The 130523-nt window shown below is 38.2% G+C and overlaps 1 protein-coding gene and 2 long non-coding RNA genes across 6 annotated transcripts; 1 reads left to right on the top strand and 2 right to left on the bottom strand.

The window, feature by feature from the left end:
* Positions 1-26211: 26211 nt before the first annotated feature.
* On the top strand, positions 26212-122331 carry CDK13 (cyclin dependent kinase 13; the record flags this gene model as incomplete). 4 transcript variants are annotated; one of them, XM_084896412.1, is made up of 15 exons in its annotated part: positions 26212-27503; positions 56275-56928; positions 60939-61109; positions 62366-62505; positions 64033-64203; positions 79303-79492; positions 80328-80384; positions 91547-91648; positions 91742-91819; positions 103740-103856; positions 104432-104563; positions 110470-110517; positions 112216-112421; positions 114481-114756; positions 115341-122331. In XM_084896412.1, 15 exons carry the CDS (start codon positions 26212-26214, stop codon positions 116189-116191), a joined length of 4485 nt encoding a protein of 1494 aa, XP_084752538.1. In that variant the 3' UTR covers positions 116192-122331. The 4 variants fall into 4 exon arrangements, with proteins under 4 accessions (XP_084752538.1, XP_084752536.1, XP_084752539.1 ...); XM_084896410.1 differs by having other exon boundaries at positions 114301-114756; XM_084896413.1 differs by lacking the exon at positions 110470-110517.
* Positions 92105-110452, bottom strand: LOC311628844. Its single transcript, XR_014796088.1, has 2 exons — positions 107869-110452; positions 92105-101560 (listed from the first exon to the last, which is right to left on the bottom strand). It is a non-coding gene; the product is annotated as an uncharacterized lncRNA (long non-coding RNA).
* LOC311628845 lies at positions 117223-129552 on the bottom strand. The gene is made up of 2 exons (XR_014796089.1): positions 126106-129552; positions 117223-126043 (listed from the first exon to the last, which is right to left on the bottom strand). It is a non-coding gene; the product is annotated as an uncharacterized lncRNA (long non-coding RNA).
* Between the last annotated feature and the right edge of the window lie 971 nt (positions 129553-130523).

Below are 130523 nucleotides of genomic sequence, written 5' to 3'. Positions count from 1 at the left end.
GCTGGGCTGTTTAGTTGTAATTTTGATATGGTTATGGGAGGATGCCAATATCACATTTATCAACTCTGCCATCTTGACTGGAAGCCTGAACCTTGGGTTTTAAGAAGTGATCGTTGGTTTCTAGCAGGCAAGGTCAGGGCGGAGTAGACCCAGGGGATGGTTGGTATGCTGCACAGGAGATGCCTTCCTAAGGGCTAGTGGTTGGGTATTAAGTGAAGGAGATGAAGAGAATATTTGCAAGAGCTCCTAGGGTAAAGAAAAGGGGAGGTGTTCTCCCAGGGACAAACCCACGTTACCTGTAAATGTGTGTTTCTTCTATAAATAAATAGGAGACATTTAGCTAGTGCTTACATGCGCCAATGATTATTCTAGGTGCTTTACATATGTTAAGTCAGATAAACCTCCCAGCAACCTATCCTGTAGGGACTATGTACATCTCCAGTTTCATGTGAGTGAGCTGAGGTGAAGAGCAGTTAAGTAACTCACTCAAGGTCCCCCAGCTGCTAAGTGGTGGGGCTGTCACAAACAAGCCTGGCTTGTTTTCATATCCTTCCACCCGACCACGAGTGATGGTGTCTGTGTGTGACCCTGTACTGAGGAAAGCACAAGAAGTCAGAGTCACAAATTCTGGTTGATCTTCTTTCTCCTGAAACTGGACCACCCTTCCAAGCCCTTGGCTTACTCAGCCAGGACACTGTGGATCTCTAGCATTCTCTCCCCTGCCCCACCCTCCACCCCTTCACATCCAGCCCCTGGGTCCCTCTTGGCTTGTCTTGTTCTGAGATGGGGTGTCCTATCTCCGTTCCAGTGAGTCAGGCAGGGTTCAGTCAGAGAAATTAACACCACCACCACCACCAGGAGTGCTATAAAATAGGGGACTTACTATGGGCTCGAAATCATGTGGGGAGCTGGTTAAAAGGCCTACTATGATGCTCTGGAAGTGAAGATGGTGGGGGAGGGAGGGGACAGGGGGAGCGGAGGACAAAGACAAACTTGAACCCACAACCATAAAGCCAGAACCAAAGGAGAGATTGCAACCCATGCATGTCTTTCAAAAAGCCTCCAAATTCAGGGAAGTGGGTGACCCATGGGAAAGCCAGACATGCCACTGTGGTGCGAAACACACGCTTGGCCCTGGCCCTGGCCCTGGACTGAGGCTGAACGAGGCTCCCACGGGAGCCGAAGGGCCCGGGAGCCCAGGGGCTGCCCACAATGACAAGGTAGGCAGCAGAGCAGGGCAACCGAGGAGGAGCTGCAACCGACCGTGCCTCACCCTGCAGCACTCCGTGTAGAAGGAATTTGGCAGCTGTTTCACTTCCGCCTTCCAAATTCCCTACCAGATGTCTCCTGCGGCCCATGCCAACAGAGACTTTGCGGGGAGGGGAATTCCAGGAAACGTAGTTCCAGTTTAACCAAATTACTACATTACCAAGCCACCTACTTGGGATGGGACACTCTGCTTATGCTGGGGAAGCCCCACTGGTCTTTCATTGGCTTTTAAAATCTGGGGACACACACACACACACACACACACACACACACACACACGCCCAGGGTGTTAGGGGGGGGTAGAATCCAGAAAATTTCCTTTTCTTTAATATTTACTTTGTGTTTTATTTATTCTTCCCTCCCCCACCCCTGGACATAGTGTTACTTTTCAATTACAGCTCATGTTTAATATTATTTGGTATTAGTTTCATGGGACTGGCTGGCTGCAAACAAGAATTTGTGTGTTGGCCTTTTAAGACGGCACCTGTGTCTCTAGCTGTTAGGGGTCTTCAAACTACGGCCCGCGGGCCACATGTGGCCCGCAGAGGAGTCTGATCAGGCCCGCCAGGTTTTTTGGGCAGTGAGCGCAGCCGAGGTGTTACAGTAGGAATTAGTAGTTCATATAGTCCGGCCCTCCAGCTCTCTGAGGGACCGTGATCTGGCCCCCACTTTAAAAAGTTGGAGGACCCCTGACTGGAGGACAGAATCCCCGCTGATTTCCACAGCCAGGTGTTTTGTGGGCGCCTCCTCCCGGCTCTGGTGCTCGGGCTGGGGAGCCGGCATAGGTTTGACCTCCCACCCTCCGCGGGTACCTTTGCCGTTGAGATATCCCAACCACTGCGTGTGGGTGCAGAGAAGACCCTTTTCGCATCTCAGCCCTTCCTGCTAGTCTGGCTGTGGCTTCTGTATATCCTTGGTTATAAGCCTTCTCTGTTCAGGTAAATTGTTTTATCATTTATAATTAACTAACTTTTATAATTTAGTTTTAATTCCAGGTAAATTGTTTTATAATTTATAATTAACTAAATTTTATAATTTAGTTGTAATTCCAGGTTGGGAGGAAGTGAGTGTAACAGTCCCTTCGGGCCAGTGTTTTATTTAATGCAAGCCAAACAGAGACTTCTTTTGGAGAAGCATGCTCTGGCGCCCTCTGGTGACTCACCTGCCACCACTTTGGATCCACTTTGTGTTTTAATCAGAGCCTCTGGTGGGGACAGCCGGCTGGGCCCCTCTTCTCCGCAGAAGCAGTTGTTATCCTAATCAACACTCAGTTATGATGAACAGAGAATCACTGACAGTCCCCAGTTTGGGAAGTGCAACTGATTTGTTTTGTTTTTTTAGGATATTAATTATATAAGCACGAGAGGCCTGGTGCATGAAATTCGTACATGGGTGTGGTCCCTAGGCCTGGCCAGTGATCGAAGTGTGAGCATCTGGCGTGGAAGGACAGGTCCCAGCTGACTTCTGGGCCCTGGGCAGCACCTGGGCCCCTAGGTCCCTGCGTGTTCCTCTCCACTTGAGTCATCGGGCCCCTGCCCAGCCCCCTCAGTGCCCGGGAGCTGGGCGCCACCCGCTCCCATCCCACTGCGGTCCCTCTCTCGTTGGGGCCCATTAGGGCCAACAGCACCTCCATTGCCTCCAGCTGCCAATGCCACATTGCCGACACCCGCCATGTTTCACGCTGTCCCCTGGTGGTCTGCACATGTCATAGCGAGTGGTCGAACTCCTGGTCAAGGGGACAATTTGCATATTAGGCTTTTATTATATAGGGTTATATTTCAAAATATACACTGAGGGGCCAGATCATTATGATCTCTGAACACATAATAATATGGCCACTCAGTGTGTGTGGCCCAGTGCATGAATTTGTGCAGGGGTGGGGTCTGGCCAGCCTGGCCAGGGGGGAAGGGACATGGACGGTTGGCCAGCCTGCCTGCTGGTCGAACTCCTGGTTGAGGAGACAATTTGCATTATTAGCCTTTTATTATACAGGATATACACTGAGTGGCCAGATTACTATGCATTCAGAGATCATAATAATCTGACCACTCAGTGTATTGCCCCTTAAGTATTGAACAGTGTCTTTTGAATATGCCACAATTACTTGGCATAATTTAAGTGACACTGTAATCCTATCTCCCATTCTAATCTCTAGCATAAGTCTAGGCCCAGGGTTGTTTTTATTTAAATATTCTAACAATCGGAGTTAACATAGCTTAGGTCAGAGTCAAACTTTTGCCTGTGGCAGAACCGCCTGGAGGGTTGGCTAAAACTCTGCTGGTTCCCATACCCAGAGTTTCTGACTCTAAAGGTCTGGGGTGGGTCTGAGAACTTGCAGTTCTAGCAGGTTTCCAGGTAACGATGGTTGGTGCCGGTTGGTGGCCATACTTTGAGAACCGCTGGCCTTGTGGTTAAGATGACAGGCTTCGAGGCCAGGCTCCATGGGCTGGGCTCTCAATTCACCATCTCTCTGCTGTGTGACCTTGGCCGAATTACTCCCTGTTGTCATGCTTCTGTTTCTTGCTGTGTGAAATGGGGACCTAATGGTATCTACTTTTGGGGGTTACAATGAGGATTAAATAAATTAATCCACATAAGATACAGATACTGTAATTATCCATAAAATATCTTATCCATATAAAATATAGAGACAGCATATAGTAAGCACTCCAATATTTGCTATTATTTTAATTCAGGGTATGTTTTGTGCATCAGTGACTACGTAGCTAATGCATATTATAGAATATTCCAGATCCACGGGTGTTTCATATTTATAAAGGTAGAATCAGCAAGAAATTACAGGGCTTTTTTGTTTGTTTTTTAAAAATATATTTTTTTATTGATTTCAGAGAGGAAGAGAGAGAGAGAGAGAGAGAGAGATCAATGATGTGAGAGAATCACTGACCAGCTGCCTCCTGCACACCTCCTACTGGGGATTGAGCCCACAACCCAGGCATGTGCCCTGACAGGGAAGCCAGCTGTGACCTCCTGATTCATAGGACAATGTCAACCACTGAGCCACACCAGCCGGGCAGAAATTGAAGTTTTTTTTAAATTGAATTTCTCAGGAATTCCTTGTGAAATTGTTGTGTCTTCTCATATTTGTTCCTGCAGACTTCTCTAATGACAACCACAGAACTTGGAAATGCCAAGCAAATGCAATGGGGCGGGGGGGTGGGGGGGAGACACGCATTATGTTAGAAACACATAAGCATAACGTTCAAAAGGAAAAGCTCATGTTAAGGCCAAGTGTTAGTTTAATTTCCTAGTTGACCAGAGGGTGGAAGCACTACACGGGAACTCTGCTGGAGAGAACTGCTCTGTCTCCCTGTCCCTGACCTGCACTTCTCACCCACGGTTGGCTGTTTTGCACTTTGAGGCCCATTTTCTGGGTCTCAGACTCTTTAATATTCTTTTTTTAAATATACATTTTTTATTGATTTATTACAGAGAGGAAGAGAGAGGGATAGAGAGTTAGAAACATCGATGAGGATGAGATAGAATCATCGATCAGCTGCCTCTTGCACACCCCCTGCTGGGGATATGCCTGCAACCAAGGTACATGCCCTTGACTAGAATCGAATCCCGGGACCCGTCAGTCCCTGGCTGACGCTCTATCCACTGAGCCAAACCGGTTTTGGTTTTAATATTCTTATTTAGGCTTTAGACCTTGGATGGACTGAGCTCCCTTCCTGTTGGGGACTCCATGTACTTTCATGGGTTAGAAAACAAGTTTCCCCACCGCAGCACAGCGACTCTGACCTGAAGTGGGACTCTAAACTGGCTCCTGCGCCCCTCTGGGTTCTGTGTAAGACGAGGACAGCAGAATGGGGGCTCTCTGAGATCCTCAGCCCTGACAGCCCGGAGGGGGAGAGGGGTCCCAAGTTCACAGTGAGGCTTGCAGGAGGTGCCACAGCAGGCGGGGCCACGTGAGCTCCCCGGAGAGCCCGGGCTGCAGGGCTGCTGGGAGCATGCATGGGTCCGCGCCAGGCTGTGCCCGGCCAACACCAACACGGCGCCCCCCGTCCGGAGCATCCTGTGTAGCTGGTGTGAGAAATGCCAAGCTCCAACAAGCCAGGATGTGCCGGGAAATTCAGTGGGAAAGTCACACCAATGTTTCACATAAAGCTGATGACGAAGTTGCAGTGCCTCAGTAGACTCTTTCAGGGGCCACCTCTTCTGTCTTTGGGGTACTTCAGCGGAGATGGTCGCTTTGGGGCAAGTGTTTTTGTTTAATCAAAGCTTAACGGTGTTTTGTGTTCCACGGAAACGCCTTTTGGAGAAGGGTGCTCTGGCGCCCTCTGGTGACTTCTCCAGAGTAAGGCACCCTTCACCTTGTGAATGCCCCCTCCGGTTCAGGCCTGGAATTGCTGCACTAGAATCTCTGAAGGTGGAGATGAGAATTGTGCCTTTCAAACAAGCTCCCTACGTGATGGTTAGGCAAGCCAAGATCTAGAAGTTGCTTCATGGATCTGTGACTCACCGTCATGATGCCCTCTGTCCACATAATACGTGTCTATATGTCTGCTGCCACTTCCAAACCTCAGCCCACCTCCAACAGAATTGCACCAGCCAGGGTGCAATGAGAAACAGAATAAACATAACATAGAGTAAGTTTCTCAGCTCTTTTCTGGACCCGTTTTTGCTTCCATCAGGCTGGTGTTTCTGAGGTTGCAGCAAAACTCGTTGCTGAGCAACTTTATATTATGCCCCTAATGTTAATATAAAAAATGTCAGGGGACTTGTAAGGTCATAAAGGCATAGGTAAGCTGATAGATACATACTCCCAGAATCATTTATATTTAGGCAAAATAAAAGCTACCTATCAAGACAATTGTGCTATGTTTTGGTAGCTTTGCTCAGCTGAGACCCTTTGTCTCTATTTGTGTCTGTCAGTCTGTGTCTGTCAGTCCGTCTTTCCGTCTGTGACAGGCCTGGCACTCAGTTCTGCTCTTGCATTCACAGGAAAAACTTGAAAGTGAGCATTTGGCATTTCCGTTAGACAGAAACGCACCCCAGGGTCCAGGAGCTCACGTTGGGAAGGATAGTAAAGTCCAGCTTCTGCCTCAGGGCAGGAATCCCTTCCCCGAACGGCCACTCCAGGGACATTATCTTAGTTACCGACTTCTGCAGCTGCCTGTTCGGGGACCCATGTCCAGGTGTACTTTTCATTGGAATACCTAAGTGCTTCCTCGCCCAGAAAGGCGCACAAAAGAGGAAGAGAACAAACTAGCCTACAAGCTCACTCACACTGGTCAGTAGCATTGGAGTGCTGCTGCTCACAGATTCTAGGGGAGTGCTGACACCATAGCCAAGGACCACGTGTGGCCATTGGACACTTGAAATGTAGCTCATGTGGGAGGAACCAAGATAATGGTATAGGCAAATGCTGGTACTCCCATCCTCCCGTAACCACATCAAAGTTACAACTAAAATACAGAACAACCATCATTCAGAACTGCCTGAAATCTAGCTGAATGAAAGTCCTACCACTACATTAGTTAATACACACACACACACACACACACACACACTAGGGGCCCAGTGCATGAATTCCTGCACCTTGAAAGGAACTGTGGGCCACGAGGCTGCAGTGGGGACAGGGGTGGGTCTTGTTCCTCCATGCCGCTGCCTGGCCCCTCCCACCACAGCCTCAGGTCCTGTCTACCAGCAGCCCCACCACCACCGCCCCTCCCACGTGCTGACAGCTCTGGCCCCACTTACACCAGCTGACTGCGTGGAGCCATTGGGGCGGGCGCCGTCAGCAGGTGTGAGCAGTGGCTGCTGCCCTGATCTCACCCCTCAGGAGCTGGGGAGGTGGAGAAACCCTGAAGGGCAATCAAGGCTGACAGCCTCCGCTTGCACCAACTGACAGCAGTGAGTGACCGGGACTGGCGCCAAGTGCTGGCAGCAGGTGTGAGCGCCGGGCGGGACTGTGGCACGTGGGAACAAAGGATTTTCAGTAACCACCAAAGGCTCGTCCTGATGACAGCAATAGGTACCCTGCCTGGTCTGGCGTGCCCCCACCTCCCCCCTTACATGCTCCACCATCCCGCCCTGGCCAATGCCCGCCATGTTCTGCACTCTGCTGCCTGGTGGTCAGCGCACATCATAGCGACTGGTTGTTGGGTTGTTCCGCCATTCCATCTATTTGCGTATTCGCCTTTTATTTTATAGGATAATATTCTGGATATGTTGGGTTATCTAAAAACATCATTAAAATTAATTTTACTCGTCTATTTGTCCTTTTTAAATTTGGCTACCATTGGGCAATTTAAAATTACATAGCATGGCTCTGACCCTATTGGTCTAAACCTGTGGTATTTGTCTAATGTTCTTTTCTGTGACTAACCTTTTGGGGCTTAACCACTTCCCCAGACCACGTGATGAATCTGGCCCTTCCCAGTTCTTCCCCTCCTGGCCAACCCTATCCTATCGCCCATGGAGCTGTGAGACACATGACAGGTCTTGCTAGAATGCCCCAGGTTGTTCATTTCATTGCTACATAACACCAGCTGTTAGAAGTTTCAACTTTTACTAGTATATAAGCCAAAATACGCTTCCCTGTGGACCGCTTTCCATGAGAGTAAATGAGTCATAATTAATGACTACATAGGAACAAATTTATGCCACTTATTTAACAAGTTCCCTAATGCTACCGTGTTTCCCCGAAAATAAGACTTAGCGCATGGAAAGATAAGACATCCCCTGAAAATAAGACCTAGCGCAACTTTGGGAGAAAAAAATTAATATAAGACACTGTCTTATTTTCGGGGAAGCAGGGTATTATTTAGTCTGCTTTCAGATTTTTAAAAATTGTATTATGATAATTATCCTTACACTTAATTCTTTGAAACACATGTTAAGTGATTTCCTTTAAATAAATTCTTACTAATATCATCATTAAAACTTTTGACACTATTCTGTACTACCTGATGACATTATTTTAAATATATATATTTAAATAGACTTCAGTGAGGAAGGGAGAGGGAGAGAGAGAAAAACCTCAATGATAAGAGGGAGTAATTGATTGACTGCCTCCTGTACACCTCCTACCGGGGATTGAGCCTGCAAGCTAGGCATGTGCAGTGACCTCATGGTTATTAGGTTGATGCTCAACCACTGAGACACACCAGTCAGGCTAGATATTACATTTTTATCTTTGTATTTCTAGTAAAATGGTAATTAGTTTAAATTTTTATTTTAAAATAAGTTAAAAATGGTAATTTATTTTAAAATATATTTTATTGATTTTTTTTTACAGAGGGGAAGGCAGAGGAATAGTGAGCTAGAAACACTGATGAGAGGGAAACATTGATCAGCCACCTTTATCTTGATCATAGATAAAGAGAACATTCTGATGGTAGCCTGATGAGAAGGGAGTTCCGGAAGATGGGTAAAAACGTGGAAGGGATTCAGATATACAAATTGCCTGTTAAGAAAATCAGTCACAGAAATGTGAAGTGCAGCCCAGGGAATCTAGTCTATAAAATCACAATAACTATGTATGGTGTCAGACAGGGATTTGGCTTATTGGGTGACCACTTTGTAAGTTATATAAAGGTCTAATCACTATGTTGCACATCTGAGACTAATACAATAGTATATCAACTGTAACTTAGAAAAAAAATTAAAAGATTAGTGATTGCCAGAAGTTAGAGGGGGAGCTTGAAAGGTTTAAATAGGTGAAGTGCAGGGCATAGTTTGTTGTGTGTGGGGGAGGGGTATTTTTTAGGGCAGTTAAACTGTTCTATGTGATACTCTAATGTCCGATACATGAATTTCATAGCTGTTTTATAAATAACTAATAGCCCTGCGCAAGAATCTGTGCGCCAGTAGGTCACTGCCAACCTCCGGGAGCTCCCCGCCTCCTCACCACCTCCTCATAGCTTGCTGCCCTGCCTCCAACTGTAGTTGCCCACTAGTAGTTCACTGCCCCACCCTCCTGCAGATCTGTGATCCTGTCATTACACGGTTGCTGGTTACACCTCATGGCATAACGAATAATTAGCATATTCCTCTCTTATTATATAGGATAGCTTTAAACTGACAACAATCTGAATGTCCAACCACAGGTGAATGGATAAACAATGTGTGTATCCATACAATGGAATGCTGCTCAGCAACAGAAAGGAAGGACAACATGATGAATCTCAAAAACATCACGCGGAGCAAGAGAAGACAGATCTGCATAGTCTTATGATTCAATTAACCAGAAATTCTAGAACATGAAAACTAATCTAGAGTAACTTGCCTGAGGCCATGTGGTGGTGGTATACCAGTAGTAAGGCTGGCTGGATGATCTGCACACAAAGGAGATTCTCAACTGAAAGACCTCCTTTAAGAAAACCGGTAAAGTCCTAACTGGTTTGGCTCAGTGGATAGAGTGCCAGTCTGTGGACTAAAGGGTCCCAGGTTCAATTGCTATCAAGGGCACATTCTCGGGTTGCAGGCTCAGTTCCCAGTAGGGGCCTGCAGGAAGTAGCCAATCAATGATTCTCTCTCATCACTGATGTTTCTATTGCTCTCCTTCTCCCTTCCTCTATGAAATCAATTTAAAAAAAAAAACAAAAACCGACTCCTTCCTAGCACCCCGAGGTCTCTCTAGGCCAGCGGTCAGCAAACTCATTAGTCAACAGTGCCAAACATCAACAGGACAACGATTGAAATTTCTTTTTTAATTAAAATTAAAAAATACCAAATTTTTTAAACTTAAACTTCTTCTAATGTCACCTTTTCAAAATAGACTCGCCCAGGCCAAGGAATTTTGTGGAAGAGCCACACTCCAGGGCTCAAAGAACCGCATGTGGCTTGTGAGCCGCAGTTTGCCGACCACTGCTCTAGGCAGTTCTTTAGAAAAGAAATCTCCACTGCTCCCCAACCTGCACCACCACCCATCTAGGTGCAGTCAATCACCTGACTGCCAGCTATTCTGTGTGTCAGGGTTTGGACGGCAGTTGTTCTGTCCCCTATATTATAGTTTCAAACCAGTCTCATCCTGACTCACTTCTCCTTCCTTCACTTTGTAATATTTCCTCTACTCAAGTCCAGAACCTTTCCCAAGTTTTGCAAATTCAAAGGTGTTAATTTTTTCTGAGGATTTTTTTGTGTGTGTGTGAGTGTGTGTTTTCCTCTGTTTAGTGATTTAATCTGATTTATTAAGGGAAATCATTTTTTTAAGAATATTTTAGCATTCTAACAGTAATCCTTTACTTGTCATTCTAACTTTACTTTTTATTTTTGCCTTCCTTTAAAAAAAAAATGTTTTCTTTATTGATTAAGGTATTATCCTTTCCCCCTTTTGTTCCCCCCGCCCCCCCCCCCCCCCCCCACACACACACACACCCCACTCATGCCCTCACCTGCCCTGGTGTCCGTGTCCATTGGTTAGGCTTATATGCATGCATACAAGTCCTTTGGTTGAGTTTTAATTCTGGATGCACATCCATTAATTTTATCCTAGTTGAAGAGCATTGTATTAATTGTCTATTGCTGCATCACAAATATCATAAAATTTAGGGGCTTAAAACACAATAAAAGGGAGATGAGAATCATCAGGGATCATCTTGGACGTTGACTAATAGAGTCAGTAAATACTTGTGTGTTTATGTCCATCTTCTTCATTTTTATGCCTCACAGGTGTTTCACCTGCCACTTGTGAAGAAAATACTAAGCAATTTTATTAGTACAAGAAACATAACTAAGACGTTTATAGTTTTTTTTAAAGTACTGTACAATTTTATGTGTTTTTCTTTTAAAAATTTAATAGAATTTTTAAAGCAGTTTTAGGTTTATAAAAAAATTGAGCCAGAAACATAGAGTTCTCCTATACTCCTCATCCCCCAGTCTCTTTTATTAATATGGTACATTAGTGTGGTACATTTATTATAATTAATTAGCCAATATTCATATATTATTACCAACTAAATTCCATAGTTTACATTTGAGTGTTCATTCTTTGTGTTATACAATCTATGAATTTTGACAAATGTATAATGACATATTTTCTTACAGTACAGTTTTACTTCCTGAAAAATATCCCTTTGCTCTCCTCTCCCTCTGAAATTCTGATCTGTCTACTCTCTCTAGTTTTGCCTTTCCTAAAATGTCATATAGTTGGAATGATGCAGTATGTAGCCTTTTGAAATTGGCTTCTTTCATTTAGTAATATGCACCTAAGAGTTCTCCATTTCTTTTTGTGGCTTGCTGACAATTAATGCTGAGTAATGATCCATTGTATAGATGTACCACAGTTTGTTTAACCATTCCCTTACTGAAGGATATCCTGTTTGCTTCCAAATTTTGGCAATTAAGAATAAAGCTGGCATAAATATTAATGTGCAGGCTTTGTGTGGATACATAGCTTTTCATCCCTGATTCTTCAAGTTTTCTTAAATGGCTTGTTTCTTCCACATCTGAGAAAAAACTCTTTTATCTTGTATAATGAGCCTGAATTCTTATTAGGTTCTCAGTAGATATTACCACAAGGTTTCCACAAAATTCATACAAAATTTATAAAATTTGTTGAGTGATTTTCCAAGTCTTTTGGATTTCCAGGTGCTGGCCATTTTTACGGAAAGGTAGAATTGTGTGCTATAATTGAGATTGGAACACTAAATAATAAATAACTTTTGCATAATGCAACGAAAAGTATTTTAAGTTCTTTTCAGTTGATACCTTAAAGATCTATTCTGTAATATTTTCTACCTTTAACTGAAAGCTTCATTAAGTAGAACTTCTAGCACAACACAAATGAATTACTAAATATTCCATTTGACTACAGAATGAAGATTGTTTTTCTAAAAACATCAATCAATTCAAGTGTTTTCATGACCTTTTAAGCCATTCCAGAGGCCCTAAATGTACCAAAACAGACTGCTTTGTGTGAACACATGTCTTGCTTTAGTTCTACACAGCTGTGACAGACAGCTGTACTTCCTTGGTTGCTCCAAATCAAACCCTTCTTCCTGTTTGGGGGCATTCCCCCACTGTCTCGGTGAGAGGCATGCCCTCCTTTCCACTCTGGAAGTCGGGAGGAACCATATCCTGATGTTCCCCACCTCCAGCAGTCTGAACATGGGCACTTGGTCTTTAGCCAGTGATCATTTCCCCCCAGAAATTTGAATCTTGATCAAGTGACAAAAAGACAATGAGGTGATGAGCTATAATTCATAGCAGTGGGGAGGTTATTTCCAAGGGGGTTGAGGCAGAATCCCAAGGAGGCAACAGCAGTGCCCTACAACGGAGGCGGTTGTGGTCTGCTAGTCTCTGCTAACATTTTCCAGCTTCCCGGCTTCCCAGAGTTACCTGGTCTTTATCTATTTTTTAAGCTTGCTCCTATAGCTTTCTGTCAATTTGTGACCCTTTACACCTATCCAATAAATTCCCTTTTGATGTAAGATTGTTAAGAGCAGCTGTTACTTCCAATAGAAGTATTTTAACTGATGAATCACCAAAATCAATCCATTCATTCATTCTCCCAATATTCATTAAGCACCTACCCCTGGTACCGTACATTGTTCCAGGCTTAAGAATATGGTGGTGAGTAAAGTAGACACCATCTCTACTGTCTTGGAACCTCCAGTTTACTGGAAAGTACAGATGAGGAAAAAGATGACTGCAGTACATGTCTGATGGGGAGGACATTATTCAATGGAACAGTAGGGAGGAGTGTTTAATCCAACCTCAGTGCTGGGGTAGGAATGGGGAGGGGGGAAGGTATCAGAGAAAGCTTCAAGAGATAGCTCCATTGAGATTTAAATATGTAAAAATGAGGCCTACTTGATTTGTAGGAAGTGGGAGGAGTATTCCAAATAGTGGGGACAGCCCATGTGAAAGCCCAGAGTTGAGAGAAGTCCAGAACCTTAAACAACAGAAAAAAAGTCCCATGTGACTGAAGCACAGAGTTCAGGTAGAGAGAGAAAGATGAGTCTGGAGCAATAATGGGACTCATGCAAAGGAATGTGTACATTATTGTACAGAAGATTGCCTGAGACAGTGCTCTTTAGTTTGTTTTTTTTTTTGCTTGATTGTCCTAAAATAGTTTTGAGAGTATATATATCCCTTTGCACCTTTTGATGTTGACATTTAAGATTTAAGATTCTTTTTAAGTATAAATTTAAATAGTTGCAAAGGATGCCAATTTTTTGTGGTTTTATAAAGTTTAACATCTAAAAATAATATATTATATCATTCTTGTATGTATCCAGAAGCCTCTCAAACAAAATCTATTTGATACCCACTGTCATCCTTTTAGTAAAGTGATATCAATTGGCAGGATTTTACATTGTTCCCTTTACTCTTTCAATTTGTATTTCCATTCCATTACTCTCACAATCTTATCCTAAGGTAATACACTAACATCCTTTTTTGCTTTGAAGTCTTTTGTTGACCACTCTATCATCCTGCCATAAAATATGTATGTAAATGGGAATTTATGTTGATTTTTCACTAGATTGAGTCATAATTACAACTATCAGTAATATACAATTGGTTAAAACAGCAGGTATATTTCACATTTTGATGATTAATTTTTAAACATTAATGTGCCCCCTATTCGTTCATGTGTCTGTAGAAGACTATCACTTACTATGAGACAGATTGTCTTGATTAAAAAAGCTTTTCTTACACCAATGTTTTGAACCTTGGCCTGGTTTGCCTTCATTCTTACACTTTTGGGCAATAATATTAGAGAATGAATGACAATCGTGTCTTTGTTTTGTAAAGTAGGTCAAAGAGAACCAACAAGATACCTTGATCACATTTTCAGGCAGGTCAATGTTAGAAGTATTGAAGTGGAGGATCTGAGAACTGATTTCCTCAAAACTTTGTAAATGGTGTGTTCCTTAGAATGTCTTTGGGCACCACTAATGAGTTTGAAAACCATGGGGACTGGATAAGAGAGAGGTGAAATAAACGGGGCTTCCTTGAGAAAGTAGCAGGAAGAGCTTAGACATCTGAGTTGTGTAACTCTCAGTTCCCATCAATAGAGAGGAGAGGGGTATAAAGCTAATTTTTAAAGATTCTTTCTAGCTCTAAGTTTCCTTAATATTCACTGGAAATTTTTAGCTACACCCAGGACACTGGAAGAAGGCCAGGGACCAATAGAGACATGGAAAAGACATGTACTTGTGTGGTCACAGAGGACAATAAAGGACAAGGTAGGGATTGTTTGGATATAGATCAAGAAACACTTTTTAAACAAGTGTTTTTTGTGTTTAGGATGTATATTGGGGTTAAAATTCCAGTTTCACATTATTGTTTTCTATGGTATAGACAACTCAATCTCTGAGCTTTATTTTAGGTTAAGAGAGAAAATAAAGCGCCGGGACCGGTTTGGCTCAGTGGATAGAGCATCGGCCTGCGGACTGAAAGGTCCCGGGTTCGATTCCGGGCAAGGGCATGTACCTTGGTTGCGGGCACATCCCCGGTGGGGGGTGTGCAAGAGGCAGCTGATCGATGATTCTCTCTCATCGATGTTTCTAACTCTCTATCCCTCTCTCTTCCTCTCTCTGAAAAATCAATAAAATATATTTAAAAAAAAAAAAAAAAAAAAAAAAAAAAAAAAGAGAGAAAATAAAGCTTATTTCATTTAGCATGAAGTTTTCAAAGTTCATCCATTTTGTAACATGTATCAGAAATTAATTCCTCTTTATTGCTGGAAAGATACTATATTGTATGAATGTTATATTCTGTTTGTCCATTGATCTTTTGGTGGATATTGGGATCGTTTCCATTTATGTGCAAGTTTTTATATGGAAATGTGTTTTCATCATATCTTGTGGGTATATACCCAGGAGTGGAATTGCTGGGTTATATTGTAGTTATATGTTTAATATTTTTAGGAATGGCCAAACTGTTTTTCCAAAGTAGATGTACCATTTTTACATTCCCACCAGCAATGTATGAGGATTCCAGTTTCTCCACATCTTCGACAAAACTTGTCTATTGATTATAATCATCCTGATGTTTCAAGTGGTATCACATTGTGGTTTTTACCTGAATTTCCTTAATGGCTAGCGATGTTGAACATCTTTTCAAGTTCTTGTTAAAAATATATACATATTTTATTGATTTTTTTTTTTTTTTTTTTTTTTTTTTTTTTTTACAGAGAGGAAGGGAGAGAGAGGGAGAGAGAGTTAGAAACATCGATGAGAGAGAAACATCAATCAGCTGCCTCTTGCACACCCCATCCTGGGGATGTGCCAGCAACCAAGGTACTGGACTTGACTGGAATTGAAACTGGGATCTCTTAGTCCACAGGCAGAAGCTCTATCCACTGAGCCAAACTGGTTTCCACTTTTCATGTTCTTATTAGTCATTTGTATATCTTGCTTGTATGAAATGACTAGTTGGATCTTGTAACCACTTTTTATATTGGGTTATTTATCATTCCATTATTGAGTTATAGTGGTTATACATTTTAGATGTAAGTCTCATGATAGGTATATAATTTGTAAATATTTATGGGCTGCCTTTTTCACTTTCTTACCAGTGTAATCTGAGGCACAATTTTGTTTTAATTTTGAGAAGTTCAACTTAACCATTTTTCTTTTTGTCACTTGTGCTTTTGATGTCTCATCTGAGAAGGTATTGTGTAACCCAACTGTGAAAATATTTATTCCTATGTTTACTTCTCATAGTGTCAGAGTTTTAGCTCTTCTACTAGGTCTCTGATACATTTTGAGATAATTTTTGTATGTGGTTTGAAGTTGGGGTCCAACTTCATTCTTTTGCATGTGGCTATTCAGTTGTGTCAGTGCCATCTGTTGTAAAGACTATTCTTCCCCATTGGATTATATTGGCACCTTTGTTGAAAGTAAAGTCATGTGACCATAAATATAAGTGTAAATCAATTTTAAATGCTAATTCTAATACTTTTATTATAATGCTCTGAAAATAAAGAGTCACATTGTCAGTTAAAAAGTGCTGATAGAAATTATTTCTTTTGATTTATTGTAAGGTTATAATGACCTTATTTATGATACCTTTTTTTCTTTTTTTCTAGTAAGACTAAATTTATCCAATAACCTAGTAAAAGTTTTTGAATATAAGTATCCAAGAGTATAAGAAGTACAAAACAGATTTGTAGATTTCTAGTATATTAATACAAAGTGCATGACATATGAGAACTTTTAATACAACAGAGATGAATTGTTCAGGTTTGCTTATGTTTTCTTCATCAACTCTGTTGATGTATTTATAAATTTAAAATATTTTTGTTCTGTAGTTGAACCTCCAAAAATTCCTGAATATCTATCTTCTATATTCTTATGAAATTAAACATTAAGAAAATATTTATTCTAATACATCATGTCCCCTTTAAACTCTGACATAATTCAATGTGTTGTGTTGATGCATCTTTAGAAAGCATAGCTAATATGGCATAACTGTGATGTATATAGTGTTATGACAGGATGTGAATCTTAAATTTTTGGATTGACCAAATCCCCAAATAATCACAAGCATTGCTCTAGGACGGGCGTTATAAATAATTTCATTGATGGTACCAGCTCTGACCATTGGTAATGAATCTCTAAGTGTGTAAATAATGAGTGTGGGAGCAGCACATCTGTCACTTCTGAGCTTCACTAGAGAAATTAATCAGAGAACTTTACCATCAATTTTGCATTATACTTTCTTTTCCTTTGGAATATATTACAGTGTGTGTATGTCTGTCCCAAGCTTCTTTATTTAAGACCAAAGTGATGAGTGATGTGGGATTAAAATCAAGAGCATCACTGAGCTTAACCTTCCCTCTAACCAGTTCCCCAAAACTCCCTGCCCCTGTACCCTTCGTGAAGGGATTAAGACATATAAATCCTTTTCTTATTGAATGAAAAACCTAACCCCCAAAGCCCTGGTATAAATCCAGGGTTCTCTTTCTCTAGTTTTCCCCTTTCCTCTGTCCTCCCAGTACTGGGATGGGGAGGTATTTCAGTATAACATATGGAAGAACCCAGAGTGGCGAACGATGCAGAGGGAAAGGCTACTGACTGCAACTCAGTCAAGTGGGGGCCCTCATAACCTGGGATACCAAAGTGGGTCCCTGGTGCCAGAGGAAAGAATACTGGTCACCTGAGAAAGGAGGCCCAGCAGCCTGAGGCTCCTCCCATTGCAAGGCGTCACTGTCGTTTGCCCCCCTGGTGATGGTTACAGAACCACACTCAGACCACGTTCTTCTCTAACTCGAGCTTCTGGGTGATGTAGCACATCTGCTGCAGTATGGGTTTCAGGTACATATGTTGAGAAGGATACTGAGACTGTATTTAGATTAGCAGGAAGAAGTGCTATCATTAATTAAAACCACCCATCATAGAGGAAGGACAGGAGCATGGGGTCACACTGTAATATTTTGGAATTTAGTTTGGCTGTAATAAAATTTGAAAAAGCAGTGGCTTAAACATGTTGCCAGTTTTATATGTCTTTTTCAGTCCCAGGGTGGTTTGGTAGATCCACAATATTCTCAAGGAGCAAGGCTCTTCTTTCTTCTCATCCTTAGTATGTGTTTGTTCCTTTCTAGTAACAAGATGGTAGTCAAACTCCAGTATTACATTTGAGTTTCAGTTGTAAAGAAAAATAAGGCTTAAGGGTAAAAGGCACAGGTCAACTAACTTGGACTTCTTTTTTTATTTTTTATTATGCTACTTTATTTTTTTCATTTTAATTTCTTTATTGATTGAGGTAATACATTTGGAATTCTTTTTTTAAACTATGTTTTTATTGATTTCAGAGAGAAAGGGAGAGGGAGAGATAGAAACATCAATGATGAGAAAGAATCATTGATTGGCTGCCTCCTGCATGCCCCCTCCTGGGGATCAAGGCTGCAATCTGGGCATGTGCCCTTGTCTGGAACTGAACCTGGGACCCTTAAGTTTGAAGGCCTATGCTCTATCCATGGAGCCAAACCAGCCAGGGCTGGGCGTCCATTTTAAGAAACATATCCAGAAGCCTCATCCAACAACTTTCACTTATGTTTCATTGGCCAGAACTGCATAAAATGGTCATTTCCTTCATCTGCAAGGAGTGCTGGGAGATGTAGTTTTAGCTAGGCACATTTACACCCCACCCACAGCTAGTTTTTCATTAATTATGATCATAGAGAAGCTATATTAGCAAGGCCTATTCTAGAAATAGCTATCCTTACTCTATGTTTATTACAGCATCATTTATAATAGCCAAGATATGGAAGCAACCCACGTACCCATCAATAGACAACTGGATAAAGAAGATGTAGTACATATTACTCAGTCAATTTGTACTACCAATTTGTACCACCAATTTTATAACTAATGAATGAAAATGAATGAAACCCTATCATTTGCAACAACATGGATGGACCTAGAGGGTACTATGCTAAGTGAAACAAGTCAAACAGAGACAAACCATATGAATCTAAATAAAGAACAAAACCTCAAGAATAAGATAAATGAACAAACAAAACAGATTCTAAAGAACAAAATAGGTGAACAAAGCATCCAGAAAGATTCATAAATACAGAGAACAAACTGAGGGTTGCCAGATGGGAAGAGGGTTGGGGAGATGGATAAAAAAAGTGAAGGGATTAAACATATAAATTGGTAGTTATAAAATTGGTAGTACAAATTGGTAGTCACAGGGATCTAAAGTACAGCATAGGGAAGATATATAGTCAATAATCTATATATATAAAAGTCTAAGTGAACATTATGACCGGATGACTGGATGACCAGTCGCTATGACACATACTGACCACCAGGGGGAAGATGCTCAATGCAGGAGCTGCCCCCTGGTGGTCAGTGCACTCTCACAGCCAATATCCAGCAGAGGCCAACCTCCCACAGTCCCTTCCCTACCCCCCACCTCCAGTCAGCCCCAATCAGCCCCTCACCCTTGACCAGCCATCCTCCCAAAGTACCCCCCCTCCCCACTGGGGCAGCTGGCCCTGATTGCCCCAAAAGGGAATGGGCGAGATGGCCCTGATCGCTGGTCAGGCTGAGGGACCCCACTGGTGCACTAATCCATACACTGGGTCTCTAGTATTATAATAATTATGTATAGTACCAGGAGGGTACTAGAATTACTGGGGGGATCACTTTTTACATTTTAGAATTGTCTACTAGGCTGTACACCTGAAACTAATCTTACCTAATAATAGACAAACATGTAAATTGGCTGTACCTCCTCTACGCCCACAGCCAGAGTATGCAAATTAACCCAACAAAGATGGCAGGTTAATTTGCATACACAGGCATGGAGCGGCCAGGAGGGGAAGGACGGTAGCTATGAGAGGGAGGGGGGGCAGCAGAGGGAGCTACAGGAGCGGTGCTCCAGACAGAAGCGAGGACTTGCCAGCTCCCAGGTGGCTGGGAGTGAAGCCAGGGGAAGGAAGGCCTATTTTGCAGGAATATCGTGCAATGGGGCTCTAGTATATAATACTATTGAATGTCACTGGTAATTGAAAAGTGCAAACTACATATCCTTCACCTTTATCGAGCTGGTGAGAAGTCCCTCTAATTCCCCATGTTGCTCTTCTACAAGGGCTAATAGCAAGTGTGAGCCTCGAACTGTGTCAAAGATGAGCATGGGAAAGGCACATCTATCACTTCAGTTTTACTAGCAAAATGGATCTTAAAATTTTATCATAAATTTTTCATTTCTTTTATTGTGGAATATCCACTATAATTGGATTCGACATAAATTCCAGGAGCGCTGTTATCACTGTTAAACATCTTGTAATTCTTAAAAAACTAGACTACTAAGATAGACTTGTTTTTGGATTCCAGACCCACGTTTATTAATAATGTACTTTGGGCAAGATACTCGGTCTGTGCCTCAGTTTTCTCATTTGTAAATGGGGATAAGAATTTTGACAAGCAGGATGATCAGATAATTTATATCCAGACTTGGAAACGTATGTACTGGAAAGGGAATCTATGATAATAAAAGCATAATATGCTAATTAGACCAGAGGTCCTTCAGGACGTCCTTCCAGAGGAAGCCAGGACTGCGAGGGAAGCCTGGGTCCCAGGTGCCATGCCTGCTGGCAGCCAGGGGAAGGAAGGCCTACTTTTGCACAAATTCTGTGCATCGGGCCTCTAGTGCTATTGATAATTATGTTTGAACAAGAAGCAGAAACCAGTACCACCCAGGTATGCTTACGACTATGGTCACCTTACTTGTAGGCACTGTTGAGAGGATTAAATAAGAAAATAGATATAAAGCACCAAGCACAGAGCCTGACATACAGTGTTGAGTAAATACTTGCCATAACTGGTTTTTACCATTGAATTGAAAAGTTCCATTATTTCAGCATTGCTTTTCTCTCGTTTAACAATATAATATGCCTGGTATTCTTCCTTACAATGAAGAGTAATGGGCTGAGAAAAGATCCTAAATTTTTGCAAGACTGAGGAAAGCCCAATTTAAAATCAAACAACCAACCGGAAGAATAACATTGAAAGGCACTGCAGACATTTCTAGTTAAAAGATTCTGAAATGACAGTGCATATGAACTCTTTGTAACATTTAAAAGCATAAAAGGGAGAATAAGAATTTTAACAATTTTTGCATTTTGCATTTCTCAAAGGTTTTGGTCTGGGGATCCCCTTTACTCTCTTAAAAAAATGTTTGAGGACCACAAAGAAGCTTTTCTTTATGTGAGTTATATATATTCATGTAGAAATAAAAATTGAGAAAATTTAAAAATATACAGTTAAAACAATAATCCCACCATATATAAATATAAATAACGTTTATTTTCTACTAAAATATATTTGTTATTATTTATAGTATTACAGACATCTACAGATCTCTTTATTGACTGGTTTAATAGGAATGAAATTAATTCTAATATCTGCCCTTTTTTTGCAAGTTTGCAAAATGTTGTTTTACTGGATATATATAAATACAATGTTTTTGGAAAAGCGGTGGAATATTAATAACCTTTCAAGATAATTGTATTTACTCTTTGACACTATACTAAAACTCCACAGCAGTGTTTTAAAGGTTAGTTGTGAAGTAGACTCTGAAATTATATCAAGGAACCTTTTGTGCTGTTACATTAGAAACAATCTGTCTTATAGTTTGAATGAATCTTTTATTCATGCTTTTTTGTTATTGTTGTTTTTATTCTTCACCCAAGGATATTTCCTCTCTCCCTCCTCTCTCCCCCCCCCCCCCCATTTTTTAGAGATAGTGGATGGGGGAGAGGGAGAGAAAGACAGAGAGAAACATCGATGTGAAAGAGACACATCAATTGGTTGCTTCCAGCATGCATCCCAACCAGGCCTAAGATCAAACCTGCAACCCATGTATGTGCCTTTGACCTGGAATCAAACCCTCAACCCTCAAGTGTGGTGGGCCAATGCTCTAACCTCTGAGCATGATAGCCTACTCATGCTTTTGTAATATTCATTACTCATGTGGAAAATATTGGTTCACTTCAGAAACCTGAGACCTAGAACATTCTAGAAAACATGTGAACACACAAGCACACATTCCATTAGCCATTAGAATGATGATGTTATATTGCCTCCAGAAAAGTCCACTATACATTTGTGAAAGAATGAGAAGGAAAAAGACAAATCATAACATTATAGTCTTGACTATGCTATTAATTGAAAATGTTTTAGTTTCAGACTACACTTTAAGAATAGCTGATATGACCTGTTAAAGCCAAAAACTTACCACCTGTTTTTAAAACCAGGAGACAACCAGCAAAATACTAAAATATAGTCCCAAGTGACTATTTCAAATCTCGTTATATGAAGGCAACTACACAAGCCTATTATAAAATAAGCCCTGGCCGGTGTGGCTCAGTGGATAGAGCGTCAGCCTGTGGACTGAAGGGTCCTGGGTTCGATTCCAGTCAAGGGCATGTACCTGGGTTGAGGGCACACCCCAAGTAGGGCATATGCAGGAGGCAGCTGATGGATGTTTCTCTCTAATTGAGGTTTCCAACTCTCTATCTCTCTCCCTTCCTCTCTGTAAAAAAAATCAATAAAATGCATTAAAAAAATAAAAAATTAAATAAGATGGCTTCTACCTTAAAAGTCTTTCTCATTTTGGGAGTTTAAATCCTATTAGCATATCTGTGCATGTGGTCAAGTATTTTGTCGGAGCTCAAAATGCTTCATTTATTCCTCTTCTCCACATATTCCCCAAGATGGATGGATTCTTTGTGGAAACATGTAGCTGGCAAAACCCCCATTAAAGATATATTTTTTTAAGTACATATTTTATTGATTTTTTACAGAGAGGAAGGGAGAGAGATAGAGAGCTAAAAATGTCGATGAGAGAGAAACATCGACCAGCTGCCTCTTGCACACCCCCTACCAGGGATGTGCCTGCAACCAACATACATGCCCCTGACCGGAATCGAACCTGGGACCTTTCAGTCCTCAGAGTGACGCTCTACCACTGAGCCAAACTGGTTTCAGCTAAAGATATTTTAATACATGTTTTCTGTTTGTAATGTTTGCAAATTTCTATCCATTTACTAAGGATCAAGTTTTCTTTGAAGAATATGATAGATGATTTCTCAAGTGGAATTGGTTATAGATGTGAAGAACTTCTAGATAAATCTTGTATATTTGCTCCTTGTTCTGTTACATCAGGCTTTTCAAAGTAGAATGATAAGGCAGGTTGATCTTTTTTAAAACAACAAATTAAACAAACAAAAAACCTTGCTAACTAGTCTTTAGCAGGAGGCTGGGTATAGGACCTCTACTCAGCAATTCTCAGCCAAGGAGAAACTTGTTTTAGGCATTGTGCCCCCGCATTTCAGTTTCCCAATGCCCTGATACCACTTCCTTTTGGTTGCATAGTAGGTGGCACTGTGTAGCCCACCTGGGCCTACCCTCTTAAGAAATGCTTTGACTTCTAGATTATGGATTCTTTTGCTCCTCTTTTATCTTTCAGCAACAAATACCCTTTGTATTCATTTTTTCATTTAAGTCTGCTCTTAGATCAGTCCAGTTTGAGGTACAATGTTAGTGGATGTTAAGCTAATTAAAATTATTTAGACTAAGGTATGAATGAGGGATAGATACCAGATGTTTAAGAACTAAGAACCGAATGGTCTGAACACAAAAATCTGCAAAGGGGTGACTTCATGTAGCCAATTGAATGGACTTAACTTTTATTTTCAACAAATCATATTCAAAGCCAGTAAGCTATTTATATTTTTAAGCTAATTATTCAAAGTGTCCAATCCTATCTAATAAAAGAGTAATATGCAGATTGACCATCACTCCAACACACAAGATTGCTGCCCTCATGTGGTCAAAGATGGCTGCCCCCGTGTGGACACAAGATGGCCACCACAAGATGGCCAGCAGGGGAGGGCAGTTGGGAGGAACCAGGCCTGCAAGGGAGAGTAGTTGGGAGCAATCAAGCCTGAGGAGAGGACAGTAGGGGTGACACCAGGATAGCAAAGGAGGGAAGTTGTGGGCGACTGAGCCTGCAGGGAAGGGCAATTTGGGGAGGGGAGTTCTAGGCCTGCAAGGGGAGAGCAGTTGGGGGCAACTGGGCCTGCAGGGAAGGGCAGTTAGGGGTAACCAGGCCTGAAGGGGAGGGCAGTTAGGGGCAAACAGGCTGGCAGTTCGGCATCAATCAGGCTGACAGGGGAGTGGTTAGGGGGTGATCAGGCTGACAGACTGATCACCCCCTACTGGGATCAGGCCTAAACAGGCAGTCGGACATCCCTGGAGGGGTCCCAGATTGGAGAGGGTGCAGGATGGGCTGAGGGACACCCCCATTCCCCCCAGCTCCGCACAGTCGCTGTCCTGACCTCAAGTTATAAATAAAAAAGCAAGCCTGGCAAGACAGGAAATGAACCCTACTGGCTTGGCTCAATGGTTGAGCTTGACCTATGAACCAAGAGGTCATGGTTTGATTCCCAGAAGGACATGCGGGGGTTTACAGCCTCGATCTGCCTGTGTGGGGTGTGCAGGAGGCAGCAATCCCGGATCCTCCCTCATTAGTGATGTATCTCTTTCTCTTCCTCCCTTCCTTTCTGAAATCAATAAAAGTATATTTTAAAAAATCATACATCCCCCTCCCCCGCCCCCACAAAAGACAACAAATGAGATGTGAGGTTCCAGAACGGTTACTTTTTGACAGCCCCACAGATTTCCATGTTAAGGAGAAAGTGGGTGAAGAGCTAAGAGAGGGCAGTCCTCATTTGAGCAAGATGTTCTGACTTCAAGGTCGTTGGCAATAATCCTGACAGTTTCCAACGGCCCCTTTTGACGTTTCACTTATTCCCCAGAATGAGTTTAAGGCTTTTTCTTTTTTAATAAAGTAAAGTTAAGCGTTTATCAAAGCTCGACACAGTGATTTCCAAGTGTGCTTTCAGGTGAAGAAGCGTCCTTGAATCTGGGTGTACGGGGGGCCACTGAAGTGAACGCCACCTTCGCTCCCCTTGGCTGTTCTGCGCCCAGCCGTCCCCACCCCGGGGCTGGCTTTGGGGGGGAAGAGGATGGGTGACTACCGAGCCCCAAGGCCTACGAACGGCATTCTTTATTCCTGCCCGAGCCTCCAGGCTCTGGTCTCTCGCCCTGACCTTTCCCCAGGCCGGCGGGGCGGGCGACGCCTGCGGGAGGGTCGGGGCCCGCCCTGCACCCCGGACGTCAGCAACAGGCACGGCCCACGGAGGTGGGCGGCGCGCCGCGCCTCTCCTTTCTTTCACCCCGCTTCACACGCACGTTCGCCCCCGCCGGAAGTCCGCGCGCTGCGTCACATCCGGTCGGGGCGCCCGACGCTGGCGGGAGCGAGCCCGCCGGGTGCGAGGCCGCTTTGTTCCCGCCTCCTTCGCCCCCCGGCACCCACTCCCCTCCGGCTCCCTCGGAGCGCGGCCTGCGTGCGCGCTCCCGGCCCGGCGTCGGGGCCCGGGGAGAGGCCGAGGGAGCGGGGCGAGAAGGAGGGGTTGTGAAGGTTAGGGTCCAACCACCGAGCCCCGCGGCCCTCCCTCCGCCCGACGACGGGGGAGCGGAGAGGGAAGGGGAGGAGCGAAGCGGGACTCGGCCACACACCCCAGAAACCTCCTCGTGGGAGGCGGAGCGGAGAGGAGGAAAGGGGGCAGCGCCGCCACCTCTGCTCGCGCCGGCGAAGGAAGGAGAAAGTCCGGGGCTCCTCTGCCCACCCCGCCACGGACTCACAGCCCCCTCCGCCCCCATCTCCGCCCCCATCGCCCCGGAAACGGGCCCCTGTCCGGCTCCGCACACTCGCTGTCCCGACCGAGCGCCGCCGCAGCCCGGCCGCCAAGTGCGCGAGGCCCTAGGCCGGGAGTTGTCAAGACCCAGCCATTTCCGAGGCGCCCGCCGTGTGTCGCCACCACCGCCACCGCCACCCCCTGGAAGACGACGTCGACGCGGAGGAGGAGGAGGCGGCGGCGACGGAGGAGGCGTGTTGTTGTCTCGCCCCCTCCCCTCCTCCCCTGAACTCGCACCCAACGTCAGGGCGCGATGGAGTGAAGCGACGCCGACGAAGGTGGTACTTCCGCGTTGCGCCGCCGGAGCCGAGCGCGGCCCAGGCCGCTCCCCGAGCCCCGGGGGCACTTGGAGGACTCGGGACCGCCCCCCGCAGGTCAGCGCCCGGCGCCTCGGCTGTGTGTGCCGCTCGGGACCGGACGACCGGCGGCGCGGACTCCGGAGCTCCGCCTGCCCGCCTGTCCGCCTGCCTGCCTGCCTGCTCGCCCGCCCGGATCCTCGCTGCTCCTCGGGCCTGGAGGCCGCTGCGTTACCAGCCCACGGTGACCTGGAACCCGGGGACCCGCGTCCCGACCCGGATTATCGTGGCCGCGCCTGCCGACCGCCCGCCCCGGTGCTCCGTGTGCCGCTGCCGCCGCTGCTGCCGCCGCCGCTGCGGCCCCGTTTCCGGCGGGAGCGATGGCCGGGGTCTGACCCGGGGGGAGGACGAGGCCGCGCCCGCGCCGCGCTCCGCTGCGGCCAGCCCTAGGCGATGCCGAGCAGCTCGGACACGGCGCTGGGGGGAGGCGGGGGCCTGAGCTGGGCGGAGAAGAAGTTGGAGGAACGCCGCAAGCGGAGGCGATTCCTGTCCCCTCAGCAGCCGCCGCTGCTGCTGCCGCTCCTGCAGCCGCAGCTCCTGCAACCGCCGCCGCCCCCGCCGCCGCTGCTCTTCCTGGCTGCCCCCGGCACGGCCGCCGCCGCCGCAGCCGCCGCCGCCGCCGCGGCCTCCTCCTCTTGCTTCAGCCCGGGCCCCCCTCTGGAGGTCAAGCGGCTGGCGAGAGGCAAGAGGCGCCCCGGAGGGCGGCAGAAGCGGCGCCGCGGGCCCCGCGCCGGGCAGGAGGCGGAGAAGCGCCGGGTCTTCTCGCTGCCGCAGCCGCAGCAGGACGGCGGGGGCGGCGCGGGCAGCGGCGGGGGTGTGACCCCGCTGGGGGAGTACGAGGATGTGAGCTCGCAGTCCGAGCAGGGGCTGCTGCTGGGGGGCGCCGGCGCGGCCGCGGCCCCGGCCCCGGCCTCGGCCCCGGCCTCAGCAGCAGCAGCGGCGGCAGCAGCGGCGCCCACGGCTGCGGGGGGGACGGGGGGCAGCGGCGGGAGTCCGGCCTCCTCCTCCGGCACCCAGCGGCGCGGGGAGGGCTCCGGGTCGGGGTCCGGGCGCAGGCCCCGCCGGGACCGCCGCCGCAGCAGCGGCCGCAGCAAGGAGCGCCACCGCGAGCACCGGCGGCGGGACGGGCAGCGCGCGGGCAGCGGCGGCGGCGGCGGCGAGGCCTCCAAGTCCCGCAGCCGCCACGGCCACGGCGGCGAGGAGCGCGCCGAGGCCGCCAAGAGCGGCAGCAGCAGCAGCAGCGGCGGCCGCCGCAAGAGCGCCTCGGCCACGTCCAGCAGCAGCAGCGGCCGCAAGGACCGCGACGCCAAGGCCCGCCGGAGCCGGACTAAGGCGTCCAAGGAGCCGCCGTCCGCCTACAAGGAGCCGCCCAAGGCCTACCGCGAGGACCGGACCGAGCCCAAGGCCTACCGGCGGCGGCAGCGCTCCCTGAGCCCGCTGGGCGGCCGGGACGACAGCCCGGTGTCGCACCGGGCCTCGCACGGCCTGCGGAGCCGCAAGTCGCCCAGCCCCGCGGGCGGCGGCAGCCCCTACTCGCGGCGCCGCTCGCCGAGCCCCTACAGCCGCCGCCGCTCGCCCAGCTACAGCCGCCACAGCTCGTACGAGCGCGGCGGCGACGTGTCCCCCAGCCCCTACAGCAGCAGCAGCTGGCGGCGCTCCCGGAGCCCCTACAGCCCGCCCATCAGGTGAGCGGCCGCCCCGGGGCAGGGGAGGGGGTGCCCGGGCTCCCAGACCCCCTCCCCACGAGACCAGACCCCCCCACCCCACCCCACCCCACCCCACCCGGGGCGCTCCTAGCATCCAGAGGCGATTGGGCGCCCGTGATGCGTTTTGGGGGGGGGGGGGGGGTTGGAGGGACAGAGCAACAGGTCCACAGAGCCTTTTTCTGATTCCTAAGGAAGGGTTCAAAGTTTTTAACTTGTTGCATTAATATGTCAACCGATTTCTCCCAACTGCTCTTTGTTTTTCCAGCACAGTTCACTTGGATAAGCCTAGAGCTTGTTTAACTTGTCATACTTTTTTTTTTTTTTTTTTTTTGGAAAACCACCTGGAGAGGTTTCATTGTTGAAGATAGGAATGCACTGCAGTTTAGGGACTAAGTATTATAAAGGAGGATTTGAGTCACGTGATGATGTCCGATGTAGATGTAGATTGCCAGTGTGTCATCGCTGGGAAAGGAGCTTTTCTGTAAAGTGAATTAATATGGGAAAAAAGCTTTTAGTTCTGAATTCTTGAAGACAAGAAAGAGTTCATTTTGCAGTATTTTTGGTGGTATAGTTTCTTACGCAGTCTTTCAGTCATTATTTCAAAAAGTAGAAAAATGACAAAGACAAGATTGTTGGTGTGTGTTTGTGTGTGTGTGTGTGTTTAAGGTTGTTGGTTTTCTATGACACCCAGTTGTTAATTACGTGCACATGTAATCTAGTTGATGTAGTCCAGTGTAACCAAGTGAATCTTCTAGTACATTCTCACATTAACTATTATTCTGAGTTATTATTTACACTTTAAAGTAAAATACTAGTAGACCCTTACATATCAGAACCTTTGTTTAAAAGTCTTTTAAAAGGTAAATTTAACCTAGCGAAATTGGAGTAAATCTTTCATATAGCTATTATGCCTTTTTTGTATTTCTCCAAAAAAAAAAAAAGTGTGAGCATTGATATATGACTACCTGTAAGCACGCTGAATTATAAGGAACTTTTGAGTATTTTGCATGTTCTTAAATTCTTTAAGATGTCTGGAATACTCTAGGCCTCTTACAGAGTGACATTTGCATTGATTGTGATTTTCCTATTGGTCTTAGTTTTCTTTCATTAATGTACCTCTATGTGTGAATTATATTGACTCAATATAGTATATGTACCTGTAAAATTAGCAGATGTTTTTGAAGTGCCAGCCTAGTAAGTGTTTGTAAAGATGTGATGTGAATAGAGATACAGGTGTGAGTTTATCTTTAAACTAAAACAGCTGTATACATCTCTTCATTCATAGTGTTGAATTGATAGCACTCTCAGAATGCTAGTTGATTGATGCTTAAGCAGACTGTCAACACTGAAAAGGCATTTCACCAAATTCATTCTTTACATCTTGTAAGACCTTAAAATTTTACTTTTCGTTAAGATATTTTAGGTTTGCCAAATGGTTTAGGTGGTGGTGGTTTTTTCTTTTAATTGAATTTGTTTTTGAAAATAGATTAGGCTAAATTTCAGGACTTTAGATAGTGATTTTAAGTAGGATATAATATTAAGAATGGATTTTGTGTCTAGTAGGCTTTTTAGTTGCTGGATACTTTACAAGGTCCGTTGTTATCTATAATAGTGCTGTGCATTTCGTTTATTTGACATAGTAGTGGTACGTGTGTTAGGATTATTCATATTTAGCAAATATTTATTGAGTATGTATTATGTGCCAGATACTGTTCTAGGGACTGGGATGTAGCAATGAAGAAAGACAAGGTCCTTGCCCTTATGAAACTTAACTTCTAGAGGACCATTCATGACTGAAATATTCATGGTGTTTATATTGACCACTAGTATTTCTAAAAGATTGGATTTGGAATGAACTTGAGAATATCTTGACTAACATTCCTGACAGCTGACGATTTGGTGTGTTCCTGAATACATCTAGAGATGGGAAGATATTGCTTTGAAGTCAGCTTATTTCATTAGATCTAGGGCTCAAAGTCTAGTCTTGATTTGCCTGGGTTTTAGCAAGGTCCTTGGAGACTCAGTTTCCTATGCTGTAACAGGAAAATACCTGTTTTGTGGTGTGTGTGTATTTCAAGAATTAAATGAAAATTTATGTATAGATATAGTTTAGAGTATTAAGAAATCTAATGTGGTTTAGGTGTTATTGAATTATTAGAATTCTTCATATTGAAACAGAAATCCAGCTCTGTGACAGTTCTACCCATTGCTTCAAGTTTAACTCTTTGAAATGATACAGAGCACACCTGTATGCTACTTCTTTAAAATATAAAGACAGTTACCATATCTTTTGAGTCTTTTCTTGGCCTCAAAACTCATTTTTCATAAGGTATGCTTTTTAGATTTTCCACATGTCGAATGTCTTGCTTAAAATGTGGGGCCCAGAATTTGTAGCTAACATAGTTGATTGAAAAACTTAAAGGTTTTTTAATATAGCAAATGTATTAATTACTGTTCAGGAACAATTAATTGAATTCACTTGTCCAGTTTAATACAAAATTTTATTTATTTTTACAATATAGTATTTGTGGTAGGTGACCCATATTGTTTAGCAGGGGTCCTCAAACTTTTTAAAGTGGGGGCCAGATCACGGTCCCTCAGAGAGCTGGAGGGCCGGACTATATGAACTACTAATTCCTACTGTAACACCTCGGCTGCACTCACTGCCCAAAAAACCTGGCGGGCCGGATCAGACTCCTCTGCGGGCCGCATGCGGCCCGCGGGCCGTAGTTTGAAGACCCCTGTTAAGGAATAGACTACTGGATTGGGAGCTCCATGAAGGCAACTAGCCTATCTTGACCACCATTATAATCCTAGTGCTAATCATAGTGTCTGACAGAAGTAGACTCAATAATTGTTGAAAGGGTAAATGAAGGGATGATAGACTTTACTGAGCATAAGAAATATTCATGTGGGCCTGGATTATATAAGTATTTATTATAGACCACATGCTATGCTGCAGGAAATAAGCATTGGATCTTTTTCTAGCCCGCATGGAGCTTACATATGAATTGTCAATGTAAATATTTTTAAAAAACTGCAAACACATTCAAAATAGTAGTATTGAAATCATGATTGATATTTTTCTTGGTATTAGTTCCTAAAATAAATCCTCTCCATGTTATGACATCTACGTTATAATAGCTCTTTGCCTTTATTTGAATTTTCAGTCCTTTGCTCAGGCTTTTCTTTTAATCATTCCTTTTGTAGCTTTACTTTCCCCCCCTGTATAACCAGTTTGCCATATTTAATACTTGAATGTTGGGGCATGCGAAGTCACATAATTTTGTTGATTGGCCCTGTAATAAATGTGAGGGTGCACTGTTTAGGAAAGGTACTAAGATGAGTTTTACTATGTGCCAGGCATTGATAAATATTTAAAGTACATTCACCCCCAAAACAAAATACGTTATCGGTAGTTAGAAACATTTCTGTTGATAATTTGGGAAATGGAAACTCTAAAAAGTTAAGTGATTTGTTCCAAGGTCAGCTTGGATCGGTCTGATTCTAAAGTATATATGCTTTTGGTGTTATGCTATATCGAACTTTACCTGGCATTCAAGGGAGCTGGCCACCTCACATAATTTGTTTTGCTAAAATTCCATTCCTGTTTGGAAATTTATCTATTAATTTATGTTTTCCTGGCCACCATTGCAACATTTGAGGATTTTAAAAAAACAAATTCTTCTAAAGATTCTTTCAGCTCATTTTGTCTTTACTAATTCATAGCTTTTATGAATAGGAGGCTAAAAAAAACCATTTCTTAAAGACATAATTACTATTGGTTACTGATGGTTGTTTTGCAATGGGATTCTTGATCCGAAGTTGATCAAGTCAGATTAGGTACAATTAATACAGTAAATTGTTATATATATATATATATATATATATATACACACACACACACACACACACACACACACATATATATAATTGGTTCTGTCTCTGAACCTATTGAAGTTCTGTTCTATCATGAAGTAGCAGAGTCTCCTTTATGGAAAATTAATAAGAGCCTGAGAATCTAAAGATGGGTGGACCTAGATGGAAGTAAGTGAATTTATTAGTATTCACTTGCATATGATGTGGGGCATCTCTGTCATGGATTATTTAGTGTTTTGTTCTAAAAACTACTGTTCTAAAATATACAAAATGAAGACATTCAAGAATTTTAAAAAAAGAAGCTCCTAAAATTACTGTTTTTAATATATACTTAGAAGTAAGTCATGGGTATCCTTAGATGAATGGAATTCTTAAAATGCTTTTTATTTTTATTATTTATTTATTTATTTAAATATATTTTATTGATTTTACACAGAGAAGAATTGAGAGGGTCAGAGAGTTAGAAACGTCGATGGGAGAGAAACATCGACCAGTTGCCTCTTGCACACCCCCCACTGGGGATGTGCCCGCAAACAAGGTACATGCCCTTGCCCGGAATCGAACCCGGGACCTTTCAGTCCGCAGGCTGATGCTCTATCCACTGAGCCAAACCGGTCTCGGCAAATTATTATTATTTTTTAATTTTTTTTTAAATTGATTTTGTACAGAGAGTAAGGGAGAGAGATAGAGAGTTAGAAACATCGATGAGAGAGTCATCGATCAGCTGCCTCTTGCACACCCCTACTGGGGATATGCCCGCAACCAAGGTACATGTCCTTGACCGGAATCGAACCAGGGACCCTTCAGTCCCCAAGCCGACGCTCTATCCGTAGAGCCAAACCGGTCTCGGCAGGTCCTGGCAAATTCTTAAAGTGCTTTTTAAAAGTGTCAAAAATGTAGCATACTAGAATAAATGCAGAAACACTCAGAAGGGCTGTAAATTTAGGTGAACTCTCTTAACTCCAAATTTTTTTAATCCTTTTCATTATTAAGATGGCCTTGTATTTTGCTCCTTTTTCTGACCAAACTTTAGTTGACATATATATCTACTCAGCCCTTACCACATTTTTGTTTTAACAACAATTTATCCCATTTCCATTTTTAGCTCCTTAGTTCATGCCCTCTCTCTCTCTTTTAAATTGCACTTCCTGTTATTATTTCTTCCTTATTCACTTATTCTTTTACTTCTAACTAGAGGCCTGGTGCATGAAATTGTTGCACTTGAGGGGGATCCCTCAGCTCAGCCTGCGCCCATGGGGAGCATGCTTAAGCCAGCAGTCGGACATTCCCCGACTGTTGCCATGGAGGCGGGAGTGGTTACCACCACCACCACTGTGTTTGCCAGCTATGGGCCTGGCTCAGGGCTTCTGGCTGAGTGGTGCTTCCCCTGTGGGAGTTTACTGACCACCAGGATGCATCTGCATTGAGCATCTGCCCCCTGGTGGTCAGTGCATGTCATAGTGACTGGTCATTATGCTGTTTGGTCAATTTGCATATTAGCCTTTTATTATATAGGAGGACTAATGACCACGGATTTGTGCACATTGAAAGGAAATTAATTAGAAGGTGGTTGGTGGGGTGGGACTTGGTGGGGTGGGATTGGGTGAGACAGGCTGGACACGCCCTGGAGTCAACTTCCCATGGTCCCTCCCTGGCCTGTGGGGATTGGGCTGAAACTGGCTCTCTGACATCCCCTGAAGGGTCCCAGAGTGCAAGAGGTCACTCTGCAAAGTTGCTGTCGTACAGGGTATGGAACACAAACTCATGTGTACAGCAAACCAGATTCGGGGCTGACAGTGCCCCAGCAACAACATAACCCATGGTCAAAGGTAGAATTGCGCAGCCCCGCTTGGAATTGGGCTCCCTCTTCTCTGGTTTCGGGGTGCGTCACCCAAGAACCGCTCCTGCCAAGTCACTGCAGCTCAGCAGCTCCTGTGTTGAGCATCTGCCCCATAATGGTCAGTGCACATCATAGCGACTGATCAGGTGAGCAGAGGTACACTTAGCATGTTGGCCTTTTATATATATATATATATATATATATATATATATATATATATATATATATATATTTCTTTATTAGAATTTTCTTAAAATCTTGGGTAGATGTGTCACTTTCATTATATAGAATTAAGTCCAAGCTTTCTAATGCATAATCAGGTAATGCCTTTTAAGATCTGGCCCCATTCTATCAATTCTGTTTTTAGAGGCACTTTCATTTCTCTATAACAGTGGTTCTCAACCTCTCTAATGCCGAGACCCTTTAATCCTTTAATACAGTTCCTCATGTTGTGGTGACCTCCAGCCATAACATTTTTCGTTGCTACTTCATAACTAATTTTGCTGCTGTTATGAATCGTAATGTAAATATCTGTGTTTTTTGATGGTCTTAGGTGACCCTGCTAGCTGTTCTCTGTAGAGCCTAAGACCATCGGAAAATACAGATATTTACATTACGATTCATAACAATAGCAAAATTAGTTATGAAGTAGCAATGAAAATAATTTTATGGCTGGAGGTCACCACAACATGAAGAACTGTAATAAAGGGTCTCGGGATTAGAGAGGTTGAGAACCATTGCTCTATAATTTTACTCTTGCTGTTCTTTAACTTGAAATGCCCTTTTTTCTCTTCTCTGTCTCCAGTTTTGCATTCAAAACCCAACTCAAATTCCACTCCATCTTGTAACCTTTCTGCATTCATCTAAAAAAAGTTTATTCCTTTTTTTATATTCCTTGCACTTTGCTTTATCTTTATTATGGGGCTTAAAAAACCCTATTTAATATTTTGACTACTTGGCTGGCTATATTTGTGTTTTTCCTACTAGACTGTAAGCTCCTAGAGGACAAATTCCAAAGTGTATTAGAGAATTAATTGAAATACCTTTTTTTCTTAAAGTAATTACACTAAAATGTTGATTAGATTGAAATACCATTTTTCTCTACAGATTAATGCAAATTAATCTCCGCACAGATATCAATTGTGTTTCTAAAGTTGTTATTTTGGTTCACATATATGCTAGGATAGGGAAAATAATAACTGATTTATGAGGAGAGAATTTAAGAGCCTTTTTATAGCTTCTTTACCAAATAGGTTGAAGCTGGGAATCACTTTTATTGTGAATATAATAAATTCACATCTAGTGTTTTTATTTGTGCTCTGTTGTATACTGATAAAGGTAAATGATTAATCTTTTTTTAGTGAAAATTTTCTGAGCAGACTGAATGTCAGGCTTCTATATACTAAATGAAAAATTGTAGCTATTTCTGAAAAACCAGTTTAAAATTAGTTGCTTAACATTCACTAAAATAATTTTACTTACTTTTTTATTTTTTAAAATAACTTTATTGATTTCAGAAAGGAAGGGAGAGGAAGAGAGAGAGAGAAATATCAGTGATGAGAGATACCTCCTTGCTCATTAGGTCGATGCTCCACCACTAAGTCTGGATTTAAGATCATTAGTTTTTTCTCTTGTATACTTTTAAAATAAATATTACTGAAGTTTTTATTTTGTTTTGCTTTGTTTCATATGTAGAAATCTGTAAGCTTTAAAGTGGGTGTTGGAAGCAAAATGATCAGAAATATTAGTATTGTTTATATTGATTTTTGTTAAATTTCTAAATTGTGCATATCTAAATTGTGGGAGAATCTCATGTTCTTAATATATTTGGAAAATAAAATGTAGATTAGAGGGTAAAATTTAGGTTAAAACTGGAATTTTTATAAAATGGAAAAGGATAGTGAGATAAATTGAAAGCTGAAAATAGTTAATGGGCTGTGTGCCTTCTCACTTTTCTATTTCTTTAGTTTCAGTTGCATAGGGACACATTCACTGAGATTTTTTTTCTTTTTTGACAAAACTTAATTTGTCCAACATTACATGAATTATTTTACCTTTATTGGAATCATATTTTTCAGATACTGTTTTTCACTTGTTTATAAAGATAGTAGAGGCTTGTAGAAATGTTCAGTTAGTATAGAAAAGGGTAAGAGATTCAAGGTGAACACTTGAGATGTTTCACCCTTGATATTTTGATGAACAGTCTTCTAGACTTTTCTATGCATATGTACATAGGGACATAAAACCTTATGTAAATGGGGACATACATATAATGCTATTTTATCCCCTGTAATCCATAAGTATATATTCTATTTATTGATTCCTAGGATTCCATTGTATTGTTATATTTATAACTTGTTTGGCCAAGTCCATTTTGCTACTCTTACACGGTAAGCACCTAGAGGACTTACTTTAAAAAGAAATATTTTATTGATTTTTTTTTTTTACAGAGAGGAAGGGAGAGAAATAGTGAGTTAGAAACATGGATGAGAGAGAAACATCAATCAGCTGCCTTCTACACACACCCTACTGGGGATGTGCCCGCAACCAAGGTACATGCCCTTGACCGGAATCGAACCTGGGACCTTTTCATTCCGCAGGCTGATGCTCTGTCCACTGAGCCAAACCAGTTTCGGCTGAACCTGGAAACCCTGAGTCTGCAGGCCGATGCTCTATGCACTGAGCCAAACCGGTTTCAGTTAGAGGACTTATTTTTGCTATGTTTATATATCTATTGCAAATTTTATGTGTATTTGTCCCATAATATCTTCTAGATTATATTTCCCAGGGGTAGAATTTTTGGGCCAAAAATGCTATGCACATATGTAGTTTTGATAATTCTGTCATATTGCATCTTCAGAAAGCTTTTATCAATTTGTATTTTCCAAATATGCGAGAGCCCATTTCCTTAGTCTCCACTGTCTGTGGAGTTGTCAGTTATCCTGTTCCTGTTTTCAGTTGCAGTTATTTAATATCCAATAATGCTAAATTTATTTTTATCTATTTTTTGGTTCTTTTATTTTGATTCTTGTTTGTTTTCATATTAGTTTTTAAGAATCTTTTTTGCATTAGAGATATTAACTGTTTTTTGTGTGTGCATGGCTTTAATTAGCAAGTATTTTTCATAAGTCGTCTTTTGTTTTTTAACCTTGATTATGTTTTAAGAAGTTTTAAAAAACAACAACATTTCTTTATTAATCTCAGAGAGGAAGGAAGAGGGAGAGAGAGATAGAAACATCAATGATAGGAGAGAATCATTGATTGGCTGCCTCCTGCATGCCCCCTACTAGGGATCGAGCCTGCAACCCAGGCATGTGCCCTTGGCCAGAATCGAACCTGGGACCCTTCAGTCGCAGGCTGACACTATCCACTGGGCCAAACTGGCTAGGGCTGAAGAAGTTTTTGATTTGCATGTGTGTGTGCAAGTGTTTTAAGAGGTAGTTGGTTCTCCCAGACGGCCAATGCTTAAAGTAAATATTTATCTTTTCTCCCTCCCCACTTTTAATAAATTGCTTGTTTTGTTGGTGCTTTTGCAGTGGTCTCTAGTCCACACTGATTTAGTTTAAATCTTAATTTGTGGATCTTCTTATTGTTGGATCTGCATTTTTTTGGGCCTTTCCTCTTCAAGCTCCTACTGTTTTCTGCATTGAAATTAATCTTAAAATATCACTTTGATTCTGTCATTTTCCTATAAAACATTTACAGATTCAAATTCTTTTTTTTTTTAAATAAATTTTTATTTATTTCAGAGAGGAAGGGAGACGGGGAGTTGGGTAAAAATATCAATGATGAGAGAGAATCACCTACAATGGGGATCGAGCATGCAACCTGGGCACGTGCCCTGACGGGAATTGAACCATGATCTTTTGGTTCATAGGTCGATGTTCTACCACTGAGCCACGCCAGCCAGGCCAGATTCAAATTCTTGTGTTGGGCATTTAAGATTTCCCACCCAAGATTCACCCAAACTACCCTTCCTTCTTATATACTAGAGGCCTATTGCACAGGATTTGTGCACTGGTGGGGAGCATGGCCTGTGGGGATCAGCCCGCTGCGGGAGCACTGCTCATTCTGGTCAGCCGAGTGGCTGTGGACCTGCCCTTTGAGCAGCTGCTCTCACAGCGGGAGCAGCCACTCATCCCAGTCAACAGAGCAGCAGTCCCCCTGTGGGAGTGCATTGACCATTAGGGGGCAGCTCCTTCATTGAGCGTCTGCATCCTGGTGGTCAGTGCGCATCACAGCGACTGTCGACCTGTTGTTCTGGTCATTCTGCCATTTGGTCGCTGGGCTTTTATTATATAGGATGCTGATTAAAATACAAACTGGACTCCTTATTATTTTCCTTTAATTTTTTTCTTTTTAGGAGGAGATAAAGATTCACTTGAGTGGGTGAATAGAATTTTTCTCCCTGCCCCTTATATGCCACTCAGTTGTCTCATATTGGTCTAGTGTTTTTTTAAACAAAAGCAAAGATGAACGTATGTTCTTATTTCCCTTCCTATTCTTTTATACAAAAGGCAGCAAACTATATAACTTTTTGGTAACTTGCTTTTTGTTCTTAACAGTATGTCCTGGAACCTTTCTATATAGGTACAGAAAGAGTTTCTTTATTCTTTTATTCCAAAGCTGTGTAGTATTCCATTATGTGAATGACTGCCTCCTAGTTTATGGAACCAGCCCTCACAAATGGACACTTTAGTTGTTTTCAGTATTTGCTGGTATAAGCAATACTTCAATAAACAAAAGCAGCTTTTTTAAAGGGGTTGGACAGCACTGCATATGGTACTTTTTCCCCTTTTTATTGACTTTATTGGAGTGACACTGGTTAAAATTCTATAGGTTTCAGATGCACAATTCTATAACACATCATCTGTCCACTGTATCATGTGTTAACCACCCCAGTCAAGTCTCTGTCCATCACCATTTATCCTCCCATACCCTCTGCCATCTCCCCCTCTCTCCCCACAATCACTATACTGAGTCCATGAATTTTTAAGCTCCATTTTGCTCAATCCCTTCACCACTTCATATGCTATTTAAAGCGAGATTATTATTTTTCAGTCTTAGAATGCTGGTTGGTTTTATTGGTTGATAAATTCCCAATTATTGGTACTCATGAATGAAACCTTGATGGTGGGACTGACATCCCTTCATAATTAAAGTATCATTAATTTGCCCCATGGAGGTTTATTGCTCTATCTTAAGTTTACCTATATAATAAAAGCCCAGCGACCGTTATAGCGAACAACTGGTCGCTATGACACGTGAGCTGCAGGGGCCGCCACTACTGAGCCTGGGGGCCCCAGGGTTAGTTGTACAACTGCCGCCAAGGCACTGGTAAAGAAGAACACAAAGGTGGCCGCCGTGAGTATGCAGCTTGAGATGAAGGCTCAGTGGAATGAATTAAGTCAATTGGACACCAAGCTGATCGTCACCAAGGCTGGCAGGTCACCCCTCTCCCTGCTGCACCCCTCCCCATGGCGCCAGTCTCAGGCAGCAGGCTTTGGCTTGATCCATGTGAGTGAGACTGAGAAGCGGGGTGTGGGGTGCAGCCTGGCCACCTGCGGGTCCCCCTTGGTGCAGGCCAGCTCCTTTGCTGAGTCCTGGCTCTGGTGACAGCTGCCTGGCGTGCCAGGCCGGAGGGTACTGCTCAGGAGGCCAGGAAGGGGACGGAGAGAAACCCTGTAGATCTGCTGCCCAACCAGCAGCCCAGGACCTGGCACCACCAGAAAAAGACCGGCTCAGAGCACCTGAGCTTGGGGGGCAGGGCCTTGCCACCAGCCAGCTCCCAGTGGATCCCACCTCAAAGGAAACTTGGTCTTTGGTTCCTTAGTTCAATCTAGCCCAGCTAAAGAGGGCATATTTTAGGAGAGAATTAAGACTTTAAAACAGTGTGTTCTCTTTCGTGGAGATTGCTACCCAGTTGCCTTAGGCCTAAATTCCTGGTGATTATGGGGCCTGGCTCTGCCACTGGGGCCTGTGTCTTCCAATTGGGCTGTATTTGTTGTAAGGGCCCAAAGAGAAGAAGGGAACACGTTTTTTGATGCAATGGATTTGACCAACAGACAAAGGCGAGTGCTGGGCTGTGTTTAATGCACACACAGACACCAGCTCTGAGTCCGCCCGGCTAAAGGAAGCTCAGGACCTCTTCGCAGAGCCTTCTGGTGATTTCTGTTTCCTCGCTGAGGCCGTCCTCCCTGGGAAGCCTGGTGGAGCCCATGCTCAGCTCCAGCTCAGTGGGTCTTCAGGCCCCTCCCCCAGGCTGCCCCCGTCCCTGCCCCCAATTGGCCCAGCCCGACCCCATTCACGCACAAATTTGTGCACTGGGCCTCTAGTATAATAATAAAAACTTGGGAACTTTTAATAGTGGAAGCTTCTTAAAGCCCTTTACTCCAGAAGTCTGAATCACTGACCACTGACATTTCTGTAATGGCAGCTGTAGAGCAAGTTAACATGATAAAAGTGAATAAGATAACTTCCACTTCAGGTTTTTTTGTGTTTTGTTTTACCCATCCTCCCACACCTTCCCTTTGGTAACCATCCAGCTTGTTCTCTATTTCAATGGGTCTAGACTTCTTACTGTTTTAAAAGCGTGGAATTGAAAGCCCTCTGTTCTTTAGTTTATGCCCTTGACTCAATTAGCCAATCCTATTGACCATTCTTCCAACCATAGTTCAGGTGTCATCTATGAAGCCTTCATTAATCTCATCCAAAAGTGATTTCTCTTAATTTCTTTAGCACTGAGATCACTTTTATGAATACTTACTGTATTCGGATTATATTAGAGTTGTCGCCTCTCCTTCTTGGATGTTTCAGTAATTCATTTAAAAAAACAACCACCACAAATAAGTTATGTTGAGGTATGATTTATATACAGTATAATTCATCAATATTAATTGTATAATTGAGTGGATTTTGACAAAGATACACTTGTGTAACCACCACAATCACGATAAAAAGAACATTTCCAGCCTCCCTCCAGAGGTTTCCCATATTCCTTTCATTCTGTCCTCTACTTTTACCTGTGGTTCTTGGCAACAACTGATCTGCTTTCCATCACATTATTTTTATCTTTATTGAACTTTATGTAAATGGAATTACATGGTATGTATGTGTGTGTATTTAATCCTAATACCTGAAGATATGCTTTTGATTTTAGAGAGAAAAGAAGGCGGGGTGAGAGAGAAACATTGATCAATTGCTTCCTGTAAGCACGACCAGGGATCGTTGCACCAACCAACTGAGCTACTTAGCCAGGGCCGTAGTATGTCGTTTTCGTTGTCTACCTTCACTTAACATGGTTTTGAGGTTCATCAATGTTGCATGTTCAGGTGGTTTGTTCCTTTTGATGGGTAATACTCCACTTATGGACATATTAATTTGCTTATTCACTAAGTTGAACATTTTGAGTTATTTTTAGTTTTGGGCTGAACAAAGCTGCTGTGAACATAGGAATACAGCTCTTGTTTTAGTTACTTGAACATTGGTAACTTTACATCCTCACTAAGATTTCAGTTTTATGCCAGTCTTTGATTTTAGCTTTTGTAGTAGATGAGTAGTGGCATATCACTGTGGTTTTGCTTGCAATTCTCTAAAGACTAACAATGTGTATAGCATCTTTCCATATGCCTATTGGCTTTTCATATCTTTTGTGAAGTGTCTTAAAACATTTTGTCCATATTCTTCATGAATTTTATTGTCTTACTAAATTGTAAGGATTCTGTGCATATTCTGTAAATAAGCTTCTTGTTAGACACACGTTTTGCAAATGTTTTTTTCTCAGACTGTGGCTTGCCTTTCCTTAATTTCAAAGAGCAAAGATTTTAAATTTTGATGAAATCTAATTTAGTAGTTTTTCTTTTATAACATGCTTTTTGTAGGCTTCCCCCCCCCCCCCCCAAAAAAAAAACTTTACCTAATGGTCACACAGTTTTTCTCTTTGTTTTAAAATATATCTCTTCAATTGATCAGTCTACTTTCATGCATAATATGACATTACAAAAGTATACTTTCATTTTCTTCCTCTCTAGTACTATTCTTTTCATGCTTTGTTTTTACATATGTATAATTATGCATATTATATATACATGAAATTTTAAAATGAGAAAAGCTACTTTTGCAAATACTTTCTCATCTCTTTGTGCACATTCAAACTTTGATATGTAGTATTTTCCTCTGTCAAAAGGAATGGCTTTGAATATTTCTTATAATGTAGGTCTGCTGTTTCATTTGTCTGAAAACCTCCATTTTGAAAGACATTTTTGCTGGGTATGGAGTTCTACAAGTACTTTTTATCCCTCAGTACTTTGATTCTGGCTTGACAACTATTTTCATAATATTTTGTTTTTACTTTAGTCACTAGATTGTAAGTCCCATGAGGTTCTTTTTAAATCTTATGTCTTTTAAGCACTGACACAACATATGATAGATAATAGGCACCCAGAAAATGATGTTAAAGTGATGTAGATAAGAAAATATCCAGAATCTCAGAATTTAAAAAAAAAAATTTTTTTTCAATGATTTCAGAGAGGAATGGAGAGGGATAAAGAGATAGAAACAATGATGAGAGAGAATCATTGATCAGCTGCTCCCTGCATACCTCACCCTGGGGATTGAGCCTGCAACCTGGGCATGTGCCTGGCTAGGAATTGAACCGTGACCTCCTGGTTCATGGGTCGATGCTCAACCATCTGGCTACACTGGCCGGCAAACCTCAGAATTAAAAAAGAATAAAAAAAATCCTGTTGATATTAACAGGGTCCAATGTTGGCTTATGAATAAATTCATAATAAATAGAGCTACATTAATAAAAAGTATGTGCCTTTGGGCAAATCAAGTATTACACTCTTCCTCTACTCCTCGCCATCTTTTAAAGTGAAACATGAAGACAGACGTAGATTTTATGCTCAGTGAATTAGAACTTGTTTAGTTGAGCCACTCTGTAAAAAGTCAGCCATGTGTCTTTCATTTTTTTAACTTTTAGTGTTGTGTAAGGAACATAAAGGAAAGGAAGTATATTTTTAGAACAAAATAGTTTTATGTTATTTTTTTCTAGTTTTAAAAAATCACACCTTTTTTGAGATAAAATTCAAATACACCAGGCAATTTATTCTAATTTTAAGTGCTACTATCAGTGGTCTTTAGTATATTTACAGAGCTGTACAGCTATCATCACTAATTTTAGAACATATTAATCACCCCCTCTCCCCAAAAAACACACAAAACTGCACTTGTTAGTAATCACTCCCCATTTCCACCTCTTGCAGTGCCTGGCAACTCTTTTCTGTCTTTGTGGATTTGCCTATTCTGGGCATCTTCTATACTAATAAAAGGGTAATATGCTAATTAAACTGGGGGACCTTCTGGACAAAGCCATGGTGGCAGTGCTGAAGCAAAGGCAGTAAGGGGTGATCAAGCCAGAAGGGGAGGGCAGTTGGGGGCGATCAGGTTGGCAGGGGGGCAGTTGGGGGCAAGCAGGCTGGCAGGGGGGCAGTTGGAGACGATCAGGCCGGTTAGGGGGGCAGTTTGGGGCAAGCAGAATGGGTATGAGCCAGCGGTCCCGGATTGCAAAAGGGATTGGGTCTAAACTGGCATCCCTCGAAGGGTCCCAGATTGGAGAGGGTGTAGGCCCGGCTGCGGACTGAATTTCATGCACCTGGCCAATAGTCTTATATAATAAAAACCTACTAGGCAAATCAACCAAACGGTGGAATGACTAGTTGCTATGACACGCACTGACCACCAGGGGACAGGTGCTCAATACAGGAGCTGCTCCCAGCCCGCAGGTCCAAGGCGGGTGCCAGTGCGGGATCCCCAATCACCCCGCCAGTCACCCCACAGATTGGCCCTGATTGCCAGTCAGTCCTAGGGGACCCTACTTGTGCATGAATTTCATGCACCATGCACCAGGCTTCTAGTTTCATGTAAATGGAATCATATATTAATAGTTCGTGCTCTTTTTTTACTTAAGCGTAAGGTTTTTAAGACTCATCTATGTTGTATTATGTTTCAGTACATTCCTTTTTATGGTAAGTATTATTCCATTGTATGGATATATTGAATTTTTTATTAGTTGGGTGGTTTACATATTTTGGCTATTATGAATTATACTTCTGTGAACATTTATGTATAGTTTATTTTTCTTGGGTATATACCTAGGAATGGAATTTTGGGATGAATGGTAATTCTATGTTTAACGTTTTAAGGAACTGCCAAACTATTTTCAAAGTGGCTACATCATTTTTATATTCTGACCAGTAATATATGAGGGTTCTGATTTCTTCATATCCTTGGCATTAGTTGTCTTTTTTTACTATCATCCTGGAATTTAAAATGATATCTCATTATGACTAATGATGCTAAACATCTTTTCATGTGTTAATTGGCTATTTATATATTCATTCAGATCCTTTAGGAATTTTAAAATTGGTTTGTCTTCTTATTGTTGAATCTTAAGAATTCCTATTATACTCTGGATACAAATCTCTTATATGACTTGTAACATTCTTCATCTAGAGAGAGGAATTCTTGTATTCAGGAGAGTCGGTTTTAGTTTAATACAAAGAAGTGGAGTATTCCCCAGGTGATTTGTTCATAACCATTTTGGCCATTCTGATAGTGTAATGTTGAACAAGTCATTTAGCTTTTGAGTCATTGTTTCTGGACTCAAACGAAGAAGAAAAGAAAGTAGTTCTAGGGTGTCAAAAAACAATCAAATGACTATTTATTAGATGGGTAATTATCCAGTAGAAAAAAAGCAAGGGCTTAGAAATTACAGATATGAATTTAAGTGCTTTTGTAGCAGAGTAATAGTAAGCATTTCCATTAACTTACCTTTTTTGAACTTGGTTTTTCTTGTAAAATGGGATGAATAATGCCTACCAAATTGAAAAACAACTTGATCACTTCTTGGCTTTTTGCTAAGATCAAGTGTAGTATCTGTTCTTATCAGTTTAATATCTGATACACCTCTATCTGAGGACATTATCTTAAATGTATTTTTGGAATAGGGAGATGGAATTGGAGCTTGCTCCGTCCACTCCACGAATCGACCCGGTATTGCAGTACCTTTGGGAACAGTGCACCAAGGGGGAAAAACAAACAAATGAACTTGAAACAACCTAAGTACAGTGAATAAAGGAACAGTTAAAATAAACTATGGTGCAGGTACTTAATTCTCAAATATTTTCTCCCATTGTATCCCTTTGATGATGTCCATTAAAGCACAAAAGTTTTAAATTTTGTTGAAGTTCACTTTGTTTTTTTCTTTTGTTAATGCCTTGGTGTCATATCAAACAAGTCTTTGCCTAACTGAAGGTCACAAATATCTATATTTTCTTCAAATAGTTTCACAGTTTAAACTTGGTCTTTGACCTGTTTAGAGGTAATTTTTCTTTATGGTGAGAGAAAGAGGCCCAACTTCATTCTTTTGCATGTGGATATTTAGTTATCCCAGTTGTTAAAATGACAATTCTCTCTCCATTGGCATTCTTTAAAAAATTTTTTTAAAAATTTGTTGTTGACAGTGCTACAGATGTTCCTCATTTCACACTCCTCCTTTGCTCCCCTACTCTGCTGCAGACCTTCAGCACTATTTTCTGTGTCCTTGAGCTATACATATACAGCAGGACCTCAATATAAGACTAGTTTGGGCTAGGGAGTATCTGTTAAGGCGGAAGTGTCATAAAGTGGATTTTCTGAATGAGTATGTTAAAAATGGATAAATTAGTTTATTTGTTTTTACTTATGCTGACACATTTGTGTAATTAAAATTAAGCATGTATGAAAAATTTAATTTCACAAAAGATTTTTCTACATGTATTACTGTAATTTTAAATTTCTACTGAATTTAAATGCATGAATTCATCAGTAACTTATAGTAAACAAATGCACACAGCTGAGGCATGGCCTAGAGTCCAGCTGGGCAAAGCTGCTGCAGAGTTCCACTAGAAACAACAGCACTAATTACTGAGCAGCAACAGAACCAATTACTGAGGGATGCAGCGTGATCACTTGCTAATCATTCTATGACATTGCTTAAGAGTGGTGACTCTTGGATTTAAATATGTAGACTACTAGGGGCCCAGTGCACGAATTTGTGCACCTTGAAAGGAACTGTGGGCCGTGAGGCTGTGGTGTGGGCACAGGGGCTGGTCTCGGCCCTTCCTCCATGCCCTCGCCCGGCCCCTCCTGCCATGGCCCCCAGTCCCCCGTCTGCTGGCAGCCCCGCTCCCACCACCGCTGCTCCTATGTGCTGAGGTCGCTGGCCCTGCTCGCACCCACTGACAGCATGGAGCAAAAGGGGCTGGTGCCAGCAGTGGGTGTGAGCAGGGTTGGCACCGTCAGCGGGTCAAGTGGTGGCTGCTGCCCCGATCACCCCTCAGGAGCAAGGGGAGGTGGAGAAACCTGCAGGGGTGATCGGGGCCAGCAGCCACCACTTGCACCTGCTGCTGATGGTGCCAAGTGATTGGGACTGGCATAATGTGGCAGCTCTGGTGCTGGCAGTGGGTGCGAGTGGGGCCAGTGCCAGCAGCAGGTGGGAGCGCTGGGCGGGATCTTGGCGTACAGGAGCAAAGAATTTTCAGTAACAACCAGAGGCTCGCCCTGATGACCGGGACCTGTGCCCTGCCTTGTCTGGCGCCCCCACTCACCTGCTCCACAAATCCCACCACGGCCGATACCATGTTCCACACGCGCCCCCTAGTGGTCAGTGCTTGTCATAGCAACTGGTTGTTTGGTTGTTTTGCTCCTTGGTCTATTTGCAAATTAGGGTTTCATAGATTGCTGTATAAATGTAATAGTAATTCATGTCTGTGAAATTATTACAGTGTTTTTTCCAACATATGGCTTACTTGATAAAATTTATTAAAAATAACAGTGAGCCGAAACCGGTTTGGCTCAGTGGTAGAGTGTCGGTCTGCGGACTGAAAGTTCCCAGGTTCGATTCCGGTCAAGGGCATGTACCCGAGTTGCCGGCACATCCCCAGTAGAGGGGGTGTGCAAAGAGGCAGCTGGTCGATGTTTCTCTCTCATCGACGTTTCTAGCTCTCTATCTCTCTCCCTTCCTCTCTGTAAAAAATCAATAAAATATATTAAAAAAATAACAGTGAGTTAACAAAAATATTTAATTAAGAGCACCTTATTAAAAGCATTTTAAAAAGAACAGGGTTATAATTTTCACATATGACATACAGACTGGGAATTTTGTCCATTAAATCTAGTCTGTTAAATCAAAGGCCACAAAATTGAGGTTTTACTATACCACACATTCTTGATTATTCTGCCTTTTTAGTGATTTTTGAAACAGGGAGTCTTCCAATTTTCTTTAAGATTGCTTGACTTTTTTTTTTTTTTCTTTGATGTGTGGGGGCTGCATTTCCATGTGAATTTTAGAATCAGTTGCCAATTGGTGCAAAGAAGGTCACTGAGGCTTTTGTAAGGATTGCATTGAATCTGTTGATCAATAAGAGAATATTGACATTTTAATGTTAAATCATCTAATGTATGAACATTAAATTTCATTCCATTTAGTTAGTTTCCTTTATATTTTCAATTGTGTTCTGAAGTTTTCAGAATCCTTGCACTTTTGTTAAATTCCTGGATTTCTTGTTAAGGCTATTGAAAATAGGAGTTTTTTTTTTGTTTGTTTGTTTGTTTTTGTAATTTTATTTTGATTGTTCATTTGCTGGTGTATAGAACTATAGTAGATTTTTCTATAATAGTATTTTTCATTTATCCTTCCCTTTTCCTGACTTATTTCTTAGTCTTAATAGTTTATTAGCCGGGACCGGTTTAGCTCAATGGATAGAGCGTCGGCTTGGGGACTGAAGGGACCCGGGTTCGATTCCGGTCAAGGGCATGTACCTTGGTTGCGGGTATATCCCCAGTAGGGGGTGTGCAAGAGGCAACTGATCGATGACTCTCTCTCATCGATGTTTCTAACTCTCTATCTCTCTCCCTTCCTCTCTGTACAAAATCAATAAAATATATTTAAAAAAAATAGTTTATTAGTGGATTCCTTCAGATTTTCTATATACAAGATTAAGTCTCTCTAGAGGTAGTTTTACCTTTTTTCCCCTTCAGTCTTGGATTCTTTTTATTTTTGTCTTGTCTAATTGAAATGGCTAGAATCTCATGTACAGTGTTGAATTGAAGTGGTGAGATTGGACTTCCTTGTCCTGTTCCTGATTATATAGGAAATGTATTCAGTCTTTCTCCACAAAATGATAGCTCTGAAATTTCCAGAAATGCCGAATTTTATTTTTTATTTTTATTTTTTATATTTCTTTATTGATTTCAGAGAGGAAGGGAGAGGAGAGAGATAGAAACATCAATGATGAGAGAGAATCATTGATCAGCTGCCTCCTGTATGCCCTCCACCGTTGATCAAGCCCGCAACCCAGCATGTGCCCTTGACCGGAATAGGACTCGGGACCCCTCAGTCCGCAGGCCAACGCTCCATCTACTGAGCCAAACTGGCTAGGACCTGATTTTATTTTTTGATGAAAGTTGTTTCCCAGAGAGTCTAATTTTTGCAGTGAAAAATTCTGGGTGTTTTCGTTGACCTGAAACATGAGCCTATGTTATTACCCATTACTATCCTAGGGGCTAGAAAAAAAAAGAAATCATCTATTTGTTATGAAAAATATATGCATAATGTTGGTAGTATTTTCTTTATTTAGGTAGTATTACCAAAAGCACTCATTTTCTAGATTTAATTATTTGAAGTTAAGCAATTGGTATAGTGGAGTAAGAATAAATCTGTACAACCTTTTTAATTTTAATTTATACTATATGTTTTGGTGTATAGTAATTTCCAGTGGTGGTTATCTTTAAAATTTTCTGTATTTCTTTAGTTTTCCATTATGAAGTTACTTTGCTTCTTTTAATCTGCCCTCTCTTTATATTTAAAACACATATGAAATTACTGAAAACAGTACAGAAGCATACAGAGCAAGATGTAAAAGAAGCCCTTTATGTCTTTTCATTCCCATTACCTTCCAAACATATAACCATGTGAGTAGATTGAAGTACATCCTTTTCTGTGTATATAATTACAAACATATATACATATAAATGTTAAGAGTGTTTGCCATAAATATTGTTATTTACATGCTTTTTAAAAAAGTAGTAGGATTTGAAGGTCTTTCCATAAGGCTAGGTAATATTCCCTAATGAAATTTATCAAGCTTTATTTAACTTATCAGTTGTTGGGTACTCAGCCGATTTTTCTATTATATATTACAAGCTATCCTTTAAAGGATATTGTGTAATAACTTTTTGACAAAATTGAAAATGTTTTCTAAGAGGTATTCTTGTAAGTAAAATTGCAGATCAAAAGCATTTAATAGATATTACCAGACCGACTTTTTAAAAGCCTTAAGAATTTTGCTGGGACTGGTTTGGCTCAGTGGATAGAGCGTCAGCCTGCGGACTGAAAGGTCCCGGGTTCGATTCCGGGCAAGGGCATGTACCTTGGTTGTGGGCACATCCCCAGTAGGGGGTGTGCAAGAGGCAGCTGATCGATGATTCTCTCTCATCAATGTTTTTAACTCTATTTCTCTTCCTTTCTGTGAAAAATCAATGAAATATATATTAAAAAATAAAATGAAAAATAAAAGCCTTAAGAATTTTATATTCCTTTAACAATTTGTATTTATAAATTGATAATTTATGTGTGATCATTTTTCTGCATTCTCATGAATACTTGGTATTTTCGAAAGTCCTATTTTGGCCATTCTGATGGATGGAAATTTAACACCATTATTTTATTTTGCCTTTTCTGGTTACCAAAGAGAAGGGAGCATTTTAATTTCTTTACTGGTGATTTGTGTTTCTTATGTGACTGTATTATTTTTATAATCATGAAGACCCTCTGTTATTAAAAATAAGGAAATATTTACATTAGAAATACTAGTTTTGATTATTAACTTTGTATTAGAAAATTGGTGTAAGATTTTTGATATAAAATAAAATCTTCTCAGTGTTTATATGAAGATACCAATTAACTAAATGTAATTGTTTTCTATTTTTTTAGTTTAAGTAGAATTTTATCATTGGACCTATGACCATTTTTAGCTGGTTATCAATGACGCAAACTATTCTGCTAGTATTTACAGGTATTCAGAGAAGATAACCTGTTTACTTGTTTTTATTCATCAATTCAATAGAAATCTTTTGATCCCTTGTTGCATGACAGAAAAAGTTTTAGACACTGGCAATGTAATGCTAACCTATACTAGTGGAGGAGAGGGGTATAGATGTGTTCACATATCTTTCTGGTGAGGGGAGGTCTCACTGTGCAGTTGATAAATGGAGCCCTGAATGACGAGAAAGAATCAGCCATGTGATGATCTAAGCATCCCAAGAGAAAACAGTATGTGTGAACATATCAAGTCAGGAGGAAGTATGACCTTTTGAAGAATCAGAAGAGTCTAGTATGGTTGGAGCCTAAGGATGAGAGGCAGTTTGGGTCTTGTGGATGACAAAGATTTTGACTTTTATTCAAAATGCATTGGAAAGTCTTAAGACAATCCAGCTTATGTTTTTAAAAGCCAAGACATAAAATACAAGGCGGTATGTAACAAGTATTAGGTGATTTCAGCAAATGTGGAGGTTATAGAGGAGATGGTACTTTAGCTTGATCCATGAAGATAAATAAGAATCAAATAAGTGAAGGGGAAGGATGTAGTATGGTGTAGTAGCAATAAGTAGTGCCTGACTTTGAATGGAAAACTTGGTCTTGAGTTTGACTGTATTTCTTCATAGCTCCTGGATTCTAAATAAACTTCTTAACCATCTTTATTTTAGTCCCCCCATCCGCTTTCTTTTATATCTTGGTTGCTATGAGCAAGTAAAAAATGTCTAGAAAAGTGTTTTGTAAACTGAGATTCAATGAAGTATGTTTGTTTATTTAGTAAAAGACTGGTATTTTATGTGGTATTATGCTAAGAGGTATGGAGTGATAAAAAAAAAAATAGACCTTAACGAGGTCTATTCTGCTCCTCAAAGAGGATGTAGTCTAGTAGACAATCTTATATATAAAAGCCAAGCAATCAGAACAACTGGTCACTATGACCTGTACTGTGATCAGCCAATGGGCCAGATTTGGGGGGCAGCCAGCCGGCCAACCTCCCGCAGCCTCCCCCCCCAATCAGGGTGGGCCATCTGGACCCCACCTGTGCACGAATTCATGCACTGGGCCTCTACTCTGGTACATAAAGTGCAATGTTGAGTCATAAAAATCATACAATGTTCTGTGGGGATTCAAGCAAGCAAGGAGAGCTTGCTGCTTTCTTGGTCTTGGTGGTAAGGGCTTCTGAAGGACTCCTGGATTAGGCCTTAAAAGATAGACTGGACTTTAATAGGAGATGGAAGGAAGAGAGAATTCTTAGTAGATGAATCTGTAGGAGTAAAGGCATAGAAAGAAGCATTAGGCAGATTCAGAAATTGATAAGAAAGGTAGGGTTCCAGGCTAAGGAAGGTGAATTAATTTGGTAAAAATACTATCAGCAATATACTTAATTCTGCAAATATTTATTAAGCATCTGCTATTGCCATGTTTGTGCTAAGTAGGGCTATGAAGTCACAGTGATCTCAGTTTAGTTAGGGAAGACACATGATTCAATTATTATTCTGATTAGATATGACCAAAAGGTAGTAGAATCAAAGGAAAAGGAACATCTTCAGCTGCCTGACTTCCTAAGGGAGAACTTTATATAGAGATCTTGTAGACCTGATGCTTTGATATGAAGTATCTCTTTGCTTAGCAGATAAAAGAGGTGAGAGGAGTATCAGAGAAATATTTCTCTTTATGTGTTTTGGGATGGCTTGGCAAGGCCTTTGTATGCAGTGCAAGGCTGTGAAGAGTTTTGTAGAGGGATAACTGAAAGATGCAGGTGGCAGTATGGAGAGTACATTGGAAAAGGTGGAGACTAGAGGTAGGGAACCTGGCAAAAAGGATATTTTGGAAATGGATGTTTTATGGTTTTGGTCTCTATACTAATTGGGCCAAGGGAGAGATGATATAAGCCCTAATGTGAAATAGTAACTATTGGGATGAAGAGCCTGGGAAACTGGAGAGATGCTTATATATAGCAGGTCTTGGATATCAGTGGATATGGAAGAAGGGAGGAAAGGAATGTAGAATGACTTATGGATTTCTGCTATTTCAGTGAATGCCATTGCCTGAGAATAGGATATATTTAAGGAGAAAGGAGGGTGGGTTTGGAGAGGAAACAAGAGTGTGTTGTTGTTGTTTTGAGATTATTTCCATTATTATCTTTTTTATAGATGAGGAATGTTGATGTACAGAGATCTTACGTTATTGAGAGTACATTTATTTTTTGATACATTTTATTTTTATAGAGAGGAAGGAAGAAGGATAGAGAGTTAGAAACATGGATGAGAAACATCCATCAGCTGCCTTCTGCATGCCCCCTACTGGGGATTGAGCCCTAAACCAAGGTACATGCTCTTGGACCAGAATCGAGCCCAGGACCCTTTAGTCCGAAGGCCGATGCTCTATCCACTGAGCCAAATGGGTGAGGGCGGAAATAAGAGGGAGGATGACTTGGTGGGGTAATCAATACTTAAGTGATAATTAAAGCTATCCATTAGCATAAAATAAACTATTGTGGGAGAATGAGTATAGTGAAGAAGATAACCTTAAAGAGCACTGAAAATCATAGAAGTAATAAAAGAATCAGGAAAAAAGTAGTGGAAGTAGTTAGGAAGTGTTTTGTAAGGGTGTGATCAACATTGTCATCACAGATATTGATATTTTTCTTCTCTCCTTTCTCCAACCCCCCAAAATAAAGGAAAGGTAGATCATTGGTCACCTCAATAATTACAGTGAAGGTATGAGCCAGAATTTGGCTGTAATTGGAAGAAGAGGTAAAAATACAGTATCAAGGTACCATCATTTGCATGTTTTTTTCTGGCCTGTATTTTAAAAGCTTAGAGGCTTGATTTAATTTATTCCTTAAGACTACAAAGCAAATGGACTATTGCAATAGAGGTGTTCAGTATAGTCCATCTGAAACTTAAATGAGGGTCTTATTAAATGCAGGTTCTGTGTCAGAGGGTCTGGGTTGAGGCCAGAGATACAACATTTCTGACAAGCTTTCAGATGATGCCAGTGTTGCTGTCCGTAGACCACACTCTTAGACCTAGATCAGTGGTTCTCAACGTTTCTAATGCTGAGACCCTTTAATAATACAGTTCCTCATGTTGTGATGACCCCAACCATAAAATTATTTACATTGCTACTTCATAACTAATTTTGCTACTGTTGTGAATTGTAATGTAAATATTTGTGTTTTCGGATGGTCTTAGGCAACCCTGCTAGCAGTTCTTTGTAGAGCCTAAGACCTTTGGAAAACACAGATATTTACATTGCAATTCATTAATAGCAGAATTACAGTTACGAAGTAGTAACAAAAATAATTTGTTGGGTGTCACCACAACATGAGGAACTGTATTAGAAAGGTTGAGAACCACTGATCTAGAGAGTATGAGATTGATAGCATTTTAGAGGACTTAGCCTTGGATAGGAAGAGAAACACCTCTACTCAGGTGTAATGTAACTTGGATGGAGATAAAGATTACATTTGCAGGCAAGAGACATGCTTTTCGTTTGTTTTTAAATGTTTATTGGTTTTTAGAGAGAGAAAAGGGGAGAGGGAGAGCGACATAGAAATATCAGGGATGAGAGAAAATCATTGATAGGCTGCTCCTGCACACCCCACACTGGGGATCTAGCCCACAACCCAGGCATGTGCCCTTGACCAGAATCGAACCTAGGACTGCTGCTCTTCACAGGCTGATGCTCTATCCACTGAGCCAAACTGGCTAGAGCAAGAGACATGCTTTTGATAATCTTTTTATTTTTTCTGAGAAATAGAAGTATGGTGATGTTAAAAAAAACAACAACAAAAAACATTGGGCCTTAACTGGTTTGGCTCTGAGGATAGAGTGTCTGCCTGTGGAGTGAAGGGTCCCAGGTTTGATACCAGTCAAGGGCATATTTCTTCCTTGCAGGCACATCCCCAGTAGACAGTGTGCAAGAGGCAGCTGATCAATGTTTCTCTCTCATTGATGTATCTCACTCTCTATCCCTCTCTTTTCCTCTCTGTAAAAAATCAATACAATATTAAAAAAAGAAAAAGAAAAAAGAAAAGACATTGGGAATGGTGGGTGAACTTGAGAGTTTTGAAGGTTTGGAATAGGTACTAAAAAGAGAAGGAAGGTGAGTGAATTGGGGACATGCAGTAATCGCTGAACAGTGAGGATTACTTTAGTTATCATGTCCATATAAATAATTGGAGCAGGGAAAGATTAGATATGTGAAAAGATCAGTTATTTTTAATAAGTTAAGGAAGGAAGCCTACAGGAGAGTTAATGAGGTCTGAAATAGAACAGTACCCTGGAGAATTGAAGATGAGGGTGTGTAGTCTGAATAATGCCCCACCCCTCCCCAAAGATATTCCTGTGAACCTGTGAATATGTTATCCTATATGGCAAAAGGGACTTACTTTTTAAGATGTGATTAAAATAGGGAACTTGTGATGGAGAGATGATCCTGGATGGGTACTGGGTACTATGTAATCATAGGGTCTTTATTTTTCATTGAATTTATTGGGGTGATCGATTTGTAAAACCATACAGTTTTCAAGTGTACAACTCAATAAAACATTACCTGTGCACTGCATTGTGTCCCATCACCCTAGGCAGAGTTCTTTTGGTTTCTATTCCTTCCCACGTTGTCCACTTCAACCTAGCCTTCACCCCCTTTCCCTCTGGCTACCCCACTGTTGTCTACGTGTTATGTATCTATGTGGTTTATTTGAGATATATTTTTGTTGATTTCAGAGAGGGAGGGAAAGAGGGAGAGAGAGAGGAACATTAATGATGAGAGAGAGCAGTTGATCAGCTGCCCTCCTGCACGATGGGGACCAAGCCCACAACCATGGTATGTGCCCTGACTGGGAATTGAACCATGACCTCCATTGAGCCACACTGGCTGGGCTGTATATATGATTTTTTTGGCTAATCCCTTCATCTTCTTTCAATTAGTCCCCAGGTGTCCCTCCCCTCTGTCAGCTGTCAGTCTGTTCCATGTATCCATGCCTCTGTTTCTGTTTTGTTTGTCAGTTTATTTTATTCATTAGATTGCACATATAAGTGAGATCATATGGTATTTGTCTTTCTCAGACTGACTTATTTCATTTAGCATAATGCTCTCCGTACTGTCACAGAGCATAATAGTTTATTCTTTTTGATGGTCGAATAGTATTCCATTGTGTAAATGTACCACAGCTTTTTCATCCACTGATCTACTGATGGGCACTTGGGCTGTTTCCAGATCTTGGCTGTTGTAAATAATGCTGCAACAAACATAGGGGTGCGTATATTCTTTCACATTAGTGTTTTGGGCTTTTTAGAATATATTCCCAGAAATGGGATCACTGGGTCAAAAGGCACTTCCATTAAAAAAATTTTTTTTAGGAAATGCCATCTTGTTTTCACAGTGGCTGTACCAGTTTGCATTCCCACTAACAGTGCATGATGGTTTCCTTTTGTCCACATTCTAGCCAGCACATGTTTGTTGATTTATTGGTGATAGCCATCCTGGCAGGTGTGAGGTAATATCTTATTGTAGTTTAAATTTGCATCTCTTTGATGATTAGTGATATTTAGTATTTTTTCATATGTCTTTTGGCCATCAGTATATTGTCTTTGGAGAAATATCTATTCAAGTCCTTTGCATATATATATATATATATATATATATATATATATTTGCATAAATATATTTGCATAAATATATATATATATACAAGTCCTTATGCAAAGGACTTGAATATATATAACATTTCAGAGAGAGGAAGGGAGAGAGACATAGAAACATCAATGATGAGAGGAAATCATTGATTGGCTGCTTCCTGCACACTGCACATTGGGGATTGAGCCTGCAACCTGGGCATGTGCCCTGACTGGAAATCAAACTGTGACACACACACCCCCCTCCCCCCTCCCCCGGTTCATAGGTCAATACTCAACCACTGAGCCAAACAGGCTGGGCCTCCAAAAATTTCTGAGAAGTGAATTGCATAGTCATTAAGCAGTTCCCAAGATTTAGGAACTTTTACTTATTGCCTAATGACAGGTTTTGTCTTTTTCACTCTTGTAGACAGGCCTACTGAATTTAATGGGTGAAGATGCTTTTGAGGTGTAGATTGTCTCCCTGGTAAAAGATCAGTCACTCTGCTACTCCTATCCCTAGTATCCTTGTTGCCTGCTTCTGTTTTCTTCCAGGGGTCTTCAAACTACGGCCCGCGGGCCACATGCAGCCCGCAGAGGAGTCTGATCCAGCCCGCCAGGTTTTTTGGGCAGTGAGCGCAGCCGAGGTGTTACAGTAGGGATTAGTAGTTCATATAGTCCGGCCCTCCAGCTCTCTGAGGGACCGTGATCTGGCCCCCACTTTAAAAAGTTTGAAGACCCCTGTAGTGATGCCTTGTCACACTTTTCCTCCTAATTCTTTTTTTTTTAATGTTTTTATTGATTTCAGAGAGGATGGGGGAGTGAGAGAGAGAGATAGAAACATCAATGATGAGAGAGAATCATTGATCAGTTTCCTGGCCCCCCCATTGGGTATCGAGGCCATTGAACCATGACCTCCTAGTTTATGGGTCAGTGCTCAACCACTGAGCCGCACCTGATGGACTTCCTCCTAATTCTTAACAGTATTTCTTCTCTCAGAATCTGTTTTCATCTAACCTCACCTTTGAGCATTTGTAGGCTGGATCAAGATTAAGATATTCGCTCTAGTTTCAGTAAAACCATAGCCACCAGATCACCAGACAATATTATACTTAAAAGCACTTAAAAAAAAAATCCTCCCACAAAAACTATATTATGATTTTGAAATTAAATAAATCTTTCATTTCACAGGCTGGAGTTAGCAGTTTTTATAAATTTTAACTGAACTTTTCTGAATTACTGACTTAAATCTTAATTATTTTCCGCCAGACGGTCTGCCAAATCCCGAAGCAGAAGCCCATATTCATCTAGGCATTCAAGATCTCGTAGTAGGCACAGATTGTCTAGATCCAGAAGTCGTCATTCTAGCATTTCTCCTAGCACACTAACTCTGAAGAGTAGCCTGGCAGCTGAATTGAACAAGAATAAAAAAGCACGAGCTGCAGAGGCAGCAAGAGCTGCAGAGGCAGCGAAAGCTGCAGAGGCAGCCAAGGCTGCTGAGGCCGCTGCCAAAGCTGCCAAAGCCTCAAACACTTCTACACCTACCAAGGCGAACACAGAAACTGGTGCCAGCGCATCACAGACAAACCATGTGAAGGATGTGAAGAAACTCAAGACTGAGCCTGCACCTTCTCCCTCAAGTGGTGGAACTTTAAAAAATGACAAGGCAAAAACAAAGCCACTTATTCAGGTAACAAAGGTGGACAATAATTTGATTGTAGATAAAACCACCAAGAAAGCAGTTGGGAAGGAGAGTAAATCTGCTGCTATAAAGGAGGAACCAGTATCTCTTAAAGAGAAAACCAAACCACTTACACCAAGCACAGGAGCCAAGGAGAAGGAACACCATGTGGCTCTAGTGACCTCTACATTACCACCATTACCTTTGCCTCCAATGCTGCCTGAAGATAAAGATGCTGATAGGTAAGTGCAGAAAATTTGTCAATAACTGCTTATTATTATTATTTTTTTGTTAATTCTCACTCGATATTTTTCCATTGACTTTTAGAAAGAGTGGAAGAGAGAGGGAGCGACTGAGAGAGAAAGGTCGATGTGAGAGACACATCGATTGATTGTCTTTCTCATGCACCCTGACCAGGACCAGGGTATATGCCCTTGACTGGAACCGAACCCAGGACCCTTCAGTCCGTGGGCCAATGCTCTGTTCACTAAGCTAAACTGGCTAGGGCAGGTCAATAACTGTTTAAAGAAAAAAATATGTAAGTTTGAAGTGAGAAATTATTTGACTTATTCCCCCCCCAAAAAAACTTACAAAAAATATGTGGATTAATTTTCTTTCTAATATATAATCTTAAAATGAAGCACATTGTAGAATGATAAAATTATAGCTTATGCTAAGAATTCCCTGGAAAATTTTGCCATTGTCTTGGAATACAATGCTTATTTCAGTTTGAGGTTGAGAATTAGAACTGCCAGTATATACTTTAATTTACTTTTCCTTGATGATAGTGTTGGAGACAGGATATTTTATGAGAGAATCTTCCCTGGGTGATATAAAGCATGTATCTTGGTTTTTTAAGTTTCTTTAGTGGCCTTTTAAAATTTTGCAGTTGGAGATTAATTATATATTACAGAAAACCCATAATGTGGTTATGCTTTCCTTTAACATATTTACAGATTTTTATTGTGAATATTGGGGATGTGACTTGCTTTTTATTTTGAAACATTTTATTTTTAAGAGGATGAAGGTAAGACTATGTGTAAATTTCTGAAATGTATACTAGGTTAGATGTATTATGGTATTGTGTTATATCTGCCTATTATACTACTTAATTTTTTCAATTTTTATTTTTGTGAAGAAATTAGAGCTGTTTTCCTTCTTACTTTCTATTGAGAAGCAACTATATGGACAATTTTCCTAGCAGAAAGAATTCTTCCAAAACAAGCAGATAAAAACACCATGTGGGCAGTTCTTTCAAGTGCTCACTTTGGTTAGCATCGTGAAAATTTTATAACTTGAAAAAAAATTTCCTGTCTCATGCCTTCTGAGGCTCTTTTTTCCTACAATAAAAAATGTTACCAAGATATCCCATTCAACTTAATTTGGTGTTATTGCATTATACTGCTATAATTGTGATAATTCCAGGTTTGACTGTTATCTAGGAGCATTGAAGGTTCATAACAGTTATTTTGAATTTTCACGAGTGCTGGAATGGGCTTTTCAGTACAGTGATTGCAGATTTGAGTCACTTATTATTAGTACCTGAGAACCCAGGGATTCTGGGCCAGTGAGACTTGTTCTCTACTTTACTCTTCATTTGTGCTTTAGGGGTAAACTTGTACTGGTGATATTTTCAAGAACTCAGGCCATACCCATGCGAATGCTCAAGGAGGATATTCTCTGTGCATCTGTTTTTAATGAGATGGTGACACATTTCATATTTGGTTATTAAAAAATTTCTTTTGATCTACCTTTTCTGTTTTTCTCTTTGTTGTGTCTCTGCTTTTATTTCTTTGTGTTTGTATGTTTAATGGACATATGTGTTTTTTTTTTAAAATCCTCACTTGAGGATATGTTTTCATTTATTTTAGAGGGAGGATGAGAGAAAGAAACATCAATGTGAGAGAGAATCATCAATCAGTTGCCTCCTATATGCACCCTGATCAGGGATTGCACTCTCAACCTGGGATAGTGCTCCAGCCAGCTGAGCCTCAGCGGCCAGGGCATAGATGTTTCTTAGGACTACTAAGTACTACTACTAACGTGGGTGGTCAAAAGTTTAATTCAAGACCAGTTACAGTCCCTCTTCCTTTTGATGATCCAAGTGTTGGAAATTTGGCCTGTGGGGACTTTTTTTTTTTTAAACTATTTTTATATATATATATTTATATATATATATATATATATATATATATATATATATATATATATATATATATTTTTTTTTTTATTTGTTTTTCTTACAGAGAGGAAGGGAGAGGGATAGAGAGCCAGAAACATCGATGAGAGAGAATCATCGATCAGCTGCCTCCTGTACACCCCCCACTGGGGTTGTGCCGGCAACCAAGGTACATGCCCTTGACCGGAATCGAACCCGGGACTTTTCAGTCCGCAGGCCGACGCTCTATCCACTGAGCCAAACTGGTTTTGGCTGTCTCCTTTTATTCTTCAACAGCCTCTGTTATCAACTTGGATGGGGCGGAGTCCCAGGGTGGACCAGACCGCAATGGCTTCCCATCTGCCTTGCCCTAAGAGGCCCTAGGTCTCAGTGTCCTGAGGTAAACCCTGCAAGCACCTCTGAGAGAAAGCCACCATCGAGTTTTGCCTGCTGCCAGACAGTCCAGTTTCTCCCCAAATGAGTCTGAGTCGCCAGAATCTTGCCCAGAACTGGAGTTCAGAGCCGTTGGGAGCTTTTGTCTCCCTCCCGGTTGAGAAAGCCAGCTGTGTACTCAGTTGCCAGCCCTCTCCGCGTTCGTGCCTCGGTTCCTCTGCCTTCTGCAGTGTGCTCATTTATTTTAGAGGGAGAATGAGAGAGAAAGAAACATCAATGTGAGAGAGAATCATCAATCAGTTCCCTCTCCCATCCTCTCTGAGATCAATTTTAAAAATATTTTATTTTTAAAAAAGACTCTTTCTTTGGTTTTGTTTGGGACTCTATTAAATGTAATAATTAACTTGGAGACTGACAGTATTATAGTTTCCATACAAAAACATTGTTTCTTTTCAGTCAAATTTATTTTCATCAGTCAAATGTTTTCATTTTCTTCTTTAGGTCTTATACATTTCTTGTTAATGCATTTTATTTTTATTGCTGTAGTATATGGAAACTTTTAAAAAAAACCACATTTCCAAATAGCTTATTGCAGGTATTCAGTGAAGATACAATGTTTTTAATTATGTAATGTTGTTCTTCAAAAACAGTATTTCATTTCTCTTAAATCTGTGAATCTTGCTGAACTTAATAGTTCATATAATGACATATTGGAATATAGGCAGTCTTTTAAATTTTAAGTTATAAGTAAAGTTAAGACTTTTAGTTTAGTTTTTCCCTCCCAAAATGTTTTGAATCCTCAGATAAATGAGAATTTTTTTTTTTTTACTAAAGCCTAATTACAAGTTAGCAACTTATAAATAAATAAGCTTATTTTTATTTATTTATTTATTTATTTATTTATTTATTTTAAATATATTTTATTGATTTTGTATAGAGAGGAAGGGAGAGAGAGAGTTAGAAACATCGATGAGAGATAGACATCGATCAGCTGCCTCTTGCACACCCCCTACTGGGGATATGCCCGCAACCAAGGTACATGCCCTTGCCTGGAATCGAACCCAGGACCTTTCAGTCCCCAAGCCAACGCTCTATCCATTGAGCCAAACAGGTTTTGGCAATAAGCTTACTTTTAAACAGAGTACAAATTTTCCCTTTTCTAGAAAGAATCTTTTATTGTCTTTCAACCCTGAATAAAATACCCGTTAGATACTACATTACCCTGGGAATCTATTTGTGTAGTATTTATCCTGTTGCTTACCTGACTGTGTTCTAAAAAAAAAAAAAACCAGTTTACTTTTTGTTCTAATATAGCCTTATAGTAATTATATATTATTTTTAAAAATACACATATTTTTACAGAAAAATTAGAGTCCCCCATCTACCCTGCACTCAGTTTCCTCATTATAAACAACATTTGTATGTGTACATTGGTTAAAATTAATGAGCCAATATAGGTAATCCATACTTTGTTCAAATTTCCTTAGTTATGAAATTCTACATACTTTTTACCACATATTTTTAAATTTGCATTTGATTATGATATAATATTTTATCTGGAAAATAAGAAACTTAGTTCAGTATTTTGCTATTGTATGCTACTTAAATGTAAGACATGGCTGCATTTTTATTTCTCAATGAAATAAAGTTTTGTGGTTTGTGTTTTTTGTTTATTTTTGTCTGACTCCTTTCTTTTTTTAGCTTACGAGGAAATATTTCTGTAAAAGCAGTTAAAAAAGAAGTAGAAAAGAAATTACGATGTCTACTTGCTGATTTACCACTGCCCCCTGAGCTACCAGGAGGAGATGATCTCTCAAAGAGTCCAGAGGAAAAGAAAACAACAACACAGTTACATAGTAAAAAGAGGCCTAAGTATGTGCTTGCTTTCTACCTGCTCTTAAATTGGCCAGAGGTGATTCTGGATCATTATAAAACACAAAATTAAGATTTAAAATAATAAAAAGTGTATTTATTTGTCCTACTTAAATATCTGAATAACCTCTTATTAGAGTTTTGAAAATTTCATAATAGCCTGCATACCTATTCAAAATGATTAATAAAATTAAATTAAATTTTCTCTCACAGTTTGTAATGTATTGATTTTGGAGGTTATTGTATGTGTTAAAGATAACTTTAGTAATGAAGATATTTAAATAACAGAAACACTGAAATTGGACAAAGTGGCAGTCAGCATTAAGTAATTCCAAACAAAATTAGTAATGGACAAGCTGCTGGTCTTTCCTTGGCGGCATCAGTTAAACGGGGAGAAGGTTGATCTATCTTTTTTTTTTCTAACTTAACCAATCAAATGTGTAAGAGTTTGAGTTACATCCAATGTAAGCTTTGCTATTCAGGTAGCACCTATTATAAGAATATGAGATGATTTTTCTAGTATGGAGCAGAAAGCTAGAAAACTTTTAAAATAGTCTTTCTTTGAGTATTAATAGCTTTATCCCATTATATGGCTTTCTATTACTACAGAATATTACTATAAAACTACATTTTTTAAAAGAACATCTAATATATGTATTTCTCTCTCACACACACACACACACACACACACACACACACACGCTTAAAGTGTGGATTCCTGAGCGTTGATTTTATTAATACTTGTGTACTTTCAGACAAGTCTTTCTGGTGTTTCCATTTTCAAGATAATTTTATCTATCATGAGTCTAAATTCATCAGTGAGACTTATAGTTAGATTTTTGGTAATGCTCATTATTAAAATTCTGTGTTTTGAAAGCAGATATATAGTCATGAATGAAAAAGAAAACTTTCTGGAGGTTGGTTAGAGAACTAAACTTTGACTCTTCATACTTATGTTAGTTTTGTCCACTCACTGCAAAATGAGGTTTTATTTCTGAAAGTCCTTCATACAAGCTTTACTTCTTTTCTTCCTCAGTTTAAGTGCTATTGTACAAAAGAAGAGTCAGTGTGGAGATTGACACCTTGACTTTCATGATACTCTATAGTACCAAATCCCAGAGTTACTTGCATTCAAATGTGGAAGGGTATGGGGAAATAAAGGATGTAGGATTAAGGTGGTGGGAGGAGATTGAGTATTTAACAGTTTATTCAGTTTGCTTGATTGTATATAAAAACTTGAGAACTGTATTTGATAGAATATGTGGGCCTCGCTATGGTGAAATCAAAGAAAAAGATATTGACTGGGGAAAACGATGCGTGGATAAATTTGATATCATCGGAATTATTGGAGAAGGAACCTATGGACAAGTTTACAAGGCCAGGGATAAAGACACTGGTAAGAATGCCAAATGCTATGGATCTTTAGGACAGTGGAATGTATTTGTGTTTCTTTTCTAATGGATAACTAACTTCAGCAATTTTTAGGAAAACAGTTAATTTTTATTATATTTTTGTTTCATCTTGTTTTATGTATGCACTTATGTAAGAATTGAGTATATGTAAGTGGGTGTGCAATCATTTATACTTTCTAAAAGTGTTTAGTATCTGTAATATGTAGTATGCTGGGATTTAGGTTTCTTTTTTTATGGTGAATAAATTCTTACATTGTCAGTAATCAGAGGGAAAAAAGTATATTGATGTTATTAGACTTAGTAATGAACCTGTTGTAGTAAGCCTTATACAACACTTATTTTGGCCAAAATTATTTTTTTTTTTCTTCTGTAGAAATTACCCTTTATTTGGAGGCCAGATTTAGCAGCTGAATCTTTCAGAACATAATCAGGAACCTGAGAGAAAGTTTTAAAAGGCCTTACTGAAGAGGAAAATGTAACTGTCAGAGGCTGTATATTTAACAAAGTAATGCTCTGAGCCAGAGTATAATCTTATAATTCCTTTTTAAAATAATCAGTAGATTAAAATAGTTTAGCTATTTCAAGCCATTTAATATGGGTCGGACTACCTTATACTTAGAACCTCCTGAAGGCATTTACAGCATGGAGTAATAATATTGATAATGATGATTCTGCTTTATCAAAAAGAGATTAAATTATAACCTTTGAAGCTGTTTAGTAAAACAAGGCGTTACTATACATTTTAGAATTCCCTATTAAAGAGTCAAATACATTTTAATTACTAAAGATAAAAATATTTTTCTTGTAAAAAATTTGTAAATACAGGATTCTTTTTTTCTCCAAAATAGAATGAACAAACCTTTATTATAATGATGAATATTTACTTATAATAGAATTTGTTTATATGCATGTGTGTATTTTACTTATTTAGGTTTTATCTGACACAAATATGTATAAATTATTAGGCTATTAGAGGAGTGGGAAGAGCAAATTTTGAGATTGCTAAACCAGATTTTGAATCCCACTTTCACTACTGGATAATTGGATAACTTTAGGCAAGATAATATGTCTTAGCATTTCTCACCTGTGCAGTCTACAGAATTTTTCTCCTCTGTTCAGAGGGATTTTATGCATATATAAGCTTATTGTATATATTTATCTTCCCCTTCTTTACTTACCAAAAATGGCAGTGTAATGTATCTAATCTTTCTCATCCTGCTTTTTTTCATTTATTAGAGAGCATAAAGTAACAGTATATATGCACCTACCCTATATTTTTATACAGTTGTATCACAGCTTGGATAAATATCTCATAAGTTATTTAGCCAGAGATCTAATTCCTAAAACTATCAACATTATAATGTGGTATGTTGAAAATTAAAATATATTTTTGGGCTTGTAATTTGAAGAGTTAGGAACAAATACTATGAATTAAAATAAATTTAAAATTAAGAAAAATGTCATGTGGTTTTTGTCAGCTAGTAACTTGATTTTATTTAATTTTCTAATAGGAGAAATGGTTGCCTTAAAAAAAGTACGTCTAGATAATGAAAAGGAAGGCTTTCCGATTACAGCAATTCGAGAAATTAAAATTCTTCGGCAGCTTACTCATCAGAGTATTATCAATATGAAGGAGATAGTTACCGATAAAGAAGATGCTTTGGATTTTAAGAAGGATAAAGGTATGTGTGCATATTTACAGGACCATTCTGTGTATTCATGATTAAGCTATCTTGCAGATTTTGTTATAGGTGTTGACCTCTTAAGTAAATGTAGTTGAATTGAAGAGTTTATTTATGTTAGTGGTTTTTGAGCATCAGTATGATTGAGAAACAATTTATAGTAGTAGTAGAATATTTATACCTTACATTTTTAATGTTATAATGTCTTAAAAAACAAGGAACTTTATGGTAGGTTTATATATTAATTCTAAAAGTGTGGAGTCAAAAATCTTACCTGAAATTGCATTGAATAAATTGTACCTGTTACATGGTTGTCTTTTAGCAGAAAAACTGAAAAGAAATTAGTGTATTTATTAAAGTAATTATCATTAGGGAACATGATGGGTGAAAGAAAAGCTCTACTTGCCCAAACCGGTTTGGCTCAGTGGATAGAGTGTCAGCCTGAGGACTGAAGGGTCCCAGGTTCGATTCCGGTCAAGGTTGTGGGCACATCCCCACTAGGGGGCGTGCAAGAGGCAGCTGATCTATGAATCTCTCTCATCGATGTTTCTTACTGTATCTCTCTCCCTTCCTCTCTATAAGAAATCAATAAGATATATTAAAAAAGAAAAGCTCTACTGCCAGTAGCTTTTAGATCTTCAGAGTAAGATTTTGGAGCCAATGCTACCTACTTTATAATCTGTGGTTTTTGAAGAGCAGAATTTTTTTTCAAACTAATTCTAGCAGCCTTAGCTGGTTTGGCTCAGTGGATAGAGCATTGGCTTGGAGACTGAAGGGTCCCAGGTTTGATTCCAGTCAAGAGCACAAGCATGGGTTGTGGACTCGATCCCCAGTAGGAGTTTTGCAAGAGGCAGCTGATCAATGAATGATTCTCTCTCACCATTGATGTTTTTATTTCTCTCTCCCCCTCTCCCTTCTTCTCTGAAATCAATAAAAATATATTAAAAAAAAACAAAAACCTAGCTCTAACATAAAAGAGTTTTAAGTGGGCATGTTCTGATTGAACATGGTCTTAGCTTCCTTTTGTCTTCAACTACACATATTCTCTCTCCCTAAAATTTAATTAAAAATTTTATCTGAGGGTTGTGTGGAAATGTTTATTACCCTAGTATTATAATCAAATTAATACTTGCTTTTCCTCCATTATACCGCGAACCTCCTGTTTCTTTAATCTGTGTAGCCACACTGCCTGACCATTCTTCAATCCCATCTTTGCTGTTTTTTGATTGCACACCAAACTTTAGTTACATTGGCCTTTTGAATTGTTACATACGCCATTGCACTTCTCTTCCTTCAGCATGCTGCTTCCCTGGACTTAAACATCTGCACTCTCAGCACACACATACCACACACCACACACCACACACACACACACAAATATGCATGCACCTGATTTAAAAGGCTAACTTCTCGTCCAATAGGTCTCAATTTGAATGTTGCTTTATTCATTAGTAAGGCCTTACTTGACCAGTCTTTCCATTTTCTGCTGAATGTAGACACACACAATTTAAGAGCCCTAGCTACAGACTTGGAGAGGGGGTTGTAAGTGGAGATTGACTGTTAATGAGACGAGGCTCTCTTTGTAGTGCTGACAGTGCTCTAGAACTCAATTTGAAGATGGCTGCCTAACTGCAAATACATTAAAACCAGTTGAATTGTGTACTCTAAATGGGTGAATGTACAGTATGTGAATTAGATTGCAATAAAATTATTTAAGACACACACAAAAAAAATCCCAACTAGCTTTCAATAATTCCATGTTCTACCCTAGTCAGTGTGGCTAAGTGTTTGAGCATTGACCTATAAACCAGGAGGTCACGGTTTGATTCCCAGTCAGGGCACATGCTCAGGTTGTAGACTTGATCCCTAATGTGCAAGAGGCAGCCTATCCATGATTCTCTCATCACTGATGCTTCTCTCCCTCTCCCTTCCTCTCTTTGAAATCAATAAAAATATAGGGGGGGGGGAAATCCATATTATGATGAAAATATTGTGTGAATTGAGAGGGATAACTGGTGGGGGAAGTGGTAGACATGTAGAAAATGAAGCTGTAGAAGTAGATTAGGACCAAAAATGGTTCTTGACCTTAAATCTATGCCAAGAAACTAAAATATTAACTTTTACCTTCTTTAAAACAAAAATAGTACAGTGCTTATCGTGTATTTGAACTAGCATTTGTAGTAATTTTATTTGAACTTTAGTAATTTGATAGATAAAAAATTATATTTTATCTTTTTAATAATTATTTCTTATTATTATGGAGATTGATGATTTCTTGTGTCCATATAATTTCTTTACCCTTAAAATGCTTGTTTATGTCTTTTGCCCATTTTTATTAGTATATTAATGTTTTTCTTGGTGTTAAATATGATTTTTTGTTGTCGTTGTTAATCCTCACCCGAAGATATTTTCCCATCGATTTTTAGAGAAAGTGGAAGGGATGGGGAAAGACACAGAGAGAGAAACATTGATTGGTTACCTCCCTCCGGCACATGCCCTGACCAGAGCCAGAGATAGAGCCTGCTGCAGCTGAGTTATCTGCCATTGACTGTAATTGAACCCGGGATCCTTCAGTCCTTGGGCCAACGCTCTATCCGCTGAGTCAAACTGGTAGCACAGATGTTAAATGTTTTTTACATAGTAGGAATGTTGATATTTTGAGTGACTTACAGAAAAACTACCTAGCCATCTGGTTTCCTTCTTTTCCATGTGTTTCTTATGTTAGTACTCAGTAAATGTTGAGGAGAAAAGTGTTTATAAAACAGATTGTAATCTGTTCCAGATTAACCAAATGAACCTATCATGATTGTGAATTTTGCATAATCAGGTAAAGATATAGGAAGGTGCTTTAGTTATATTCAGTAAACTATAGCAAATAATCCTTTTCAGGGGAGAAAATGACTTCCTTTTCTGGGTCACAAGGAAACAGAGTTAGTATCATGTGTTGAAATTCAGAATTTATAAAACATAGAGAAATCAGAATATATTGGTGTCTACCAGGAGATAACCAATGGCAAAGTGTTTAAAGGAAAAGGAATCTGTGGCAAAGTAGGGAGGGTGTAGTGGAAATAGAAAGGGCTGGAGGTGGGGCTTTCCCCTGCCAATATTTCCTAAGTCGGTGAATAAGAAATAATGTTCTTTTGAGGCAGATTTAATAAAGTAAAGTAATGGGAATTACATGTACTGGTTAAGAATATAGTTTGAATCCTTGCTTTTTCCATCATTACATACAGTTTTCCTCATCTGGAAATGGTGTAATAGTACCTAGCTCAGATTTGTTATAATAAATGAAATAATGTGTAAGAAACACTTACCTTAGAATATTGCACATAGGAAGTACACAGTAAAATTTGCTGTTATAGCTTGTTGTTACATCGTGAGGGCAGAAATAGATAGTTAATATAAATATAATAATAATTGTTTATAATTAAGCAGAGAGGATGAAAGTTTGGGAGAAATTAATATTTTAGTTTTAGTGCTCTACTGAAATTTATGTGGAGATCAGATATAAGGAGTGGTGCTGACCCAGAAGTTAAAAAAGAGGTTTTTTTTCCTGAAAGTTTAGAAATAGTCTCTAATTATTAATTTTAAAAGTTTTAAGAAGAGTAAAAAGCTCTAGTCACATCTGACTAGCTGCGATTGGATTGGTTAAACTAGCTGTATAAGGAAGTGTTCGCCATCACCTATCTTTATCCAGTGTTGGGTGTGCCTTGTGAGGCACAGTCCCACATGGCCACCACAAGGTCTCCTTGCAGTTGTACCTAGACCAGGTGGATGATGACAACAAGGAGGAGGCCAGATGCCACCTCCAGATTCTTGGGAAAGTATTGCATTCTGAGTGGCAGAGAGCCGTGTATGATGAGCAGGGAGAGTGGATGAGGTTTCTGATGTGTGCGTAACCAAGATAAGAATTGGAAGATATATTGGAGGATACTCTTTAAAAATATTATCTCTTTAAGACATTCAAGCTTTCAAGTAGACAAAGAGATTCTGAAGAAGAGCTGGTTGATATTAAATAGGCCTATCTGGACTTCAATGGGGACATGGGTCAGGTCGTGGAGTCCATGCTATGTGTGCAGAATACAGAGGAACCAGGATAAAGGAATATTATTCAGCAAGCTGTTAGTGTTCCCATCCTATAATGCCTCTGTCAGAGAATTGAAGCAAAAGATGAATGCTAGGAAAAGGAGGGCTCAGGAATTGACTAAAAAAGCAGAATTGAGCAGGAAGGAGATGAGACTTTGAAAAGATAACTTGAAAGCAGTCTTAGACAGGAGGTTGGTTAAAAGAAAATGGACAATTTTCTGTCTCAGATGGAAGCAGAGTACTCAAGAATGAAAATAAATACTGGAGTTTTCTCTTCAAAAGTCCTTAAGTAGGCTAGGTATAGTCTAAATTTAAAGACAAAAGTCAATTCAACCCTCAACGAGAACAGTTGTCTTTCCTATTTAAATTATTCAAATTGAGTATGGTAAACACATCTTAGTATATCTTAGAAATCCCCTGACATTCTGTGAAGTCCTCCTATGAAGGAATTGGATGGTGATCGGTGAGGGAAGGGGAGATGGGCTTTGGTATACTTATGACAGCACTTTTGTGGATCTTCTATACAAGGAAATTTATCTAGAATGTGGGTCTGCCTATACATCCTTTACCAGTTGTCATTTTACCACACAAGAGTAAGCTGCAGAATATTCTGAGTGATGCGTGTGTGTTGAAATAAGATCCATGAATACTTTTAGAAGAAATTATTTGTTGAATACCTATTAAATTCCATGCATTGTTCTACTTGCTGGGAACAGGCAATAAATTAGATAGACAAGGTTTCTACCCTATGGCCTACATTACCAGTAGAGTGAGTATGACTTGGGCTGTCTTGGATATTCTATCCTAAGAGCTAAGGATTGGGGCTGGGGTGGAGTTAAAGGAACAAGGAAAAGAACACAGGTTCAAAGGAGAGTGGGTTGGCTATTCAGATCTTTATTATTTTATTATTTTATTTTTTATATTAAATACTAAAGGCCCGGTGGGGTCCCTCAGCCTGGCCTGCAGGGATTGGGCCGAAAGCTACAGTCTGACATCCTCCGAGGGATGCAGTAGTGCTGGAAGCAGCAGGTGGCCGGGGATGAGCCCAGTGGGAGAGGCTTGCACCACTGCAGCTGCACTTGCCAGCCATGAGCCCGGTGTCTGGTGCCCAATGGTCAGCTGAGTGGTGCTCATGCTGTTGGGAGCGCACTAACCAGCAGGAGACAGATAGCTCCTGCGTTGAGTGTCTGCTCCCTAGTGGTCAGTGCGCATCTAGCGACCAGTCATTCGGTCCCTCTGTCCCTTAGGCTTATATATATAGATGTTGGGATGACATTGGTTAATAGGATCATATAGGTTGGGTTTCAGGTGTGGATTTCTGCATTATAAGATCTTTATATTGCACCCAAAGTCAGATCATCTCCCGTTACCATATATTGATCTCCTTTTATCCCCTACCCTCTGGCAACCACCACACTGTTGTTTGTGTCCACGAGTTTCAATTCTATATCCCAAAATATAGAATTGGTTCTTAGCAATTTCTGCCTAACTTATTTCACTTAGCATAATATTCTCAAGGTCCATCGATGTTCTTGCACATGGCAGTATTTTGTATTTTCTGTGGCTGAGTAGTAGTCCATTGTATATATGTACCACATCTTCTTTATCCAATCCTCTATCAAAGGACACATTGGTTGTCTCATGACTTGGCACTGAATAATGCTGCAGTGAACATAGGGGTGCATATGTGTTTTTTTGCGAATACATGTTTTTGAGTTGTTGGTGTACATACCCAGGAGAGGAATTGCTGGGTCATGTGGTAGCTCTGTTCTTGATTTTTTGAGGAGTCACCAGATTGTTTTTCATAGTGGCTATACTGGTCTACATTCACACCAGTAGTGAATGAAGGTTGCCTTTTTTCTACAACTTCTCCACTTGTTATTGTCTTGTTGATAATAGCCATTCCAACATGTGTGAGATGATATCTCACTGTAGTTTTGATTTGCATTTCCCTAATTGCTAGTGAGGTTGAACATCTTTTTATTTGTCTCTTTTTGGGAGAGGTGTCTGTTCATGTACTCTACCCATTTTTTAATTGGGTTGTTTGTTTCATATTGAGTTACGTGTTCTTTATATAGTTTGAATATTAAGTCTTGGTTGAAGCTATTGTTTACAGATATCTTCCCTTCAGTCTGCTGCCTATGTTTTGTTGGTTTCTTTTGCTGTGCAGAAGCTTTTTAGATTGTTATGTCTCATTCATTTATTTTTGCCTTTATTTTACTTGCCTTTGGAGTCAAGCTCATAAAATGTTCTCTATGACCAAGGTTCATAAGTTTAGAACTTATGTTTTCTTTTTTGTAATTTATTGTTTCAGATCTTGTGTTTATCTTTGTTCCATTTTGAGTTAATTTTTGTACAAGAGGACAAACTGTAATCCGGTTTCATTCTTTTGTATGTGGCTTTCCAATTTTCCCAGCACCATTTATTGAAGAGGCTTTCTTTACTCCATTGTGTGCTACTGGCTCCTTTGTCAAAAATTTACCCATATACATGTGGTTTCATATTTGGGTTCCCAATTGTGTCTCATTGACCTGTGTGTTTATTTTTCTGCCAATATCATGCTATTTGATTATCATAGCTCTGTAGAATAATTTGAAATCAGGTAGTGTGATACCTCCAGCTTTGTTCTTTTTTCTCAGGATACTTAGACTATTCAGCGTCTTTAAGCAGTTCCATACAAAACTGATGGTTTTTTTGTTTTATTTCTTTAAAAACTGTCATTGGGATTTTGATTGGGATTTTGTATGTTGCTTTGGCTAATGGAGCCATTTTAACTATGTTGGTTCTTCCAGTTCATGAAATTGGAATATCTTTCTATTTCTTCGTGTCTTTTTCAATCTCCCTTAATAATGCCATGTAGTTTTCAGTTTATAGGTTGTTTAAATTCTTTAAGTTTATTCCTAGGTATTTTATTTTTGTGTCAATTGCAAAAGGAATTGCTTTCTTTCCTTTTTTTTTTTTTTTAATCTTTATGGTTGAGAAGATTACAAATCTCCCCGTTTTTTTCTCCCCATTGTCCCCCTGCCACCCAGTTCCTGCCCTGCACCAGGTTTACCACCTTATTGTCTCTATCCATAGGTAATGCATATAAGCATAAAGATCTTTGGTTAATCTCTTCCCACCCCTCACCCCCTTCCCTTGGAGATTTGTTAGTCTCTTACAGGTTTCCATGTCTCTGATTATATTTTATTCATCATTTTATTTTGTTCATTAGATTTCTTGTTTATTTTTATTTTTAGATTCAATTGTTGATATGTATTTATTGCCATTTTCTTTTTTTTTCTTCTCCTTCCTCTTCTTTAAAAAAAAGTATGTATTTTTATTGATTTCAGAAAGGAAGGGAGAGGGGCAGAGAGATAGAAAAATCAATAATGAGAAAGAATCATTGATTGGTTGGCCCCCCCCCTCCCCCCCCCCAGGGAATCAAACGGCAACCTGGGTATGTGCCCTTGACCATATTTAAACCTGGGACCCCTCAGTCCACAGGCCAACACTCTATCCAGTGAGCCAAACCAGCCAGAGCCTTCTTCCTCTTCTTAAAGAATACCCTTTAACATTTCATGTAATCCTAGTTTGGTGGTGGTGAACTCTTTTAGCTTTTTCTTGTCTGTGAAACTCTTTATCTGACCCTCAATTCTAAATGATAGCTTTGCTGGATAGAGTAATCTTGGTTGTAGGTCCTTTCTATTCATAGATCTTGTCACTCTCTCTTGGCCTGTAAAGTTTCTCTTGAGAAATCAGCTGACAATCATATGGGCACTTCCTTGTAGGTAACTAACTGCTTTTCTCTTGCTGCTTTTAAAAATTCTCTTTGACTTTAGCCCTTGGCATTATAATTATGATGTGTCTTGGTGTGGGCCTCTTTGGGTTTTTTCTTGTTTGGTACTATCTGTGCTTCTTGGACTTGTAAGTCTATTTTTTTCACTAGGTAGAGGAAGTTTCCTGTCATTATTTCTTCAAATAGTTATTCAATACTTTGCTTGTTCTCTCTTCTCCTTCTGGTATCCCCATGATGTGAATGTTGGTATGTCCCAGAGGCTCCTTACACTCTTAATATTCTTGGGTTCTTTTTTTTCTTTTTCTCTTCTGCTTGGTTGTTTTTTGCTTCCTCATATCCCAAATCATTGATTTGGTTCTCAGAATCCTCTACTGTACTGTTGAATCCCTGTAAATTATTCTTTATTTCAGTTAGTGTATGCTTAATTTCTGACTGATCCTTTTTTATGTCTTTGAAATTCATACTTAGATCCTTGAAAGTCTCACTAAGTCCTTTGAAGCTCTCATTAAGTCCCTTGAAGCTCTCATTCAGATCCTTGAGTAACCTTATAATCATTGTTTTGAATGCTGTCTAATGGTTTGCTTGCTTGCATTTCTTTCATTTGTCACGTGTTTCTTTGCCTCCACATTTTGGTTGCTTTCCAGTGTTTATTTCTATGTTTTAGATAGAGCTGCTGTGTCTCCTGTAATGGTGGAGTAGCCTTGTTTATTAGGTGTCCTATAGGGCCCAGTGGTTCAACCTCTTCAGTCACCTGACCTGGGCACTCTAGGTGAGTCCCTGTGTGGGTGGTGTTCACAGTCTTGTTGCAGTTGAGCCCTGATTGCTGTTGGCGTCATTGGGAGGAACTCAGGTCTAGACCAATTGGCCGTGAGGACCAGCTATGACTACACTGGAAGAGTTGCTGTGCAGGAGACACCCCTATGCAGCAGGACTTGCATCAGTGGGGTTTTGGTGCTAATTGAATCTGCCCCTTGAGTATGTCACTTGTGCATATATAGAAATGTAATCTGGCATGGTCTGAAGCTGTCCACTGAATTAAAATGGCTCTGGGACCTTTGGGAAGTGCAAGTCAGCCACTATTTAGGGCCACCTATCATGAGCTACAGAGTGGTCTGTAGGTGGCTGCTCTTTGTATTGGGCGTGGAAGAGGCCCTGCTGTGAAGCAATGCAGGCTGGTGCTAGTGCCAAGTCATGAGCTTTTTACTGATAGGTTTGGGGCAAACTCATGCCAGCTACTGCTTGTCTGAGAGATTTTAGCAAAGTCTGAAGCCTGAAGCAGGACAGGCTACTTAATAAGGAAAAGCCACTGCAAACAACTTGAGTGGGGTTGCAAATTGGATGGAGTGGGGTCTCAGGGAATCTCCAGGGCAGAGTAAACAGTGTGAGCCAGGCTGTTGGAATCTCAGATATGGCTGCCAGTCAGCTCTGGGACAGGGGAGGTCTCAGGATAGGAACAGTAATCCCTGTGAGCACCACTGTCTGGGTGAAAGCCACCTCTGAATTCCTGCCCTGATGCCAGACAGTCAAGTTCCTCCTCGTATGTCCACTGAATTAAAGTGGATTCCCCAAAGCCACTGCCTGGTGCTGGAGCTCAGAGGAAGTAGGACCATGTAACTTTGTAAGTCAGCCCTTTAAGAGGAGCTGTATGGGTCTCCAGCAGCCTCCATTGTCACTCAGCCACAATCCCTGCTGGTGTTTACAGCTTCAAGTTAAGGAGACTTCTCTTCCAAACTTGGGAATCCTGGGCTGGGGGTTTGGTGTGGGGCTGGGATCCTTGCTTCTCATGGAAGGCTTCTGCAGTGGAAATATCAATAAAAGTTTACCACTTTTATTGATCTTTGCAAAGAATCAGCTTTTAGTTTTGTTGATCCTTCCCCCCACCCCTGTTGAGTTCATGTTTTCAATATCATTGACTTAAAGTTCTGATATTTATTACTGCAAAACCTCAGTTCTCGACTTCTTTCATTCCGAAGGCTGTTTGAGAAGTGATTTGTTCAAAAAGTAAATCCATTTTTCCTATTTGAAATGTAAATTGGCCTGGGATGGGGCTGGAATAAGGAGGCGGTGGGCACTGGGGGTTGGGGTGGGGGACATTTGCAATACTCTCAACAATAAAGATTTAAAATAAATAAATGAGTTAATCTGTTTTAGACACAAATGATTCCGTTTTAACCTTTATATACAGCACATGTCTATCCTGTGTCCCCGAAAATAAGACAGTGTCTTATATTAATTTTTGCTCCCAAAGATGCGCTAGATCTTATTTTCAGGGGATGTCTTATTTTTCCATGAAGAAGAAAACGGTACACATTTATTGTTAAATGAAAATAAAGGAAATTGATTACCTGTACACGGTATGGTAGTACAGTAGTTGTCAACACAAACCAGACAAACTGTGAATCCTACAGTATCAAGAATTTACTCATTTATTCAATGACAATCATGTCATCATCTTCTGGAACATCATCATAACAATCAATTCCTGAATTTCCTGGTGAATTTCTTGTGACTCCATTTCTTTCAGAATCAGTGGACCAAATCTCTCATGTTTAGCAATAGCACTGTCTTTAAATGAGTACTTCTAGTCAAGGTAGCCTGCTCGCAGTGCATTTGCAATGCAACTGTCAGTGATTTTCTCCCATGAATTCTTCACCCAAGTCACAACTTCTTGTGGTTTAGGTTTCACAAAGTTGCCATGCTGATTTCTCTCCATTCTGTTTTCAATGTAGTCATTAATTTCCATGCGCAAATTGTCTTTGAATGGCTTGTTTATTGCAGTATCAAGAGTCTTGAGATAGGCCTTATTTTTGGGGGGATGCCTTATATTTCACTCAGAAGGAAACTTGTAAGTAGGTCTTATTTTCGGAGGATGTCTTATTTTTGGGGAAACACTGTAATGACATTTTTTTTTCTGTGAACAACTTGGTTGGGAACCAAAGTATTCAAACTGGGGAGATGTTCGAGAACCCAGGTTTAACTGTATTTCTACTTTTCTGCTTACCGAACTTATAAATTTAACTTGCTCTTTCTCTACATTCCTAAAGTGGATAGTTAGGTTGTTGATTATAGATCGTCTTTTCTAATACATTTATTTAGTGTTATAATTTTTCTCTAAGGAGTAGCTTTGCTGTATCCCACATATTTTAGTTGTTTTTATTTTATTTACTTCAAAATATTTTAAAGCTTCTTTTTAGACTTAATCTTTAACCCAGGGGTCATTTAAAAGTTTTAATTTTTTTTAAACTCCGAGAGTTTTTTGGCTTTTCAGCTATCTTCTTGTTACTGATTTTTAGTTTTATTTCATTGGCATACTTTGTATGATTTCTTTTAAATTTGTTTAGGTGTGTTTTATGGTCCTGAGTATGCTCTGTATTGGTGAATGGTTCATGTGAATATGAGAAGAATATGTATTTTGTTATTGTTGGATGAAGTACCATATAGACGTAATATTTATATACCAGTGTAATGCTTTCAGTTTTTTTCCCTGATGTATTTTGGCAGCCTTTTGTAAGGAGTGAACACAGTAAAGGTTATTATATGTTCTTGGAGAATTGACCCTTTTATTCCTGATAACTTACCTTGCTCTTAAATCTGATCTGTCTGAAATTAATAAATTACTCCTGCTTTTTGTCTTTGATAGTATGGCATAACTTTCTCTGTTCTTTCATTTTAATCTTTGTATATCTCTATTTTTTAATCCTTGCCCAAGGATATGTTTTTATTGATTTTAAGAGAGAAAGGATTTTTAAGGGGAGAAATAAGGGGGGGCAAAGAGAGGTGGGGGGGAGGAGAGAGAAATGTGGATCAGTTGCCACTTCTACACGCTGTGATCGGGGATTGAACCCACAATCTAGGTATGTGTCCTAAGAATCAGACCTGTAACCTTTTGGTGTATGGGAGGATGTTCTTCAGAGCTCACCAACTTTTCGGACCACCAGTTGGTGACAACTGCAGGGCTCTCTGTATTTATATTTAAAGTGTATGTTTGTAGGAAATATGTAGTTGGGTCTTATTTTTCTATACACTTTACCAGTCTCTATGTTTTAATTGGTGTATTTAGACCATTGGTATGGAAAGTGATTATTGATATAGTTAGATTATTATCTTCCTTATTTGTTATTTTTCTATTTGTCTTCCCCCCCCTCCAACCCCTTTCCACTCTTTTTCTGCCTTCCGTGGCCTTCATTAAACTTTTCATATGATTCAGTTTTCCCCCTTCTTTTCTTAGCATATCAACAAAGGCTTATTTTTAAAATTATCTATAGTAGTTGTGCTTATGTTCACAGAATACATTTATAATTTTAAAAATAACATTGTACTACTTTATAGGTAGTATAGGTACCTCATAACAGAGCATTTCCAGTTCCTCGCTCCCATTTGGTATAACATTATTATTCATTCATAAGCTAGTCACAGGAAACATTGCTGTTATTTTGAACAAACAGATCAACTAATAAAAATAAAAATTTTGTTTTACTTTTATTACTTTCTAATGTTCTTTCTTTTTTTTATGTGGATCTGAGTTCCTATCTTGTATCATTTTTCTTCTTTCTGAAGATTTTTTTGGCCTTTGGCAAAGCAGATCTGTTGACAAATTTCTTCCTTTTTTTGAGAATATTCTTATTTCTCTGTCACTTTTGAAGAATAATTTTGCTGGATATGGAATAGGGAATTTTAGGTTGGTGGATTTTTCTTTCAACAGTTTAAATCTTTGAATATGATTATAGGTAAGACTAGAGGCATGGTGCACAAAATTCATGCACTGGTGGTGGTGGGATGTCTCTCAGCCCAGCTTGCACCCTCTCCAATCTGGGACCCTTTGAGGGATGTTTGACTGCCGGTTTAGTTCCCTCCACTATCTGGGACTGCTGACTCCTAACCACTCACCTGCCTGGCTGTCTGATTACCCCTAACCATTCTGCCTGCCAGTCTGATAGCCCCCTAACTGCTGGCATGCTGGCCTGATTGACACCTAATCACTCCCCTGTTAGCCTGATTGACACCTAATTGCTTCCCTGCAGGCCTGATCACTCCCAACTGCCCTCCTTTGCAGGCCTGGTTAACACCCCTTCCCCCCCTCCCCCGCCCACTGCCCTTCTCTGCTAGCCATCTTGTGACAATGTGGGGATAGCCATCTTGTGATGATGTGGGGTGGCCATCTTGTGATGCGAGGGCATGAGGATCAATTTGCATATTAACTCTTTATTATATAGGATATTTTCCCTCTAGCTTCTGTCAAGGTTTTCTTTTTGTCTTTGATTCTCAGCAGTTTTGCTGTTCCTCTTGATGTCCTCCCTAGTTTCTTAGATATGTGGTTTTCATATATTTTATTAATTTGGGGAAATTTCAGTCATTTTTATTTTACATATTTCTTGTTTTCCATTCTCTCTTTTTCTGTTGTTCCTTGTATTCCCATTACACATATGTTAACACTTTTTGTAATTGTCCACAATTTGGAGATATTGTCTTTTCTTTTGCATTTTTGTTTTGAAAATTTCTATTGATCTATCTTCAAACTCACTTATTCTTTGCTAGGCCATATCCTTCAAACTAATGAGCCTGTCAAGGCATTCTTTACTTCTGTTATGCTGTTTTTGGTTTCCAGCATATCCTTTTGATTCTATCTTAGAATTTCTATTTTTGTTCATTGTCTTAAAATGTTTTCATAATTATTAGATATACAGGGTATCCTCAAAAAAATGTATACACAATTTAACAGCTAATAGCACGATTTTGAAAATGAAATGTCTTTTAATAAACAATGCATTTATAATTATTCAAAGTTGTATATACTGGTATACATTTTTTTGGAACACCTGTGTATTTGGTGTTTGTTTTCTGGTATTTATTATACACTGAGTGGCCAGGTTATTATGATCTCTGAACACATAATAATCTGGTCACTCAGTGTATATCCTATATAATAAAAGGCTAATATTAAAATTGTCCCCTCTACCAGGAGTTCAACCAGCAGGTAGGCTGGTCAAAAACCGCCCATGTCCCCTTCCCCTGGCCAGGCTGGCTGGACCCCACCCATGCACAAATTCATGCACTGAGCCTCTAAAACACACACACACACACACACACACACACACACACACATATTCTCTCTCTCTCTCTCTCTCTTTCTCTCTGCCCAGATTATTATGCATTCAGAGATCACAATAATCTGGCCACTCAGTATATTACACTATTCTATCTTGTTCTAATAGTATAATAAGTCATATTAATTTCCGTTAGAGCAAATGTTTATCATCAGAAACATTTTTGCTGGTACTCTGGTTTTTGTTTAATTCTTATTAAAATTTATTCCTAGTCATTTGTAATACAATTTATTTTATTTTATTATGGAGTCATTTAAATTTTGTTTTCTAATGAATTGTTGCTGACATATATGAAGTTGTTTGCCTTTTGTATGGTTTTCTGTAGCTTTCTTTTTATTCTTTTGGATTTTTAGACAGTCATTAAGTTTGTTTTTTAATTAGAAACTGTTTGTAAACTTTCTTCGGATGCCTTTTTTGGACATATTTATATTTTTTCTTTTGACAAATAGATGTATTAAATTTTATCCGCTTTTCCATTCTTGAATCCCTAAATTAAACTCTACTTAATTGGGATATTTTTTAATACAGCTTTGGATTCAATTTATGTAAGTTTCACTTAGGATTTTTGAATATCATAAGTACAGTTGTGTATGTGCTATGTTATGTTTTGATAGAATTAAGCTGGCTTTATAATATAAAGTTGTAATTTGTATGCTTTCAAATGCTCTGGTGCTATATAGATAGAATGAAATTATATATAGAAGGCTTAAAGGGAGTCATCTAAAGTCCAACTGAGCTTAGATTTTTTTAAAATTAAAAACAACTCTTTTGCCACCTTCAAATTGTCTTTGAGTTGCAGTGATTTTATTCTCTTTGCTGAGAGACAATTTGTTCAATATGTAAAAACAGTTAAGAATTTATTTTACATTAATTATATCCAGAAACTGTGCTATGTGAAAATCAACAGGGATGATTATATAGTAAGAGTTTTGTTTACGAGACAAAAACTGGGTTAAATGTGTCCTTGGGATGTATTTATTGATAGTAAATTCAGAGAGAAAGATGAACATTATCAAAGTGATATTGATAAGGAAAGGATTAGTTTTCACTATAGAATTAAAATATTTTTTGAACCTATAGAAAAGTTGTAAGAATTAAAATCTTTAATGTTTCAATTGTTCTTGTTCTTAGGTGCATTTTATCTGGTATTTGAATATATGGACCATGATCTGATGGGACTACTGGAATCAGGCTTGGTTCATTTTAATGAAAATCACATAAAGTCATTTATGAGACAGCTCATGGAAGGTCTGGATTATTGTCATAAGAAGAACTTTTTGCATAGGGATATTAAATGTTCAAATATTCTTCTAAATAATAGGTATGACATAACTATGTTCAAAGTGAATGTTATATAGTGTTTACCTTGATTTTGTTTAGGATTTTAAATTTAGATTACAGTTGACCCTTGAACAACTGAGGGGCTATGCTGCCAACCTCCTTTGCCCTCCCCCTCCCCCCACTTAAACACACACAGCTGAAAATTTGCATATAATTTTTTATTCCAAATACTTTACTAATAGCCTCCTTTTGACTGGAAGCTTTGCTGATAATATAAATATTTGATGAATACACGCGCGCACACACACACAGCTTATATTGAATATTTTACTAATAGCACCTGAACTCCTAATAAGTTTATTGTAATTGGTATGATTTGTTAGTTTAAGTGAAGCATGTCTGGTCCTGATTTTAGTTAGTGTAAAGTGTTTCAGGCACCTCACCCCTCTAAGAACCGGAAAATCAATTTAAATTTAAAACAATGTGATTTAGATCTTGAACATTATCGACTTGAACAAGTAATTTGTCTTATTACTGAGTAGTAGTAATTGCCTCATTTTGTGTAATTTTCTTTAAAGTATACTTTTCTAATAGCAACTAAATAGTGCTGAAATACTGTTATATTAATACTACTATAATAATAGTAATAATAATAATATAGTACTAATATTGTGGTATTATCTGAACTTCTCCAAAGAAAAATTTTTTACCTTATTTTATCCCAAGTTTATATACTTTCCTATACCTATAGTACCTTGAGTAATGCAGTGTGATCAAAGTTAAAGTTTATATATTTTTTATTCTAAGAACATGATTTTATATGATCACTTCAAAATAGAATAATATCTTCTATTCATTTTGTTTTCTTCCACCAGAGGGCAGATAAAACTTGCAGATTTTGGACTCGCTCGATTGTATAGCTCAGAAGAAAGGTAAGAGAACTTTAAATGAATATTATAGACATCAGAGACCAGTTTTAGAAGCTGTGTAAGAATACCTATTGATAGTTGTTGTTTTTTTAAGAAAAAGGAAATTTACTTTTTTGTAGTTTAATAAATGGGGTGATAAAACTGTATACCATAATTGAGTTACTATTTTAATTACAGAATTTTACACCCTATCTCAATTTTAAAATAGTGTTTTTAATACAGAGGTAAATATAATTTCTTTTAAAATGTGCCATTGTAAATGTAACTTAACTGAACTTGGGAATTTTTTTCAGTTTTTTTTTTTTTATTTCAAGAAAAATTATTTTAAATATAATAAATGTTACATGAAGTCCTGGCTCGTTTGATTTTAGCATCTATTTTCATCAGGGATATTGGCCTGTAACACTCTTTTTTCATAGTGTCTTTATCTGGTTTTGGAATTAGAATAATGCTGGCCTCATAAAAAGCGTTTGTAAGTGTTCCTTCCTCTTAAATTTTCTGACATAGTTTCTGGAGTATAGGTGTTACTATATATTCTTTGAATGTTTGGATAAACTCCTGTGAAGCTGTCCGGACGTGGGCTTTTGTTTGTTGGGAGTTTTTTTATTTATTTTTATTACTGTTCTATTGCATCGGTTGTTATTGGCCTATTCAGATTTTTTTGTTTCTTCCTGAATCAGTTTTGGGATATTGTAATTTTTCTAGGAATTTGTCTATTTCATCCACATTGTCGAGCTTGTTGTCATATAATTATTTTGACATAGTATTTTCTTTCTTTTTGAAAAAATATATTTTATTGATTTTTTTACAGAGAGGAAGGGAGAGATATAGAGAGCTAGAAACGTAGATGAGAGAGAAACATCGACCAGCTGCCTCTTGCACACCCCCTACTGGGGATGTGCCCGCAACTCAGGTACATGCCCTTGACCGGAATCGAACCTGGGACCTTTCAGTCCGCAGACCGACGCTCTACCACTGAGCCAAACCTGTTTCGGCGACATAGTATTTTCTTACAATCTTTTGTATTTCTGTGGTGTCTGTGATTACTTCCCCACTTTTGTTTCTGATTTTATTTATTTGTTTCTTGATGAGTCTGGCTAATGGTTAATTGATTTTGTTTATCCTTTCAAAGAACCAGCTCTTGGTTTCATTGATTTTTTTTTTTTTATATAGTTTTTTAGTCTCTATGTTATTTCTTATTAATTATAATCTTTATAATTTCCTTCCTTCTATTTATTCTGGGCTTTTCTTGTTCTCTTTCTAGTTCTAATTTGTAGAGTTAAATAATTTATTGCTGATTTTTCTTGTTTTTATTGAGGTATGGCTGTAGTGCTATGAACTTCCTTCTCAGGACTGCTTTTGCTGTGTCCCAGAGATTTGTGTGTTTATTTTCATTTATTTCCAGGAAGTTTTTGATTTTTTTTTTTATCTTGTTGATAACCCATTCATTGTTTAATAACATGCTATTTAGCCTCCAAATATTGGAATGTTTTGGGGGGTTTTTACTGTAGTTGATTTCTAATATCATTCCTTTGATCTGAGAAAGATGTATAATATCATTTCAATCTTTTTGAATTTATTTAGAGATTTGTTTTGTGTCCTAACGTGGTCTATCTTTGTGAATGATCCATGTGCACTTGAAAAGAATATATATTCTGCTGTGTTGGGGTGAAATGTTTTATAAATGTCTATTGAATCTATCTGATCCAGTGTGTCCTTTAGAGTCTATTTTCCTTGTTAGGTTTTTGTCTGGAAGATCTGTCCTGGGAAGTCAGACGGGTGTTAAAGTCTTCTACTATGATTGTATTGTTGTCAATCTCTCCATTAAAGTCCTCTAGAAATTTCTTTTATATATTTAGGTGCACCTATATTGGGTGAATAAATGTTTACCAGGGTTATATCCTCTTGTTGGATGGGTCCCTTTAGTATTATGTAGTGACCTTTGTTGTCTCTTGTGATGGCCTTCATTTTAAAGTCTTATTTTGTCCGATATGAATATTGCTACTCCAGCTTTTTTTCTTTTCCATTTGCATGGAAAATTTTTTTCCATCTCTTTACTTTCATCCTGTGAGTGTCTTTTGTTTTGAGGTGGATCTCTTGTAAACAGCATCAAGTTTTTGTATCCATTCAACTATCCTACCCCTTTTTACTGGAGCATTTAATCCATTTAAATTTAGAATATTATTGAGAGGTACTTATTAATAGCCATTTTAATTCTGTATGGCTAGATTTCTCTCTCTGTTTTCTTCTTAGCAATCCCTTACAGCAACCCCTTTAGCATTTCTTGTAATGCTGGCTTGGTGGTGATGAACTCCTTTAGCCTTGTTTTTTTTTTTTTCTTTTTTTTTTTTTGCTGGGAAGGTCTTTATTTGAACCATCTATTTTGAATGATAGCTGTGCTGGATATACCCTTTTCCCCTGAAAATAAGACAGTGTCTTATATTAATGTTTGCTCCCAAAGATGCATGCGCTAGGTCTTCTTTTCAGGGGATGTCTTATTTTTCCATGAAGAATACGGTACACATTATTGTTAAATGAAAATAAAGGAAATTTATTACCTGTATACGGTAGGGTAGTACGGTAGTTGTCTACAAAAACCAGGCAAACTGTGAATCCTACAGTATCAAGAATTTACTCATTTATTCAATGACAATCAGGTCATAATCTTCTGGAACATCATCATAACAATCCAATTTCTGAATTTCCTGGTGAATTTCTTGTGACTCCATTTCTTTCAGAATCAGTGGACCAAATCTCTCATGTTTAGCCTAGGGGGGCCTTATTTTCGGGGTATGCCTTATATTTCACTCAGAAGGAAATCTGTAAGTAGGTCTTATTTTCGGAGGATGTCTTATTTTCGGGGAAACATGGTAGTAACTTTGGTCTCCGATCTTTGCTTTCCATTACCTTGAGTACTTCATGCTATTCTCTTCTGGCCTGTAGATTTTATGATGAGAAATCAGGTGTCGGCCTTATGGGAACTCCTTTGTAGGTAATAGTTTTCTCTTGCTGCCTTTAAAATTCTTTTTGTCTTTAATTTTTGGCATTTTAATTACGATGTATCTGTGTATGGGTCTGTTTGGGTTCTTGTTTGGGGTTCTCTGTGCCTCCTGAACTTGTGTGACTTTTTCCTTTATCAGGTTAGGGAAGTTTTTTACCATTATTTCTTCAAACACCTTTTCTATCTCTTTCTGCCTCTTCTGGCACACCCACTATTCTAATATTGTTACATTTCACATTGTCTCACAGTTGCCTTAAGCTGCCCTCCTGTTTTTTAATTGTTTTTTCTTTTTGGTTCTCCAATTGAGTGATATTTTCAACTCTGTCTTGTAATTCACTGATTTGATCCTCAGCTTCCCCTAATCTGCTGTGTATTCCTTCCAATGTGTTCTTTATTTGTGTTATCTCATTCTTTATCTCAGACTATTTTTTTCCCATAGGTACTGTTTCTTTTTTTCATACTGTTGAGCATTTTTACCATCATTACTCTGAACTCTGTTTCAGATAAATTTCTTCTCTCTGCTTCAGTTATCTCTTCTTCTGGAGAATTCACTAATTCTTTCATTTGGGGGTTATTTCTTTGTTTCCTCATTTTGGTTGTCTCTTTGGATTTGTCACTATGTATTAGGTAGATCCTCTACACCTCTCAATCTCTAGTGCAAGACAGTTGTTAAAGGCTGTTTCTGAATAATTGGATCAGGCAAAGATGCAAAGCCTCCAGACTGTCTACATACACACTGGCTAAAGACTGATAGTATTCTGACTTGAATTGCCCCCAGGCAACTGTCCTCAGGTGTAGAGAGAGTTTTTTTTGTTTGTTTTTTTAAACAGGGCGGGGCAGTTTCTTCTGCCTGGAGGCTAATTGTTAATCTCTTAAGTAGCCTCAGGGCAAGGTGTTTTCCAATAGGGTGTGTTGATTGTCTTCCCCCCAGGCTAGGCAGATGTCTTTGTGGGAAAGATGTCCTCCTCTGTATGAGGGAATGACTCAGCCCAGGAAACTTGGGGTGTCTGCCTTCTGAGCTCTAACCCCTACTCCACCCAGTCCTCAGTCCTGGGTTGTTTCACAGCTCCAATCCACTTCAGCCTCCCTCTGCCAGAGCACAAGGTGAGTGGCTCCACAGGGAATTTTTGTGTCTTGGCCCTTCAAGAGGGTGTCCCTGGCAGACAGCACCCCAATGCTTTTCATAGCTAAATGTTGCGTGAGTACCCTCCTTAGTTTGGTGCTCTCTGCTGGGGAGCTCAGCTTGAGGATTAGATCCCAGCGTTCTCAGTGACACCTCCCGACAGCTGAGATATCTCTCTGGGGCTTCAGTTGCCATCTGTGGGTGCCCATCTAGCTCTTTCGTGCCCATGGCTCTCCTACCAGTTTCTGTTGTCTCCATCTTTGGTCCTTGGGTATCAGGGTTCTCCTGTGAGTTTTCCATTGATTATTCAGGAAGCCTTTTGATATTGCAGTTGTAATTCAGTGAATTTAGGAATATTTTAGAAATTTATACTTACTGAGACTTAATGTCATTTGTAATTTTTGTCTTTAATGGAAAACCCTCGTATGTGCTTTTTATATTGCATGTTTAAACCTATACATTTTGTTTTAATTATTACTTTGAACTTCTTTTTTTAAAATTATAGTTATATCTATAATTGTATTTGTTTGTTTTAAGCTCCTCAGAGCCTTTTATTTAAGCAAACTTGTGAAGAAGTTTAGTGTATACTAGTAACTTTTTTGTGTCGAGTTTCTCTGGTGAAAGTTGGCATGTATATCCTGCTTTGGTACTTTTTATACCTGGTGGTAGTGAAATATGAGTTGTTTTATTAGAACTAGTATGGAATTATAAAACATGTTTTGCAAAGTAGTTTATTTTATATAAACAAACTGGAATTAACTGAGTTTATAATGCTCTAGTTTAGCCCATTTCTTTCCTTTCAGACAGTATAATTTATTTTTAAATACATATTTAATTCTAACATTCTTTATGTATGGCAACTCTGTAATTTCTTCAGTGTAACTATATTTAATATAATGAAATACTAGTTCATTAGAATTCTTAAAAATTGGTATTTACTTTCACTGAGTTTTTGCAAGTTTCGGATTAGTTGAAAAAAAATCGTTTTGTTTGAATTTTTTAGAGTGAAAAAAATCTGTTTATTTTTTAATCTTGCAGTGCCCATGACATCATTCTTAAAGTTATTTTCATTGTTTACTGTTCAGGAGGTTGTTAAATAGTGTGTTTTGGATCCACTTGAGTTCCATGAAAACCTCAGAAACTGTGGTGTGGATGGGTTATTGTGAACATGGTTACAGTCCCCTCTACCTACTTTAGCCAGAGCCTTTTTTTTTGCTTTTGTTTTACCCACTACACTTTTAATTAATATTTTATTTTAATAATGTACAGTTGGTTTTTATTTTAAATTTAAAATTAATCTAGAACTTAAAAGGTATAATCCTCATTTTGCATTTGAGAAAACAGATCCAGAAAGGGTTGAGTGACTTTAAATATAAAAAAATAAGTTGTTGGCAGAGTTAAGAGTATATATAGAGTTCAGGGTTTCCAACTCCCAATTTTTTATTCTTTCCTTCAGATATAATAGTGCCTCATGGTAGAAATTGAAGGGAAAAAAATAAATTGGTCCAAATGTGTACTTAATCCAACACTTCACTTGAAGTATGTTTTTTGAATGACTAAATTTCAGTGCCTGTTCTTTAGGGGATATTCTACTTAATTAAGGCGTCTATCTGCTTAGCTGGTTGAGATTTCACTGTAATTGGATCATTCTTTCATAATACAGTATGTGTCTGTCATACTTGAATATAAATTCACTTTTTTTGTTTATATGTTAGGTGCCAGTATAGATGGAGAGCAGCTAAATTACCATTTCTCATCTCAGTTTCTTTTTATGCAGATAATTATTCACATTAGAATAGATATGTTCCAGGAAATGTGATTTCTGAAAAAATATATTTCATTGATTTTTTACAGAGAGGAAGGGAGAGGGATAGAGAGTTAGAAATATCTACGAGAGAAAAACATCAATCAGCTGCCGCCTGTACACCCCCTATGGGAAATGTGCCTGCAACTAAGGAACATGCCCTTGACTAGAAAACCTGGGACCCCTCAGTCCACAGGCCGACACTATATCCACTGAGCCAAACCAATTAGGGCAGGAAATCTAATTTTAAAGCCAAATTTTATCTATCAAAACTTTTAAAATGTAATGTTGGCTGTGCCGTGGGCGTGGTATGTTCACTGAGCCATGTTCCTTATTCCCCTGCTGAAGTAATATGGGAATTTTGAGCTTAGAAAAGTAGGAAATTTTAAAATCTTTGCATTTTTATATAATGTATACTGAATTTTTCTGCTTACAAATTTGTAAGGTAAAATTTTGGTATTTAATTTTGTCTCATAAGTAAATATATCCTTTAGGAGTTCATGTATTCCTTTAAAACTTACCTTTTTCAAATTTGAATAATTTCAATTTTAAAAATCAGAGAAGTAGGATTATTTTAATGGGATGATTTTGAGATAAAAATAGTTCCAGTAAAGTTTAATAACATAACTGATTTCTAACATACTGAAACCTGCCTTTAACAGATTATATTGTGTTGTCCCAAGTTTTCTGGATATTGAACTAAACATATAGCAAATGATTTTTCATTCATATATTTTTTTAAATTATAAACAGAAAGGGCTTGACCATAATTCCTATCCATTCAAATGTCAAATCAAAGAAATATTACTTTGAAATGTTTTCTAAGTAATTAGCAATAGACAGAATAACTAAAGGATTCAAGAAATTACTGTAGGGTTTATTTGTTTAAAAATAGAGAAATTTGAGCTTATCACTCTAATAGCATCAACCACATCTTCTCACTCTTGTAGTTTTGGGTATCTTTTTTGAGTTTGAGGAAAACTGGATGAAGTTACAGCTAATATGGAAAAATTGAACATTGAGTGGGTGTGAACAAGATGGATTTATGCTGTCTGAACTGCAATATAAGAAAAAAAAATAATTACTAGATTAAAATGAGAAGGATCTCAAATGCACATGGGACATTCTCAAAGATCGACCACATTTTGGGACATAGGCAAAGTCTCTTCAAATTCAAGAAGATAGAAATCATATCAAGCATCTTCTCAGACCATAATGGCATAAAACTGGAAATTAACTACAATAAAAATAATCCAAAGAAATCAGACACATGGAGACTAAACAGCATGCTATTAAACAAGGACTGGGTTACCAGAGAAATCAAGGAAGAAATTAAAAACATCCTGGAAACAAATGACAATGAAAACACAACAATCCAAAATCTATGGGACACAGCAAAAGCAGTTTTGAGAGGGAAGTTCATATCCTTACAAGCCTATTGTAAAATGAGAAGGAAAACAATTCCTTTAAAAACTCAAAGAATCATTTTCTCATTTTGAACATTAGTTATTCATATTTTATTTTATTTGCCTTTGGGAAATATAGATCTGAAGAACAGAAGTTCCCACCAATTACTACATTTGATTAATTATTTTTAGTAGCTTTTTTAAGCTCAACTTTTCCTGTGACCCTCTTTTGAGTTTTTATTTTACTAAGTTGCTCCAGTGCTTTTCCAAATGATGGAATATATCTTCATTTTATAAGTCCCATATAAAAAAGTATGTACTTTCCATATAAGTTGAAATTAATTTCATTTTCTATAGAAAAAACTATAATTTAGCACATTTACTTTTTTAATGCGAGTAACATAAAACCTGTAGGCTCTAGTCCTGGCATTGTTGTTTAACCAGTTGTGGAATATTGGGCAAGTCACTTAATCTCTCTAGACCTCATTGTTCTTAACTTTAAGGTGAAGGATTTAAAATCTCTAAAATCCTTATTTATAAGGTATTGAAAAACATTTTATGGTTCTAAAAATTAACTGATCAAAATAACCTGAGAACATTTTTGGAAGGCAATGTCGCCATCTAGTGTTTTTTCATAAAACTGCCATTAAAAACAAAAGTAAATTTCTCCAAAGCTCTATGTATAGGTTAAATGGTAGAGAGGTATTGCCTCTTCGATATTTGTACTGGGTGGAATTATTATATTAATGATAAAATTGTCACCTTAGCACTGATTTTATTACTTATGTTCTTTGATTTCCACTCAAGCTAGAATTGTAGTTATTTTAAAAACAGGGACCATATTTTAAACTTTATATTTTTATATATCCTTAAATTCAAGATACATTCATAGTAACTTTCATTAATTTTGATTTGTAAAAAGGTTATCCTGATCTGGAGGATGCTTCTGGTATAGATTAGTGCAGGTAGCTTTGGGAATTATAGATAATGAAGAGGATATCTGGGAGAGACTGGACACTGTTGGAACCATGGTAATATAAAAGATCACTCATACCATGAATAACGACAAATAATGGGACTTTCTCATTTAGATTACTGATTTAATTGTAATTTAACCAGATTAAATTGTCTTTTTTTTTTTTTTTTGGCCATAATGGAGTAGGCTACATTTAAACATAAAAAGATTTACTATTTACAGATAGATTTATATTAATTTCAACATTTTCTTTACTATAGATATCTTGGTACACTTTAGTAATAAGAGCATGGGTTTCATATACTTATAGTTGCTTGAAATGTTTTAGACAACTAGTCTCCATAATTTTCACAAGCTTTATTCTTTCACACAGCTCGCTAATTCATGTATGTAACCCAAAGTTGCAGGCTCTAATCATTAAGGTGTCTACCCTATATCAGCATTGTTCAGGCTTTGAGTGTGGGGTTCATAGTAAAGAATGGTCTCTGGGCCCTAGCTCATTTGGTTCAATGGATAGAGCATCAGCATGTGGACTGAAAGGTCACAGGTTCAATTTCAGCCAAGGGCACATGCCCAGGTTATGGGCTCGATCTCTAGTAGGGGACATGGAGGAGGCAGCCAGTCAATGATTCTCTCTCATCATTGATGTTTATAGCTCTCTCTTCCTCTTCCTTCCTCTTTGAAATCAATAAAAATATATATTTAAAATATAACTACACTGAGCAGGTATTATTATTATTATTTAAAAAAAAAAGAGTGGTCTCTGGGGTCTTTTGACTCTTAAGAAGGTAAAAACTTAAAATAAGAGTGTCTAATATAGTAGTGTGATACAAATTTCAGAATGTGAAAATTAACCTATTGTAAACAGAAATTAGTCGTTATGGAGATGGGTCTTTCACTGTGCCTTGAAAGAGGTATAGGATTTGAATGAGAAAAATAGGAAAGGAATTTCAAATTTATAATGGAGATAAACATATTTTTAAAGAATGATTAAGTCCAGCTTACTAGTAATTATTGTAGTGTGATACAAATTTAGTATCTAGAATTTAAAAGTCCTTAAGTGAAAATAAGTGATTCTGGTAAACAAACAAAAATCACTAAAAAAAAAAAAAAAAGAACTTTAATAATGTTAGAAAAGTCAAACTCTAATTTGCTATTGAACATATACTTCTTATACTATATTCCTTATTTTTATAATTTATACCAAGGCCAATCTTTTTTCCTGCTCTGGCACACTGTTACTATAATCCTGCCTGTGATAATGCTGTGATGCCCAGATTGATGGCATATAGCACAAGTGTTGAAATTATTTGGAGAAATTTGGCTGGGTGCAGGCTGCTGAGGTCTTATGCTATCTGGAACTTCAGACCTCTGATTAGCAAGAGGAAATCACTTTGTAAATTATACTAGAGCCCCTGTGCATGAATTTGTGCACTAGTGGGGTCCCTCAACCTGGCCTGCAGGATTGGGCTGAAACCGGCTTTCTGACATCTCCCAAGTAGTCCTGGATTGTGAGAGGGTGCAGGCCAGGCTGAGGGATCCCAACAGTGCATGATCAGGGCCAGGGAGGGGTGTTGGAGGTTGGCCAGCCGGGGAGGGACTGCGGGAGATCTCCATGGTGTCTGGCCCTTTTGCTCAGTCCCGATAGGCTGTACGCCAGCAGCAAGCTAACCTACTGGTTGGAGCATTTGCCCCCTGGTGGTCAGTGCACATCATAGGGAGCAGTTGGGTGACCTTAGCATTCATTAGCATATTATGCTTTGATTGGTTGAACGGTCGACCTGTTGACCAGACACTTAGCATATTAGGCTTTTACTCCTTTTCCTATTCCCAAAACTGTCCAGGGCTAAGCCAACCTCAGGTGGAGTACAGCCTTAATGGGGCATTTCCTTTGAGATGGCTTTGGCATTCTTGTGATTCAGATGATATCCAGAATGAGGTTTAGAATTGATCTAAACACGGATGAACACCCTGAAGTATATATCCTAAAAATGATCAGTGAAAGAACCACCTCTAATTTCTTCAGACACTCTTTAATCATGTAAATCAGTAGAATATGACCAATCTCTAGGGATTGAAAACATTTTGCCAGATAATTTGTACTGTGGTGGTAAAACTTGTCCCTATTGCAACTAGATAATCTTTTCTATGATAAAGAGGTAGCAGTATATATGTGTGTGTGTGTGTGTGTGTGTGTGTGTGTGTGTGTGTGTGAGTGTGTGTGTTTATATATGTGTGTGTGTGTGTGTGTGTGTGTGTGTATGTATGTTGTATGTATGAAGGTGACAAAGGAATCATCTTACAAAATATCATATCTGTTGCCAGTGATTTTTGCAGCACAGACCTCAGCACTACAGTCTACATTTCTGTACTTTCTGCTCACATACTGAAGTGGACTGAAACCAATGAAAGATTGCCAGAGTTACGTTGAAAACTTTTGTTAGGTGTTCCAGTTGAAACTATCTTGCTATATATTAGTAATTTGCCGGATTTGGTTAAAATCAACTCCCTTTAAGCCAGTTAATCTCTTTAAACATTATTATAGAAAGGAAAAGCAGTACTGAGCAGTGGAGTTGATAAAAAGACCTTTCTTTTGGCCACATTACCATTAAAAACAGGCAATTTTTATTTTTATATATTAAGGGAATTTTTTAGTTAATCACTTTGCTCTCGTATATTTTATAATCATATATTTGGCTATATTTAGTAGGCATATGAAAGTGATTTTAGTTAGGATTTTAGAGTTTTGTTTTTTTAGCAGCCAAACTAATATTTCTTAGGAGAATTTCTCTTATTCTAACAGATCTAAAAAGTTGGTGTGGTTTTTTTTTTTTTGCTTGTTTTTTTTGTTTTAGTCGGCCGTACACTAACAAGGTCATCACTTTATGGTACCGTCCACCTGAACTACTGTTGGGAGAAGAACGGTATACACCGGCGATTGATGTGTGGAGCTGTGGGTAAGATAGGCTTATTGATTGGTTTAATTTACTTGAAACCCTTGTTAAGTAAAATCCATATCATTTGCTAATGATGGCTATTTTTTCCATTAGATGTATCCTTGGTGAACTCTTCACTAAAAAACCCATATTTCAAGCAAATCAGGAACTTGCACAACTAGAATTAATAAGGTAAGCTCATGATTGTAATATTTGCTGAGTGGAGGTGGTTACACTCTGTAGGATATTTAAAATCAGAATGTGTTTTCAGAAGGAGAATAGCTTGGTAATCTTGAAGGCTCTAATGACTGCTGAATGATCGAGAAACTAGATCGCAGGCACTTTGATACTTGATCTAGTAAAATTAAGGATCTTAAAGTCCCTAAATCTTTTGTGTGTGTGTGTGATTAAATCACAGGGCTTGAAGTAGAAAAGATGGGATTGGGATAGGCTGAGTAAATATGAGGGAGGAGAAAATGAATGGTAGGTACATTTTTATTAAGTATGACAGGATGGAAGAATTAATGTTTTGTGATATTGCAAAGAAATACTCATATACATTTGCATATATGTTTATATGTATCTACGTATGTATACACAGCAAAATTTATTCATCATGAAGCACAGGTCTTCATGATTTGAGCCCACCCTATGACCTAGGTTATAAGTTATCATCATACATCGTCACCTTTCTCTTCATTTAATATTAAAAAAAAATTTTTTTTAAAGAAGAGCTTCCCCCCATATACAATACTAGAGGTTTGGTGCATGAAAATTCATCCCTCAGCCCCGCCTGTGCCCTCTCGCAGTCTGGGAGCCCTCAGGGATGTCCACCTCCTGGCTTAGGCCCATTCCCCAGGGGATCTGGCCTAAGGTGGCAGTCAGACATCCCTCTGGCAACTCGGGAGCCCTTCGGGAATGTCTGACTAATGGCTTAGCGCCACCACAGAGGCGGGAGAGGCTCCTGCCACCACCGCTGAGCTGGCCAGCCATGAGCCGGCTTCTGGCTGAGTGGCGCTCCTTCTGTGGAAGCGCACTAGCCACCAGGGGACAGCTCCTGCGTTGAGCGTTCTGGTGGTTAGCGCATCATAGACTGGTTGTTCCGCTCTTGGGGTCAATTTGCATATTTTCCCTTTATTATATAGGATTAATTTACAATTTGTAAGATTTGCATAAGTGTTTCAAAATAATGCATGACAAGTTTTAGAAAAGAAATTGATATGAGACATAGATACCAATATACTATGAATTTTTCCTTCAGTAGACTTGTTAGGTTAATAGATAACTTTCCATTTCTTCTGTAAATAATACTAGCTTAGGTAACATGGGAAGCTGAATTTTCGCAGCTAGTAATTCTGTTAACTATCCCACTAGTTGAAGAGTATGATGACTAATAGGCAGTTGTTTCCATTCTTTTATACCAACTTTTTATTACTGTATATTTGTCATTTAATTAAATATAGACAGATGCAGTGCTTTGCAAGGACTTAAAGTTTGGCAAATAGATATAAATTAGAAAGAAAAGTCATAAAAATTTAGAAGACACTCATTGTTTTTGATATGTATGAATGTGGTTTGTGTAAGAAAGCTAATGTAGAATCCCATTCAGTGAATCCTCTGTGCAAAGCGAAAGCCTTGGCTCTGTCAGGAGATTGGAGAATAAATGTTCATTATAAATTTCATGTTAAAATAAAATGTTTAAATTATGTATCTGTGTATCTTTTTTTTTTAATGATTCCCTCTAACCATTTTTTTCTGTTACTGTTTGTTCTCGTTGTATTGGATACTAGGGCATCTATTTTAATAATAAGTTCACACATATGATGCAAGCATTGTTCTAAGAATTTCACCTGAATTGGCCACAGTTGAGCTCTGTGACAACCCTATGTTTTCTTTTTATAAGTTAAGAAAAATGGACCTTACAGAAATAAAGAATTTGTCCAGGGTCAAACAACTAGAATGGTGACAAAATTCAAATTCAAATGTAGACAGTTTTACCTTAGTATCTGAACTTCTAACCAATTCTCAGTACCATATAAGAAATAAAACTTTATAGAAAGTTAGTGTGATAAAAACATCAAATTGACAATGACAACATGAAAAATTTCTATAGAATATTAGTCCAAAAATTCAATAGTGTCAGGCTTTTCATTAGAAAATTTACTTGCAAAAAGTCAAGTAAAGTTCACTTCAAGAATACAAGGATACTTCAGTATTAGGAAGTCTGTTCTTATAACTACATTTTAATAGAAGTAAAATAATATGTTTATCTTGATAGGTGTTAAATAGGCATTTTCTAGAAATAAAAACTTGCTAAACTGAGGAAGTGTAGAGAGATATTTCTTTAACACAATAAAAATGTGTACCACAAATTAGTAGCCTCAATAATATTTAGTGGTGAAATATTAAAAGTAAAGACAAGAAGGATAAAAAGTTGTCTTTTAGTATTATTTGAGTGTTTTAGAAGTACTAACCAGTTACCTAATAGAATTAGAAAAGGGGTCCAATAAGAGGTATAATAGTGGAAAAATGAAGGCAGTATTGTCATAATTTATGTATGACTTAGAGGCCTAATGCATGAAATTTGTCTGGAAGGTCGTTCGGCTGTCCGGTCTAATTAGCATGTTATGCTTTTATTATAGATAACATCACATATATGCATGTATGCAACAGAAAGGAATTACCTGAACTATCTTAAATAACAAACTTGGTAAAATGGGAAGTGTTAAGAAAAGTGTGTTTGTGTATACACAAAAATGTGCTAGTATATGTTATATATACATATTAAAACAATAGCTTTTATAAAATATGAACCAATAATCACCAGTTAGAAATATGGTAGGAAAGATGCTTTTTTAAAAACCACAATATATTCTCCAGATATATTGAAGACTACAATGTCCTGTTTAAAACTATAAAGAAGATTGAATAACTATTGTAGAGCTTTCTCTTATTTTTGACTAGGAAGGCTTAATTGTTTTTAAACATGATAATTCATTCTATATCGTAATTCTAATGAGAACTTAAAAAACATATTTTAAAATGATGTGTGATTTTTTTTATGTTCATCCTGGAAAGATAAATATGGCAATAACAAAGAAAATTCTCAAAAAGAAGGAAACTTTGGCTTATGTTAAAGCAAAATTATAGTCACTAATAAGATTATTTTGTACTGGCACATGATACATAGATAAATCAATAAGATTATATGGAAAGTCCAGAAATAAAACAAGTTTATATGGACCTTACATTATAATACAAAAGACATTTCAAGTTAGGAGATTAATTGAATAGTATTTATTGATTGCTGGTTGTGTTCCAGCTCATAGGTTCTTTTAGGATACAATGGAGGGTCGAGGCTATATCCTCAGTGTCTCATAACTGGCACTCAACTTCTTTTACTTTCTAGTTAAAGACAACAAACATAAACAATAAAATATATCAAATGATTATATGTGAATGGAGATGGAAAATGGTAGAAGGTAGTGTTGTAGGTATAAGGGAATTTTTGAGCAGAAATCTGAAAGAAATGAGGCAACAGCAAAGTAATCAAAATCCTGAGGCATGAGTGTAGTTGAGTTATTTATGAGCACGTTAACTCAGTTTAGTGTGAACCACATGGGAAAAGAAAGCAAGCTCAGTCCATCTGCTTAGCAGCAAAGTGTATAGTAATTAACAAGGAAGTGATAAATCTGAAGATACTAACATGGAAAAGCAGCATAATTCCATAAAAGAGCAGTTTTCCAGAAGTCTATGTTTGATTTGATCCCATTTAGGTAAAACAAACACATCAAGAGTCTGGAATTGTTTATCTCAACATGGATCTGTTTTACTATCCAATTTATATATTTCAGAATGTTTTTGTTTTGTTGGTAAGATATATTTAAAACAGAAAAAGATGCTTCAACTTTGATTCTATAGCATTATTTTTTAAAATATGAAGAGAAAATGGAAGTTTCTGATAAAAGAAACAAGTCTCTCTGATTTGAAGGAGGCAGCAGAGTATATTGAAAGGGGTGGGCTTTGGAACCTTACAGACCTCGGTTCTAGTGACCATCAGCTACTTCCTGCACTTGTGACTTATGGTAAGTTCCGTAATGTTTGTTTCTTCACAAGTAAAATAGGACTTATGCTTAGGGCTATAAGAATTAAATAAATGTAAGTTTTCCAATACATACTCCTCCCCCCTCATCTTATTTGCAGTAATGGGATATTTCTGCCATCTTAAAAAAGAAAAACACCACACACCTCAGGAATGATGAGGTCTAGAGTTTGATTATAAAAATAATGTGTAAACTGATCAAGAGTGGGAATACTAATCAGAATCTGTCTTAAAGAGCTTTATACTACTATAGTACGCAAGTAGTCTGTATGTTGCCTTGCTCCAGAAAGTATCTTGGGCATATCACAAAAGTTTTGTGATAGAAGAGCATGAGTTAAAAAGTGATGGCAAGCCCTGGCCGGATAGCTGAGTTGGTTAGAGTGTCCTCCTGATACACCAAGGTTGCAGGTCTCTCCCTGGTCAGGGAAGATGTAAGAATCAACCAGTGATTGCATAAACAAGTGGGACAACAAATCGACGTTTCTGTCTCTCTCTCCCTCTCCCGCTCCTGATTTTTCCCTCTCTAAAATAAAGTTTAAAAAAAATGATGGAAAAAGAGAGTGAAAAGCAAAGGTGAGGACATAATGGGATGAATGAGGGCAAAAATGTTTTTACACAAGAGTCAACCCTTTTAACTCTAAGACTTCTAGCTGCCAGCGAAAGACCGTTTATATATCACGCAGTGTACGTTACATATGAAATAAAAGACATAATCATGGAAGAAATTGAAAATAGATTGGAGTAAGAAGAATCCTGCTTCTCTCTATCCAACCTTCCTCTGTTCCCTCCACTACTCTTTCCCTCCAAAGACTCAGCCCTATTTGGTGAATCAGGTGAAATTTTAAAAACATTAAAGGCACAGGCTTTGGCTTTTTTCAGAATATAGGAAAAGAAGGAAAGTTTCCATTTTTTAAAAAATGAAGCAAATATATAATTTTTAAATCATAACAAAAAATTCCGTAAACTTGTGCTTCTTAATCAAAACTTATCTACACTTTTAAGTATTATGAAAGATCCCAGGAGCTTTTGTTTATGTTGGTAGTATTTATTGATATTTACCACATCAGAAATTAAAAGGACTTTTAATTCATTTAAAAATAATAGGTTGAAAATAACATCTAAAATCGTAAAAAATCGTTATTTCCTAAATGGAAATAAATATTGGTGAAATGAGTAGCATTTGTATATCTGTACAAATCTTTTACTGTTTGGCTTAGTAAGTACATCTGGGATCCTCATGTCTGTGATACACTGTTCTCAGTCTTTTCAACTCTTTGTGCATATTCTGTTTTGAAGCTGTACTAAATAAATGGTAATTTTTTTTACAGGTTAGTTATAATGTGCAATCTGAAACCAAATGAAGGAATACCTTGTACTCTAATATATTGAATCCATTGGTCTCTTTTGCCATCTGAATGGATCTTTTACAACTCTGATGATTTTGTAAATTATGTATTGGTCATTTGGAAAATATTGTATCACTGAGTTGAGCATCTTTTCCACATGTAACATTTTATTATATATTATTTATTATCACCACTGGTCTCAGCAGAGGACCCTGTAGGTATTTATTGTGAAGCTGTCAATTTCATGGTGTAGATAACAAGCTTTCTAGTATTCTGATTTTTCTCCTGAAAGCTCGAATTGTGTAATTGGCAGTAAATATTGCAATTGTCTTCCTGAAGTAACAAACTGACTTTGAACGTATTTGAGAAAATGTCTGACAGATACCCAAGTCTGAATGATCATAGTTTGTTAGTTGTTTTTGCAGGTAAAAAAGGTGATCCGTGAATAAAGCAGCTACTTCAGCTTGCAACTCAAATAATTGTTCAGGTGCTTCTCAAGGTAGCTATCAGATTTTGTGGTGCAGTAGAAGTGCTTCATGAGTATTTTCTATTTCATTACTGAGACTGTTAAAAAGAGGATTTCTCAAAGTATTGGGGTTTAATACATTAATATTTTTTGCTGCTTCAACAAATACATTCTTAAGTAGAACTGGCTTCTACCTTGTCCCTAGATTGTGTGGTAGTGAAGAGTACTCACTGCCTTGTTTGTTGTCATTGCCTTGAATCAGGTTACGGTTCTGGTAGTTTTACCCACTATTGGCTCTGTACTATCAGTAGAAAGTCAACACATTGAAAAGGGCACATAAAGTCTTAGTTAATACCTTCAAAGTGCCAGGCCCTTGAAGGATCTAAGGCCTCAATTTTGAAAACTGCTGCTTTATACCAATCTCACATGAGTATTGATGCAGGACAAATTAACAAGTAGAATGCAGCATGTTACTAAAATAATAGTACTTTTATTAGGCCTAGGTGGTATTCCTTGTCTGAATGTAAGGATAATCAAGTATTAAGGAAATCTTTTACTACATTAGTAGCTTAGGGAAGGAAATGCAGTAATGATTATAAGGTTTCTAAAAATTAAACTGATTAACCTAAAGCATCCTTTAAATATTTAAAGCTACAAAAACAAAACCTATAGTAAAAAGGAATAAATAAATGCTTCCTTAACAGGATATGTGGGTGAATTTCTGTGTACCTGTAACTATCTTTGTTATGTATTGTTTTCACACCAAAGTCATCATCTTTTCCAGTGGTAAACAATGAAAGTACTCCCATTAAAATCAGAAACAAAACAAAATTACCCAGTATTGTGTAGTGCATCAATATCATTCTAACATTGATTGGAAATTACTATATAATGTAACATCCCATAATGATAAAGAGGTACACTCATTCGAAAAAAATGGATGAATTCTGATTACAGGTAATACAATTAATACAACTAATTATAATATATATAGGTAATACAACTTTAGTTACTAGTATTAACCTAGAAAGCCTCAAAGAGACAACTGTTAAAACGGTTAGGGATCATAGAATCTCAGATGGTTGCCTAAAATTTTTATCTCAGATTTCAAGCTTTTCCTACAGTAAAACTTTCCTACTTACTGCTTAGGAAATACAATAAGGATAGGAACAAATTTTTAAAAAGTAAAAACAAAACACACCTGTAAAAAGAAATATACAAGATCTAATTGAAAAAATATATATGAAAATGAGTGAAGTATAAAGTTTAATATTTTTGTGATAGAAATTTTAAGCTTTGTAAGGATAGCAATATTTTCTGGATTAATCTATAAATTCAGAGCAGTAGTTGAATTCCAATAGGATGCTCTTACTTTTGGAGTGTGGCAGTATTGATTATATATTTTATCTGCAAGGAAATTCTGAGAGGACTAATTAGAGGAATAGGTAGGTAGAGAGACGGGTTTGTCCTGCCAGTCTCATAAAAAATGTAAAACTGTCATATAATATTGACATCAGAATATAAAAGTCAGATAAGAATAGATTCCAAATTTAGACCTCAGATATTTGGGTTTTAGCATATGATACATTTTAGGACATGATTTTGGGATAGCTCGCTGATCACCAGGCACAGATGTTGCTAATACATAGTTATTATCAATTCCTATCTGCTTCCCTAGTTTCTAGTAACTTTCCAAGCCTCAGTATGTCTGTTCCATCCTGTATGCTGCTACCAATTGATAACTTTAAGACTTAGATAATTTTTCACCACATATTTAATGAAATAATTGAAACTCTTTAGCTAAGAGGTAATGAAACTGATATTTATTGAAAGCTACCAGAGGCCCAATGCACAAAGATTAGTGCAAGAGTGGGCCTGCCTTCCCCTGGCTGCTGGCACTGCTTTCGCTCCAGCCAGGAGCCACCTTTCCATCTTTCAAGGCTGCCCAGAGTGGCTGGGGTGGTGCAGAATGCCTGTGTCCTTGCCATGGCAATGATGCAAGCATCTTGCCCCCTGCCACTCAGTGCCTGTGTATGCAAATTAACCCACAATCTTTGATGGGTTAATTTGTATACTTATTTGCTGGTGGGCGTCGAGAAGATATGGTCAATTTGCATCTTTCTCTTTTATTAGTGTAGATTAATGGGCCAGGATGCTAGCTCATTTAATTTCATAGCTCTTAAGTAAAATGAATCTCTGTTTTATGAAAGAAGAAACAAATTCTTATGCAGTACAATTTGATCATTATCACACAGGATTCAGTTCTAAAATTTGTCTTCATTATACAGTTGACATTTGAATAACATGGGAAGTTGGGTCACCGACCCCAGATGCAGTCAAATCTGAGTATAACTTTGACTCTCCCAAAACTGAACTACTAATAGCCTACTATTGACAAGAAGCCTTGTCAAATAATAGAAAGTCAGTTAATAAATATTTTGTTACATATATTCTGTATTCTTATAATAAAGAAAACTAGAGAAAAGATGTTAAAATTATAAAATACATTTACTGAAAAAGATCTGTGTATATTATAAGAACTGTATTGTTTAAGGGTCAGCTTTAGTTAGGCAAACTGCCTCTTAAAACTGAATTGTGTGGCATCTGTTTATCTTCCAGGTAAGCCTCCCTGAGCTCTAAATTCCTCCTGTACTGATTTTCTTAGTCTCCCTCCGAAATGTCTAAATTTAGCTACTTCCATGCTTTTGCCTGACTACTTCTCTTTGACATTAACATATTTGTCTTATTTCTTTTCCCACCTGTATATTGTTTAAAGGTCATGGTTCCCAAATTATAATTTAGTAGGACAAATGTACATGTAAACAACTAAAATACAAAGTAGGATGATATAGTATCAAAGGAAACAAGTAGCATGCAAAGAGCAATCATTTTGAGTAGTATTGGGGATAAAGAAGACCTCTCTGAATGAATTGCTTTTTATCTGACACTTGAGAAATGATAAAGATTCAGCTAGGTAGCATCCAGGAAGAAAGGAATCTGAGCAGCAGTATGCAGGCATGGTTGGTCTGTGGGAAGAGAGGAATTGGGAGATGAGAGTAGGGAAGGCAGTTGGGACCAAATTATAAAAGGCCGTACTCCTGAGTTTGGCTTTTTTTCTTAAGAGAGAAAAGATTGGAAGTGGACAAAGAATAAGATTTGGGTACTTTTCTTAAAGCTTGGGCTTATAAAAATAAAAAAACTACAGTAGTCCTCGTTATCTGTGGTTTCAATTTTGGTTACCGTTGGTCTGAAAATATTAAATGTAACATTCTAGCAATAAATCACAGTTTTAAATTATGTGATGTTCCCAGTAGTGCAATGATGAAATCTTACGTCAGCCCATTTCTTCCCATGGGGAACATGAATCATCCTTTTATCCAGGGTGCCCACACTGGATAAGGGTGAGTGCAGTGCAGTGAGATATTTTGAGAGAGCCCTGGCTGGTGTTGATCAGTTGGTTGGAGCATCATACCGTACACAAAGAAGTGGCAGATTCAGTTCCTGGTTAACCTGTTAACCGAGCGGGACGTATAAATACGTCAAACATAAACAATATCGGGAACCGGTAGGACGTATGAATACGTCCTTGAAATATATGTTGCGCCCTGAGAGGGACAGTATATATTTTTTGTAATCTTTATTATTGTTTGTAAAATTTATAATTTTTTAATTTGATGTTTCCATTTTGTTGTTGTTATTCTTTTCTATTTGTTTGTAATTTTGTATTTTCCTTTGTGCTTTATATATAAACAAAAAATACATATTCCATTTATTTTAATTAAGTATAAATTAAAAAAATAATAATGTAAAATTAGGTCCACTGGGTGTGACGTACTGACACGTCCTAGTGAAAGAGTATGCGCCCATTGTATGTTGCGTAATTAAAAAGGGAACTCCCCGGTTAACAGGTTTTTGAGACACATGCCCAGGTTGTGGGTTCGATCCCCAATCAGGGTGTATGCAGGAGTCAGCCAATCCTCATCATTGATGTTTCCATCTTTTTCTCACTCTCTTCCTTTCTGAAATCAATAAAAAAGAAAAGACATTTTGAGAGAGATCACATTCATATAACTTTTATTACAGAATATTGTTATAATTTTTCTATTTGATTATTAGGGTTGTTAATTTCTGGCTGTGCCTAATTTATAAATTAAACTTGACCATTAGTGTGTATGCATGTATAGGAAAAAAACATTGCATACATAGGGTTTATTACTATTCGTGGTTCCAGGCATCCATTAAGGGTCTTGGAACATATCCCTCATAGATAAGGGAGATTATCATATATTGAAACAAAAAGCACAGTTTGGTTGACATGTAATTTTAAAAGTGTCAGAGGTTCTCTTAAATAATAAATATGTGTTTCTGAGAATGGCAGTTTCACTTGTCAAATGCTTATGCACTTTGGGACATACATTTACAATTATGTATGTATAGAATATTTTTAGTCATCAACACATGGGCCTTTTCTTTTTACATTTAAAGACCAGCTGATCATTTTATATACTATATATTTTATCCTTGAGATTTAGTATATTCAAGTTAAGCATATTTAACCATTTTTTTTATCTATTACCAAAATCAGTTTTTAACTATTTACTAGTTGGAGTTGCCTATTTGTTATAGCATTTCTTCTATAAATTATTGTAACAAAGACTTACTAATTAATAAAATAATTATGAGGGTTTTCACCCTGGTTGGGTGGTTCAGTTGATTGGAACTGTTGTCCTGTACACCAAACCAGCATGTCAAACTCGTAGCCCACAATGAATATTTTTGTGGCCCAGCCAATATAATTACGTAAGAAACATTTTAATAAAAATTTTGTAATTTGATTTTTAAATATTCTGTTACACATAATTATTAATAACAAACTACAGTGTTCGCTAATGACTGACTACTGTTACTGTGTTGCATTCATTTTCCTTACGCGCCTTACGAATATTTTAGCGGTCAATTGCCATGTCATTAGTCATGTACTGACTTGCTTGGTGTGCGCAACAGGAAGTATTTTGCCTTTGGAGAACAAGAAAAATAGATTTATTTGTGATATGCTTATTAATTTGTGCAGTTATTCAGTGTCTGGTAAGTTAATGTTAAAAATATTAATTTTTATTAAAATGTTCTATAATTTATATTAACGGTTACTCATTTCATCTTTGTATTTAGCATGTCTTTCTTGAAATAAACCTATGTTTCCATGAAAATTAAAGCTTTTTTTTTTTTTTTTTGCGGCCCACAAAAACTTAAATCTTATTTGTTTGGCCCATGTTAGCCTTTGAGTTTGACATGCTTGCTGAACACCAAAAAGTTGTGCTTTGATTCCCAAGCAGGTCACATACTGCATATGGGAGTCAACCAATTGATGTTTCTCTGTCACATTGACCTCTCTCTCTCTCTCTCTCTCTCTCTCTCTCTCTCTCTCTCTCTCTCTGTCTCTCAATTTCTCTCTCTCTCTCTCTCTCTCTCTCTCTCTCTCTCTCTCTCTCTCTCTCTGAATTTCTCTCTCTCTCTCTCTCTCTTTCTCTCTCTCTCCCTGTGTGTGTGTGTGTGTGTCTGTGTGTGTGCAAAAACATCTCAGGTGAGATTATTTAAAAAATACCTTTTTAAAAATTACTGTTTTCAAGATACAGATAAGCAGAGAGTAAAGCAGTTAAAATTTCTTAATACCTTGAAATCTGTGGCATCATTTTAAAGAACTTAAATATTTCAAGAATGTTACTTTTAGGGTTAACCAGTTGACAGAATTTAATAGTCTTCATTTACAATGTACTTATCTTCCTGAGTGCAGTATATCTGTTTCTGCTTTTATTGCAAACTTCATTATATTCATGAAAAGAGGTAAATGACAGGTACCTATAATAATCAGAGAAAAGCATATACTAAACTCTTGTTTCTTAATTTATTGGGATAAAATTATTTTGTTCAACATATGATCAGCATATTTTGAGTGTTACCCTTTAAGATTTGATTTTATAAATAAGGTTTCCTTCTAGGAACTGGAATGTTTGGAGTATTAGATGTATCCACTGAAAATAAATTGATTTCTTAAAACAAATAATCACGTTGAGCTGAGTGAAATATTTAATAAAATTATATTTATGTCAGGACTTAAATGAGTTGATGTTTTGTATGGCAGTTGTATGTATTATTTTGTCTGTGTAATTTATAGTGATGTACTTCTTTTTGTGTGTTTAGCCGTATATGTGGGAGTCCATGTCCTGCAGTGTGGCCCGATGTAATCAAACTACCGTATTTCAACACCATGAAACCAAAGAAGCAATATCGTCGAAAGTTAAGAGAAGAATTTGTTTTGTAAGAAGGGGTTGCTTAAACATCCATATTGCATTGAATGTTTTTGTTTATTTTTTAGTTATTTACTATGAATGTTAAATGTTACTCAATTCTCTACTGACACAAAGTAGATCTATCACAATTATTCTGTATCATTTTATTTTGAGTTTCCCTTTGCTACATGCAAATTACCATTTCACCACCTTTATGGAACCACTGGTTTGGGTTTGTGTGTTAGATTTGGTATTTACATAGAAAAAACTTTAACATTATTTTAAATTTGATTGGAACATCTTTCAATTTGAGCTCAGGCTTTTATTTTTATTGTAGGAAACTTTTCTGTTCAATTCTTAATTTGTGTTATGACAGCAAATTGCCCATGGAGTAATAAAATATACTGTTGTTTGACAAAACTAAAATTATTAGAATGATAGTTATAAAAATATGTGAACGTATTTTTCAAAAGAAAATTGGTATTTACTGGAATAAGTTATTATAAACATGTTATAAAATGCTAGTACTTGTAATAAGCTTCTAAAGAAACATTAAACTTGTGTCAAAGACCACGAATAACTTTTCTAATCCTCTCATGTCAGTATTCCTGCAGCCGCACTAGACTTATTTGATTACATGCTGGCCTTGGATCCTAGTAAGCGCTGCACTGCAGAGCAGGCTCTTCAGTGTGAGTTCCTACGGGATGTGGAACCCTCAAAGATGCCCCCACCGGAGTAAGTGGCTTTCTATCATTAGATCCCATATGCAAAGAAACGGGACGGGTTCAATAACATCTGGATGTAACTATCCGAAAAAAAAAAAAAAAAGAATAAATAAAAAGAATAACAGTATAAAATATATAATTTGCATATCTAGAATGCTTAATGTTCAGCTAACCATAGGACTAACAAAAGTAGTCTTCCTCTAGCTAATTTTATTAATATATTTTAATTCAAAGAAGATATTAATGCTGCAGCTTATTGTAGTACCCATACTACTGCTTATACTATTAGTTGGTGTTGCTAAAATTTTGAGTGCTAATGCTAAACATTTTTGTTGTGTTACATTCATCTTTATAGTATTCTGAGGTGAGTATTATTATCATCATCACAATTTTACAGAGGAGGAAGCAGGCTCAAAGAGGTTAAGAAACTTGCCCAAGAATACAAATACAGTAAAGGGTGGACCCCACTCTCAAACTCTAGTTAGTCCAGTAAGAGAAAGAAGTTCTAATATATTCCTTGGCAGACTATATAATAAAATGTTTAATCACTGGATAAAAGAATATTAGTATTAAAAGCCTGTATAAAATTAGTTTATTGTCCAGTGGGGAAAGGAAGGGTGGAATGCATCAAGTTTGGGAGTCAGAATAGCTGGGTTTTTTTAAACTTTACTCTCTTATGGCTCCTATAATTTCTCTAAGATTGATTTGGAGACAGGGAGAGGACAAAGCAGATGATTTGGTGGTTCTTCTTGGCAAGATCTAGAAACTTAGAAGGCATTTTCATAATAATTTAAAAAATGTTGATGAGTGTCATAAAACAAGCCTGTGTGTACAATAATAAAATGTTTCCATTTAATACAGTTAACATATTATAAATGAACAAACATGGGCTTTGAAGTTCAAATCCTGACTCTCTCACTTATCACTTAGATTGGGTTTACAATATTTCTGTGAGACCTTCATACTCAGCTTCATTAAGTTTTTGCTGTATACAAATCATCTCTTTGTGGAGATGATTTGAAAGGCTTAAAGGATATATCCTATAAAATAAAAGCCTAGCCGAGACCAGTTTGGCTCAGTGGATAAACGTCGGCCTGCGGACTGAAAGGTCCCGGGTTCGATTCCAGTCAAGGGCATATACCTTGGTTGTGGGCACATCTCCAGTAGGAGGTGTGTAAGAGGCAGCTGATGGATGATTCTCTCTCATCGATGTTTCTAACTCTCTATCCCTCCCTCTTCCTCTCTGTAAAAAATTAATAAAATATATATATATATAAAAAAATGGGATAATAGTCTTTAAAAAAAAAAAAAGAATCTACTTAAAAATAAATAAATAAATAAAAGCCTAATATGCTAAGTGTCTGGTTGTTCAGTCATCAGTTCAACCAAAGCATAATCCTATCTAATAAAGCGGTAAAGCGGTAATATTCAAATTGACCATCACTCCCAACACACAATATGGCCACTCCCATGTGGTCAAAGATGGCCACCACAAGATGGCCTTCAGGGGAAGACAGTTAGGGGTGCCTAGGCCTACAGGGGAGGGCACTTGGGGGGGACCAGGCCTGTAGAGGAGGGCAGTTGGGGGGGGACCAGGCTGGCAGGGGAGGGCAAGTAGGGGAGCAGTCAGGCGTCTATCAGGCTGGCAGGGGAGTAGTTAGGGGGTGGTCAGGCTGGTAGGCAGGCAAGTGGTTGGGAGTCAGCAGTCCCAGATTGTGAGAGGGATGTCTAACAGGCAGTTGGACATCTCTCAAGGGGGTCTCAGATTGAAGAGGGTGCAGGCTGGGCTGAGGGGAAACTCGCCCCCTCCCCACCATGCTCGAATTTTGTGCACTGGGCCTCTAGTATACTAATAATATGCTAAGGCCACTCAACTGCTGACTATGATGTGCACTGACCACCAGAGAGCAGACACTCTGGTAGGTTAGCTTGCTGTTGGAGTTCAGCCAATCAGGACTGAGCAAGATGGGTCAGATATGCACTAGAGCCCTCTCACAGTCCCTTCCTGGCCCCAATCGTGCACCAGTGGGGTCCCTCAGCCTGGCCTTCGCCCTCGCAATCTGGGACCCCTCAAGGGATGTTAGCCAGTTTCGGCCCAATCCCACAGGCCAGGCCGAGGGACCTCATTGGTGCACAAATCTGTACCCCAGGCCTCTAGTCTGGTATTTTGAGGGACCTGAATTATTAATTGTTGAATTGTCTCATGGGTTTTTGTTTTGCTCATCAGTAGCTATTAGCTGTCATGAAACTGGCTCTAGTATTCCTTTAAAGAATTTTTTTCAATTTTGGATTTGAAAATTTTCTCATTTACATTAAAATAGAAAAAATAATACAATGAGCATTCATATGTTCTCGTAGATTTAACAGTTAATATTTGGACATATTTGCTTTATCAATCTATGTAAACTTTTATTTGAACTGTTTAAATAATATATTGTGGAAGTAATGCTTCATTTATAAGTGATTCTATAAGAACTAAGACTAATTCTGTATAAAGCATAAGAAATTTAACATTGTAATATCTGATAGCCCATAGTCAAATTTCTCCATAATAATTTTCTTTTATAGCCTTTGTTTTAGAGCAGAGCTTACATATTTCATTTAGCTGTCATGTGTTTTCAGTCTTTAACCACTGTTTGGAAAAGATTTTTATGATATTGACACCAAGCTAGCTGTTTTGTAAAACATTCTAAAATCTGACTTTATTATTATTTTTTTAATATATTTTATTGATTTTTTACAGAGAGGGAGAGAGAGGGATAGAGAGTTAGAAACATCGATGAGAGAGAATCATCAGCTGCCTCTTGCACACCCCCTACTGGGGATATGCCCGCAACGAAGGTGCATGCCCTTGACTGGAATCGAACCCGGGACCTTTCAGTCCCCAAGCCGACGCTCTATCCATTGAGCCAAACCGGTTTTGGCCTAAAATCTGACTTTAATTGCCTTTTTTTTTTTTTTAAATATAAGGATTAGAGTAACTTCTTTTTTATTTATTTTTTGCAAGAATTAGCTAGATAGTAACGTGTGCTTTCTGCTTTATCATATCAAGAGGAATATAATGTAATTTTTCTTATATATTGATAATGTCTAAGTTGATCTATTGTAAATTGACATGTTGGTTTAAGTAGTACACATGAAAGAATTCTGGTAAAACTGTATAAAAGTACATTTTAATTGACATCTAAATTTTTAAAATCAATGGTTTAAATAGTTGCAAAAGATGTAATTTTCAATGTATCATAAACATTGACACTTAAATAGAGCAGTTATATCACTCTTAAAAATATATTCAATGACATAAAAATATCTTACCTTTATATTCCCAAACATTTCCTTAGAAAATATGTGAAGAGTCGTGCCTGTTTGGTTTAGTGGATAGACTGAAGGGTCTCAGAAGGGCGCACACATTGGTTGCAGGCTTGATCCAGGGTCCCTGGGGCACATGCACAAGACAATTAATCGATGTGTCTCTCTCACGTCATGTTTCTCTATCTCCCTCCCTCCCTCCCATTCTCTCAAAAAATCAGTGGAAAAGCATCCTTTGGTGAGGATTAACAACAACAAGAAAAATGTATGACGAAACTAACAATTTGACATTGCTCTTTTTTTTTCATTTTGAACTTACATTGCTTCTGTAGATTTTTACTGCAACATATATTTTTGCTCCAAAGTATTAATTGATTATCTTGTTATACATTTTTAAAACATATGTATACACATAAATGGAAATTTTGTTTTTGAAAACTGACTACAGTTTTCTTTTTCTTCTTGATTAATTTGTCATTGCAAATATTAATAGCATGTATTTCAATTTAGAAAAGGGGAAAAATATTAGATTTTGTTGGAAAAGCAACCTAATAAAATAAATAGGGCTAATTTCCCCATGTAATTTGCATATCAATTAATAGTACTTATTCTAGAATGCAACAGTTCCACATTAATTTTAATATTATTTTAATAAGTACATTGTAAACAAGCATTTGAGAATAGGTGGAGTTTTGTCATAGTTACATCACTGAGTTTTAAATTCCCTCCATATTATATTTCCAAAACCACATAGTAATCTGTCATCTAATGTTATTTTAATGATCTTTAAAATATAAACTTAAGATTTTTCCTCCTTTAATTTTTCTGACAGTAAAGCCTGGAAACCCCATGACTTGCCAAAAGATAAGTTATTCAGTCATTAATCACTTAATTTTTCAAATTTTGGGAAAGTGAACCAAAGAAGCTTTATGAATACCTATTAAAATAGCTCTGATACTTGTTACTTTTTTTTTTGTTTTTTAATTCATACGTGTTTAAACCAGTATACTTAGAAAAGGTTAGGAATTTTTAAAGTATATGTTTCTGTCAAAACCTTGGAACTATAGATGTATTCCCTTCAACTTATGAAAAGTGTCTCCCACATAACTTAACTGGAAACACTGTTCATATTGTCAAATGTAATACCTAAATTCACTGTTTTTATCAGAATGTACCTGACTACATTTTTTTTCATTAAAAATAAACATTAATACACATTTTGATGAAAATTCTGTAAACAAGTAATAAGTTATGGGATATATCACTAAGGCAGTCAGGTAAAATTATAAAGATGTCAATCTAATATTTAAATAAAAAGGTATTATAAACTATCTTATCTTTCATTTTATAATATGTAATAGATAATTAAAATTACAAATTATTTATGAACTAAGGACAATGAAGAAAGGCATGGTATTCCTTTAGGAAATATGTGTGTGTAATACACTCTTCTGATCAATATTTTAAGAATAATCAAATGAGAGTGGAGTATTAAAAAATATAAAAAAGTAACTCTCTTAATTGTGTTAGATGTCCTGTCAAATTAATGAAAAGAGAAAAAAAATTGCTAAAAAGTGAATTAGAATGGCACCTAGCCTATAATTTTTTTTCCTTCATAGCAAGTATAAAGTCTTAAATAATGCATAAAGTAAAATGTGACCAGCTATATTTGCATAAATATTTCATGGTATGATTTAATAACAATAGCTTTAAGCTACCTTATTGAATGATGATAAATGGAATCAAACATGAATATATTGCCTAACCATGCCCAAGCACTTACATATATTAACATATATTACCTCTACCCTATCATGTATAGTTATCTCATTTTTAAAATTGAGGCACAGAGGTCATTACTTGCCTAATGAGACACAATAAGTGGCTGTGCCAGTATTTGAACCTTCAGAAAAGAACATAAAAATGTGTTCATCCTAGAAAACATTCCTGGTGCATCTGTTAGTTAGCAACACTGACTTAATACTGTGTTAGCTATTTGTTGGGTGATGTTTATCTGACCTAAAGATGAGTGTTGAAATCATCCATAAAGAATCTCTTGCCTTTAAATTATGGGAGGGAACAAAGCCCTGTTAGTGGATTTTTAAAAAAATATATTTTGTTGATTTTTCACAGAGAGGAATTGAGAGGGATAGAGAGTTAGAAACGTCGATGAGAGAGATTCATCTACCAGCTGCCTCCTGCACACCCCCACTGGGGATATGCCTGCAACCAAGGTACGTGCCCCTGACCAGAATCGAACCCGGGACCTTTCAGTCCGCAGGCCGACGCTCTATCCACTGAGCCAAACCAGCTTCGGCCCTTTTAGTGGATTTTTTTTTGTTTTACATTCATGGGACTCTTTCATAAGAGCCATGCATTCCCAGAATATTTGGATGGTGGAAATAAAATCACTCGTTACTGCAGTATGTCTGAATTCAGAATATCCCAGCAGAGGCTAATGCTGCACATCTTATAAAAAAAACACATGCACACACAGAGAGAGGGGCAAGGGGGAGAAAAAAGAGAGGAAAGGCTTTGGTGGGATTATGATGCCTTACAGCTTCCCTATATCAACATTTCAAATTGTCCCTTTGTTTGTTACTCCAGGAGGTTATTACACGCTGAGGCAATGCATCATAGTAAGATGGCTAAGAGGTATGCCTTTGTTTTGTTTTTGGACCTCAGGTGCATAAACTTGGTTTAATCATAATCCTTGTATCACTCATCGTTGGTCCATGCATGGCTCTCTTTTTTTCCCCTTTAGTTACCTAATTAGTTATTTTAAATGATGTTGATAAGCAGCTATGAGCCTACCAAATGAAAGCTAGAATCTTGAAAATAATCTACTTTAATCATATCATACCTTTCCCCACTCCAACCCTACTCCACAATCCATATCCCTTTGCCTTCCTGTACTGAAGTAACCATCATCCCTGTTTTCTTTTGTATATACTTTTTGTTGCCATCTACATGTACTCATAGTAATTTATATTTTTAAATTTTAGTTTTTAATTTTATAAAAGGGGGTCATGCTATTTGTAATCTTTTGGGAATGATTTTTTTTAACGTAATACTATATTACATTGCTAAGACTCAACCATGTTGTTGCATATGCCTTTCTTTTATAACATGAGATAAGAATAACTGTAAAAGAGGAGGTATGAAAGAATTTGCTGAATGTGCAGGCCATTCTCAAAGATCAGTTGTAGGAAAAAGGACATGTGGATATAGAAATTATTTTAAAACAATTAAAAAAAAAAAAAGTCTTCATGTATCCTTAGAGGAAAACATATATAAGCTGAAGACTGCAGACTTACATCATCAGGTCAGGGCTTCTTAAGAAAAATTGTAGTTATTCTGGGCAAGTTTATTAACCTTTCCAAGCCTTAATTTTCTCTTCTTTAAATAGACATAATATTGGATTATTAGGGTAAACAAACGTTTATAAATCAAATACTTAAGTCTCTTTTTAAGCAAAAGTTATTCTGCACTGTTGTCAGGTTTATGAAATTACATTCAGGTAGAGTTGTTTCATAATTGAAGGTAATTTTGATGATACTTGCTAGCTATTCAAAACTTTTGTTGATGAATAATGAGCCTGGATTTTCTTTTTTTGAAATTCCTCTAGCATCAGTTTAATTCTAGGACATTAGCTTACAGAAGCAAATACGAGGGTATTAAAAAGTTAAAAGTTTTTGCAAGAAAAATTTTCACAGTTGTTATGTCCTAGTCTGTGTACTTTCAATCCTCTGTCTAGTCTAATTTCTGCAAATGGCATATTTTTTGCCTTTTGTAATATTGTATTCAATGTATGATGTTCTATGATAAGAATTGGCTTTAAAAGACTGTACCAAGGATAAATGTAACCTATTTTTATACATTCCTTTTTAAAAATATATTTTTATTGATTTCAGAGAAGAAGGGAGAGGGAGAGATAGAAACATTGTGATGCAAAATCACTGATTGGCTGCCTCCTGCATTCCCCCTACTGGGGATCAAACCCGCAATCTGTGCATGTGCCTTTGACACCGGTATCAAACCCAGGACCCTTCCGTCTGCAGGCCGACACTTTATCCACTGAGCCAAATCAGCTAGGGCTGACCTTACACTCTTCATTTATAGTTTTAATAAATGATTATTTGTTGATTATTCAGAAGCCACAGTCTATTTATAAAGATGAAGTACTGAAGGAGGTGTGCATCAAGGCCAATTGTTATTGGAACAGTTGTACAGCCTGTGTGTCAAGTCTTCAAGAACAACTTGCAGGGGTGTGGGAGTGGCATTTTGGTTGTTTAGAAATATTAGTTGTTAAGAAATGCCACTGAGAAACCATTTGATTCTTTTTTTTTCTAGCCTTCCTTTATGGCAAGACTGTCATGAGTTGTGGAGTAAAAAGCGAAGAAGACAGAAGCAAATGGGCATGACTGATGATGTTTCCACAGTTAAAGCCCCCAAAAAGGACTTGTCTCTGGGCTTGGATGACAGCAGAACGAACACACCCCAGGGTGTGCTGCCAACTTCACAACTGAAATCTCAGGGCAACTCGAATGTGGCACCTGGTCAGTAATGCTCCCATGGTCTTCTTCCAGTTGTTTTGTGGCTACTGTTGATTATATTGTTCTTATGCTAAAGTGTGGGAGGTTAAAAGTTGAACATTAAGGTTTATTCACTGAACTTGATATTTCTTTGTTATTTACTTGTGCCAGTACAGATGTGTCACTGGTACTGGCATCACAATAGTAAGCAACCTCAAGGTAAGATGAACTTAACAAAGAGGGACTCAAATTATATATGACTAGTTATTAATCAGATTTCTCTACTTTCTTTTTTCTCTTAGTACAGGAATCAGTAGGTCTTTTGCTAACACTGTTCTCACTGAGGCTCAGCATTTAATGTCTGAATGCTCAAGAAGTAAGAGGGATATAAGAAAACAACCAAAATTATAATAGAAGCTCTTTTATACTGTCTATAATGTCCTCAGAAATTACTCTTAATATATTTCCCATTATATTATAGAATCTCAAAAGATTGGAATCTGATTTTGTGCCACAAATGACTTTGAAGGGTGACAAAGAAGGATATTTGGGGAAAACTTAAATTTTCCCTCTAACTCAATGTTGTAAGAGTAAGCTTTTTCATGAGAAATCAATCTCTTCAATGTTAACTTTTTCAAAAATGGAATCTGCTCCCTCATTTGGCCTCGAGAGACCAGAAAGCATTCAGATTTAGCTTATTGTGTGTGTGTATGTGTGTGTGTGTGTGTGTGTGTGTGTGTGTGTGTGTGTAGACAGACGGATCTGAAATAAATACAGGCATACTTTGTTTTATTGTGCTACACTTTATTGCACTTCATAGATACTGCAATTTTCATAAATTGAACATTTATGGTAATCCTGCATTGAACAAGTATTTCAGCACCATTTTTCCAACAGCATTTAATTGTTAGTCACATTTTGGTAACTCAGAATATTTCAAACTTTTTCATTATTATATTTATTGTGGTGATCAGTGATTGGTCTTTTATTTTTTAAATATATTTTTTATTGATTTTATGGGGGAGAGGGGGAAACATTGATGTAACAGAGAAACATTGATTGATTGCCTCCTGTATGCACCCCAACCAGGGGTGCCTATGTGCCCTGATGAGAAATTGGTGACCTTTTGGTGCATGGGACTTTGCTCAACCAACTGAAGCCACACCGGCCAGGGTAGTGACCAGTGTGATCTTTGATGTTACTATTGTAATTGTTTAGGGGCGCCCCAACAGTGCCATAGAAGATAGCTTACTTAATTGATAAACGTTATATGTGTTCTGACTGCTCCATTGACCTTTTGACCATCTCTTCCCATCTCCTTGGACCTCCCTATCTCCTCAGACACAATAGTAAATTGGAAGAGCTACACTTTAAATCAAAAGCTAGAAATGATTAAGTTTAGTAAGGAAGGCATGCCAAAAGCAGTGTAAGACCAAAAGCTAGGCCTCTTGCACCAGTTAACCAAGTTGTGAATGCAAAAGAAAAGTTACTGAAGGAAATTAAAAATACTACTCTAGTTAACACCACAAATGGTAGGAACAGCCTAATTCAAAGCAAGGCCATAACTCTCCTCAATTCTGTGATGGCTAAGAGAGGTAAGGAAATGGCAGAAGAAATATTTGGAGCTAGCAGAGATTGCTTCATGAGGTTTGTTTTTTGTTTTTTTTAATATATTTTGTTGATTTTTTACAGAGAGGAAGGGAGAGGGATAGAGAGCTAGAAACATCAATGAGAGAGAAACATTGATCAGCTGCCTCCTGCACATCCCCCCTACTAGGAATGTGCCAGCAACCAAGGTACATGCTCCTGACCAGAATCGAACCTGGTGGTCATACAGAGCCATTTTGTGGGTGGGGCAGCCATGAATTATGGCAATGCTAATTAATACAAATTTTGTCTTTAGTAAAAACAGGCCCTGGACAGCAGTTAAACCACACTGAATTGGCAATTCTACTAAACCTACTACAATCTAAAACAAGTATTAATATGGCTGATTTTGTTCAAGTGTTGAACATTAAGGTAAACTCTGAGACTGAACAACAGCTAAATAAAATAAACCTTCCTGCTGGAATTTTGGCAACAGGTGAAAAACAGACAGATCCATCAACACCACAACAGGAGTCTTCAAAACCACTGGGAGGAGTTCAGCCTTCTGCTCAGAGCGTCCAGCCGAAAGTGGAAGCTGATGCTGCCCAGGCGGCCGTGCAGAGTGCATTTGCAGTTCTGTTGACTCAGTTAATAAAGGCTCAGCAGTCAAAGCAGAAAGAAGTGCTACTGGAGGAAAGGGAAAACGGATCGGGCCACGAAGCAGCATCGCTACCGCTCAGACCGCCTCCGGAACCCAGCACTCCGGTGTCGGGTGAGTGTGCGGATGGACCGCCAGTGGAGCCGCGCCCACACTGGCTTCTTACTGTTGATTATCTGTAATGTGTATGGTTGAGTGGCATTGCAAGGAAATGTGTGAAAATTCTCAGGTCTTAGGTTTTTTAATCTGTTTACTTCTAGATATTGATTCTTTAGCAAATTATCCATGTGCGATATAACTTATTATGAATATCATGGATTTCTATGGTTAAGAAATAATCTTTTACTCCAGCTATAACAGGATGATTGACCAAGGCAGAAATTTTGCATATACAGTAGCTTTTGTTCTTCAAACAATAAACAGGTATATATGAGATACCTTTATAAAGTCAAATATAATATAATTTTTGGTCACCATACATTTAAATGTCAGTAGGCAATATTAGGGTTTATATACTGTTTCCCTTTTCTATATATATATATTTTTTGTGGGGGCGGGGGGGTGGCGGTGGCGGTGAGTGGTTGCATAGAGATGGAACTCTTTAGGACCACCCATAGGAAACATTAACTATTTTGAATATTTGATTTTCCATAGTATATTTTGACTCTTTTTTTTTTTCTTCTTCTTTTTTCACTTAGGGCAAAATGATCTCATTCAGCACCAAGACATGAGGATGTTGGAGCTCACACCAGAACCAGAGCGGCCTCGTATTCTGCCTCCTGACCAACGACCTCCGGAACCACCTGAACCACCACCAGTCACTGAAGATGACCTGGATTATCGGACAGAAAACCAGCACGTTCCTGCCACTGGTTCTTCCCTGACCGACCCTCATGCCGGAGTGAAGGCAGCCCTGCTGCAGCTGCTCACTCAGCACCAACCCCAGGAGGACCCCAAAAGAGAAGGTGGCATTGACTACCAGGCAGGTGATACTTATCCACCCCCTTCAGACTACAAGGACAATTTTGGATCCTCTTCTTTCTCTTCTGCTCCTTATATTAGTAATGATGGTCTAGGAGGTGGCTCCGCGCTGCCACTGGAACGACGCAGCTTCCTTGGAAACTCAGATATCCAGCCTTTGGATAACTACAGTAACACTTCATCTCATTCTGGTGGTCCACCTCAGCCTCCTGCCTTTTCCGAATCGTTTCCCACTTCAGTGGCTGGCTATGGAGACATTTACCTCAACACTGCTCCCATGCTGTTTAGTGGAGACAAGGACCACAGATTTGAATATAGCCATGGCCCCATTGCAGTCCTGGCGAACAGCAGTGACCCTCCCACAGGGCCAGAGAGTACTCATCCTTTGCCAGCCAAGATGCACAACTATAACTATGGTGGTACCTTACAGGAAAACCCGGGGGGCCCCAGCCTCATGCACGGACAGACCTGGACTTCTCCCGCCCAAGGACCTGGCTACTCACAAGGATACAGGGGACACATTAGCACGCCAGCCGGCAGGGGTCGAGGCAGAGGGCTGCCATACTGAGTATCAGTTTTTCCTCAGGCACATCATTTTTATCTGGAAAGACTTTTCTAGCTGCAGTTTAAGGCAGCAATCCAAGAGACTTGAATAATATTAATTCAACAACAGCTTTATTTTTATGTGGAAAGGGTCTTGCATACAATAGTTTAAAAAGACCAAAAAAACAAAAAAACCCCACCTTTGCTTAAATTCATGCTGTTCTAAAAACTAGATCTATTGATTGTACATCTTCACAAATTCTAGTTAACAGTTTTATTTTGTATTCTTGCAGTTTTAAGTGGATGCTAATATTAGGGACATAAAAGTTCTTTATGGCCCTCTTGCAGATCTGAACTATGCACATTTGTGCTTTTTTTTTGTAAGTTTGGACCAACTTTTATGTAACAACCAACCAATCCCTTCCTTCTCCAGTTTTACAACAATCAGAAAGGGCACTGATTTATTTGGTATTTTTCTTTTTACAAAGCTACCTTTAGTCAAAGGTCACTGTCAGTCTTTGCACCTGCTTTCAGTGTTATTGTGAAAGGTGTACTTTGTGCTCATTTCAGAAAATAAAACACAACCTTTCTCTTGAAGCAAGTTTTATAAAAAAAAAAAAATGGTCAATGTTATTTTTGTTTTATTTTGCAGATTATCATAACCTAGCAAAAAGCATTCAAATGAAAAGTGGGTTTTATATGAAAAATATGGGTGGGGGGGGAGGGTAAGTAAGTGCCTTAACAGGTAAGCTTAAGGTCTGAAAAAGTAGTTAACCTTTACACCCATTTGTCTTCTGAAGGGAATCAATACACTGTATTGAAGAGGAAGGGAGCTCTTGGGGTTTAGGGCTGCCTGTTCAGTTCCTGTTAGATCCATTGTCTGCCTATCACACTTTCTCCTATTCTGCCTGTCTTTGGGCTGTGTTATCTTCCACTACCACCTTCTCTTGAAAAGGGAGTGAGAGTAAAGAAAGGGAATAGAACTGTGATCAGTACTTCACTTCCGATGAGGTCTAAAAAGTTCTGTCATTTAAATGTTGAAAGTAAAAAAAAATGTTGAAAGCAATAGCTTAATGAGAATTTCAGAGCATGTTTTCTTTTAGGCTGCCATGTCGTTCCATTTCCTTTTGCCATAGTAACATAGAAACAGGGCATAACAAACATAATTTGCATAATTCTATTAACACCCTGGGGCGGGGTAGCAAACACCATATTTTAAGTTACGCGATTGCCATTTTAAGAAAAAATTAACACTGTTCACTTGTTAATTACAAACAATGCCTAAATTGAATTTACTGCGAGCAAAGAAAAAGTGAGAGAAAACTCTCACCTGTGAGATTTATTAGGACTTCAGTTCAATTCAGCATTTTTAAAAATTAAAAGCAACAAAGAATGGAGAAATTCTTATTTAAATTGTAATGTGTTAAATCTGACTTGTGCACACTCACACAGATAATTATAATAATTTTAGGAAGGAACCAAAGGTACATAGCCAGGGTTTCCACACCACTAAATGAAAAAAGAGAGTCTGGAAATGAGAGTTGTGTCAATTAACCGTTTTGTTTTCACTGTTCTCTCCTGGAATCTGATTTGGAATCTTAAATTGAAACAACTGTTAAAGACTGGAAACCGCTCCAGTACTAAAGCCAGTCTTTTAACCTTGTGCCCTTTATCTGACTTGTGAGCCTTCGTTTAATGTAGTATATGGGAAGCATTCTAGCTTGGTGAGAGTAAGAATATTTTAAAGTGGATAATTTACCATTTTACTACTATAAAATGATGTCAGTTGACCATTTTATTTTTTGATGCAACTTTTTTGTTGTTGGGGAGAAATGAAAGAAAAACTTACTTTGCTTTTATTTGGATATTAAGTACTAACAACTTATAATGAAACTGCATTGCAGGAAGTGAAGAAATATTTTGAAATTTTACAAAATAGCTACAGTATTCAAGTATCTGAAATTTTAATATGGTGAGTCTTAGAGCTTTAGACTTTCCTGTAAGTGACAGTATCTAAGTTATTCTTAATAGTCATACTTGTTAATTCTGCTGACCATAGTAGCTAACATAAAATTGAAGATATTTATGTGACATGAATAGCCTGTGTTTTAAAAATTAAATATTTTATATACAATTGAACTGTGTTTGGACAGTTTTTCAAAACCTTTTAGTTATGTATTTATGTTGCGAGAGCGGCTGGATGAATAGGGAAGTTGTTACTTGACTATTGCCCTAACGCAGCATTGATTGAGAGATATACCAGTATTTTATGCACCACTTAGAAATAATGTTGCCAATTAAACCACAATGCAATTCTAAGTAAGATGAGTGAATTTAAAGATTCTCCCCAAATTCAGAAATGGGAATGTTTTAAAATCTATGAGATACGGTAGTAAAAACCTTATAGCATTTTAAAAAAATCTTACAGCACTTAATATTTTAGGAATTTGGACTAATAAGAGCAGGGTTAGGAAATTGCTAATTCTGTAGGTTATAATAATTGTAGTAATCACTGGGTTTTCTGGAGTGAAATCTAAGGAACATAAAATATTGCTTAACTTTTTTGGAAAACAACCACACGGTAAGTTGGATTCCAAGTAAAAGGAAAACGGAATAGATTGACCAATCAAAAGAAGAAAATGTTTGTCACCCATGTGAAATTCCTTTGTGTATTTCCTGACACAGCAAGCAACTCCTTATGTTTCCCGTCTTCATTTAGTTCATTATGTGTTTTAGAGTTATAGTCACCCATGTAATTTAAAAAAGACTCATTTTCAGGGGGTTATTGATTAAAATAGTTTTCAAATGTGAATTAAGATAATGTGTTAGCTGGATTCAGAGCTTCATTCTATCAGTAAATATATATTTAGTGCCTACCAAGTGCCAAGTATGTTCTAATTACTTGGACTACATCAGTAAACATGAAAGGCATTAAGTCATACTTTTAGTAGGCTGACAGTAAACAGGGAGATTTTTAAAGTGTCTTGAAAAGCTAGTGGTATTTGCCACTTGAAAATGTGAATGTCTTTGTAAAATTATTGTCATATTTGAATACAGAAATAAGGTTCTAGAAAGAATAGAATAACTGGAAACTGATGAAAACAAAATTTAAGTTGCATCTATCTAGTTTGTAGTAAGCCAATTTGTAGGAAATATCAAGATTTCTTGAGAAAAATGGAAGATAAGTGGGTTAAATGCTTCCAGACTAATCTCACTGGTATTTATGAGTTAGAGTCTTTGCTATGAGCTTAGTTAATTTTAATAATTTTTTACCCTAGGTCCTTTATTTACTTATTTTTTTGAAGTAAGTCTGAAATTCATGTTTTGAATAAAGATCTACTGATTCCCTAGGATATTGGTTTTGATATTTTAAAAGTCTGAACAGGATGTCCAAGTAATTTAAAGCCAGCTGGTCCATCTCTTCACTTTACTGCTAAGAAAAATGAGATTTAAAAGAGAGATGGATTGCCAGTGCTAGTTCCTCTAGCTAAGTCTAAATTCTGCAGAAAATACTTAACTTTTCAATAGGAAAATTGACTATTAAAATATCAGCATTTTAGTAAAAAAAAAAAAAAATTAAATTTAGAATACTGAACCACTAAGTCAGATGACTTTAAAAAAATCAACAAACAATCCAGAAAAAATAGGAAAATCAACTATTACAGAAAATTTAATTATGGACTATTTCATATGTGGGTAGTCTTTAAAAAGGAGGCGCCTCTTTTTAAAAAGAAAATAGTTACTTAAATATCCAACAATTAGAAAATAAGACTGAACCATTAAAGTGTAGCATTTTCCATTTGTAGGAAGAAGAGTGATATCACCAAGCCTGTAAGCATTGCTTTTATACGTTATCAAGGTTTTATGATTTTTAAGTTGTTTTATAAGGGAAGCAATGGTTTGTCAGATACCAGAGGCCTCTCCAGATAATTCCTTAAACTGTTTCTAGTTTAATTAAAAATAAAAGCTTTAAAAAAGTATCAAGGGATCCAGTTGAAGATGGAGAAAACAAAATTTTAATCATAATGGAAAAATTTTGTGAGTCTTTCACCATATCAAATGTCCCATTAAAAAAGAATTTTCTGGTTCTAATTGCATTCAAAATGCAGCTGTGTAGTGAATCACCCTTTAATTCCCCCCCCCCCCCCCCATTTGTTGTAAAGTTATGCTTTTTTTTTTTGCAAGAACTTTTAGTAAAGTAACTTAAATCTAATGTGTTTAAACCATTTTTGTTATTTTTTTTTAAATCTGAATTTGATAGTCTGTGAATAAACTACCATAAAGAATTTCAGGCCATTTTTAGCCTTGTTTTCTTCTCATTTATCTGCAAGACCAAATTTAGGAATCTTATCTGATAAAGGTGACCACTTGTTATCCACTCTGGCATGTCTTATTGACTAAGTTTAAAAACTTAGAACCTTTTTTCCCTTTTTATATGAGTACATATGTGAAAACATAGGAACCCAACCAGAGATAACCACCATTAATATTTTGCCTTTTGATGGATGTGAATGCAAATCTATTTTTTAAACAACGGGATTATATTTTGTGATTAGGTTTTTTCATTTAATATATTGTGAACATCGTATGCCAATAATTCTATCTTTTTAGTGTTTCTAAATTCTTTTATGGAAAAATCATAATTGAACAATTTCTTATTGCTGAACATAGAATATTATGTTATAAATGACAGTATGATGAAAATCCACATAAATACACACAAATAAGCATACATAAATTCCTTGGAGTTGCTGGCCTAAAATTTTGCTTCTAAATTTCTAAGCTTAAAATTGATCTCAGGAATGGTGCTCAAGTTTTACATTCTTATTACTTCTGCTTTTCATTTAGCTATGCTAGGTTTTGAAAAAAATTTAAAGTCTTTGCCAGTTTGACAGGTAATAAATAAATCAATTTGTTTCTTAGTGAAATTCATTTCATGTTAGCCAGTTGTCTTTTGTTTATTAACTATTCATAAGCTTAATAGGTATTTATCTCTGTTGCTCTGAAGAGCTCTTTATATGAGGAAGGTAGCCCTTTTTAATCTTAAAAATTCTGGGGATATGTTTTGATTATTACAGTGAAGTCTATCTTTATGGTGTCTTCTTAGAAAAGTTTTCTCTAAGATTACTTTGCTCTGGCTAGTTTGGCTCAGTGGTTGAAGTGTTCCAGGCTGAGGGGTCCTGTGTTTGATTCCCAGTTAAGGACATATACCTTGGTTGCAGGGATATTTTTAAAGTGTCTTGGAAAGCTAGTGGTATTTGCCCAGTAGGGACTCGTGTCTCTCACTGCATTGACTCGCTGTCTCCTCCCCCTCCTTCCTCCTCTCCACTCTCCCTGGAAATCAGTGGGAAAACATCTTCAGGTGAGGACTGAAACAAACATATTAATTTTCACAGATTTTATTTTACTTCTCTAGCATTCTACTTTTAATGTTAATTCTAAGCCATTCTAGAATTTATTAAATGTGAGGTAATGATCCAAATTTATACTTCGTTACTAATTTGGCCAACAACATTTGTTAAACAATTCATTCTATCCCTAGTTAGAAATTCTTGTTACTCATTCAGGGGGTATGTTTTTATTGATTTGAGAGAGAGAAACATCGGCTGCTTCCCATTCTTGCCCCAACCTGGGATCGAACCTGCAACCTGGGTATGTATCCTGACTGGGAATGGAACCCACCACTTTCTGGTATATGGGCTGACTTTCCAACCACCTGAGCCACCACTGGCTATCCCTAGTTTTAAAATACCATCTCCTGTCTTATGTGTGTCTTATTTCTGGGCTTTCAGTCATGTCCCACCCCTGGTCTTTCTCTTCTAGTAATAAGAACTACACTGCTGTTACAAACTATGCATCTTTCATTGTAGTCTTTATAAAATCACTTCAATTCGAGGAATAGTTTGTGACACAGACAATATTTGTTGTAGGATGGAACTTAATTGTTCCTTTGTCAAAGTTTTCTACTGCTGCCCATTTACTTTTCAATGGGACTTTCAGAATCATATTTTGATCACTTTACTCAAATATTGTATTAGCATTTTAATTGGAAATATATGTTACATTACATGTTTAAATTTATAATGGTGGGCAGGTCTTTTCATTGAAAGCAGTGTTTTATTTTGGAATGTTCCTCATTAAAAGTTGGAAATTTTCTTTATTATAGTTCTGATATCTTGTGTTTTTTGTTTCTTAAGTTTCCAAAAATATTTTTCGCTTTTACAAATGGACTCTTCATATTATTATTAAGGATTATAATATTTTAAACTAGTTACTACTTATATAGAAAAGCTGTCATGTGTTGTTTTTTTTAAAAAAAATTGGACACAATACTTGAATTTTCTATTATCATTTTTAATGGCTTTTAGTTGACTGAATATGATAATGGGAATTCTTTTTCTTTTTTTAAAGATTTTTTTTAATGGATTTTCAGAGGGAGATTTATGTGAGAAGACATCAATTGGCTGCCTCCTGCATGCTCCCTACTGCGGAACAAGTCTGCAGCCTGGGTGTGTGACCTGACTTGGAATCAAACCAGCAATCTGCCAGTGCGTGGCACAACACCCAGCCAACCGAGTCACACTGGTCGGGTGGAATCTTTGTGCTGGACTTTTTGAATGTCGAATTTTTGTTTTTTGTTAATCCTCTCCAGAGTTTGTTTTTCCATTAGTTTTTAGGGAGAGTGGAAGAGAGAGGGGAAGACAGAAACATTGATGACGATTGGTTGCTTCCTGCACAAGCCCTGACCAGGGTCCCGCCAGCCAGCCTGGAGCCTGCAGCCAAGGTCCATGTCCTTGACTGGAATCGAATCTGGGACCCTTTGGCCTGCAGGCTGACGCTTTATCCACTGAGCAAACCGGCTAGGGCATGAATATCTAATTTTGAGTATTTCACACATAAGATTTTTTTGATGCATTTCTGTGTTTACCAATATATGGATTTTCTTCTTTAATATATTGATGATAGATACCAGTTAAATTAGTAGAAGATAATAATGGCCGAAACCGGTGTGGCTCAGTGGATAGAGCGTCGGTCTGTGGACTGAAAGGTCCCAGGTTCGATTCCGATCAAGGGCATGTACATTGGTTGCGGGCACATCCCCGGTAGGGGGTGTGCAAGAGGCAGCTGGTCGATGTTTCTCTCTCATCGACGTTTCTAGCTCTCTATCTCTCTCCCTCCTCTCTGTAAAATATCAATAAAATATATTAAAAAAAAAAAAAAGATAATGAGTCATCCGTTTGCTGCATTCTACTGACTAAACTTGTATTTAGGATTTTGTATTTATTATTCATTCAGAGAAGTCTGGTTTTGATTAACAGGTTTTGATTTCTTTCCAGAGTAAATTAGAAAATAATTTTTTTATTAGATTTGAATAGTTTATATATTCTGAGAGTTATCTGTTTTCTGAAGTGGTATTACTTTATTTATATCCAAATACACCTGAATCTTTTCTTGAAGGTAATTCTTTCACAAGTTTTCTGTTTCCTCATATGTTCATGTTCTGTCCCTTGAGTAAATCTTGGTAATTTCTCTTTTTTCTGGAAATCCATACATTGTCTACTTTATATTTAAAATGCTTTTAGCATGTAGGTACTCTTAGTCTTTTAAATATATGTATCTATTATTACATATCCTTCATTGTCTTTTTTCCTTGACTAGACAAATAGGATTTGCCCCATTCCACCTCTGCATTCTTTTCTCACCTCCAGAGAATAATTATCATTTACTTCTAATTTATTATAGCATATTGACTTTGATTCCTTTCCTTTACTGTCTTCATTTTTCTTCCAATTCTAAAAGAAACCATTTTAATTATATGAATTCTGTGATTATTTGGCTCCATCCTATAGGTCAAGAATGTATTTGTTTTCATTATTGTTTTCTAAATATTTGGCAGTGACAAATTTGATTGCTTGTTTGATCCAAGAACTATTTTGGATAGTGTATTTCAACTTCAGGTGGTTGGTATATTTAGAATTTTTAGTTTAGCTTTTTGTTAATAACTTGTAATTTCTATTTCATGTAGTTTCCTTTTAGAATTTATTAAAGATTTTAGGTTGCTAAGCAAACAACTTTTGTAAATATTTCCTGAGTGCTAGGATGAGTATGTCCTTTGTACAGTTTTCATATAACCATTAAATCTATATTATTAAACACTGGTGAGATTCTCTATAACCTTCCTTATCTCTCAACAAGTGAGACAGTTAAATAAATTTTTATGCTGCTATTATGTATTTTTTCCTTAGATGTTTAATCCTCTTTGCTTTATATATTCAGCACACACCTGGTAATAAATATTTAATTTTTTTCATTCAAGTTTTTAAAAATATATTTTGAATTACTTGGGCTCTGTCAGTTTATTCTGTACTCTGCCTTTAAATTTTATTTTTTAAATGCTACCTTGCTGGCTTTGTTTCTAATCTTTTGCTAAAATTTTTTTTTTCATTTTCTCTCATTTTTAAATTTGTATTTTGGGGTTTTCTGTTGATTTTTAGTGTGTACAGGCTTTCTATTTAGCTTTAAATATTTCAAAGACTTTGGGAACTCAAACTGATTGTGGATTATTATTGACCTTTGTGGTTTAAAAAGCAGGCTTACAAGCCAGTCCAAATCCTGGCTTTACTATTTATTAATCTGTATGACCTTAGGCAGGTTATCAAAACATTGATTCTTAGTTTTTACATTTGTGAAATGGAACAATGAAACAATACCTAAACTTTTCAGGATTGATTAACTTAAAAGTGCTTGGTATATTGTATAGTAATTGCTTTATGAATGTTTGCTGTTGGAGAAAGAGATTGTGTGGGTATAGTAAAGGGGAAATTTTAATTCATCATTGATGATTATGTCTTACATTAATTTAGAAAAATGTCTTTGTAATAAAAGAAATTTTGAGTTGTAAGGTACCAATTCCAATCAACCAATAACAGTATTCACCTTTGATGCTTTCCACATAATATAAAATATTTGAACTATCTTGTGTATAGTCCCATCTTAAACATCTGAAGGAGTCATTAGTGCAGAACTCTCTAAAGTATTTTCTTTAGAATACTATGGTTTATTTTCAAATTCAAAGAAATGATTTCTCTGTGTCCATTGGAAGAGATGATAATTCTTTATTTGCTAGAAGGAAGTGGTATAAGTCTTCTAGCATCTAAACCATTCAATTTGGATATTTTGGTCTTTATCCCATGTCAGATTGGCTCTTTCAGGCAATGCCTGAACATAAAAATTTCAGTCTTGAGTGGGCATCAGAAACAAGTTTTCACTTTTAGTTTCATTTTAAAAGTTTTATAACATGTATAAATGAAGGTAATAAGTGCACTTAATGAGTTTATATCTTTACTAGATGCCTAGTGCACAAATTTGTGCACCTGTGGGGTCCCTTGGCCTGGCCTGTGGGATCGGGCCAAAACCAGCTCTCTGACATCCCCTGAGGGGTCCTGGATTGCAAGAAGGTGCAGCCCAGGCTGAAGTACCCCACTGATGCATGATTGGGGCTGGGGAGGATGCGGGAGGTTGGCAAGCTGGGGAGGGACTGCGGGAGGGCTCCAGGGCTTGTCTGGCCCTTATCACTCAGTGTCAATTGGCCCAACCCCAGCAGCAAGCTAACCTACTGGTTGGAGTGTCTGCCCCCTGGTGGTCAGTGCATGTCATAACGAGGTTGAGTGGCCTTAGCATATCATTAGCATATTATGCAAGTTGAATGGATGACTGGACACTTAGCATATTAGGCTTTTTCTTATATAGGATACCCATGTAATCACCACCCAGATCAAGACAGAACGTATCTATCATTCCAGGCCGTCTTACTCCTTCCCCATCTTTACCCCTAAACAGAGCTATTCTAATTTCTATCACCTTTGATTACTTTTGCCTGTTCTTTCAGTCCGCAGACCGACGCTCTACCACTGAGCCAAACCAGTTTCGGGCTTTTGCCTGTTCTTAAGCTTCATATTAAGGGAATCAGACAGTATATACTCTTATTAATAACTTTGGCCTTCCTCTCTGTAAAAAAAAAAAAAAAAAAAAAAAAAAAACAATTAAAAAAAAAAGAAAATGGAATAAAAGGTCAAGATACAAAAGTCAATTGTATAAACACCCCCCCACACACACACATACATATGCTAGCAAAATGGGAAAATAAAATTTATTAATCACAGCATAAGAAGTCTAACTGCTTAGGAATAAATCCTAAGAAAGATGTACTTCTATACTAAAAATTATAAAACACTGCTGAGAGTAAAGATGTAAAGCTATGAGGGAAGAAGAGAGGAAGCATGCAAGAACACTCTAGCTCACCAACTGGAAGCCTTGATGGTATTGCTAGGTGTACTGGTCAATTATGTGGATTTTGTAATCAAAGAAAACCCGATAATTTCAAGAGAAACATCAAAAGTGCTTTATTCAAAATAATGTCCATCACTAGCTACACATTTCCCCCATTTTTCAGGTAATTTGTGGATACTGTCCCAATAGAACTTTTCTTGTTTTGAGGCAAACCATTCAGAGACCCAATTTTCCACTTGTTAGTATGTTTTGAAGTGCTGCTCAGAAAGTGCGTGTGCCATTGATGGGAACAAGTGGTCATCTGAAAGAGCAAGGTCGGTGAATAGGGCGGGTGGGTTAATACTTCCCAGGCAAGATCTTTTAATGTGTCTTTAATTGGTTCTGAAGTGTGTCATGTTGCATCATCATAAAGCAAAATTACTTTGCCGTGACTTCTGGCCCATTCTGGTTGTTCCACGATCAAAGCGTGGTTCAGATTGATTATTTGTTTTCAGTAGCGATCAGTATTAACAGTTTTACCTGGTTTTAGAAGCCCATAATACACTATATCTTCCTGATCCCTTTCCAAAGCGATTTGGCCTTGCAGTCGATGTACAATAGATGGTTGATCTGGATCAATCCATGATTTTGTGCATTTGGGATTCTCAAAATAAATCCACTTTTCACCAGTCACAATTGGATGCAAAAAAGACTTTCATGCTATTGAAGCAATATTTCACTGGTGACTTTTCGGTTTTCCATTTGTCTTTTGTTCAGTTGATGTGGCACCCCTTTTCCTTCCTTTAAAATCTTTCCCATTGCTTATAAATGATCGTAAATTGTTTGCTGAGCAACGTTGAATCTTTCTGCAAGTTGTTTTTGTGTTTGACACGCATCTTCATCCAATAATGCTTGTAATTGTTGGTCTTCAAACTTTTTTGTTTGACCTGGATGTTCTTTGTCTTTCACATAGAAATCAGGTTTTAAAGCATTTAATCCAGCGTTCTCAAGTATCTTGCGATGGAGCATGTTCACTATTAGCTTCCCAAAGTATATGATAAGGCTCAGCAGCACTTTTCTTCAAAATACAGTCATGAATTAAAACTTCCTGCAAATACTCTTTTTTTTGGTATGAAATTCGATATTTTTAAGTGTAAAAATATTTATGATGTTAACACCTTCAGAAAGTTTGATATGAAGTTTTGAAGCTTAATACAACAAAATAGCATGCATATCAAATCGCATATATATTAACATATGTGTAACTCCATCTGTTGAAAAAAAAAATCCGCATTATTAACTGGTACATCTAGTAGGTCAATTCTCATGTTGGGCTATCTATAGATTCAATGCAATCCCAATTATAAACCCAGCATTTGTGTGTGTGTGTGTGTGTGTGTGAATCAACATGTTGATATTAAAACTTATGTGCAAATGTAAAGAAACTAGTCAAGGCAACCTTGAAGAACGAAGCTGAAAAACTTTTCTACCAGATTTCAATGCTTAATATAAAGTAACAGTTATTAAGATCATGTGGTATTGGCACAAAGAAAGACATAGACCAGTGATTTTCAACCAGCGTGCCACAAGGATTTTTTTCTTAAATCTTTATTGTTGCATGAGAATTTTTAAAACATGCAATATCTGACTAGTCAGGGGCACTGTCCTCATTTCCTTTAGATTGTCAAAATTAAAAAATGACGACAGCCAATACACTAGCTGCCCAGTATGAATGAATCAAAATTATACTTATTTTTGCAAGATTGGCAAAAATACATTTTTTGTTGTGCTACAGAATTTTAGTAATTGCTTTATGTGTGCTATGAGATGAAAAAGGTTGAAAATCTCTGACTTAGGCCAACCAGAGAGAAATTGTTGTAGGAGGTCTTTGAGAGGGTGTGATACAGATTATACCAAGCTGCATCGGAGGTCCCCCCCCCCCCCCCCCCCCGGGCCCCTTCATTATTTACATTAATGAATTGTAATGTAAATATCTGTGTTTTCCGATGATCTTAGGCTCTACAGCAGCGGTTCTCAACCTGTGGGTTGCGAACTGCTATCAGGGTCGCCTAAGACCATCGGAAAACACAGATATTTACATTACGATTCATTAACAGTAGCAAAATTACAGTTATGATGTAGCAACAAAAGTAATGTTATGGTTGGCAAAGAGACATTAAACAAATAGCCCACAGTCACAGGGATTTGAACATGGCCATAACAAAATACCAGAGGCTGGGAGGCTTCACCAGAAATTTATTTCGCAGTTTTGGAGGCTGGAAGTCCCAGATTAAGGATCGGCAGAGTCCAGTTTCTGAGGAGAGCGCTCTCTCGGCTGGTAGGTGGCTGCCTTCTCTCTGCGCCATCACAGGGCCTGTCCTCTGAGTCCGTGAAGACCGAGAGCGAGCTCTCTGGTGTCTCTCCTTATAAGGACACTAACCTATCGGATCAGGCCCCCACTCGCGTGTCCTCACTTTAATTCCTTACTCCATGTATGGCTACATTGAAGATTAGGGCTTCAGTATATTGTATCATGTAGTTCTAATTAATTCAATGGCTGAATTGTGCAAATATGCAACTTACTCATTCTTTCTCCTATTGGTGGTCAGATTGTTGCCAGCTTTTGATTACTACAAAGAACATTTTTTAATATGTCTCCGCACAAATTCGAATGCATATATTTCTCTAGGATACATACGTTTTCAAATACTTGGTCATAGAGTTCATCATCCTGTTGGTGTGACTTTCAAAGCCTTTATTGGTAGTAATATAATTTCTTCTTCTTAAACCTCAGTATACCAGAAAAACCAGTTGTCTTTTATTATCTGTATCCAATGAACCTTTTTAATTTTTTTTAAAAAAAGTCTTCAGTGAAAATGTAGAGAATAAAGAAACAGAAATAACTTTATTAGAAATTCTAATAAGAATGTAAACATAGAAAACACAACTTTTAAAAATATTTTTTTTCTAGTTTTGAAGATATTTAATACGCAAGATGGTTATCATCCCTTAAAACACAATTGGGTGTTTAACTATCATGAACCTAGAATATATTTACCTTATGAGTCGTGTCTCATTTCAAATGTATCTTTAATGGGCTCCTGCTTATTATCAGTTTTTTTTTTTTTAATATATTTTATTGATTTTTTTTTACAGAGAAGAAAGAAGAGGGATAGAGAGTTAGAAACATTGATGAAAGAGAATCATCGATCAGCTGCCTCTTACACACCCCCTACTGGGGATGTGCCCGCAACCAAGGTACATGCCCTTGACCGGAATCGAACCTGGGACCTTTCAGTCCGCAGGCCGACGCTCTATCCACTGAGCCAAACCGGTTTCGGCTATTATCAGTTTTTATTCTGCACTTGCATATTCAAAATGTAATATGTTGAAGAACTCGGATGTAACTTTTTTTTAAATCCTCATCTGAGAATATTTCCCCATTGATTTTTGGAGTGGAAGGGAGAGGGAGAGACAGAGGGACAAATCGATTGGTTGCCTCCCATAAACGCCCCAATTGAGCCTGCAACTGAGGTACATGCCCTGGACCCGAATCGAAGCTGGGACCCTTCACGCAGGTTGGCGCTCTACCTACGGAGCCAAACAGGCGAGGTCTGATGTCGCATTTTTATTGAAGAGAGGCTGGCCATCTTTTTTGCTTCATAATTAAAAAACATTTTTCACTTTGATTTCTAAATACCTATCAAAACGGTAAACCCAATTGATTTTTCACTCTTATATTATCTATTTACTCCCTCCCCCACCCCCCTATGGCTGAATATCTTTATTTTAGTTATGTTTGGCTAGAATACGTAATGAAATTTGGAGATAAAATAAATTCTCAAAGAAACTGATTTGATCGTCAGACTTATTCAGCTCAAGTTGTACCTGACTTCATCTTTTTTAAAAATTGTATTTTTTATTGCTGATAGTATACAGATATCTCCCATTTGCCCCCTCCCCACTCCCCCCCCCCACTCCCCTTCCCACCCCTCCCAACCCCCTCTAGGTCTTCACTATCCTATTGCCTGCATCCATGGGCAATGAATATAAGTATATAAGTTCATTGATTTATCTCTTGTCCCCCC

The sequence above is a fragment of the Pipistrellus hanaki genome, assembly GCF_964339955.1.
Source record: "Pipistrellus hanaki genome assembly, chromosome: 10".
In the NCBI taxonomy this organism is placed as follows: Eukaryota; Metazoa; Chordata; class Mammalia; order Chiroptera; family Vespertilionidae; genus Pipistrellus; species Pipistrellus hanaki.
This window is presented reverse-complemented; position numbering and strand designations above follow the sequence as displayed.